Genomic DNA, 128,847 nt, shown 5'->3' with positions numbered 1-128,847 from the left:
TTAGCCAACGGCCATAGCAACATAAAACAAGCAATATATACAATTAAAAAGACAACAATGGGTACAAAGGAGTAGAATGTGTCCTTTTATTTAAAATGCATCTCTGGGTTATTTGTGGGGCATAGGAATCCATTCATTCCACCCCCATCCCCCAAAGTATAGTCCGGCCCCCCACAAGGTCTGAGGGACAGTGGACCAGCCCCCTGCTGGAAAAGTTTGCTGACCCCTGCCCTAACCTGTCTTAGCTTCCCACCGCCTCTTCTGCACTTCTCCTAAGCCTGATGCTACTTAAAAGATGGGGTGGGGCTGGGTGGCAGTGCACTTCTACAGTTGCTGCACCCCTCTACATAAATGCACATCTGGGGTGCAACCTAAGTTCGGTCCAGTATATCTGAAGGAGCGTCTCCACCCCCATCGTTCTACACGGACACAGGTTCAGCGCCGAGGGCCTTCTGGTTCCCTCACTGCGAGAAGTAAGGTTACAGGGAACCAGGCAGAGGGCCTTCTCAGTGGTGGCACCCGCCCTGTGGAATGGCCTCCCATCAGATGTCAAGGAAATAAACAACTTTCTGACTTTTAGAAGACATCTGAAGGCAGCCCTGTTTCGGGAAGCTTTTAATGTCTGATGCATTACTGTATTTTAATATTTTGTTGGATCCGCCCAGAGTGGCTAGGGAAGCCCAGCCAGATGGGCAGGGTATAAATAATAAATTATTATTATAAGCTTGCACCAGCTCCCAAGTAAATTTGGGGTGCTGCTCTGTTTATATCACAATGCACATAGAGGCTTGGATTCCTGTGGCATTCACTGCAGAAATGGCCTCTTGGGTGGAATCTACACGCATATTAAAAATGTTCTGACAATGCTGTTGTTGTTTTTTAAGCGTTTTTAAAAATACAATGGATTTTCCATAAGGCTTACTATCGCCATCTAGTGTCACATTGTATATTTGAAACACACTTCAAACGTTTTATTTGCGGCTGTATAGTTGAGTCCTCGGACTGCATGCATGCCTAAAATACTAGGAAAAAGCCACCAATTGCTTGAAATGCCTCTGCCACATTGTTCTGCTCTGGCTGTGGGGAAGTGGATAGATTGCTAGGCCAGCTTGCAGCATGTACCACTTCCTGGTTCGCCAAAGAAGCTGCTCTGCTTTAGCTACACAGGCTCATAAAAAGCCAAACCCTCTACTGCTTGGGGCAGGGATTAAAGTAAATCAGAATAGGAGAGGGATTTTTTTTTGTAACAGCAAAGGGATTATGTTTATTGATACTTAGTTTTGCAAAGGGTCCCCCCTTTCCGCTCCCCTTGGCTTTTGCAAAATGCCATTGGAGTGTAGCTAGATTTGGCTTAAATGGGTATAGCTTCAGGCATCAGCAAGAATTCTTCTGTCAAGTGTGATGAGGTACAACAAAGCAGAGTTTTTAATGTAAACTCTGGTATTTTCAATCCTTGGCTGTAGTCCTGGGTATAAAAGGGGCACACGGATGTGAAGAAGATTGCTGGTGTTTTTCTCCAATGATGGAGAGACCCCACCACTTCCAAGGTAGCCAAAAATATATTCCTAATGCTAAGTCAGAATCTCCCTTCTTGCAATTTGAAATCAATTTGAAGGAGCGTCTCCACCCCCATCATTCAGCCCGGACACTGAGATCCAGCACCGAGGGCCTTCTGGCGGTTCCCTCATTGCGAAAAGTGAGGTTACAGGGAACTAGGCAGAGGGCCTTCTCGGTAGTGGCGCCCGCCCTGTGGAACGCCCTCCCATCAGATGTCAAGGAAATAAGCAGCTATCTTATCTTTAGAAGACATCTGAAGGCAGCCCTGTTCAGGGAAGTTTTTAATATTTAATGCTGTATTGTTTTTAACACTTGATTGGGAGCCGCCCAGAGTGGCTGGGGAAACTCAGCCAGATGGACGGGGTATAAATAATAAATTATTATTATTATCTTAGCCACCCTCCTCCACACGCATTCCAGCTTTTCGATATCCTTAAATTGCGGTGCCCAGAACTGGACACAGGACTCTAGGTATGGTCTGACCAAGGCAGAATAGAATTGGGACTATTACTTTCCTTGATTGGGACACTAGGCTTCGGTTGATGCAGCCTAGAATAGGATTAGATTTATGTTATTTTTTTTCTGCTGCATCACACTGTTGACGCATGTTAACCTTGTGATCTGCTAAGACCCCCTAGATCCTTCTCACATGTACTGCTGTCAAGCCAGGTGCCCCCCATCCTATATTTGTGCATCTGATCATTCATGCCTGAATGGAGAACCTTACATTTGTCCCTATTGAAAGTCCAGTTCTCGAACTATAGAATGATAGGATTGTAATCTGTTGAGGTCTTCCTGGAGCCTAATTTCTATCATTTCAAAAGAATGGCACCATGTTTCCTCTCCATTGCCACCAGGGTGGCCAAGACAGCCTCAAATCCCATATTATTGTGAATTCATTCAATTTTGTGGAGGGCACAGTTCGTTCTTCCCAGCAGACTTAAAAATCGCCTTGCTTCAGCTCCCATGGAGTTCAGAACCATGTAGCCAAGCCATCTAGAACAGTCTTCCCCAACCCTGTTGACATCCACATATTGGACTACAGCTTCCATCATCCCTGACCACTGGCCATTCTGGGTGGAGCTGATGGGAGCTGTTGCCCAAAGCATCTGAAAAGCACCATGTTGGGGATTCCTTCTTATATCCCATGCAGGTAGCAAAATCCATCTACTGTATACCTCAAAGAAAACTAGAAGTTGACCCTTCAGTGCTGTATTTTTCAGTACTTCCTTAGATGTCGCGAGCTAGTAGATGTGGGCTCTCTCCTTGTCAGTGAAGGATCCAACTGAGGGGTAAGAGGTCAAAATGGCAGGAAATCCTGACAGATGTGGGCTGGTTCCCCCTTCCTCTTTCATATTAATGGGATTTTCTGCTCTTAACAGCTGTACTTAGGGAACCAGAACCTCTGGTCATCTCCATCCCTCTCTTTCCCATTACTGCTTGGATTGATTCAAGGTCATCTCCATCCCTCCCTTTCCCATTATTGCTTGTCTCTTGTTTCAGGTTTTCTGGTTTGCTATCTCTCTGAAATAGGAAAAACAATTCTGTGTTTGTGCAAGGTTCACCTGTGGCAGAAACACTTGCATTGCTAGCATGGTTCCTGACCTCTACTGCTAACTGGTTCAACTTGCACTAAGCTCCTCGTATATTTGATCTCCTCGTTTACAGTGCCCCCGTGTCCTCCTCGGTTTTGTTGTTTTAGCACCTTAACTGTGAGTGTACAAATGGATTACATAGCATCAATTTAAGTATTTTGGGGTATGTTTTTGTTTTGTTTTTTAATTTTTAATAAAACTGCCAAAACGAAAACTTAACAGTTTCCTGTGCTTCTTATTTTGGTTACTACTACTATTTCTTTTAAACAGAAAGAATAAACTACAAAAAGTAAGCTTAGCGGCCATTATAGAAGAGAATATAGCCTCGCTGGACTGTCCAAGGACACACATAAGTTGGTCGGCTGGTGCTGCACAGCCAACCATCTTGCCTGCTTCATTAGAAATTGTGTTCAATAAAATTTGAAAATTTGGGCTCCTCCCACAACCAGAGAAAGACAATTTCCCCTCCAGCGCTTGGGAGACATGTCCCTGTGTCCCCAGTGACTTCGCCTACAGCAGTGATTCTCAACCTGTGGGTCCCCAGATGTTGTTGGACTACAACTCCCATCATCCCTGAGCTCTGGCCTTGCTAGCTAGGGGTGATGGGAGTTGTAGTTCAACAACATTTGGGGACCCACAGGTTGAGAAATGCTGGCCTACAGTTTAAGAGCAATGATAGCCAAACAGGTACCCTTCAGACGGACCCCCAACATCCATTAACTTCAGGTTGCATGACCAGTGCTCAGATATGATGGAAGCCAGGGACAACATTCAGAGAGCACCACTTTAGCTGCCTAGGAATTCCTTTTTTTTTTTTTTGTTTAGTCGTTTAGTCGTGTCCGACTCTTCGTGACCCCCTGGACCAGAGCACACCAGGCCCTCCTGTCTTCCACTGCCTCCTGCAGTTTGGACAAACTCATGTTCGCAGCTTCGAGAACACTGTCCCACCATCTCGTCCTCTGTCGTCCCCTTCTCCTTGTGCCCTCCATCTTTCCCAACATCAGGGTCTTTTCCAGGGAGTCTTCTCTTCTCATGAGGTGGCCAAAGGATTGGAGCCTCAGCTTCAGGATCTGTCCTTCCAGTGAGCACTCAGGGCTGATTTCCTTCAGAATGGATGTGTTTGATCTTCTTGCAGTCCATGGGACTCTTGAGAGCTGAGTCTCCTCCAGCACCATAATTCAAAAGCATCAATTCTTCGGTGATCAGCCTTCTTTATGGTCCAGCTCTCACTTCCATCCTTTTTTCCTAGAATCTTGTAATTGTAGAGTTGAAAGAGACTCCGAGGGCCATCTAGTCCAACCCCCTGAAATCCAGGAATCTCAGCTAAAGCATCCATGACAGATGGCCAGCCAACCTCTGCTTAAAAACCTCCAAGGAAGGAGAGTCCAAAACCTCCCTAGGGAGTCCCTTCCATTGTCAAACAGCTCTTAGCGTCTTCCCAGTTCATTTCCACAATTTTCCCAGCTTTAAAGACGTTTTTGCTTTCTGTGCATTGCCAGGGCAAGCGAAAGGGGACAGTGTTACTTTATTTGGACTGGCTGGACGAAGAGTGGTGGGAGACACCAGCCAGGGAACCCCGCAAGGGAAATCCCAGAGGAGAAAGGCTCAGAGCCCAGGGATTGGTGGTGGGTCACAGAGGAGAGGTCAGAGGGGGGAGATTGGGAGGAGGGACTGGATATTGAAGCGACAACAGGGTTTGGTGAGCAGGAGGAACCTGTGACGGAGCAGTTCAGATGCCGAGGCTGAAGCAGAGGACGGAGGTCAAGAGACTGCTGAAGAATCCTGGGAAACTCCCTCTCCAGCTCCAGGATAATGAGGAGAGCTAACCAGAGGCCAAAGGTGTGCTGCCACAGTTTGTAGCTGCTTGGGAAACATCTGGGAGAGGAGGAGCCTTGGAAAAGGTAGAAGGCGGGGACCTTCTAATAATGATGATGATGATGATGATAATTTATTATTCCCCGCCCATCTGGCTGAGTTTCCGCAGCCACTCTGGGAGGCTCCCAATCAAGTGTTTAAAACAGTACAGATTAAATATTAAAAACTTCCCTGAACAGGGCTGCCTTCAGGTGTCTTTTAAAGATAGGATAGCTGCTTATTTCCTTCACATCTGAAGGGAGGGCATTATACAGGGCGGGCGCCATCACCGAGAAGGCCCTCTGCCTGGTTCCCTGTAGCTTTGCTTCTTGCAATGAGGGAACGCAAGAAGGCCCTTGGCGCTGGATCTCAGCGTCTGGGCTGAATGATGGGGGTGGAGACACTCCTTCAGGTATACTGGACCGAGGCCGTTTAGGGCTTTAAAGGTCAGCACCAACACTTTGAATTGTGCTCAGAAACGTACTGAGAGCCGATGCAGATCTCTCAGGACCGGTGTTATGTGGTCCTGGCGGCCACTGCCAGTCACCAGTCTAACTGCCGCATTCTGGATTAATTGCAGTTTCCGAGTCACCTTCAAAGGTAGCCCCACAACCTTCAGCCCTGGCAACTGCTCCATAAGGGCAAGACCTACTAGGAAGCGTTGCTGAGTTGTATGCCATTTCCTTGAATAAAGAGTGAACTGCAGTTGTACCTTGGATCCCAAACGCTTTGGTACTCAGACATTTTGGCTCCCGAACACTGCAAACCCGGAAGTGACTGTTCCGGTGTGCAAACATTCGTCCGACGGGGCATTCGCGGCTTCTGATTGGCTGCAGGAGCTTCCTACATCAGAAGCAGTGCTTTGGTTTTTGAATGTTTTCAGAAGTCGAACGGACTTCTGGAATGGATTCCGTTTGACTCCCTTTTTTAATATAATTTTTATTAATTTTCACTTTAAACAAAGAAAAAACAATAAATTTCAACCATCATTCACATAACTTCTTTTCCACCGCTCTGCCGAGCGAAGAAGAAGAGTTTGGATTTGATATCCCGCCTTTCACTCCCTTTAAGGAGTCTCAAAGCGGCTAACATTCTCCTTTCCCTTCCTTCCCCACAACAAACACTCTGTGAGGTGAGTGGGGCTGAGAGACTTCAGAGAAGTGTAACTGGCCCAAGGTCACCCAGCAGCTGCATGTGGAGGAGCGGAGACGCGAACCCAGTTCCCCAGATTACGAGACTACAGCTCTTAACCACTACACCACACTGGCTTCCCTCCCTCCTGCCAACCGGTTTTCCTATTACAGTCCATATCTCGCAGTTTCTTTGTTTTGTCAAGTCCACATTGTAAGACTTATTTCAGTCCTGCTAATGCCTTCAGACTTCTACAGTTATTATTTATATACTCTATAAATTTACTCCAATCTCTGGAATTTTGATTCCTCCTGATTTCGGATTCTGCAGGTCAGTTTTGCTAATTCTGCATAATCCATCATTTTCATCTGCCACTCCTCCACCATTGGTAAATCCTGTAATTTCCACTTTGGGGCTAATAAAATTCTGGCAGCAGTTGTTGCATACATAAATAATCTTTGGTCCCCCTTTGCAATTTCCTTTCCTATCAAGCCCAGCAGAAAAGCTTCCGGCTTTTGGGGAAAGGTATACTTAAATATCTGTTTCAATTCATTGTGCATCCAATCAGAAGCAGCGCTTTGGTTTTCGAATGTTTTCAGAAATCAAACGGACTTCTGGAATGGATACCATTTGACTTCCAAGGTACGACTGTACACTGACAACTGAATTTGACCTCTTCGTTCTGACCCACATCTAACTCCAACCTTGACATAGAGTGACAACCTGGATACCAGCCTAGGCGGCTAAAATATGTTTTATGCCACTTGAACTTCTGATGACAATGATGGAAGCCAAGATCTTACCTGAGCTTATCCTTCAGTGGTCTGCCCAAAAAAAAACCAACCCTGGATTTCCGCACACACACCCCCATTTGCGGCTCTTGTATTTCTTGCTCCCACCCACCAAGCACTACTTGTTTATTTTGCTTTCTCTCCACTGGCTTCATTCTTCATGAGTACCCCCACCCCGTAAATCCCTTAAGGCCTATAAACTGCAGCATAATCCAGCTACAAATCCCACCTGGAGCTGCCAGACCCAACAAGTCCAGACATCCCTCTTGTGCATTCCTCCGATGCCTTCACAAATCCTCCAAGCCTCTCCTTTGGAAATGCTCTGATTGGGGGAAAAAACAACCTTCTGGCTGCTTTGACTAAAACAGGAATAGCTAAAGCTGAATTAACTGCTTTTATGCAGAACGTAGGGGCTGTGACTCAACCCTGCCCCTCAGCCTCAACACCTCCAGAGCTACCCCTTCCCACTCCATCCAGTGCTATTTTTCTAGAAAAAGAGGTGCAGCAACTTGCCATCATCATCATTTATTATTTGTACCCCGCCCATCTGGCTGGGTTTCCCCAAACACTTCCAACAAAGTTGGGCGGCTTCCAACAAAGATTAAAAATACATTAAAATATCACACATTGAAAACTTCCCTAAACAGGGCTGCCTTCAGATGTCTTCTAAATGTCAGGTAGTTGTTTATCTCTTTCACATCTGGTGGGAGGGAGTTCCACAGGGCAGGCGCCACTACAGTGGTACCTCGGGTTACATACGCTTCAGGTTACAGACTCCGCTAACCCAGAAATAGTACCTCGGGTTAAGAACTTTGCTTAAGGATGAGAACAGAAATCGCGCGGCGTCGGTGGGAGGCCCCATTAGCTAAAGTGGTACCTCAGGTTAAGAAGAGTTTCAAGTTAAGAACAGACCTCCAGAACAAATTAAGTTCTTAACCCGAGGTCCCACTGTACTGAGAAGGCCCTCTGCCTGGTTCCCTGTAGCTTTGCTTCTCGTAGTGAGGGAACCGCCAGAAGGCCTCGGCAGAACGATGGGGGTGGAGACGCTCCTTCATCTCTCTTGTTATCTTATAATGCCGATGGCGCCCACCTAAGAGGTGCCTGGAATTCAGTTTCAGAGAGTTCCTGCAGGGGGGAAAAGCCCTGCATAGAGCTGCTATTTTCACTTTCCTAACTCCATTTGTGAAGCCACTTCTGTTCTGCAGGCCTGCTCTGCACCCATTTTCACCTTCATGCCCATGTCTCTCCTCCCCTTAGAAACCTGAAATCTTCCTCCTTTCATAGGTAAAGGTAAAGGGACCCCTGACCATTATGTCCAGTTGTGGCCGACTCTGGGGTTGCGGCGCTCATCTCACTTTATTGGCCAAGGGAGCCAGCGTACAGCTTCTGGGTCATGTGGCCAGCATAACTAAGCCGCTTCTGGCGAACCAGAGCAGCACACGGAAACGCCGTTTACCTTCCCACTGAAGGTTTTATCTATTTATCTACTTGCACTTTGATGTGCTTTCGAACTGCTAGGTTGGCAGGAGCAGGGACCGAGCAACGGGAGCTCACCCCGTCATGGGGATTCAAACCGCCGACCTTCTGATTGGCAAATCCTAGGCTCTGTGGTTTAACCCACAGCCCCACCCGCGTCCCTCCTTCCATTTGTTGTTGTTGTTTAGTCATTTAGTCATGTCCGCCTCTTTGTGACCCCCTGGACCAGAGCACGCCAGGCACTTCTGTCTTCCACTGCCTCCCTCAGTTTGGTCAAACTCATGCTGGTAGCTTCAAGAACACTGTCCCACCATCTCGTCCTCTGTCATCCCCTTCTCCTTGTGCCCTCCATCTTTCCCAACATCAGGGTCTTTTCCAGGGAGTCTTCTCTTCTCATGAGGTGGCCAAAGGATTGGGTCCTCAGCTTCAGGATCTGTCCTTCCAGTGAGGACTCAGGGCTGATTTTCTTCAGAATGGAGAGGTTTGATCTTCTTGCAGTCCACCCTCCTTCCATACACTGCAACTAATAAGCACCTTTTCCACCTCCCAACCAATTACAAATTCACCATCCCCAGCTATTCTTCAGGCCCTTTCGTGCCCCTGCTTTCATCTTCACCCCCATTCCTACACCTCCTACTCCCTCCTTTTTTGCAACCCCCTTTGTACCCCGATGTTCACCTTCACCCTTATCCCCCCCTCCTCACTTTCCTCAGCTCTCCCTTGCACACAGACTACTGTACCCCCATTTCCACGCACCATCCTTTTTTCCTATTCCGCAGCCCCCTTTGCACACATATCATGATGATCTATATTACTATATATTTTTAAGTCGAACAGAATCTTAAACACATGCCTGTAAATTAAGTGTTCTATTAGGGAATGCTAATCCCGGCGTGTGGGTGTTATACGCATAGGGGCATTTGCTTATTAATAAAAGAAATCTTCTAAATCACTGTGGAACTTCGCCTTGAAGACACCACGTGGTCTTCAGGATCATAGCTATCAACGTTTCCCTTTTTTGAAGGGAAATTCCCTTATTCCGAATAGGATTCCTCGCAAGAAAAGGGAAAAGTTGACAGCTATCTTCAAGATACCGTGCGAGTTTTTGACAGCTGAAATCCAGTTTTAAATTGTTGCCGGACCAAAGGGGCCGGGATGGAACGTCCTCGACCAATCCCTTTGGCTGGGAGGCGGAGCCAAAGTCAGATCAAAAAGGGATGGATGGAAGGCTCTCGACCAATCCCTTTGGCTGGGAGGCGGAGCCTAAGGAAAACCAAAAGGCAGGGATGGAACGCCCTCGACCAATCCCTTTGGCTGGGAGGCGGAGCCTAAGGAAAACCAAAAGGCAGGGATGGAACGCCCTCGACCAATATCCCTTTGGCTGGGAGGCGGAGCCTAAGGAAAACCAAAAGGCAGGGATGGAACGCCCTCGACCAATCCCTTTGGCTGGGAGGCGGAGCCTAAGGAAAACCAAAAGGCAGGGATGGAACGCTCTCGACCAATCCCTCGGCTGGGAGGCGGAGCCAATGCCGGATTGGCTCAAAAGCTCGGCAAGGCAAGCCCGGGGGGGAGGTGTGCGCGTGCGCGGACCGCTTTACGGCAGCGAGGCGGGCGGTTGCCCGTCAGTGCCTCCTCCTTCCGCCCTTCTCCTTTCGCGACGGCGTCGTGAAGACGGAGGGCGCTTGACGGCCAGCCGGAGAGGCAACCTGTGGGGAGCTGTGAGGGGGGCAGCGTCGCCATGAGGCAGAAAAAGAAAGGTAAAGGCGGTTGGCAGTGGGGGGGGAGGGTCACGTGTTGACGGGGAGGGGCCGGTTTCTCCTCTCACCCCCACTTTCTGTGGGGATTTTTTTTTGGGGGGGGGTCTTTCTCTGAGGCTCCCTCCCCCCCCTTAGTTCAGGGGGGGCGCCTCGTGAGAGAGGCAGCAGGCCTCCCTCCCCCTCGTTCTCCCCCCAACAGTTTCAGGATCAGGCAGGAATCCTTCAGGTGCTGCTGGGGGGGGGAGGGAAAGAGGGGGGAGAACTTCGGGACTCTCTGCCTCATGATATATATATATGTAGGTTTTGGTGTCTTCGGGTGTCTTCCCGTGTAAGAGTTGGGGTGTCTAGGCGACGTTTCGACGAGGTCTCACTCGTCATCTTCAGGCTGGTGCTTTCGGCTTCTTGTTACTGGAACAGAAAAAACCAAAACCTACATTCCTGTACCCGTGAAAATCTACGAAAGCAAATATATATATATATATATATATATATATATATATGCAGGTTTTGGTGTCTTCGGGTGTCTTCCCGTGTAAGAGTCGAAGACACCAAAACCTGCATTCCTGTACCCGTGAAAATCTACGAAAGCAAATATATATATATATATATATATATATATATATATATATGTATGTGTGTCTGTGTGTGTGTGTGTGTGTGTATATATGTGTGTGTGTGTGTGTGTGTGTGTATGTATATATATATATGTGTGTGTGTGTGTGTGTATATATGTATATATATATATATATATGTATATATATATACATATATTTGCTTTCGTAGATTTTCACGGGTACAGGAATGTAGGTTTTGGTGTCTTCGGGTGTCTTCCCGTGTAAGAGTTGGGGTGTCTAGGCGACGTTTCGACGAGGTCTCACTCGTCATCTTCAGGCTGGTGCTTTCGGCTTCTTGTTACTAGAACAGAGCAGGATCTCAGTGTTTGAGTTCCTATAAATACTGTTGAGGGGGTGTGGTGTATAGCCTCCAACGTTCTGGGCAGAGAGGAAGTTCCTAGGTTAATGTGCCTTTTCTTCTTTTGTTCATTAATTACTTGAGGGATATCTTGAGTGATTACTTGAGTGATATTCTGAGTACCACTTAGGAGGGTCATTAGGTGTGGATTAGTTGCTAAAGCTTTCGTGTCTTGACCTCTTGACCTTGTAAAGAGTTTTTCTGAGAAGATGGCTGTACTGCACTTAGTTGTGCTCTGGCTTGGCTTCGTGTATAGGGGCGAGCTGTGGTTTTGTGCCCTGTGCCAGCCAGATCTGTGTAGGGATTGCAGGGGGGTGCAGCATCCGGAGGTGCCACTATGGTTTGGCTACTGGATGGTGTCTGTAATTTATCTGTGGAGAGGGTCTGGGTTTGGGTCTGGTGTGGTTGATTGGAGATGGCGTTCTGTGTGCCTCTGGTTCTGGTGTCGGTTTTTGTGGGGAGGGCTAATTTCCAGATGTCTGGCAGGCGGGACGTGTCGTCACGCTTGTTCATGTTGTGAGGGTGTTTCTCTATCTCGATGGCTTCCATGATTATTCTCTTGTGGTGATGTTCCATGTTAAAGAGCAATTTGGAATCTGCAAAATTAATTTCGTGTCCTGTTTCTTTCATGTGTTGGTAAAGAGAGGAAGTTTTTTCTTCTTTTTTGACGGCATTCTTGTGTTCTGCGATACGTGCATTTATTCGTCTGTTTGTTTGTCCAATGTACGTGGCTGGGCAGACTTTGCAGGGTATTTCATAGACCCCTTGGTTTTCTAACTGGATTTTATCTTTTGGGTTTCTGAGGATATTGGCTATTTTTTGGTTGGTGCAAAAGGCTGTTTTGATATTGTGTTTATGGAGGATTTTGCTAATTTTATCTGTAGTGCCCTTGATATAAGGAAGGAGGGCCATGCCATTGTTTTCTTCTGTGTCTTGGTTTTTGGGGGGTGTTTCTTTTTGGATTAGCTTCGTAACCCTGTTTTGCTGGTATCCGTTGGCGATTAACACATTTGAGAGATTCTGTAACTCAGTTGTCAAGTGGTCTTTGTCAGCCAGGCGTTTGGTTCTGGAGATGAGAGTCTTGGCTACGGAGTTTATTTGTGCAGGGTGGTGGTGTGATTGTGCATGTAAGTAGCGGTTGGTGTGTGTTTTTTTCCGGTAGATAGTGTGTCCTAGGGAGCCATCAGGTTTTTTGTAGATTAGGACGTCAAGGAAGGGAAGTTGGTTGTTGGCTTCTATTTCCATAGTGAATTGTATTTTGGGGTGTAGGCTGTTGAGATGTGTGAGGAAGCTATCTAGTTTTTCCTTCCCGTGTGGCCAAATTACAAAGGTGTCGTCAACATATCTGAGCCAAAGTTTGGGTTTGTGTTCTGACTTGTCTAAAGCATTGGTTTCAAAGTGTTCCATGTACAGATTTGCGATGACCGGTGAGAGGGGTGATCCCATAGGTGCTCCTTCTATCTGTTTGTATCTTTGTCCATTGTGGATGAAGTACGTGTTGGTTAGGCAGTGGTTGGTCAGGTCCAGGATGTATTCGGGGGGATTGTATTTGTTTTGAATGGCTGTCAAGGCTTCATTAATGGGCACTTGTGTGAAGAGAGATACAACATCGAAGCTCACAAGTAGGTCATCGGGATGTAGGTTTTGCTTCTTTATTGTTTCTATGAACTGGAAGGAGTTTGTAACGTGTGAAGCGATAGATTCTGCATAGGGCTGAAGTTGCTTAGCGAGAAATTTAGCGAGATTTTGTAGAGGTGAGCCTATGGAGCTGACTATTGGTCTGAGTGGTGTTCCTTCTTTGTGTATCTTGGGGAGACCGTAGAGTTTGGGGCATCTGGATGATTTTTCTCTGGGGATGATTCTTAGCTGGATTTCTTCACTGATAGGAGAGGCTTTTATTTTGGATTTGGTGGTTTTTTCCAGATAGGTGGTGGGATCTGTTTTTATAGGTTGGTAGGTAGGGTCTTGGAGTAGATTTGATAGTTTTGCTTGGTAGTCCGATGTGTTCATCACAACAGTGGCATTACCTTTGTCTGCTGGGAGAATGATTATGTTGTTGTCTTTCCTCAGGTTGGTGAGTGCTTTCTGTTCTTCTTTGTGTAAATTGCTTCTGGGTGGTTTGCTGGAGCAGAGGATGTTGGTGACTTCAAGTCTGATTTTATTGGCTTCATCTGGGTTGATTTTGGTTAGGCTAGCTTCGACTCCGCATATGATGTTTTCCGTGGGGATGCGTCTCGGGGCGACTGCAAAGTTGAAACCTTTGGAGAGTACTTTGGTTTCAGTTGAGGTGAGGATCCTGTCTGATATGTTATGTACTGTTTGTTTCATGGGTTGTTGTGGAGGGTGGCTGGGCTTCTGGCGTTTCTCTAGTTTGTGGAGTTTGTTGGTGTGTATGTCTGTCTTATGTGAGGACTCTGTTTCAGCTCTCCAAACGGCTAGTTGTTTGCATTTGTCCCAGAGTGCAGGGTGGATTTTGTTACAGAGTTTGAGGTGAAGAGTGAGCAGATCTTTGTTGGTTTGGTTTAGTAGGTATCTTTTCTTATGTAGTTCGTTTCTGATTAGGGATAGTTCAGTTCGTTTCAGGATCCTTTCGGTAGCTGGGGTTATCAAGGGCACTACAGATAAAATTAGCAAAATCCTCCATAAACACAATATCAAAACAGCCTTTTGCACCAACCAAAAAATAGCCAATATCCTCAGAAACCCAAAAGATAAAATCCAGTTAGAAAACCAAGGGGTCTATGAAATACCCTGCAAAGTCTGCCCAGCCACGTACATTGGACAAACAAACAGACGAATAAATGCACGTATCGCAGAACACAAGAATGCCGTCAAAAAAGAAGAAAAAACTTCCTCTCTTTACCAACACATGAAAGAAACAGGACACGAAATTAATTTTGCAGATTCCAAATTGCTCTTTAACATGGAACATCACCACAAGAGAATAATCATGGAAGCCATCGAGATAGAGAAACACCCTCACAACATGAACAAGCGTGACGACACGTCCCGCCTGCCAGACATCTGGAAATTAGCCCTCCCCACAAAAACCGACACCAGAACCAGAGGCACACAGAACGCCATCTCCAATCAACCACACCAGACCCAAACCCAGACCCTCTCCACAGATAAATTACAGACACCATCCAGTAGCCAAACCATAGTGGCACCTCCGGATGCTGCACCCCCCTGCAATCCCTACACAGATCTGGCTGGCACAGGGCACAAAACCACAGCTCGCCCCTATACACGAAGCCAAGCCAGAGCACAACTAAGTGCAGTACAGCCATCTTCTCAGAAAAACTCTTTACAAGGTCAAGAGGTCAAGACACGAAAGCTTTAGCAACTAATCCACACCTAATGACCCTCCTAAGTGGTACTCAGAATATCACTCAAGTAATCACTCAAGATATCCCTCAAGTAATTAATGAACAAAAGAAGAAAAGGCACATTAACCTAGGAACTTCCTCTCTGCCCAGAACGTTGGAGGCTATACACCACACCCCCTCAACAGTATTTATAGGAACTCAAACACTGAGATCCTGCTCTGTTCTAGTAACAAGAAGCCGAAAGCACCAGCCTGAAGATGACGAGTGAGACCTCGTCGAAACGTCGCCTAGACACCCCAACTCTTACACGGGAAGACACCCGAAGACACCAAAACCTACATATATACATATATATATATATATGTATGTATATATATGTGTATATGTGTATATATGTGTGTGTGTGTGTGTATGTATATATATATATATATGTATGAATTTTATTTATTTAATTATGTTCTTATTTTACATCGGTACACATTATCGTATTGCATCGCAAGGCTTATTATAGTATAAATTTCAACATGCATAGAAATCCTTCAGGTGCTGCTTGGGGAAGAACTTCGGGACTCCCTGCCTCATGATATTTATCTATTTATTTTATTTATTTATTTATTAAAGTTCTTATGTTATATCAGTACACGTTCTCATATTACAGTGGTACCTCAGCTTAAGTACTTAATTCGTTCCGGAGGTCCGTTCTTAACCTGAAACTGTTATTAACCTGAAGCACCACTTTAGCTAATGCGGCCTCCTGCTGCTGCCGCGCCGCCAGAACACAATTTCTGTTCTCATCCTGAAACAAAGTCCTTAGCCTGAAGCGCTATTTCTGGTTTAGTGGAGTGTGCAACCTGAAGCATATGTAACCTGAAGCGTATGTAAGCTGAGGTACCACTGTACATCACAAGGCTTATTATACTATAATTTTCAACATGTATAGAAATCCTTCAGGTGCTGCTTGGGGGAGAACTTCGGGACTCCCTGCCTCATGATGTTTATTTTTTGAAATTTATTTATTTAATAAAGTTCTTATGTTACACCGGTAAACATTATCAGATTACATCACAAGGCTTATTATACTATAATTTTCAACATGTATACAAAGTTTATATACTAAAAGAAAAGAAAAAACCAAGGACAAAAAACTATTTCAAAATCATAAATGTACCAACACTTTGGACTTCCTGTCTATCCCGTTGTATATTCCTTTTTTTACAAATGAATGTACTCTTATTATTGTATATTTCTTTGCATTTTATCTAATACATTCCTATATCCATATGTACCCTTGGTCTTATTTCTCAACTCAGTCTCTCTCCAGCATCAATTGAATGCAAGCATAGATAGCGAACCTTTACTGTAATTTTGAACATATATCTTACATCTATCCCACTTTTCCATAATTTTTTGTTTTGAGTTGCCTCTCCGGCTATTTGTCAACTGCGCCATTTCAGCAAATTCTTGTAGCTTGTTACGCCAATCCATTATTGCCGGGATGACTTCTTCCGCCCCTTTGCCACCAAAGTCCGAGCTGCAGCCGTTGCATATAAAAATCCCTCCCTAAAGGCATTTGGGGTGGGACTCCCTGCCTCATGATAAGTGGGCGGGCGCCTTTGCTGTGCCCTTTTCCAGTTAGGCTTAGGGCTGCCTCTGAAAAGCAGAAACATCAGGCTGTCCCAAAGAAGTTGCTGCCCCCTGGGCTGGTTATAGGGAGCAGGCTTCATAGATCCATATACCACAGAAGAGGAGAGCTGGAAGGGACCCTGACGGTCATCTAGTCCAGCCCCTTGTGATGCTGTTCTGGAGAAGAGGGCTGCGCTCCGCTGGTTATGGGTCTGTTTCTGGGCAGAGGTCAAAGAGCTGGCGCCTGTTGTGGGAAGTGTCGGCAGCCTTTTGCTTCTTGTTTCAGGAGACCTCAGCCGGGCAGAGCTGATGATGATGACCATCTCGGATGTCATCAAGCAGCTCATCGAAGCTCACGACCAGGGCAAAGATGTCAACTTGAACAAGTAAGTTTGGCCGGCCAGCCACCGTCTCCTGCTCTTCTCTTTTTTAATATACTTTTTAATTGTTTTTTTTTAACATACTAATTCTAACATTCATACAACGTAACTTCTCATCTTATACAACATTTTAGGACTTCTGTCAACACCTCTGATGATTTTCCGTTCTTTCTCACTTATTATGCATTTTTTAATTTCCTATTTACTTTAATTGTCCTTAACTAATAATTTTCCTCATTATCTTTTTTGCAATATTTCGAATAATACACCTGACAAAACTTCTTGCAAACCTACTACAACATTAGGAAGAACTTCCTGACAGTAAGAGCTGTTCGACAGTGGAATTTGCTGCCAAGGAGTGTGGTGGAGTCTCCTACTTTGGAGGTCTTTAAGCAGAGGCTTGACAACCTTATGTCAGGAGTGCTCTGATGGTGTTTCCTGCTTGGCAGGAGGTTGGACTCGGTGGCCCTTGTGGTCTATGATACTAGCGTAATTTGTTCATCACAGTTGCTTTTCAAATAGTCCGTAAATTTACTCCACTCTTCTGAGAATTTCTGGTCCCGCAGGTTTCGAATCCTCCCTGTTAGTTTATCTAATTCTGCATAGTCCATCAATTTCATCCTCCATTCTTCTTTCGTCAGTAGTTCTTCTTGCTTCCTTTTTGGTGCCAGTAATATTCTTGCTGCCGGTCTCCTGCTCTTGTCTGACGTTTGTGTATGCCCTTTATCCTCCCTGTATAGCACCTCACTGAATCACACTCTCTTCTTTTCAAGGATAAAGACCAAGACAGCTGCAAAGTATGGGCTTTCGGCACAGCCCCGCCTTGTGGACATCATTGCTGCGGTGCCGCCCCAGTATCGCAGAGTGCTGGTTCCCAAACTGAAGGCGAAGCCCATCCGCACTGCTAGTGGAGTAGGCCTGTTCGTTGTTTGATAAGGGGGGCTTCCTGGTGTTTTAGACTGGAGTGTCCATCAGCCTCAGCTAGTGTGGTCAGTGGTCGGGGATGATGGGAATTGTAGTCCGAAACATCTGGAGGCCACGTTCATTATCCCCCGTGTCATCAGTCAGTGTTGTGGTCTAGTGGTCTAGTTGTGGGGTGTGAACCTAGGTGCCTGAAGTTCATACACTCAATAAGGAGAGGTCTTCACAACAACTAACCCAGACCCTGTGATCATCATCTGAGGGCCTCCTATAAGGAAATTCTGCCCTTGGTATGTTCATTTTCCACCTCTCCATTTTGATTCTCTGGCCCCATATCTGCACAAACTTATTATCCCCAAATACAGAGGTGCTTTTACGCTTGCAAGACTGGATGTTTTGCCATCTGCGGTACTTGGTCGATTCCAAAAGATCCCGCCTGAGAAACGTCTTTGCCCCTGTGGAGATGGTAACACCGAAACGGCGGCACATGTCCTCCTGTCTTGCACGCTCTACAAAGACCTGAGGAACGAGATCATCACCCCATTCGTACTAACCACCCCAGGGTGCTCAACCACTGCCACAATTTCCTTTCTTCTATCAGATCAAAATGAGCAGATAACAGCAAAGGTTGCTAGGTTCATAGCAGGGGCAATCAGAATACGGGCCACTAATTGACTGCTGATTCAGGACTTTAAATTGTGCTCTTATATCAAATTTCCTTTTCTGCGTATACTGTAATGTTTTAATGTTGCTATGGCCATTGGCTAATGCGAATAAGGTTTTATCTATCTCTGTCTGAGGGCCTTCTTCATGTGTCTCCACCATGAGAGCTCCGGAGGGTGGCAACATGGGAACGGGCCTTTTCTGCCGTGTCTCCCCATGTGTGGCATGCTCTCCACCAAGGAGACTCATCCGGCACCTTCATTGTCTATCTCCTCATGTTCCCACAGCAGCTTCCCGTGTTCCTAAAAATGACTCAGTTGGACACTTATTTCGGTATAGGGTATTCTGCACAAGGCAGGCAGTTGTGAAGTACAGTGGTACCTCAGGTTACATACGCTTCAGGTTACAGACTCCGCTAACCCAGAAATAGTACCTTGGGTTAAGAACTTTGCTTCAGGATGAGAACAGAAATCATGCTCTGGCGGCGCGGCAGCAGCAGGAGGCCCCATTAGCTAAAGCAGTGCTTCAGGTTAAGAACAGTTTCAGGTTAAGAACGGACCTCCGGAACGAATTAAGTACTTAACCTGTGGTACCCCTGTACGTACATCTTTCCGTTCCTTTAAATGTAATGATTGTGTTATTTTCTTCTCAAGGGAACGTTGATAACTTCTCTGCAATGCTTCTCTCCCTTTTTTTTCAGATTGCTGTTGTGGCAGTGATGTGTAAGCCTCACAGATGTCCACACATTAACTTCACAGGAAACATTTGTGTGTAAGTAGAGCCTTGGAATATTCAGAAATGTTGGCAGGTTGTGTTGTAGACAACTGAAATGTAAGACCCTAAGAACCCTGAACTGGGTCAGGCCCATAGAGACCCATCTAGTCCAGCATTGTGTTTTCACAGTGACCAACCAAATCCACCAATGGGAAGTGCTCAAGTAGGATCTAAGTGCAATAGCAGTGCCCTCTGCTTGTGATTCCCACTGCCTCCCGCAGAGGAGGTATATGTCATACAACAGGCATAGGCAAACTCGGCCCTCCAGATGTTTTGGGACTACAACTCCCATCATCCCTGACCATTGGTCCTGTTAGCTAGGGATGATGGGAGTTGTAGTCCCAAAACATCTGGAGGGCAGAGTTTGCCTATGCCTGCCATAGAATCACAGAACAGTAGCATTGGAAGGGACCCAAAGGATCATCCATTCCAGCCCCTTTCAGTGCAGCAATCGCAGCTAAATAACGTTCTGGTCTATTGTTCATCTCCCTTGATTAAAAGTGGGGCGGGAAGTAAATCTTCATGAATAACTAACTGTTTAAGGAAAGATCTGTACTCATCACTTCAAAGAGAAAGATACAGTGGTACCTCGGGTTAAGAACTTAATTCATTCTGGAGGTCTGTTCTTAACCTGAAACTGTTCTTAACCTGAAGCAGCACTTTAGCTAATGGGGCCTCCTGCTGCTGCCGTGCCGCCGGAGCACGATTTCTACGATACGATACGATACGATATCTTCATTGTCATTGTCCCTTGCAGAACAATGAAATTGAAAAACTACATAAAAACTACATAAAACTACCACAAACCTACATAAAACTACATTAAAAAATCTGTTCTCATCCAGAAGCAAAGTTCTTAACCCGAGGTACTATTCCTGGGTTGGCGGAGTCTGTAACCAGAAGTGTATGTAGCCTGAAGCGTATGTAAGCCGAGGTACCACTGTATTTGAATAGTCCCTGACCCCAGCCAGTTGTACAATAATGCACAGTATTTAACTGGAGGTTTCATCCAAGACTAACTAGGGTTGTCCAGTCAACACTCTCTTAGTGGCTTCAGAATGTCTGACTAGGACCTAGGAGACAGGGGTTCAAATCCACTCTACCATGAAGTTCACTGAGTGACCTAAGGCCAGTCACTGCTTCTCAGCCTAACCTTCCTCACAGGGTTATTGTCAGGATTAAATGTGAGGAGGAGGAGAATGGGGTACCCCACCTTGGAAGAAAGGTGAGAGATAAATGTAATAATGCAAATAGGTAACACAAGCACCTTTCAGTGGGGAATGCCCACCTTGTGGGTTTTCCCTCACTGCTTTTGGGCCCTACAAATGGGCAGAATCTCCTGCTGCCTCCAGATTGTGGAAGAACACGCCAGCTTTCAACCAGCTTCCCCCCACCCAACCCTGGGTGCTCTCTGGATGTTGCTGGTTCCCATCAAGCCCCAGCCAGCAGAGGTTTCCGTGGTCGGCGATTATGAGACACATCACCCAAATATTTGGAGAGCACTAAGGTGGGGGAAGGCTAGCTTAAACCGTCTGCCTCTGCTTGACTCTGTGCTCTGATGGTGCTCTGATGGTGTTTCCTGCTTGGCAGGGGGTTGGACTCGATGGCCCTTGTGGTCTCTTCCAACTCTATGATTCTATGACTCTGTTTTTCTCTTGAAAATGCAGGTACTGTCCAGGGGGTCCCGATTCTGACTTTGAGTATTCAACACAGTCTTACACAGGATACGAGGTACTGCTTTAAAGACTCTGTGGGCCCTTCTTCAGGGAAAGTATGTTTACTCAGTGCTGGGCGTGATATCAGAAATTTTACTGGGGGGAACCAGCAGTTAAATGTGCATGTTTTTCAGTGCACGTGGCACTGGTGGCTTGTATGCGATGTCATGTGACACTAGGTACTGTATTTTTTGCTCTATAAGACTCACTTTTTCCCTCCCAAAAAGTAAGGGGAGGTGTGTGTGCGTCTTATGGAGCGAATGCAGGCTGCGCAGCTATCACAGAAGCCAGAACAGCAAGAGGGATTGCTGCTTTCACTGCGCAGCGATCCCTCTTGCTTTTCTGGCTTCTGAGATTCAGAATATTTTTGTTCTTGTTTTCCTCCTCCAAAAACTAGGTGCGTCTTGTGGTCTGGTGCGTCTTATAGAGCGAAAAATACGGTAAATGCTTGGTTTTTAAAGAGGTTGAATTGCCCTAAACTATTCAGGATCTACATAGGCTGATCTTGCAGGTTCTCTCTCGCCCTGCCTCCCCCATACTAAATTTCATCAAATATGGACTTAAATTATAAAGGGGTAGCCTAGTTTATCTCACTACCAAAGAAATGTAATAAACGAATAGAAAGAGAACCTACCCAGTTGACGCTGACACAAAACCCCACACGTACACTATATAAAAGAATATTAGTTTTACCACCCCTCCTCTCCCCCAACCTTATACAGTACTCAGCACTAACGTCTCATAACAAGTGTAACTGATCTGTAGAAAAGACCTTACAACCTGCAAAAAGAGACAATGCACGCACTTTTGTAAACCAAGGAAAAATAATAATTAAAGGCCTTTGATTGGCCACTAGGTGGAGACTAGGTGGAAACTTGCTTATGATGAAAGCCAAAATCGTATCGGGATGGTCACCATGAATCCGGAACCCTGATGGGAGCGTGGCCTCAATTCGCTGCTTTGAAATTAATTCATTGTCTACTCTTCTTAAGTCCTTGATCATTATGGTGTCAGGGCGGCATTGAGAGTTTGAGGTGCAGAGCTTTCTAACTGGCTTTTGTCTGTTTCTTGCACACAGTAAGCCTGCTGCTTACACTGGGGTTACGTTCTGGTGATGGCACCTAAAGCCAAAACCTTGTAGTCAGAACTCAATGGGTTCAATGGTGGCTAGGATTGCCAAAGTCATTTTCCCCAGAAACCCTGCTCCCTTTCTGACCGCTGACATTTTATTTTTATTCTATGCATGCAAAGCTGAATGTACGTAACTTGTGGGCTTATCGTACTGATGAATCCTTTTTAAATAACTTTGAATTCTTCTGACTTTATTGAATCGTTTTGATGTATTTGTTGTTGTTTGCTCTATTTATATGCTACTATGTTTGATAATCTAGTGATTGCAATGTTTGTTTTTTAATGCTGTTGTGATTATTGTGAGCTTTCTTGAGCTCAGCAGTTGTTGCAAAAGCTCCAAATATTTAGACTACAAATAAGACTACAAATAAGACTACAAATATTTAATCAAAATAATGTACCTCTCCTTGCTTCCGGCAGCCAACTTCCATGAGAGCCATCCGTGCCAGGTACGATCCGTATCTCCAGACCAGGCACCGCGTTGAGCAGGTAAATATTTGCTAGGATGGGAAGAATGTGTCAATGTCTCCTTGATCATAAAGACGGTCATGATCTTGTTTGCCATATTTTTTTAAAAAAAATTATTTATTTGGTTTTCCAAATTAGCGTTTTACACTCACATATCCAACATACAACAAAAAATCAAGATTCCAAAGAATCTCTTGGACTTCCCTCCTCCCTTTTGTGGGTCCTATTGTTAGTCATTTCCTCCTGCATCTTTTATAAGAATCCAAATCTTTTACATCTCCATTATATCCAAAATTCACCATTCACTTATGGTCTCTCTGTGTGGTTTGGGAGCTGCACAGTCAGGGGAAAAACAATGCTGTCCAGGCTTGTAAAGACTGCGGAGAGAATAATTGGGTGCACTCTTCCCACCTTGGATCAAATCTACGCTTCCAGGTGCCATAAGAAAGCTGCAGAGATAGCGCAGGATAGTGCGCACCCCGGAAATGATCTCTTTCAGCTTCTGCCTTCTGGAAAAAGGTATAGGGTTATAAAGACTAGGACTAGCCGCCTGAGAAACAGTTTCTATCCATATGCGATTTTGGCTTTAAACGCAGTGTAAGGTAGTCTTTATGGGAGTATATTGTATTTAATTATGGGTTATCCGTTTTTAGGGGGCTAACCAGGCTGGGATAGCAGGCTTGTTGGTGTTTGAATGTCTGATGGAGGTTTTTTTTGAATTTCGTTGTTCTGTATGGGACAATGTCAATAAAGATTATCGTATCTTATCCTGTGAAGTTCTTTTCAGGCACCCCTCAAGGATGATGGTCCCTGCAAAAACACCCTTTCAGCTGAGACAGGTTTTTACTTGCCCCATACCTGTTATATATGATGTCAGCTGTAGGGTGTGCCTTGGCTAAAATGGCCTCAGGAGCCAAATGGAGAGATCTGGATGTCCAGCGATCGTTTTTCCCCTCCAGGAGTTGCCCAGAGTGGCCGGGGCAACCCAGTCAGATGGGCAGGGCACAAGTAATAAATAATTATTATTATTTCAGCTTCTGCATCTCCCTATCTTCTGAAAGCCACAAGGCAGCTGTCTCATGTGTTCATCTTACTTTTTGCAGCTGAAGCAGTTGGGTCACAGTGTGGACAAAGTGGAGTTCATTGTGATGGGCGGGACATTCATGGCTCTTCCCGAAGAATACCGGGATTATTTTATCCGCAACTTGCACGACGCTTTATCGGGCCACACCTCCAACAACGTGGCAGAGGCTGTCAGGTAAGGTGCCCCCTCGGTTGCAGGCGCTGAATGGCTGTTCTCGTTTTTTGTGTGGTTGGCTTGCATCGGGAAACTACGCAGTGTAAGGAGCTGCGTAAGGCAGCCTTCGTCAGCCTGGTGTGCTTCCAATGTTTCGGGGCTGGGCTTCCAACTCCCATCAGCCCTGGCCAGCATGGCCAATGGTGAGGGGTGATGGGAGTTGTAGTCCAGAACATCTGGAGAAGCACACTGGATGTGTGCTAAGTCCTTACCTGTATTCATTGTATACATACGATTGTGTATCATCTGACCTGTCTACTGCAATTATTAAGTTTGCAGATGACACCACCACAGTGGGTTTAATAAAAGGTGGAGGCGAATCAGCGTATAGAGGGGAGGTCCAAAAAATATCTACATGGTGCCTAGGGAACAACTTGCACCTTAATATCAGCAAGACAAAGGAGATGGTGTTGGACTTTCAGAGAAAGAGAGGAGAACTAGCCCCGCTGTACATCGGGGAGGGCTGTGTGGAGTGTCTCTTCCTTTAAATTCCTAGGAGTTTATCTCAGTGAAGACCTTCCTTGGAAAATAAATACAACCCAGGTGGTTAAGAAAGCCCAACAGAGACTCCATCTCCTCAGAGTATTGTGGAAGAACGATGTCAATCAACATTTGATGATCTCCTTCTACCGGTCAACAATAGAAAGTGTCCTTTCATACTGCATCACAGTGTGGTACGCTGGTTTGACATCATCTTATAGGAAGTGCCTACAGAGGGTGGTGAATACAGCACAAGATATTACGGGCTGTCCCGTGAATCTGCTGGATGAAATAGCGGAAGAACGTTGCCTCAGGAGAGTGAGGAAAATTCTCAGGGATGATTCACACCCTGGCCGGCACTTTCTTGATCTCCTGCCCTTGGGCAGAAGATATAGAAGCAGGATTAGTCGCCCCAACAGGGTAAAGAACAGCTTCTATCTGTGGGCTGTTAAGCTGCTGAATGAAAAGATAACAAGAGGGCAACTGACTTTTGGGTTTGGGGTGTGTGTGTGTGTGTGTGTGTGTGTGTGTGTGTGAGTAAACGAGGGGAATTAAGACTAAGAGAGCTGAGTGGGGGGTGCTCGTGTAATCTCACTGCATACAAGTTGTACAAGTGACAATAAAGAATTTCAATTTCACTAGGCTGGTGAAGGCTGGCCAAAAAGGTTCATTGGCAAGGAAGATTTATCCAGCTGTTTGGAATGAATCTTCCAGCGCTGAGTTGGTTTTTCAGAAGCTTAATGGATAGTGGAAGTTGGGGTTACCTGGTGCAGAGGACTGTGCCTCTCTGATAGTTGTGCAGGGGTGGGATTTGGGCACATGTGGAAGAAGCGTTTGAGGAGTGTGTCGTTAAAGCTCTGGGTTGCACCCAACATTAGTCCAACTTAAGAGTAGACCCTTTGAAATGAGCCTAGCTGTCTACTCACTGAACCAGCTAGGCTTCTGTAGCCACAGATCTTTCTGCGCAACGGTAAAGATCAAGAAAAATCGGGCACAGTGTTCAGCCTAAGTTTTTGATAGGGCTCTTCCTCTGGAGGGCAGCAAATACTTAAAATATCCCTTTCCATATTTTCCCGTTCCGTTCACTGATGTAGCTTGCTTGAGGCGCCTCCTCATATTACACTGCTGTTCCGGAGTGAGATGGCACCCCCACACCCCCATTAGTCATTTCAGTGTCTGCAAGCATGCAGCAAAAGTATTGTCTGGTGAGTAGCCCACGCCACTGGCTGTGTGGTGCTGCGTTGAACTGCCATGTTGCAGACTGGGCTCTCCCATTCACAGGCAACCTCTGGCCCTAATTGGCCGCACCAGGCCCCTCCGTTTGGCCCATGAGGCCATTTTGACCAAGCCACGTCCACCTGCCCTACACCTGACATCATGTTGAGTGTGGGGAAAGTACAGATGCGGCTGGCCTGCTCCAAAAACATGGTTGTGGGTGCTTCTGACCACCTGACTGGTGGCATCTGCCAAAGCTGGAGCTTGCATAGAACGTTGCATGGTGCTTTGAAGCCCCAGCTGATTGTTGGGCCTTCAAAGCACCGCATGGGGGGAAACAGCTCCTGGAAGATGTCACTGTGACGTGTGATGATTGGCAGGAGGTTGGCCCTACCCATCTGTCACGCTTGGCCCTCAGAAGGGTAAGGAGAATCAGGATCCAGCCTGGGTGGGCTGATCAAGTGGATCATGCCTATTAATTTCAGTGGGTCTGTGCAATGATTAATGTTGGATACAGCCTCAAATAAAAATGTCCCGGGCTTTCTCTCTAGACCAGGAATTTGGAATCAGTAGCCTGGATCCACCCCACCTCCACTGCCCAACAGGTAATTTGGCAGGTGGGTAAGGGGGTGTCCACCTGTTAATCACCTCATGCCATTACAGCTTCAGAGGAGCTCACCTTGTGCTTTTTGTGTTTCGCTTCGGCTTTGTCTTACTGATTTTATTTATTCATTTATAAAAAAATATTTATGTACCGCTATGTCTTAAGATAAAATAAAATAAGGGATGAGGGTGTCGCTGTGGGTTAAACTACAGAGCCTAGAGCTTGCTGATCAGAAGGTCGGCAGTTTGAATCCCCGCAACGGGGTGAGCTCCCATTTCTCGGTCCCTGCTCCTGCCAACCTAGCAGTTTGAAAGCACGTCAAAGTGCAAGTAGATAAATAGGTACCACTCCGGCGGGAAGGTAAACGGCGTTTCCGTGCGCTGCTCTGGTTCGCCAGAAGCAGCTTAGTCATGCTGGCCACATGACCCAGAAGCTGTACGCCGGCTCCCTCGGCCAATAAAGCGAGATGAGGGCTGCAACCTCAGAGTCGGTCACGACTGGACCTGATGGTCAGGGGTCCCCTTTACCCTTTACCTCTATGTCCTAAGAAACACACAAAGCAATAAAACACAAAGGCCGTGCGATAAAAACCACAAAAGGTTAAAAACAGGCATCACTCAACCATTGTGGGAGAACGTACCCCTAATTGCCTGCATAAGCCTAGTGGAAAAGAAAAGCTTAACCGTTTAAAAGTTGGAGCGGAAGGTACCCGCAGAATCTCTAGTGGCAGGGAGTTCCACAGGACTGGGCCGTTGACACTGAAGGCTCAGTTTCTTGTTGTTGTCGAATGAGCCTCGCCAATTCGGGGAATGCCAGACAGTGCTCCTGCCAATGATCACAGTGATGGAGCTGGGACATAAGGTTTAAGGTGACCCCTATTTGACACTGCTTTAATGGCTTCAGGCTGTGAAGCACTTTATTGTTTGTAAAATAAATTTTAAAGCGCCCAGTTGGTGGAGAGTGCGAAAGCGGGTCCCTGCCCCTTGCAAATCCTGCCCAGCCCCACACCCTGGTCAGTATGTGTGTGTGGCAGTGGGGACTTCATTTGTGACCATCCGCATGCTGCCAAGCTGTTGTTAATCTCTTTGTTGGAGACGCAGAATCTCCTGGCTGCCGTGTTCCTAGGCTGCAATGGGCTCCTGCGCTCGCAGAGTGATCTTGCTGCTCTGTGGGCTTTCTGACAAGGTAGCAGGTAGCCAGAGCCAGTGGAAAGTTCCAGCAGGAGCAATTTCTCTCAGGCAACATCGATACCTGGGGGAGCTGGCAGGGGTTTGGGGTGTGTGTGTTGCAGGATCCGCTCACCCAACCGCAAGGGATTTTCCTTTTGTCAGGAGCGCCTGTCACTGCTGATGAACGAAGTTTTAATTTTATCTCTTGAGAACACAAGGCATTAAGGGGATTTCAGAACATTTCCTGGATCTCTATCAAACAAGGGGGGGGGGGGACTTGGCGATAAGGCAGAAAGCAGCCCTTCGTGGGAGGACAGCTGTCTGTATGGCAGAAGAGCCATTATTCTGCTGTCGGCTTTCCCCCCCTTCCTTCTTCTGGAGAAAGGCTTTCACCTGTAGGCATTGGAATGCAAAATTGCGCTGGGGAATTGTGAAGGTTGGGGGGGGATGTTTGAGCCCAGAGAGGGGCTTAAATCCTAGGTGCAAATTCTCTTTATCTCTCTTTCCCCCTCTGACTCATTTCTGGCGAGGGGAGGAGACGCTGATCCCGTTGTGTGACTCACCCTCTGCAAAACGGAGCAAAGTGAAGTTGAACTTGCTGTGAAGTTGCCGGCAACTTTTGGCAAGGGAAAGGGAGAAAAGATAAAGCTGCGTTCCAATCAGGCGCTGTTCAAAGAGGCTTAAGAGACTTCCAAACAAATTGGAAGATGGAGGGCAAATCTTTCAGCTGTGCTGGGCTTATTTTGCCGATGGGAAAGAGGCTAGAGCATGAGTAGGCAAACTAAGGCCCAATTGCCTTCTAAGTCCGGCCCACGGACGGTCCAGGAATTAGCGTGTTTTTCCATGAGTAGAATGTGTCCTTTTATTTAAAATGCACCTCTGGGTTATTTGTGGGACCTGCCTGGTGTTTTTACATGAGTAGAATGTGTGCTTTTATTTAAAATGCATCTCTACGTTATTTGTGGGGCCTGCCTGTTGTTTTTACATGAGTAGAATGTGTCCATTTATTTACAATGCATCTCTACGTTATTTGTGGGCCATAGGAATTCGTTCATCCCCCCCAAAAAAATTATATATAGTCCGGCCCCCCACAAGGTCTGAGGGACAGTGGTGGACCGGCCCCCTGCTAAAAAAGTTTGCTGACCCCTGGGCTAGAGGACTCACTTGTCTAAAGCTTAGTTCTGTGGTGTCCAACATATATATGTGTCCCCCCGCTTCTGTAATTCAGAGGCGTGGGAAGGTGGACCCTCCTTCCTTGGAGGCTTTTAAGCAGAGGTTGGATGACCATCAGCCAGGGACCCTTTGGCTGTGATTCTAAGGGTTCCAGGGGGTTGGGCTAGATGATCTCTGGGGGTCCTTTCCAACTCTACAGTTCTGTGATTCTTTTCTGCCTACAGTCTTCTTGTACTTTATTTATTGCACTTGTATCCCACCTTCAAAGGCGCTCAAGGTGGGGCATGCAGTTCTCCCCCCCCCCAATTTCCCATCCTCACAACAGCCCTGTGAGGTAGGTCAGGCCGAGAGAATAACTGGCCCAAGGTCACCCAGGGAGTTTCATGGCTGAGTAAGGGGGATTTGAACCTTGGTCGCCCTGGTCCAACCATTATGCCACACTGTCTCTCTTGGACTGCCTTTTCCGTGCCACTTCTTGCATCGCCGTTCCCTTGACGCAACTGCTGTGCTGATGGCATCTTGAAACAATATTCATTCTGCTAGTTCTGCTGCTTTCGTTTTATTATAGGTGTTAAATGGAAATGAGATGCTGCTGCTGCTGCATTATAATATCGTCACAAGATCCAGTATTTCCCAAGCAATTTCTTCTTATTATTTTTTAAAGAAGATGCAGGGTGTTATTTTACATCTTAGTATTTCCTGAACTCTTGATAACTTGGCCAGAATGCACCCCCCACCACCATATTTAGATTGGGGAAGCTCTTCCACTGTTGCGCTTCAAAGTTGTGTGTCTGTGTCTTGTCTCTGAGTCCCCAGATCGGTATTCTGTCTTCGGGATTACCCCAGTTCATGTTTATTTATTTGCTGTTCGGTTTTACAGCCCCACCTTTTCACCAAATGACCCTAGGGCGGGCTACAAAAATATTACAACTGAAATTGTTAAATGAAAATACAAAAGCAACCAATATTGGAATAAGAAAGATAGCTATGCCAGGAGGAAGGGAGATGTCATCTCAACCAAAGAGAGCCAGTGCACTGCATTGGTAAGATCACGGTGGTCCAGTACGTGGCCAAAGGGCCGCATGTGGCCCTTGAAACCTTTTTTTGGTGGCCATCGGCAACCTTTGACATCTCCCCCAAGTCTTCTTGCTGCCTTCTCAAAGCTGTGTAAATGAGGTGCTGGGTTCTGACAGGGTCCTAGGGTAGGGTTACCAGACGTCCCCGTTTCCCGGAGACAGTCCCCGGATTTGCTAATAAGTCCCCGGACAAATTCCATCCCTGGATTTCATCTAATGTCCCCGGGAAACGCAGCAGCGGCAGTCTCAGCAGCCCGGAGCAGTTGGCTCTGGCTGGCTTCAGGAGCTGCTGGGAAGTCCCCATGTGATGGTGGTGCAGGGGCTCAGAGATGCAGCTTCCGGGCTGCCTCCACCTTCCCTGACCCCAGCAACTGAGCTGTGAAGGGAGGCTTCATGCTGCCTATCGGAGCAGCCACCTAACTCCTACTTGCGTGCAAGCAGGGCGGGGTGGGGATCTCTCGGCTGTAAAGGGAGGCTTCAGGCTACCTATCAGAGCTTGCGTGCAAGCAGGAGGGGGCAGGGATCTCTCAGTTAGGCAACAGGAAGCCTCCCTTCCCAGCTGAGGGATCCCCGCCCCCTCCTGCTTGCACACAAGTAGGAATGGGATTGGGGCTGCTCCAATGGGAAGGAAGGCATCTCACTGCCTGAGAGATCCCTGCCCCCTCCTGCTTGCACGCAAGTAGGAGTTGGGACGGGGCTGCTCAAAAAGGCAGTGTGAAGCCTCCCTTCCCAGCTGAGGAATCCCTGCCCCCTCCTGCTTGCACGCAAGTAGGAATGGGATTGGGGCTGCTCCAATGGGAAGGGAGGCATTGTGCTGCCCGAGCCTTGCCGCCGCCACCACCACTCTTGGCCCTCCGTCTCCGCCTTCCATGCCTGACCCACCGCCCACCACTTCCCCACCACCACCGAAGAACCAACTTAGGGGCTGCCCAGGCTCATGGAGAAAGGAGATAGAAGCTTCGGAGGAAGGGGAAACATGGTGGTTGAGGTCAAGGCGGTAGCCACCCTCTGCCACCGCCATCGCTGCAGCATCAACGTCCCGAACATGTATTTATTTATTTAAAGTGTCCCCGGATTCATTGAAAAAAATCTGGTGACCTTATCCTAGGGACCTCCATCCTATCAGAGCCTCGTGTCTCCTTCCCAAAACCCTGCACCTCGCTTACCTGGCTTTGGGAAGGCAGCACAAGGTGTGGCATGGGTGGCATCATATTTTGGCCTTGCTCCCCCCTGCGACAAGGCACTGTGTCCACCAGGTTCCGTGTCAAAGTCCTCTTGCAGCACGCTTAGCATGAAAGGTTGGTCTGCCTGGGTTGGAGTGTTGGACTAGGACCTGGGTGAGTGCCGGGATCAAATCCCCACTGAACTGTGAACTGGGTGACCTTGGACCTCTCACCCTCACCTGCCTTGAAGGGTTCTTGTGGGATTAAATGAGGAGGGGGAGAACCAGGTATGCCACCTTGGGCTCCTTGTGGAAAAGGTGGGTTCGTAATGCACTGGAAGCAGCTGATGGGCATTGTAGTCCAGAACATCTGGAGGGCACCAGGTTGGTGGATTCTGATTGTAAGCAACCTGTCATCCTGGGGCAACTCATTTCTAGTTCTGAATTGCCGCCATCTTCAGTGGGGTGACTTAGGAGTAAGTTGAAAGAGGATGAACTGACTGCCAGCAAGATTAAAAGCTATTGATTTGTCTCTCCCCTTTGTGCATTTCTTTTTGTTGTGTTTAACAATAAATCATGTTTTGAACAATAAGAGAGCTGCTGTTAATGGATGCAGTTCAGTTCTTGAGAAGACGACGGGAGTGGCTTAATCGAGAACTTCGGCAAACGCATGTGAAGACCCAAAGAAGCTGAGATTCCTTTATACCTATAGATATGGCTCATCCAGTGTTGGTATCAAGGTAGCTGCCTCTGAGTCCTTAATAGATGCAGTTATGCTCAGACTCTCCTCCCCATCTATGAAATATAGAGAAGTAGTCAAACTAGGGAACTATCCCTCGGGAGGCAAGGATGGCCACCAACTTGGATGCCTTTAAAAGAGGATTAGACAAATTCATGGAGGAGGAGAGGTCCTCCAAATACAAGATGGGTGACACCTGGCTTGAGAGCAGTACATGTGAAAAGGATCTAGGAGTCTTGGTTGACCACAAACTTGACATGAGCCAACAGTGTGACGCGGCAGCTAAAAAAGCCAATGCAATTCTGGGCTGCATCAATAGGAGTATAGCATCTAGATCAAGGGAAGTAATAGTGCCCCTAAGGGAGCTGGGCATGTTTAGCCTGGAGAAGAGGAGGTTAAGGGGTGATATGAGAGCCATGTTCAAATATATAAAAGGATGTCACATAGAGGAGGGAGAAAGGTTGTTTTCTGCTGCTCCAGAGAAGCGGACACGGAGCAATGGATCCAAACTACAAGAAAGAAGATTCCACCTAAACCTTAGGAAGAACTTCCTGACAGTAAGAGCTGTTCGACAGTGGAATTTGCTGCCAAGGAGTGTGGTGGAGTCTCCTACTTTGGAGGTCTTTAAGCAGAGGCTTGACAACCATATGTCAGGAGTGCTCTGATGGTGTTTCCTGCTTGGCAGGGGGTTGGACTCGATGGCCCTTCTGGTCTCTTCCAACTCTATGATTCTAGCGATGACTGCTAGTCAGAAGGGCTGTTCTCTGTCTCCACAGCCGGAAGCAGAAATGCTTCTGAATCCCAATTGCTGGAACCCAGAAGACGGAAAAGGGCTCTTCTGCTCATGTTCTGCTCCTGGGTTTCCCACAGGCATCTGGTTGGCCACTTTGAGAACAGGATGCTGCATTCCAGTTAATGGACCATTGGCCTGGTCCAGCAGCCTCTAGGATCCATTGGGCTTTTTAGCTCAGTGTTGTCTTGTTAGCGGAGAAATCTGAGGGCTCCCTTGGGCAAAAAACAAAGACACCAGCCAGGAATACCAGAGCAAAACAGCAGCCAGTAGGCTTGGTCTTGATTGAAGACTGTCGCGACAGGACTCCCACCTGCCACCAGGTGGAACAAGATGGAAGCCCCGAACAAAAGAGAACCCAAACTTTTATTAGCTGCTAATCCCCATGTTACACCCCCTCCCCAAACTACATCACTCATACATCACGGTTACATCATGAAAGGGGAGGTCTGGTGGCAGCAATCTGAGCATCCTGGACCCTGCCCCATGGTTCCCCTTGCCCTCCACCAAACACCCATCAAGTGTAACAAAAGAGATTTTTACATTTCCCTGTTTCCCAGCCAAGTTCATCACACCCTTTTGTCTTCATCTGCGTTTGTTATTTCTGGAACGGCTACCTGTCTGGCACTCAGGTATCAGGATGCCAGGAATTATCACTCAGGCAGAGGGGCTGCTGAGTAGCTGAGCTCACATGTCTATATGAATTTCTGAAGCTTCCCCAGTGAGCCAGTACATAGATACATTGATCAGTGGATTCTTACATTTGGTATCATGCAGCAGAGGCCCTTTGAATAGATAGGAAGAAACTGTGATGAAGTGTTTTGTGGGGACAAGTCACAAAAGTGATTGTGGTGATTTTGGTAGTGGGGCTGCATGTGCATGATATCTGCTGGAGGGGCAACCCCCCCCAACCTGTACATAAATTCCTGCAGCAGTCTACAATGACTGGTGATGGTTCTTCAGGATTTCAGGTGGGGGTCTCCCCCAGCCCTACCAGAAGATGCCATTGTGGAATGAACATGGAACCGACTTCCTGCAAAGTAGATGCTCTGGCGTTGAGAATCTGTGGCCCTCCAGGTGTTGCTGGACTCCTGTTCTTGGCCTTTGGCGATGTTGGCAGGGGGCATGTGGCCGCAGGCTCCCCATCCCTGGTTAACACTGACAGACAGAAGTTCCCCAGGGTGTCAGGCAGGCATCTCGCTCTAGCCCTACCTGAAGAGACCATCAGGGATTGAGCCTGGCACCTCCCACATGTTGTGCTGATGCTCTAACCACTGAGCTACAGGCTCACCACCATGCAAGAATAATAGTCCACTTGCCAAAATTGGTCTCTTCATTGTCGTCTGTGCCGCATTGGAGCAGCTCACTGCAAATATTTGCACCTGGTAAACATTTGTTCATGTGCAGCTGGCGAAACAAAGATAGGGAAGGTGTGAGTCACCCGGAGAGGTGATGCTGAAATGGAGGGCTGACCTCTGACCATTCAGCGCCTGGGTTTGCTCTTGACATTTTGATGGAGCAAAAGCAATTCTCTTACCTTTCAACAGAGGTGTGTTGGATTGAATTGCCTTTCCCCGTGATTTTAGGCACACATTTACATTTCTATCAGTGTACTACATCCTTTCTCAAGCCCATTATGAGCATTTTAAAATATAAATTCTTCAAGATGTGAATTGAATCATGGTCCAGTATGTTGTTTGCAACAGCAGGTGGATGGAGTTCTTGAGCTGACTGTTGGAAAACTCAGGACAGAGAAAATAAAGTCCTCCTTCACACATAGTGTGGTTAAACTGTGGAACTCCCTCCCACAGGAGCCAGTGATGGGTGGCTATGCTCTGTCCATACAGTTGGAAGCAGCAATGCTACTGAATGCCAGTTTCTGGAAACCACCGCAGGGGCGAGTGCTCTTGTACTCAAATCCTCTTGAGGGTTTTCCACAATGGGCATCTGGTTGGTCAATGTGAGAAGAGGATGTTGAACTACATGGCTGCTGGCCTGACTCTTCAGGCTCTTCTTAAGAACCTTAAGGATTATTATGAACATGTGTGTTCCTACGGACACTAAGGAATGGGCTGTGAAAAAGCCATGTGATCTCTCTTGGCATCTGTTATGCAAGGAGGCTTCTTCTTCTTTGGCGATCCCTCGTAGCCGAGTAAGATTGTCTTCCATAAACATGGTCTTAACAATGAGTCCGTAAGTAACTATGGAAGCCAATTCTGGATCCACACGTCCTTCCACAGTGGGGACATAGGTTTCCGGGCAGGAGCTGATCACGGAGTGGATTTACCAAGTGTACTTTCCTCTTAGCATGTTTCTCCCTTGCATCCTGAGTTTGAGGGTCTTCAGAGCCCATGGCGCCTTTGGTAAAGGCCATTCTCCAACTGGAGCACTCGCAGGCCAGTGTTTCCCAGATGTCGGTGTCCGTACTACATTTTTTTTAGATTTGCCTTGAGAGAGTCTTTAAACCTCTTTTGTTGACCACCAGCATTACACTTTCCATTTTTAAGTTGGGAAAATAGTAGTTGCTTTGGAAGACGATCATCTGGAATCTGCACAACATGTCCAGTCCAACGAAGTTGATGTTGAAGAATCATTGCTTCAACACTGGTGATCTTTGCTTCTTCCAGTACACTGGCATTAGTTCACCTGTCTTCCCAAGTGATGCAAGGAGGCACCATTGGTCACCAATGGCACACCTGCCTCTCGTGCAGGAGACCCCTGGACTCTATGATCTTGGGGAGCCAGTCCTCTGCCTGTGGCCCCAAAGGGCTGTTCTCAAGCCCTGGGCTAGTCGTATAAGAAGAGCCTGCTGGATCAGGCCAATGGCCCATCTAATCCAGCATCCTGTTATCACAGTGGCCAACCTGATACCCAAATGGGAAGTCCACAAGCAGGACCTGAGTACAAGAACACTTTCTCCCCCTGTCATTTCCAGCAACTAGTATTCAGAAGCATTGCTGCCTCTGACAGTGGAGACAGAGCAGAGCCATCATGACTTGTTATTGTTTAGTCATTTAGTCGTGTCCGACTCTTCATGACCCCCTGGACCAGAGCACGCCAGGCACTCCTGTCTTCCACGCCTCCCAGTTTGGTCAAACTCATGCTGGTAGCTTCGAGAACACTATCCAACCATCTCGTTCTCCGTCCTTCCCTTCCCCTTGTGCCCTCCATCTTTCCCAACATCAGGGTCTTTCCCAGGGAGTCTTCTCTTCTCAGGAGGTGGCCAAAGTATTGGAGCCTCAGCTTCAGGATCTGTCCTTCCAGTGAGCACTCAGGGCTGATTTCCTTCAGAATGGAGAGGTTGGATCTTCTTGCAGTCCATGGGACTCTCAAGAGTCTCCTCCAGCACCAGAATTCAAAAGCATCCATTCTTCGGCGATCAGCCTTCTTGATGGTCCAGCTCTCGCTTCCATACATCCCTACTGGGAAAACCAGAGCTTGAACTATACGGACCTTTGTTGGCAAGGTCCATAGCTTCCATGAATTGGTCTCGTTTTCTTTTTAAGCCATTAGGGCATCTGGCTGGCCGCTGTGTGAAAAGGGATGCCAGGCTCTGTTTGGCCTGATCTGGCCACTCTGCTTATCTTCTTCCTTCACATCCACCTCACGTTGTCCATGCCAGCCCCCATCATGCAGACAGCAGGTTAAACTTCCTACATCTGCAGGGGATTGCCGGGTGGGAGGTACTCGTGGAATGTGATCAAGCCTGTTTTTGCACTGTGCTAAGAACATGTAGTCCCGTGCCAAAGGCAGCTGATTGTAGCACAGATCATTTTAAAAGACTTTGCTGCGGCAGCTGTGAAGAAATTATTCTTAGCTGCTCTTGCATCTGCCTGTCTTGGGTGGTCAAAGCCACTTGAGAGGAAAAGCAGAGTCCTTTCCTGGTTACACTTATTAATGGGATGAAACCCTGAATAAATTGGCAATGATTCCAGTTCTTAACTCCAAAAAACATGTAACTGGGTGGTGTTATATTTGCAGGGAGATGATCAGACAGGCAAAAGCTCAGAATGAGCTCAGGCTTGTGAGAGGGGTTAAAAATAATTTTAAAAAGTTTATTTGGCTCTGCTTGAAGCAAGAAGCAAGAGGAAGAACAAGCAAGTGGTAGGTCCTCTGCGTGGAGAAGGTGGAGAAATACTATTGGGTGACAGAGAGAAGGTGGAACTGCTCAACACCTACCCTATTTTTCGCCCTATAGGACGCACTTTCCCCCCTCCAAAAATGAAGGGGAAATGTGTGCGCGTCCTATGGGGTGAATGCAGGCTCTCCAGGCTTTAGGAAGCTATCCGCAAGCCTTGCGAGCAGCAGCCTGCAGCCTGAAGCACGGGGCGCGCTCCGGAGCACACCCTGGGTTTTGGGCAGATGTCCGCAAGCCTTGTAAGCCCAGCGGGAGTTCCCGCCGGGCTTGCAAGGCTTGCGGATAGCAGCCTGTTCTGGGGGCTGGGGACGGGGGAAACTCGAGCTTCCCCTGCCCCAGCCCCACGGCTGGGGGGGGAAATAAATTTTTATTTAAATAAAAATTTATTTCCCCCCCAAAAAAACAGGTGCGCCCTATGGGCCAGTGCGCCCTATAGGGCAAAAAATATGGTACTTTGCCTCTGTCTTTACCCAAAAGGAAAGTGATGCCCAACCTGGTGATAACGTGGTGTAAGGAGGGAGCTGCAGCCCAAGATAGGGAAAGAGGTAGTGATGGAAAACCTAGTTACTTTTAAATGACTTCAAATCTCCAGGGCCTGATGAGCTGCATCCAGGTTTACTAAAGGAGCCTCTGGATGTAATCTCGGAGCCTCTGTCTATAATCTTGGAGGATTCTTGGAGAACAGATGAGGTTCCTATGGACTGGAGGTGGGCAAATGTTGTCAAAAGGGGGGGGGGGGAGAAGACTCAGGTAGCTAGTGACTGGTCAGCTTGACACTGATACCAGGAAAAGTTCTACAACAGATAAACAATTGCTCTGCAAGCACTTAGAAAAGGACCCAGCATAGGTTTCTCAAAAACAAGTCATGCCAGACAAATCACATTTCTTTTTTTGGTGGAGTTACAAGTCTGGTGGATCAGGGGGACACTGTGCACATAGTGTATCTTGATTTCAGTAAGGCAGTCTGGGCCTGGAGATGGATGACGGAGGACACGGGGTACCATTTTGCCTTGTCAGCACAAGCGTTGATTTTACTTCATGCCAAACTCACAAAGGTCTTGCTTGGCAAGACCTGCCAAGTCCTGAGGTTGTATCTGCAACGTGACTTGAGTAGTTTTGTTTAATTGCTAGTGAAGAGGTTGCTGAAGATGGTAATGGGCAGGTGCATAGGATCGGGTCCTGTTTTGACGCTGGACGAGGTCCTCTGAAGCCTGGCTGTGATGTGTGGGTGGATGGATGGATGGCAGCCAGCAGCAGCAGCAGGTGGCACTTAAGCTGGCGGTCTGTAGCCAGAGAGGGTAGAAGAGTTCTCTGGAGCCACCTCCACAGAGAAGGGGCAGGGAGGGGGGCAGACGGACAGACAAGCTTGGGTCAGACACAGATCTACCAGACCATGGATAGTTCCAACAGGCTGTGAAGACTCCTGGCTCCAGCCCTGCTTCAGAGCTCCAAGCACTGAAAACAAAGCTAACGCAATTCTAGGCTGCATCAACAGAAGTTGAGTGTCCACAGTAAGGGAAGCAGTGGTCCCACTCTATTCTGCCTTGGTCAGACCACACCTGGAGTCCTGTGTCCAGTTCTGGGCACCACAATTTAAGAAGGATCTTGACAAGCTGGAAGGTGTGGAGATGACAAGACAGCTGTAAGAAGTGTTTGACAGTGGAATGGGCTAATATGGGAGGTGGGGGCTTCTCCTTCCTTGGCGGTTTTTAAGCAGAGGTTGGGTGGCCATCTGTCAGGGATGCTTCAGCTGAGATTTCTGTATTGCAGACTTGATGAACCTTGGGACCAGCCTGCGCTAGTCTACCTAAGGACATTCTTCTAAACCAGGCATGTCTAAAGTCTGGCCCGGGGGGCTTAATCCAGCCCACCGGTTGGTAGTTTATTTCCTGGGGGGAAATCCAAAAAGAAGGTCAACAGTTTCAGTCCTAAAAAAAGGTCAACAACTTCATGGTCAACAACAAAAGGTCAACGGCCCTCATGAATGTTCACTTCATCAAATCTGACCCTCTTTGAAAAAGGTTTGGACACCGCTTTTCTAAGCCTAACTGTGATAAACCTATGGGCCCTTCAGATATATTATAGGATTATTAAGCACCGTGACAGCACTCAGACCCGATATATAGGGCAGGAGCTTAAGCTGCAACATCCTTGCTGCACTTCTGCAAGAGAACGACCTTCCCAGCTGTTGTGTTAGCTCCACTTACTGTGACTCGCGGGGATCAAGGTAGGAGTGGGAATTCTCCCTCTCCGCTTAGCTGCAGCATTTTCAGTGCACACCTTGTCTTGGGTCTTTGTCACTGAGCGGCACATTTGTGTCACTGGGCATTAGGTACAGCGTGACATTTCAGCCAAGCAGGCTGGTTCTGCTAATCCTGAAACAGATGGCGATTGCAGAGTTCTTTGCCGAGATCAGCCAAACGATAGCTTCAATCAATAATGTGGGCTTTTCTGTTGTGCCGCAGCTGCCTCGGGGTTTGGAAACGGCTGCTTTCAGGGAGCCAGAATCATCTTCTGTGCCTCTCAGAAAGGGTGTTGCAGAGTTGGGGAAGGTTAAAAAAATGGCAACCAAAACGCTGGAGGGGATGGAGTGGCTCACCTCTGAAGAAAGGCAGCAACATTTGGGACTTTTTAGTTAGAGAAAAGGCGAGTAAGAGGCTACACAATAGAAGTTCATAAAATTGGGCAGAGCATGGAGAAAGTATATAGAGAGGGTACGTTCTGTCGTATGTGGTGGACCTGTGAAAGGGTCAAAGAGTATTGGGAAATAATTCATAATGAATTGAAAAAAATGTTTAAAAGTACTTTTCAAAAAAAAAAACCAGAGTCCTTTTTGTTGGGGATAATTCAGATGGAAATTCCCAGGTATCAAAAAAGGTTATTTATGTATGCCACTACTGCAGCCCGTGTTAGCCCCAAAATGGAAAACGAGCAAAGTCCCAACCGAAGAAGAATGGCAACTTAAACTGACGGAATATGCGCAGCTTGCGGACCTAACATATAGAAGAAGAGAACAAGAAGAATATATGTTTAAAGAAGATCAGAAAGTGTTTATTGAATATACGTGGAGAAATTGCGTATAGTTGAAAACGTTTGCAGCATTAAGATAGATTTAACAGTGTAGATAAGTTTTGATGGATGTAATAGTGGGATACTGAATGGTTTAGTTTATATAAAATATGCAGGGATTTATGTTATGCAAAATGAACCATGGAACAAGAAGAAGGGAAGTCATTTTAAAGTTGTTTAAATGGATATTCTAAAATTTAAACAAAATTTAATAAAAATTATACAGAGAGAACATATATAGAGAAAAGTCCCCCCCCCCTCTCTCCCAACACTAGAAGTGGTCAGGCAACAAAGCTGAATGTTGGAAGATTCAGGGCAGATAAAATCCCGCAGTTTGGTCAAACTCATGCTGGTAGCTTCAAGAACACCGTCCCACCATCTCGTCCTCTGTCATCCCCTTCTCCTTGTGCCCTCCATCTTTCCCAACATCAGGGTCTTTTCCAGGGAGTCTTGTCTTCTCATGAGGTGGCCAGAGTATTGGAGCCTCAGCTTCAGGATCTGTCCTTCCAGTGAGCACTCAGGAAGATCAAACCAATCCATTCTGAAGGAAATCAGCCCTGAGTGCTCACTGGAAGGACAGATCATTGCAATTCTGCGTTTGCTGCAAACCAGCCTTCTTTAAAAGATTTTCCTCCATCAGCTACGTCCCCCCTGTGGCGGACAAACTGTGTTGTATCTGTAATAAGCTTTGGCCTTAGATGTCAAATGTTTGTGGCACATTCTTTTACTTGAGAGGTGGGCAACCTCAGGACCGTGGGCCAAATGTGCCCTTCCAGTGTTCTTCAGGCCACAACTCCTCTCCAGTCCTGCTTTGCATGGTACCTTAAACATTTATGCCTGCCTGGGAAGTGTGTCCTTGGACTCCGATAATTCTGGTGCCTTATGGCTTTGGGAAGCCCACCACAATCCTTTCTTTTATTTCTCTGTCGATTGCCTGCATGACAAAAGGGAGTTCAGCTATTCTGTCAGCCGCCCCTCCTTTGTCCAATTCAGTCATTAACCAGCTAACCTTAAGAGCGGCTTTCTGTATTCATTGCTCTGGCAGCTCCTTTCAGCGCCGGGAAGATCTTTTCGATTTCTTTATCTCCACAAGAACACCCTGAGATGCAGACAAAGCTGCCAAAGGGAGAGGAGGGGGCCGGTTCAGCACAGGCATGCGTCACCGTAAACATACTACATTCAGCCTAAGTCGGCTGACAAATGCTTACACGGCAATACATTTGTTAGCCTTCAGGGTGACGCGGGGCACTTGGTTTCTATGGGTCCTTGTGTTCCAGCCCCGGGCAGTGTCATCACCACAGAGTCCCACTGCCCTGGCTTGGCCAGCCATGCTACATATTGAGTAGGTACAGGGTAAAGGGAACCCTGACCATTAGGTCCAGTCGTGTCCGACTCTGGGGTTGCGGCGCTCATCTCGCTTTACTGACCGAGGGAGCCGGTGTACAGCTTCCAGGTCATGTGGCTAGCATGACTAAGCCGCTTCTGGCGAACCAGAGCAGCGCACAAAAATGTCGTTTACCTTCCCACCGGAGCGGTACCTATTTATCTACTTGCACTTTGACGTGCTTTCGAACTGCTAGGTTGGCAGGAGCAAGGACTGAGCAACGGGAGCTCACCCCGTCATTGCGGGGATTGGAACTGCCGACCCTCTGATCAGCAAGTCCTAGGCTCTGTGGTTTAACCCACAGCGCCACCCGCATCCTTACATATCAAGTGCTGGTACTCAACTGCGTGAAGTAATGTAGGACACTGTTCTTCAACCTTAGGTCCCCAGATGTTGTTGGGACTACAACTCCCATCATCCTGTCCCATTGGCTAATCTAGCTGTGGACGGTGGGAGTTGTAGTCCACATTGTCTGGAGGGCAGCAGGTGAAGGAAGGCTATTCCTCAACTTGGAGTCCCCAGATGTTGTTGGACTATAACTCTCACCATCCTGTCTCATTGGTTGTGGGCGATGGGGTTGTAGTCCGACACACCACCTGGGAACCCAGAGTTGAAGAACACAGCTTTAGGGTGTCAGGATACCACTCCCTGGAATAACCTTTGGAAACTTTGCTAGTAACGTGCTCACTTTGGGAGCTGTTCGGTGGCCACGTTTTGACTCACGTTTGTTAACAGTCACTGGCTGAGCAGTGAGAGAGATGCTTCAAACTCCTTGGGCTGCATTCAGCCAACCCACTGCGCTAGCAGAAGTCACCACAAAGATTCCCACAGGTGCAACAGGAATTCCTCTCCTCCCTCTGCCCACACTATCCCCAAATCTGCTCTGGGGGAAACCCAAAACCATGGTCTTTCAGGTCATAATAAAGCATAGTACACCATACTGACTCTCCAATTTCCTGTCTGGAGTCAAAGGGATAGAGTGGGATACCAGTCCAAACGTGCCCCTCAAAAATAGATCTGGTTGGTAGTTGAAGTCTAGGAAAGCATTGAGTTATGCAACAGCTTATTTGGGGTAGGGGCAGCCCAGCCGTGATATCCACCAGTGCAGTCCTGCTAAGTTAATTTCTTCCAGCTGTAACCTGCTGCATAGCGTTATTCCAACAAACCAGTTACTGCAATGCAGTGTTTCAGCAGCGAGTAGATGGATGCCTGAAAGTGGTATTATGATTAATGCATGAATAATAATATATATATATAACATTTTGTGTCGTTTTGGAGACCTTAATTGTGTTCTTCCTCCTAAAGTACCTCTCCTACAACTTCAAAGTAATATGATTAGACTCGAATCCAATAACATTACCCTTTGCCTCCAGCCGCCTAGTTGGGGTGTGTGCACGCACGGTGTATTAGTCATCGGTTGAAGGTTAGCGTTCAATCATTCATTTGCTGAAAACAGAAAGGCATCTGGAACCTGCTTCTGTCTTGCAAGGCTGGACTTGGCTGAAGCTGAAAGGCTGTGTTTTGGATCTCCTGGAGGAGAAAGAGTAGGCAGCGGGTGGCGGTGGCTGTGGAAAAGAGAGAAAGGATGGGATGGGGCTATCTGGAGTGTTGAATAGAATCATAGTTGGAAGGGCCCTCAAAAGATCATCTAGTCCAACCCCCTGCAGTGCAGGAATCACAGCTAAAGTTGCCCTGGCAGGTGGCCATCCTACCTCTCCAAGCATCCATGAAGTCTCTGAACCCTTGGTCTTGAGCTGGTTACCTTTCTCTCCCTTGGAAAAAGTACAGAGAGCTGAAGTTGGAAGAGCAATACTCTTCCCCACTTCCTCTTCCAACTCTCTGACGTTTACCCAGATCCTTTGGAAACGTGAAGTATGTGTGTTCATCCTTTTCACTCTTGGGAGTAGCGATCTACGGGGGGGGGGGGGATCAAAAGTGACCGGAGGAGGCTTTGCATTCTCTCAACAAATGTGCCCAGGGCCTTAAAAATGTTGGTGATCCTTGCAGCAAAAAATACTATTCAGCATCCATTGGCTACCTGCCTGCTGCTTCCCCTTACTTAGGCCAGCCTTTCTCCACCTGTGGGTCCCCAGATGTTGTTGGACTACAACTCCAGTCACCCCCAGCTAGCAAGGCCAGAGCTCAGGGATGATGGGAGTTGTAGTCCAACAACATCTGGGGAACCACAGGTTGAGAACTGCTGCCCTAGGCCTCACAACCTCAGACAATTGCTGGAGATGTGGTGCTGTAGGGGGAGGCCTGTTCTCGGGGGATGGCAGGATGCTTGCAAAATTCTGGAAGGAGGTTTTAGTTCTTATGAGTACAGTCCTCAATCTGAAGTGGATCCTGAGTTCTAGCCCAGTACTTCTGGACTGTGTACCCCTTGAATACGGAGACGGAGCAAGAATTGAGCTTCCTAGTTTCAAAGGTGGCCAGGAGGCTGAGCTGGGGAAAATGAGTGACCCAGGTATAGATGGCTGGTCTGTTGGCTTCTTGTTCCTTGGAGCTGCTGAGAAAGAGGCATATGAAAAGAGAAAATGCAGAGAAGTCTGAAGACGCCTGGTAAAAAGACGCAGGTGGCGCTGTGGTCTAAACCACAGAGCCTAGGGCTTGCCGATCAGAAGGTTGGTGGTTCGAATTCCTGTGGCGGGGTGTACTCCCGTTGCTTGGTCCCAGCTCCTGCCAACCTAGGAGTTCGAAAGCACGCCCAAAAGTGCAAGTACAGTGGTACCTCTGGATGCGAACGGGATCCGTTCCAGAGCCCCATTCACATCCTGAAGTGAACGCAACCTGCGCATGCACAAGCGGTGAAACCCAGAAGTAATGTGTTCTGTTACTTCTGGGTTGCCACAGAGTGCAACCCCAAAACACTCAACCCAAAGCTACTTCAACCCGAGGTATGACTGTAAATAAATAGGTACCACTCCAGCGGGAAGGTAAACGGTGTTTCCATGCACTGCTCTGGTTTCGCCAGAAGCTGCTTAGTCATGCTGGCCACATGACCCGGAAAAGCTGTCTGTGGACAGACGCCGGTTCCCTCAGCCTGTGAAGCGAGATGAGCGCCGCAACCCCAGAGTCGTTTGCGACCGGGCTTAATTGTCAGGGGTCCCTTTACCTTTAAGATGATTTTGGGATCTGCAGAGTTGGATGGGTAGCCAAAGAGGAAGACTGCTTATTCTGTACCCAGGGGCTACTAGGATGCAAGTTACGTATTGTTATCTTTCAAACATAGAAAACTGTGCATTTAGAAAAGACATTCCAGCAGGATCTTAGCATTTGCTTCTAGTAGATCCCAGCAGCGGATTCCTTTCCAGGCGGCCAAACAGCACACGATCTTCTGCAGTGGGGTTTCATGGGGATTTGTAGCACTTGGAGCTTTCTATTCAAATGAAGATTCACCTGGCAGCATCGGAGCAGGGTTTGGGGTGCAAGGAAGGCCCCTCCCCTATGGATTTCATGCAGTGGCGTAGCGTGGGTTGTCAGCACCCGGGGCAAGGCAAGTAATTTGCGCCCCCTAACCCGTGGATTTGCGCCCCCTAACCCCCAGGTGGTGCGCCTGGTGCGGCCGGCCCCCCCTGCACCCCCCACGCTACGCCACTGATTTCATGCATGTGACCACTTTTCCTCCTACACAGCTGGAGGCAGACTTCGAAACTTATAGAAGGCAATATAAAAACCAATTAAAAGCGTAAGAGTACAATATGAACTCACTCGGCTGAAATAGCAAAATAACGAGTCTGATAAGAGCAGCCCTGTTCCCCCAAAGCCAGTGCAAAATGATGGGCTTTGTGCCTCTCCCTTAAAAAGAGATGTCTGTAGAGCACCTCTATTACTGATTGTTCTCATGGAGGTAAACCTGGCAAGTTTATGAGGAATATCGGTGTTCCCTGGGTTGCAATTTTAAAAATGATTTGCAGTGAGCTAAACCATACGTGGGTCAGATTCCCAAAATTGTTGCGAAGTGGTTGCATGTTCGTAATAGTTCAGTTTGCACATATAATGACAAACCATCGTGGTATGTTCCAGCCTTTGGGGCGACAATTCTCAGCAGCCCTGGCCGGTAAGGCTGTGTGATGCTGATGGGAGTTGTAGTCCAAAACAGCTGGACGGCACCCGGTGGGGGTTGTTATTACCCGCCCTTCACCCTAAAGTCCCTGGGTAGATTACAGTGATTCAAAACACAGCATTAAAACAGTTTAAAATAACTATGTGGTTGCGGGACCGCCTCTCCTGGTATGCCCCGCGGAGTACCTTAAGGTCCATAAATAGCAACACTCTAGAGGCCCCGGGCCCTAAGGAAGTCAGATTAGCCTCAACCAGGGCCTTTTCAGCACTGGCCCCGGCCTGGTGGAACGCTCTGTCTCATGAGACCAGGGCCCTGCAGGATCTGATTTCTTTCCGCAGGGCCTGCAAGACAGAGCTGTTCCGCCTGGCCTTTGGCTTGGACTCATTCTGACCCTTATGTTTCCCTCCCTTTATGTGATCTATGAGCTACTTTTTAAAATGAGGCTGCATTTTAAATAGCATTTGAACCTGTATTTTAAATTGGGTTTTTTGTCCCCCCCCCTTATGTTTTTACTGTAATTTTTACTGGTGTTAGCCGCCCTGAGCCTGGCTCTGGCCAGGGAGAGCAGGGTATAAATAAAATTTATTATTATCATTATTTATTTACAGGTAGGTGGCTGTGTTGGTCTGCCGTAGTCGAAACAAAAAAATTCCTTCCAGTAGCATCTTAGTGACCAACTAAGTTTGTAATTGGTGTGAGTTTTCGTGTGCATGCATAGTTCTTGCTGCTTGTTTTTGCATTAACAGCACCAAAGTGGAGGTCCTGGGCTTCCCCCTCTCAGCCTCACTGATGCGTTCCAAAGGAAAGCAGAGCAAGACATTTGGCACCAGCTTGGCTGCAGGAGTTGCCGGAAGGAGGCGTACAAGGCGCCATCCAAGCGTCTTAGGGACTCCACTCTGGATTTGTGTTGGGTTCACTCCTTAGCCTCTTTCCCCTAAAGATATCCCGCAAGGCAGCAGAGGTTTAGGAAAGAGTTTTTCCTTCTCCCAGGTGGGCTGCCTTCCCAGGTTGATGAGCCCTATTGGCCTCTTCACTTCCAGGCACAACAACAGGGTTGCTTCTAACATTATCAGGGGGGAAAACAATGCTGTCCAAGGTTGTAAAGACTGCGGAGAGAATAATTGGGTGCACTCTTCCCACCTTGGATCAAATCCACGCTTCCAGGTGCCATAAGAAAGCGGCAGAGATAGCGCAGGATAGTGCGCACCCGGAAATGATCTCTTTCAGCTTCTGCCTTCTGGAAGAAGGTACAGGGTTATAAAGACCAGGACTAGCCGCCTGAGAAACAGTTTCTACCCAAATGCGATTTTGGTTTTAAACGCAGTGTGGGAGTATGTTGGGAGTATGTTGTATTTAATTATGGGGTATCAGAGTTTTTAGGGGCTAACCAGGCTGGGATAGCAGGGATAGCAGGCGTGTTGGTTTGTGAATGTTTGATGAAGATTTTTCAATTTTGTTGTTCTGTATGGGACAATGACAATAAGGATTATCGTATCTTATCGTATACATGTCAGGTGATAAAGGCCAGGGTAAAGAGCTGTGTCTTCAGCATTCGCTGAAAGCTGTAGAGTGACGGGGTCGGGTACGGTTAGGGGGGAAAGTATTTGCCCGTTTGCCCTCTGACGAAAGAATGACCAGTCCATACTTTTAATGGTAGGTTTATTGTAGCTGTGAGAGACAGAATAACAGGAAAAACCCCAGAAACCCAGAAGACAGAGAATGCCCTCTCTTGACCATTGGCACCCTGAACTTCTGACCTTCCAATCTGAGGACAGGGAAGGTCTCATCCTGCGTACCAGGTGGAGCTGGTAGACAGCTGCCCTGGACACAGAATTAACCTGTGCCTCCATGGACAGCTGTGAGTCCAGAATGACTCCCAGGCTGCGCACCTGGTCCTTCAGGGGCACAGTTACCCCATTCAGGACCAGGGAGTCCCCCACACCTGCCCACCCTGTCCCCCAAAAACAGTACATGGAGAGGATGTGGAAGTCCCACTGTGCAAGTGGAAGTCTTTGCACTAACTGTCAGTATCTTGGTTTGTACGTCCAAAATGAAAAAATAGACCTGCGGAGTACGTTTAATTCTTCTGCGGAACGGGATGTACAAAGCAACCTCGGCAAAGAAAAGAAAAAGAAAAATGCCCAAGAAGATACTCTCCACAGCCTTTCCATGAGATCGAATTTCAAAACGTTCTCCGAAGCCACAGCCATCTGCTGGTGAGATCGGCTGCCAGCCTGTCCGTCAGCGAAAGCTGTCTGCTTACAGGGCGCCCAGATGATGGGGGATTTGCATTGTAATCAGGCGGTTCTGAATGCAGATCCGTCACAATTGTCGTAAGCACAATTTGCCAGCCATATGCTGCGAACCCAACTGTTACAACGAGCGCCTTCCTTGCCAGTTGTGACACGTCTCCTGTTTGGGGCCTCTTTGTTTTTTGGACCGCCTTGGCTCAATGTAGCAGAGACCTCACTTATATTTCTCTCTTCTGCATCCCTTCCCAACCCCCTGTCTCTGATCCGCAGATACTCTGAGCGAAGCCTTACAAAGTGCATTGGCATAACTATAGAGACCCGGCCGGATTACTGCCTGAAACGGCACTTGAGCGATATGTTGTCATACGGCTGCACAAGGCTGGAGATTGGCGTTCAGAGTGTCTATGAGGATGTGGCCAGAGACACCAACAGGTAAGGAGAGGGGGCTTTCAAAGGAGACATCCTTGCTCCCTGCCGCTGAACTTGAGACCGGGTAGCAGGGTCTACCAAAAGCTTTATGATACTCACAGCGGTGTGATACCCAGGCGAAACACAGTTCAAAGGCATAGCAAATGCTGCACATGGCTGCACCAGTGATCCCACGTAAAATCATAGAATTGAAAGGGGCTCCAAGGGTCATCCAGTCCAACCCCCTGCAATGCAGGAATCACAGCTAAAGAATCCCTGAAAGATGGCCATCCAACCTCTGCTTGGAAACTTCCAAGGAAGGAGAGTCCACAGCTGTTACCCTCAGAGAGCCAGTGTGGTGTAGTGGTTAAGAGCGGTAGTCTCCTAATCTGGGGAACCGGGTTCGCGTCTCCGCTCCTCCACCTGCAGCTGCTGGGTGACCTTGGACTAGTCACACTTCTCTGAAGTCTCTCAGCCCCACTCATCCCACAGAGTGTTTGTTGTGGGGCAGGAAGGGAAAGGAGATTGTTAGCCACTTTGAGACTCCTTAAAGGGGAGTGAAAGGCGGGATATCAAATCCAAACTCTTATTCTTCTTCTTCAGAAAGTTCTTTTTTTAAAAAAAATAAATCATTTTTCTTTTTCATTCATTACATACATCTCAGATTCTTAACATTTATTATATATTCCTTCCTCCCTCCCCTCCAGGGCTTTCCCCAACTTCCGCTTCTGGTTTGTTTCTCTTTTCACCCACTTTGCTATCTCCTAACAGAAAAAGTTGTTAATAACATAACATCAAGCCTAAAAACATAAAAATAAAAGTAAATACACCATAATATTTCACTATTTTCTAATAATAATAATAATAATAATAATAATTTTTTATTTATACCCCGCCCTCCCCAGCCAAGGCCGGGCTCAGAGCGGCTTACAAGCAATAATAAAAACAAGATGAGTGATTACAACTTAAAAACAAAAATAAAATACAACATTAAAATAATGGAACATTAAAATATTAAAATGGAGCCTCATTGCAGGAGAAGGAAAAGAAAAAAGAAAAAGGGGGCGGAGGGAATCAAATTGGCTCCAATCCAAAGGCCAGGCGGAACAACTCTGTCTTACAGGCCCTGCGGAAAGAGATCAGATCCTGCAGGGCCCTGGTCTCATGAGACAGAGCGTTCCACCAAGTTGGGGCCAGTGCTGAAAAGGCCCTGGTTTTGGTTGAAGCCAATCTAACTTCCTTAGGGCCTGGGACCACTAGGGTGTTGTTATTTATGGACCTTGAGGCTCTCCGTGGGGCATACCAGGCGAGGCGGTCCCGTAGGTACGAGGGTCCTAGGCCGTGAAGGGCTTTAAAGGTCAAAAGCAGCACCTTAAATCTGACCCTGTACTCCACCGGGAGCCAGTGCAGCTTGAAAAGCACTGGATGAATATGCTCCCATGGCAGAGACCCTGTGAGGAGCCTCGCTGCAGCATTCTGTACCCGCTGGAGTTTCTGGGACAGCTTCAAGGGCAGCCCCGCGTAGAGCGAGTTACAGTAGTCAAGCCTGGAGATGACTGTTGCATGGATCACTGTGGCCAGGTCGGGGCGGGAAAGGTAAGGGACCAACTGCTTGGTGCGGCGAAGGTGGAAAAATGTCGCCTTGGCTGTTGCTGTGACTTGCGCCTCCATGGAAAGGGAGGCGTCAAGGATTACACCCAAACTCTTAACGGAAGGCAATGGCACTAATTGGGCCCCCGCAAGAGAAGGGAGTTGGTCCCTCATCCCCATGCTATCCCGACCTAGCCATAGGACCTCTGTCTTCGAAGGATTTAGTTTCAATCGGCTCCCACGAAACCATCCAGCCACAGCTTCCAAGCATCTGGTCAGTGTGTAAGGGGCCGAGTTGGTGTGGCCATCCATCAGTAGATAGAGCTGAGTGTCATCAGCATATTGATGACAGCCCAGCCCAAAGCTCCGGATAATCTGGGCAAGAGGGCGCATAAAGATGTTAAAAAGCATTGGGGAGAGAATTGCGCCCTGCGGCACTCCACACACCAAGGAGTGGCGTGACGACATTTCCCTCCCTAGTGCCACCCTCTGTCCCCGACCAGAGATAAAAGAGCACAACCAGTTACGGGCTATGCCCTGTATCCCCACGTCTGCAAGGCGATGGTCCAGAAGATCATGATCGACCATGTCAAAGGCTGCTGACAAATCTAAAAGGATCAGCAGTCCTGACCCGCCTCGATCCAGTTGTCTACGAATATCATCTGTTAGGGCAACCAGAGCCGTCTCCGTCCCAAAACCAGGACGGAAACCGGACTGAAATGGATCTAATGCCGATGTTTCCTCCAGAAACCTACCAAGCTGTTCAGCAACCGCTCTCTCAATTACCTTACCCAGGTATGGAAGATTTGAAACTGGGCGGTAATTGGATAGGTCTAAGGGATCTAATGAAGTTTTCTTTAAGAGTGGACGCACCACTGCTTCCTTCAGTTCCCCTGGGAATGTCCCCGTGTCAAGGGACAAATTGATAATTTCAACCAGGGGGGTCCGCGCAACATCTGGACACTCCCTAATCAGCCAAGACGGGCACGGATCAAGGAGGCAGGTGGTGGGCCTACCAACTTGGAGGAATCTATCCACATCAGTAGGGAGTATCCGATCGAAATGGTCCAACACTGGACCTGAAGTCAGTCGAGGGGCCTCCAGTTCAGTCACTGTGTCTAAATTGGCAGGGAGGTCACGGCGGAGCAACAGGACTTTCTCCGCAAAAAAGCTCGCGAATGCCTCACAGCTGTGGGTCGAATTTGTGCTTAAATTTGGTTGTCCTCCTAAGGACGTTATTGACCTAATTATTCTAAAAAGTTGTGCCGGGCGAGAGCTAGCGGATGCAATGGAAGCTGCAAAGTAAGATTTCTTAGCAGCTTTCATAGCCATCTCATAGGCTTTCATAAGCGTCCTATAAGATGTTCTTGAGGCTCCGTCACGAGTCCGTCGCCATACTCGCTCTAGCCGTCTGAGATCCTGCTTCATTTTCCGGAGCTCCTCAGTAAACCAAGGGGCCCGGTTTCGACGGGGTCGCAGAGGGCGCTTAGGCGCGATCTCATCAATGGCTGCCAAGAGCCGGTTATTCCAGTCCTCAACAAGGTCATCTAATGAGTCGCCAGGAGGAGCAGGGTTCCGCAAGGCTTGTCGGAATCTATCAGGATCCATCAGTTTTCGCGGACGAGCCCAAATAGGTTCGCCACCCGAGCCGGGGAGGAGCGGGAAGTCAATCTTGGCTTTTAAAGCGTAGTGATCAGACCATGGCACTTTCACAGCAGGGAGCATGATCACATCTATGCCAGCCCCAAAGATCAGATCCAACGTGTGGCCTGCTTGATGAGTGGGGCCCAAAACAAACTGGGAGAGCCCTAGTGTTGCCATGGAAGTCACTAGGTCTAGAGCCTGTGAGGAGGGAGCGGCATCGGCATGGACGTTGAAGTCTCCCAAAACCAGTAGGTTTGGGAACTCCAAGGCCCAGCCCGCCACCACCTCCAGCAGATCTGACAGGGTGGCTGCAGATGTGCTGGGTGGTCGGTACACCAGCCAGACAGCCAAGCTCTCCTTGGTGCCCCACACGAGACCAACACATTCAATGCCAGAGATCGCCGGTGATGGCAGAGCTCTGAAAGAGCAATCCTCCCGGAATAACAATGCTACTCCTCCCCCCCGACCTACAGTCCGCGATTGATGGAGAACAGAGAAACCTGGGGGTGTTATCTCATGTAGGGAGACTACTTCGCCTTCCCGTACCCAGGTCTCCGTCACGCAAGCCAGGTCAATCCCCTGCGAGACAAAAAAGTCACGCATGGTGGCAGTTTTGTTGCCTATGGACCTGGCATTGCACAGCACCAATGACGGAGGTGTGTAATCCTTGTTTTCCCTACCCTCATCCCTTGGGATGGGGCGTAGATTGGAAGGGGTTCGAGGATCACTGCATCTCGAAACCCTTCGCCGATAGAGATATCTAGCCCTACCGCCATTCCTCCCTAGCCCTTCAATTGTGGAAATCCTAGATCCCATACTAGCCTCCCCAATAGATGGGTAACATCCCCTCAATAACAAGTCATCCTTGGGCCAGGACTCCTGGGTCAAAATGGTATGGGAAAGAGGTGGAGGTCTGATAGGGTAAGTATCCCTAGAAGATAAAACCCAACCAACCGCACCCCAAGCGGGGGGGACAGTCCCATGGTGTTTCATTAACTGTCAATCCCCCTCTCCCTCCTGGGTTAATTGGAGGATTGTTGGTTCTATCTGTGGCTGTGGAAGTATTAATGAGGTATGTGTTATAAAATGTGGATCACTGGCCAACAAAGAGCCAGATTCGAATTCGGAAGATCTGTCCATCCTGTCTTGCCAGGAGTACAGTAGAGAAGGCTGATCATTCTGATAAGTTTTTGGAACATTAGGCAAAGGTCCAGATGTAGAGTTGGTGCTGGATATCTCCAGATTGTCAGCAACATAGAATTCTTTAGGTGTTGTTGCCATAGAAATGTCGGAGGTGCCAAATTCCTCATCTAATTTGGTGTCGTTTGAAAAGGGAACAGGGAGTTGCACTGATGTCTTTCTATGGGATAAAGAGCTATTGGACGTCTTTAAATATTGTGCTCTAGGCTCTACTGTCCTTATATTTTGGGTAGAAATCTCAGTCTTTATACTCATTAGCCTCTTCTTCAGGTCTTGTAATTCTAGGCTTACAGAGTTCTTTTCTTCCTTCGGGCAATTAGTATTTCTAGTGTTGAGCTTGGTTTCCTTTATCCGCATTAGCTTTGACTCTATGCAAGGGACCAATTGCCTCCTTGTTTCGTCTTTAAATACCCTCACTGGGCGGAGAGAGTGGGACCACCATAGAGTATCCTTTATCTCCATGAGTCGAGATGGGAGGGTTGATGACCTAAAGGTCATAAATAGGCGCATGGTGTTTCTCAAGGTAGGCAGGAAGTGGAAATTTTCTAGATCTACATTTCGGTAATGGTAATTCAAGAGCTGAGACAAGGACATAGTAATTTGTCTGCGGTTCATCCACCTATGAGTGTATCGGTGAATCTCAAGCATTATCTGGTTCGTTTGCAAGACTTGACAGGACCTCACTTCATCCATAGTTTGAGTTAATTGAATGTGAATGTTAATTTAAATCCTGCCATCAAGTCTATTGACTATGTAATATAAATGGTTCCCATTCTTTTTCAAAGTCACTGTTGTCTTTTTCTCTTAATCTATCTGTCATTTTTGCCAGTTCTGCGTAGTTCATCAACTTCTCTTGCCATTATTCTTTAGTTGGTATTTCTCCAGTCTTCCAATTTTGTGCAATCAACATTCTTGCTGCTGTAGTGGCATACATAAATAATTTCTTCCTCATTTCTTTTGGTATGTCTTGGCCTAAAATACCTCGCAAAAAGGCTTCTGGGTTTTTTTAAGAAAAGTTATTTTCAACATTTTCTTCAATTCATTGTATATCATTTCCCAGTAGGGTTTTACCTTTTTACAATCCCACCACGTGTGATAAAACGTACCTTCTGTTTCACATCTCCAACACTCTTTCTATTCGTTTTTATACATTTTTGCAAATTTAACCGGTGATGGATACCATCTATAGAAAGTTCTTTTTAAGGTTTAGTCAGAATCTCCTTTCTTGTAACTTGAAGCCATTGCTTAGGGTCCTACCCTTTGGAACAGCAAGATACCAGCTTCCATGTGACAGCCTTCCAGAGATCTCTCTAACCTGAAAAACCCAAATGTTGCAACCTTTCCTCATAACAGGAGCTGGTCCAGCCACATGGTGATTTTGGCTGCCGTTTTCTGAAGCTTTTCCGTCACAGAGCCCCAAAGAGTAAAGGAAATAAGGATTATAAAACGTACACAGGAAGGCGTTAGTCATAATAATACTGAATTAATTAACGATAAGGTAGCTTGATTTTTTTATTTTATTTTTTGCTGCACATTGACCAAATTCCTGGGCTAAAACTCTCCGCGGAATGGCAACGGACAAGATTAGTTCTGCAACGCCACGGAGGGTGGAATTGGCATTTGTCCGCCGCATCCTTTGTATTCCGGGAAGATGCAGTTCAGAGAAAGGGAAGCGGATTTGTTCACCTTCTCAGAGTCCAAGAAAGAGATAAAGTGTGTTTGGTGAAGTGGAAACACTCCCTCCTCTTGGATAATAGCCTGTTGATGGGGAAAGAAAGGACTCCTTGCTAGCAAAGCTGATTGAGCCAGCCATCAGTGGGCCAAAGGGAGCCTTGAACAATGAGCTCACCCCTAGCGACAGAACTGGCCCACATTGTGTGCCACAAGCTGTGAGGCAGGGGTGGAGATCCTCAGCCCCAAGGATCAGATGCGGCCCTCCAGGCATCTCTTTCCGGCCCCAGGCTGCCCCCTGCCCCCATCCCTGCGCAGGCGCATTTGCCAGGACAGGACATGAAGGACGCGTAAAGATGCACACAGGTAAATTCTGGAACTCGCTCCCAAAGGTGGCCCTGATGGCCACCAACATAGAGGACTGGGCAAATTCTTGGGAGGAGGAAAGGTCTGTCTATGCCATGGGTAGGCAAACTAAAGCCCGGCCGGGGGCTGGATCCGGCCCAATCGCCTTCTAAATCCGGCCCACGGACGGTCCGGGAATCAGCATGTTTTTACACGAGTAGAATGTGCCCTTTTATTTAAAATGCATCTTTGGGTTATTTGTGGGGCCTTGCTGGTATTTTTACATGAGTAGAATGTGTGCTTTTATTTAAAATGCATCTCTGGGTTATTTGTGGGGCCTTGCTGGCATTTTCACATGAGTTGAATGTGTGCTTTTATTTAAAATGCACCTCTGGGTTATTTGTGGGGCATAGGAATTCATTCTTCTCCCCCCCCCCCCCAAAAAAAAAAAAAAATATAGTCCGGCCAAGTTTGCTGACCCCTGGTCTATGACCACGAGTCTTCTGCAGCTTCCAGCAGCTGCTGTTCTGGAACATTGCGGCTTTCAGTTGTGGAGGCAGATCATAGCCATTGTGGTTTCGGGGAACTCAATAGAGTTAGATTCTGTCAATGGAGCAAAGGACAAAGGCATTAATTTCCACCAGCGGGGAATGGAACAAGCCCCATCACCCACACGTGTCCATGTGGGGTGGGGTGGGGTGGCTTATGAAAGGCCTTCACACAGTGACTGACACACCAGCTCTCAGTTGTGCTGTTAGTCCCCTAACTCTCCCCTCAAGCTTACCCCCCCTGCCGCTGGTTCCCTCAACCAGTGGGCGTAGCAGTCAACTTTTTCCTTTTTTTAAGGGAAATTCCCTTATTCCGAATAGGATTCCTCGCAAGCAAAGGAAAAAGTTGACAGCTATTCCAGTGGGATGTTTAGCCTCACACTCTTCTTGTCCTGATGGGACAACCCCCTTCAAAAGGAGAATAACTTTTCTTTATGTAAATTTAAGTGAGTTTATGGATTTTGTTTTGTTTATTAATTGCATTTACCGTATTTTTTGCACCATAACACTCACTTTTTTCCTCCTAGAAAGTAGGGGAAATATCTGTGCGTGTTATGGAGCGAATGCCTACGGGTGGCGGGGGGATCTGCTGCAGTCGTGAGCAGAGCATCCATGGTTCCCCTTCCTTCTCTCCTCCGTGGCTCGCTTTGAAACAGCAAAGCGGGAGAAGAGCCATTGAGTAGGGAGGAGAGAGGGACAGAGAGCCTGCTTGCTTTAAAGGAGCAAAGCAGGAGAGGAGAGGAGCCATCTCCCCTTATACCCCTCTTCTTCATTATTAGCAGCATCCTTCTCCACCCACCCCACGCATGCTTCTTCTCCCCTTAAACCCCTCTTTTGCATTATTAGCAGCATCCTTCTCTACCCACCCCACGCGTGCTCCTTGTCCCTTGAGTGCTTTTCCTTCCCTCCCCACTTAAAACGTGGTTACAAAGCACGGATCCACATGGATCCTCAGGATCTTTGCATTGGGTCACCCCAAATTCACCATCAGATCACATAGCATGTCCATGGCTACAGCCTGCCCCCCAAAAAATCACACACCCACTGTTGCCTGGGGCTGCAATGGTGCAAAAACGTGGTTACAAAGCATGGATCCACATGGATCCTCAGGATTTTGCATTGGGCTACTCCAAACTCACTGTCAGATCACATGTCTGTGGCCACAGCATGAACCACAAAAATCATACATCCACTGTTTCGTTTAGAATTTTTTTTCTTGTTTTCCTCCTCTAAAAACTACGTGTGTGTTATGATCTGGTGCGTGTTATAGAGCGAAAAATACAGTATATGCCCCCTTTTCCTCCAAACAGCTCAATATGGTTCCCTTCCTCCCCATTTTACTCCCACAACATCCTGTGAGGTATGTTGGCCTGAGGGACAGCAACCTTAATCCTAGGTTGCTTTGTGGGGATTCGAACCCTGGTCTCTCTCCTGGGTCCTAGCCCAACACTCCCAACTATTAAATCTCACTGGATTTAGTTTGGATATTTCCACTGAAGAGCGTATTTTTATTTATGAAGCTGCCGTGCCTTTTCTGCCTACGCAAGATTGCCGAATAACAACTTTGTCATAATTCAGGCATATAAAATGCAGCACCTTTGAAAAACCAGTTAAGCGTGGAAATACTGAGAAATGGCAAGGCATAAAATGGAAACTGAAAGAATATACAGAGCTGAAGAGAACGTCTTAAGGGAGAACTTGGGGAAGGTGGGCCGGGACAGCTTTGATAAGCCCCCCAAGTTGTTGACAGCAGGTAGAGGTCTCTCCTGACCCATGTTGTTGTTGTTTAGTCATGTCCGACTCTTCGCGACCCCCTGGACCAGAGCACGCCAGGCCCTCCTGTCTTCCACTGCCTCCCGCAGTTTGGTCAAACTCATGCTGGTAGCTTCAAGAACAATGTCCCACCATCCCGTCCTCTGTCATCCCCTTCTCCTTGTGCCCTCCATCTTTCCCAACATCAGGGTCTTTTCCAGGGAGCCTTCTCTTCTCCTGAGGTGGCCAAAGTCTTGGAGCCTCAGCTTCAGGATCTGTCCTTCCAGTGAGCACTCAGGGCTGATTTCCTTCAGAATGGAGAGGTTTGATCTTCTTGCAGTCCATGGGACTCTCAAGAGTCTCCTCCAGCACCAGAATTCAAAAGCATCCATTCTTTAGCGGTCAGCCTTCTTTATGGTCCAGCTCTTGCTCTCCCCAATAATAAACACCTCAAGGTTAGATTACTGCATCACGTTATATGTGGGGCTGCCTCTGGAGACAGCTAGGAAACTTCAGCTGGTACAGAATTCAGCGACCAGGTTCCTCACAGGAGCAAGACAGTTCAAGCATACAACACAATGATGCCACAACTGCCCCAGCTGCCATTTAATTTCCAGGCCCAATTCAAAGTGCTTTTTTAAAAACCTATAAAGCCTTAAACGGCTCAGTACCGCAAAAGACTGCTTCTCCCCATTTGAACTGACCTGGATCCTGTGATCATTATTCTTTGTGACTGCCTCTGCAAGACGTCTGGAGGGCGGCAACATGAGGTCCAGCGCCGAGGGCCTTCTGGCGGTTCCCTCACTGCGAGAAGCAAAGCTACAGGGAACCAGGCAGAGGGCCTTCTTGGTGGTGGCGCCCGCCCTGTGGAACGCCCTCCCATCAGATGTCAAAGAGATAAACAACTACCTGACATTTAGAAGACACCTGAAGGCAGCCCTGTTCAGGGAAGTTTTTAATGTGTGACATTTTAATGTATTTTTAATCTTTGTTGGAAGCCACCCAGAGTGGCTGGGGAAACACAGCCAGATGGGTGGGCAGGGTATTATTATTATTATTATTGTTATCATCATCATCATCATCATCATCTCCACTTCCCCATCTCATACCCAGGCCTTTATCTATCTGCCTCTTTCATATGACTGCAGTCACTGACCGCCACCCCTTGTGGTTCGCCCCACTGACCATCACTGGGCAGCCCCCTGCCTGCAGCGCGCCTGGCTTCTCTCCCCATCCCCAAACACACCCTCAGGATGAAGAATCTTCTTGGCCTGCCTCTTTGGGCTAATTCGCACATGTCACCTATACCAAATCACCAGCGAATGAGTGTTAAAAATTAGTCTTAGAGAGAAGAAGCCTCGGCTAGGAAGGGTAAGGAGCAAGCGAGCTCACATCCTTTTTCTTTCCCTGCTATTCTGGCACCCGTCATTGCTGCTAAGATTTTTCTTCATTGCTCCCCACACCGTATCCAGCTTTGTCTCCCACCACCACCCCAGAAACTCGCTCTCAGGACAGGTGGGGTCAGTGGCAGCCAATTCACACTGTCCCGCCTGTGCCAAATTGCTGCTAAGTCTGTCCAAAGAAACAGAAGCCTTGTGCAGGGTCTGCAGCTGCGAAGGGCAAGGGAGCAAGATGTTTGCGTCTCACTTCTGTGCCTTTGATGGCCAGGCTTCTGGCACCTCTGCCGTTGCGAAAAAAGGCGTTTCTTGAAAAGCCTCTGTTCCTGCCTTTGTTTACTTAACAAGCTGTGCGCTTACCCATTTTGTGAGTGCTTCCATTTGAACGCCTTCCCCTTTCCTTTATTAAACGCCCCTGAGGCTGCAGGCGCCAAGGAGTGAGCAGAGAACTTTGCTCAGGAAGGCACAGTCATTTCCAAGCACTACATTGTCCCATGAATTGCTTGTGTATTGTAATAATACAGTAGGGAAGGGTAATAGCTCAGTGGTGGAACTACTAGATTAAGGCAGTTTCCTATTTTTATTTTTTAAAACACTCTTGCATCACAATCATTGCCCTCTGGAAGGTTCAGAATATGGGGAGCAAACAACTCCAGGCGGAAATATGTTGTTGTTGGCCTCCGTCTGGCTCAAGAGACAATGGAGAGTGCCTCCCGGGGTGAATTCAAACCGCTGGAGAATCGCATCACCTGCTGTGGCTGCAGAGACCTGTATCTCATGACTGCTGCCTCCCACATTGTTTTGCTGCATTAGCAGCACTGAAGTGACCTCCCCAGGGTGCAAACTGGGCAGCGTGCATGGCTCCCCAGACAGGAAGCCCCCCCCCCCCAGCTTGGCCTCACTGATGTGATCTAAAGGAAAGCAGAGCAATACATTTGACACTTATTATAGCTAGCTATCGAATAGTGGCAACATGTACTGGTTTTTATTTATGTTTATTTAAAAGTAATTCTGAACCTTCTCTTAAGTGGTGTACAGAAATATAGGATTTAGACCTTAAAAATATGTCCTTTAAAGTGAGTTCCAAAAGTTTCCCCTGGCACAAAAAAAGAACACACATTTGGTTAAAAATGGTTTACTTACAAATTCTCCAAATGTCAGATTCATGTGCTTTTCCATGCAGCATTCAGAAAAATTGCACAGGAAGTAAAACTTGGTTTAGTTCCAAAGTGGTGAAAGTTTCTAAATTACAGTCATACCTCGGGTTAAAGTAGCTTCAGGTTGAGCGTTTTCAGGTTGCGTTCCGCAGCGACCCGGAAGTAACGGAACAGGTTACTTCTGGGTTTCGCTGCTCGCGTATGCGCAGACGAGCAAAATGACGTCATGCGCAGAAGCAGTGAATTGTGACGCGCAGACGCGGGTTGCGTTCTGCTCAGGATGCAAACGGGGCTCCGGAACGGATCCCATTTGCATCCAGAGGTACCACTGTATTTGTATGGGAACTCACTCCTTCATGTGCTAATTAGGCTTAAGCACATTGGTTCTATCCCACAGAATTTGGGGTAGGTGGGAATTGTAACAATGCAAATGGGAGACAGCCTTTCTATTCATTCTGCAAAGCCCGCCACGGCATTTTATCCGCGGGGCAATGACGATGCTTCGGTCGTTCAAGGAAATGAAAGCCTTTAAGGTTTGAGGTTCAGTATCTGTTTGTTTGCTTTCAAATGGTGCAAAATACAAGTCCCAGCTGTTCAGTTTTGGTTCGAGTGTTCTGCTTCTGTTCATGGCTTTATATAGATATGAATGGGGGGAAAGAATGAGAAGCCAGGTCGCTGCTCCCAAGATGCCAACAAATCTTTAAAAATACACAGAGGAGAAAACCGTTGGAGGCAGGAGCGGAACCTGTGGCTTCATTTATGTGGTGCCTCGGGCTTAAGGCTTGCTTATAGTACATCAGAACATTAAGAAGAGTCTTTCTTGGATCAGCCCCAAAAAGAAAAGCGGTGCTTCTGTATCCCAGTTGTTGGAAACCACAGGAGAGAAGAGTTGCTCTTGCGCGCAAATCCTGCTTACTGGTTTCCCACAGGCATCTGAATGCCCACTGTCTGGCTTTTTCTTTTTAGAGCTTTGGTGGGCACACCAGTGCTGCCCGCCAGTAATTTTTTTGTTGCCCAGCCGCCCATACGTTGGTCTGGTTGCTGTGAGTCTGCCTCTCAGTCCAAAGCGGGCTGACTGGGAAGCCAGTGATGGTGAAGCTGAAGCGGGGGGTGGAATACCAAGGCTACCTCGTCTCCGTCGATGGCTACATGAACATGCAGCTTGCAAATGCAGAATAAGATATTGACGGTGCATTATCTGGACACCTTGGTGAAGTTCTGCAAAGGCGCAATGTTGCTGTTGTTTAATCGTTTAGTCGTGTCCGCCTCTTTGTGGCCCCATTGATCAGAGCACGCCAGGCACTCCTGTCTTCCACTACGTCCCACAGTTGTGTCATGCTGGTAGCTTCGAGAACACTGTCCAGCCATCTCATCCTCTGTCATCCCCTTCTCCTTCTGCCCTCCATCTTTCCCAACATCAGGGTCTTTTCCAGGGAGTCTTCTCTTCTCATGAGGTGGCCAAAGTCTTGGAGCCTCAGCTTCAGGATCTCTCCTTCCAGTGAGCACTCAGGGCTGATTTCCTTCAGAATGGAGAGGTTTGATCTTCTTGCAGTCCATGGGACTCTCAAGAGTCTCCTCCAGCACCAGAATTCAAAAGCATCAATTCTTCAGCGATCAGCCTTCTTTATGGTCCATCTCTCACTTCCAAACATCACTACTGGGAAAACCAGAGCTTTAACTATACAGACCTTTGTTGGCAAGGTGACGTCTCTGCTTTTTAAGATGCTGTCTAGGTTTGTCATTGCTTTTCTCCCAAGAAGCAGGCGTCTTTTAATTTCGTGGCTGCTGTCACCATTTGCAGTGATCATGGAGAGCCCAAGAAAGTAAAATCTCTCACTGCCTCCATTTCTTCCCCTTCTATTTGCCAGGAGGTGATGGGACCAGTGGCCATGATCTTGGGTTTTTTGATGTTGAGCTTCAGACCATATTTTGCGCTCTCCTCTTTCACCCTCATTAAAAGGTTCTTTAATTCCTCCTCACTTTCTGCCATCAAGGTTGTGTCATCTGCATATCTGAGGTTGTTGATATTTCTTCCAGCAATCTTAATTCCGCCTTGGGATTCATCCAGCCCAGCCTTTCGCATGATGTATTCTGCATATAAGTTAAATAAGCAATAATGTCCTTTATGTTAGGGGTGTGGAAGAAGAAGATGAATGAGAGAAAAACTATTTTGGGGGGGCAAGTTGTTGTTTTTTTAACTGTGCTAAGAAATTGAGTTGTCCAGTTTTGCTTTTTAAAGGTTTTGTCAAGTAACATTTTTTGGGGGGCCCAAAAAATAAACATTGTCATTGAAGAAAAATTGCCACTATGGAAGAAAAAAAATGAAATAAAAATGGATGGCCACTGTGAGAACAGGATTCTGGACTAGACGGGCCATTGGCCTGATCCAGCGGGCTCTTTTTATGTTCTTATGAGATGCTTGCTTCTGTGTGTGCATCCACATTTCTAACCCTCATTTCCTCCTCTCTTCCTCCCCTCCCCCAGGGGCCATACGGTGAAGGCTGTGTGCGAATCATTCCACCTAGCCAAAGACGCCGGGTTCAAAGTGGTGGCACACATGATGCCAGACCTGCCCAACATGGGACTCGAGAGAGACATCGACCAGTTTGTGGTAAGAGCGGCTCAAGGGCACAGGTTGCTTCGGTTTGAACTCGTTTTGTTTGTTTTTTTAAAAAAAGATATTTATTGAAAGTTTTTAAGATATAGCAAAAAATGAAAAATAAACATACAAAATAAAAAACAATTAAAAACACACATTAATTTTCAATAACATAACTTCCGTACACTTATTTCCTCAGACCTCCTCACACCTCCCCTCCTTGTATTCCAATTCAGTTTGTTAGTTCAGCAAATCCTTACCATTAAACTTTTACCCATTTGTGAATCTTTTTTTTTTCATGTCTCCTAAAGCATTACAGCTGGAAACCACTTAGTTTCTACCCAACATCCTTCTAACATTCATTAATTTTACAATATTTCTTTAAATAGTCTTTAAATTTCTTCCAGTCTTCTTTCACTGACTCTTCTCCCTGGTCTCGGACGGTTTGAACTCGTTTTGGCTGCTGTTGCGTTGGTCTCTTACTGTGGTCCTTTCTTGGGGTTGGGGGAAGACAGTTCAGAGTCAAGGTTGAAGGGCTGAAAGGGTAACCTTCCCCATGAACCCCCCGATTCCCTTTTCTATCAGGAACCTGGCTAACTTGTAATAATAAATTTTATTTATACCCCGCCCTCCCCGGCCAGAGCCGGGCTCAGGGCAGCTAACAAAAGGTAAAATTACAGTAAATACATAATAAAAAAATTCCTTCCAGTAGCACCTTAAAGACCAACTAAGTTAGTTCTTGGTATGAGCTTTCGTGTGCATGCACACTTCTTCAGATACACTGAAACAGAAGTTGCCAGATCCTTCTATATAGTGAGAAGGTGGGGAGGGGTATTACTCAGAAGGGTGGTGGGAATGGGAGATTGGCAGATAGCTGAGATGAGCCTGTTGACGACTCTTAACGACTGTAATAGGTCTTACAGGAAAAGGTTGCATGCACACGAAAGCTCATACCAAGAACTAACTTAGTTGGTCTTTAAGGTGCTACTGGAAGGAATTTTTTTATTTTGACTATGGCAGACCAACACGGCTACCTATCTGTAACAGTAAACACATAATAAGGGAGGGGGCGGAAACACCAATTTAAAATACAGGTTAAAATGCAATTTAAAATGCAGCCTCATTTTAAAAGTAGCCCATAGATCAAAACCATAAGGGGAGGGAAGACATAAGGGTCAGACTGAGTCCAAACCAAAGGCCAGGCGCAACAGCCTGACCCCCTCCTTTGGCAATCCTCAGAGAACTCTAGCCCGATGGTTGCCATTAATTTGATTTGAACTGGTTTTATAATGAAATGATTTTAGAATGTTGCGGTATTTTACTGTTGTTAGCCGCTCTGAGCCCGGCTTCGGCTGGGGAGGGCGGGATATAAATAAAATTTTATTATTATTATTATTATGCTTCCCATATGGCCGAGGGAAGGGCAGTCCAGAATGCCAGGTGCAATGCTCCGTAGGGTGCACGACTGCAAGTAATATTTCCCCAGGTAATCTAAGCTGGGGAGGTGGAACATCTGTGGCTGCCCAGCTGCCGTTGAACTCTCAGCTCCTATCATCCACAGCCTTCATGAGCAGTGCCCAGGGATGATAGGAGTTACAGTCGAACATCACCTGTTGCATCTCCGGTTCTCCATCCCTGATCTGAGTGATGCTATATATGCTACGACAGGGACTGGTGGTCTTTCAGTTAACGGTCCTCGCTGAGAATCGGCAGAGAGGTCCCATCGCTTCCGAGATCTTCATTGTTAAATAGATTAGACGGATTATAAATCTTCCAATAATAGCACCGGCTGCCTGAATGCTTCCTGTCTTGTGTGAGGCTTCATTTAGTTCATCATCTATCTCTGCGATAATGAGAATCTGAAGATGGAGCGCCTTGGTAATCTCTCTCCCTGGAATTGCCAAGCAGATCAATAGCCATGTCCGGGGGGTTTTGGTTCTTTATGCACCGCTTGAAGGATGCGAGATCGAGAATGCAGCAACGTCAACAGTTGCCCTGAGCAGAGGGGAAATGCTGCTTTCCTGACAGCATTAGAAGTTGTGGTTTTTTTCTAGAAGTTGGAGTTTTCCACTGTGCTGGAGGTGGCTTATTCCTCCAGCCTGATGTACTCGGACCCCTTAGGCGTTAAGATAAACCGTTCCACAGTTGAAGGCAGCAATGCTTCGGAATGCCAGTTGCTGGAAGCCAGTCTTCCCCATGCCCCAGAATTTATTTTTTTAACTTAATCGAAGTATATATATGCCGTTAAAGCTATGGTTTCCCAGTAGTGATGTACGGAAGTGAGAGCTGGACCATAAAGAAGGCTGATCGCTGAAGAATTGATGCTTTTGAATTCTGGTGCTGGAGGAGACTCTTCAGAGTCCCATGGACTGCAAGAAGATCAAACCTCTCCATTCTGAAGGAAATCAGCCCTGAGTGCTCACTGGAAGGACAGATCCTGAAGCTGAGGCTCCAAGACTTTGGCCACCTCATGAGAAGAGAAGACTCCCAGAAAAGACCCTGATGTTGGGAAAGATGGAGGGCACAAGGAGAAGGGGACGACAGAGGACGAGATGGTTGGACAGTGTTCTCGAAGCTACCAGCATGAGTTTGACCAAACTGCGGGAGGCAGTGGAAGACAGGAGTGCCTGGCGTGCTCTGGTCCAGGGGGTCACGAAGAGTCGGACACGACTAAATAACAACAACAACAATATATATGCCACCAACTCACATAAACTACCCAGGCAGTGTAATAATAATACAGCCAATTCTATTATTAGAAGAATTATAATCCGTCTAATCTATCTAACAATGAAGATCCCAGAAAAACAAAGCAGAACGGTCGTTAAAATGATGGAAGAAGAGTAAACGGCTGCATAGGCCTGTCTGCATGAAAAGGGCTTCAGGAGGCGCCTGACACTGGAATGCAGCAAAAAGAGGGGGATTCCCAAGCGCATCTTTTCCTGCGTTCGTCTCTCCTCTCAGTTCCGTTCCGAACAACAAGTGTGATTCATGGATCATCCTCGCCCCCACTCCCTCCCTCCGTCTACCCCCTGGGTCGCCTCATTTTTCATCTGTGACGACAACTCACAAGTGCGCCTTTTTATTGCCTGATGCGGTCTTGAGGTGCAGGCTCTGTTAAAAACCTCATTAATCCTGCCGAGCACTTGATTTATGCCAGCTATTAATCTGATCGTTTTATAAACTCCCCTGCTGGCCCGTCAAAGCGAATTGCCTCGGCCAGCCATTGCCAACCCGAGGCCCCCTCCACTTGTCTTGGACTGCCGCTCCCTAACCATTGGCCATGCTGGCTGCGACTCAGTGGGAGTCCAGCAGCACATGAAAGACGCCATGTTAGCAAAGGCCAACTTAAACCTTTAGGCCAGTGTGGTGTAGTGGTTAAGAGCGGTAGACTCGTAATCTGGGGAGCCGGGTTCGCGTCTCCACTCCTCCACCTGCAGCTGCTGGGTGACCTTGGGCCAGTCACACTTCTTTGAAGTCTCTCAGCCCCGCTCACCTCACAGAGTGTTTGTTGTGGGGGAGGAAGGGAAAGGAGAATGTTAGCCGCTTTGAGACTCCTTAAAGGGAGTGAAAGGCGGGATATCAAGTCCAAACTCTTCTTCTTCTTCTAAGTAAGGGGGTGGACCACCAGAACTGATGGATGTACAACAAAGATGAATGCTGGAGGATTGAAGACGGATAAAAGAAAATCCTTCACACAGCACACGGTTAAATAATAATAATAATAATAATTATTATTATTATTATTATTATTATTATTATTATTATTATTATTATTATTACCCCGCCCATCAGGCTGGGATTCCCCAGCCACTCTGGGTGGCTTCCAACCAAATATTAAAAACACAATACAGCATTAAACATTAAAAACTTCCCTAAACAGGGCTGCCTCCAGGTGTCTCCTAAAAGTCAGATACAATGGTACCTCGGGTTACAGACGCTTCAGGTTACAGACTCTGCTAACCCAGAAATTGTACCTCGGGTTAAGAACTTTGCTTCAGAATGAGAACAGAAATTGTGCGGCAGCGGCAGCAGGAGGCCCCATTAGCTAAAGTGGTGCTTCAGGTTAAGAACAGTTTCAGGTTAAGAATGGACCTCCAGAACGAATTAAGTTCTTAACCCGAGGCACCACTGTAATTGTTTGTTTCCTTGACATCTGATGGGAGGGCGTTCCAAGGGGCGGGCGCCACCACCAAGAAGGCCATCTGCCTGGTTCTCTGTAACCTCACTTCTCGCAGGGAGGGAACTGCCAGAAGGTCCTCGGAACTGGTCCTCAGTGTCTGGGCTGAACAATAGGTATAATAATAATAATAATAATAATAATAATAATAATAATAATAATTTATTATTTATACCCCACCCTGAACTCACTTCCCCAGGAGGCAGGGATGGTCACCAACTTGGATGGTTTAAAAGAGGATTAGACAAATTCATGGAGGAGGAGAGGTCTAGCAATGACTACTAGTCGCAAAGGCTGTGCTTTGCCTCCACAATTGGAGGTACCAATTGTTGGAAACCTTAGGAGGGGAGCGATGCTCCTGTGCTGGACTCCTGCTTGCATCTGAGAAGAGGATGTTGGGCTAGGTGGGCCATGGCCCTGATCCGTCAGGCTCTCCTCATGTTCTCAGGCCAGGACTGCAGTTTCAGGCTGTATCTCCATCCCCATCATAAATCTGTGCAGGGGAGCTGCTGGGCAGGCTGCAGAGAATCATAGAATCCTAGAGTTGGAAGAGACCACAAGGGCCATCGAGTCCAACCCCCTGCCAAGCAGGAAACACCATCAGAGCACTCCTGACATATGGTTGTCAAGCCTCTGCTTAAAGACCTCCAAAGTAGGAGACTCCACCACACTCCTTGGCAGCAAATTCCACTGTCAAACAGCTCTTACTGTCAGGAAGTTCTTCCTAATGTTTAGGTGGAATCTTCTTTCTTGTAGTTTGGATCCATTGCTCCGTCTCCGCTTCTCTGGAGCAGCAGAAAACAACCTTTCTCCCTCCTCTATGTGACATCCTTTTATATATTTGAACATGGCTATCATATCACCCCTTAACCTCCTCTTCTCCAGGCTAAACATGCCCAGCTCCCTTAGCCGTTCCTCATAAGGCATCGTTTCCAGGCCTTTGACCATTTTGGTTGCCCTCCTCTGGACACGTTCCAGTTTGTCAGTGTCCTTCTTGAATTGTGGTGCCCAGAACTGGACACAGTACTCCAGGTGAGGTCTGACCAGAGCAGAATACAGTGGCACCATTACTTCCCTTGATCTAGATGCTATACTCCTATTGATGCAGCCCAGAATTGCATTGGCTTTTTTAGCTGCCGCGTCACACTGTTGGCTCATGTCAAGTTTGTGGTCAACCAAGACTCCTAGATCCTTTTCACATGTACTGCTCTCAAGCCAGGTGTCACCCATGGAAGAAACAGGGCATAGGAGATCACGGGAGACAAGCATCAGGGAAAGGAGAGCTTCGGGAAATGGGTGGCTGGAGAAAAGAGGCGTTCTGAAGCAGAGGCGGTGTGGAGAGGGCTGTTTCTCTTTGTAATGGGTTAGGAGGGTTGTTCCCAGTGGTTTTCCCAGTAGTGATGTACAGAAGTGAGAGCTGGACCATCAAGAAGGCTGATCGCCGAAGAATGGATGCTTTTGAATTCTGGTGCTGGAGGAGACTCTTGAGAGTCCCGTGGACTGCAAGAAGATCAAACCTCTCCATTCTGAAGGAAAGCAGCCCTGAGTGCTCACTGGAAGGACAGATCCTGAAGCTGAGGCTCCAAGACTTTGGCCACCTCATGAGAAGAGAAGACTCCCTGGAAAAGACCCTGATGTTGGGAAAGATGGAGGGCGCAAGGAGAAGGGGACGACAGAGGACGAGATGGTGGGACAGTGTTCTCGAAGCTGCGAACATGAGTTTGACCAAACTGTGGGAGGCAGTGGAAGACAGGAGTGCCTGGCCTGCTCTGGTCCAGGGGGTCACGAAGAGTCGGACATGACTAAACGACTAAACTACAACCACAACATGGAGGGTTGTGGGACTAGAAGGGCATCTGGCCAGTAAAGCAGGATGTGCCTGAACGTCTCGTACTGGCGCAAACTGGCCAACGAACCCCTCAGGCCTCTGGCGCTTCTGCTGAAGCAGGGGTGGGGAACCTCAAGCCGGGGGCCAGATGTAGTCCTCGCTGGCCCCCAGGATCCTCCACAGGCCACACCCCCTCACTGGTCCTGCTTAGCACCACGTTCTTGCCCTGGCTGTGGGGTGTGTCTGCTGAGGTTTGCCTAGGATGGAGGAGAGAGGGAGTGTGCGTAGAAACTAGCCTCCTGCACAAAGGTAAGGTTTTCATTTGTTGCCCTGCCTGCTTCTGCCTCTGGCCCTGCCCACCGCTGGCGTGTGGCCCCCAGAAAGCTGCGCCAAAGGGAATCAGGCCCTCAGGCTGAGAAATGTCACCCACCCCTGTGCTGTAGATCTGTAGACGTGGATTTAAAAACTTGAAATAAAAGGGAAGGAAGGAAGGTGCCTTCTCTCCATCCTTGCATGAACAAGACAACTTGATCCAGAGTCGTTTTTAAACCGGCACTGCTAAATCTCCCATCCCTCGAAAACCTGCCTTTTTTGGCAGGCAGCAGCGACTGTGTGCCAAATCCGTCCTGTGACTTCCCCACAGGCACATTATCAAGGTCAGGCCAGAAGGTGTTGAGGTGATCAGGCTTCTGAAAATGCTTTCTAGAGCTCTGTTCAACGCTCCCTAAGTGCCTGAAATAATCGCTTTCAATTGCAGACAAATTGCAGTCAGCTGAACTATGGACAACTTAATGGCTGATATCTCTCTCTCTCTCTCTCTCTCTCTCTCTCACACACACACACACACACACACACACACACACACACACACACCTTCTCCTTTTGATAAATAAGCATCTTGGCAGCAGGCACTAAATATTTTTAGACTGTTTTCCTAGATCTTGGTGGTCGCGTGTTGCTCACACTGTACAGCCCCAAGCACAATGTGTGTGCATGAGCTATGGACTGTGTGATGCAGGCTTATTCCCACCCCCAAACACCAAAACTTCCTGGCCATTCTATGAATAATTGACAAACTTCAGCTTCTTTCTTTCTTTCTTTCTTTCTTTCTTTCTTTCTTTCTTTCTTTGCAACTCAAAATCAACAAAACTCCCCAACCCTCACCCTGCCGGCAAGGACTGCTTATGAATCATGAATCCATAGTTCACAGGGCAACTTAGAGGTCTGAGCGATGAACCTTTGCAGCCCTCGCCTCCATTCTGCCTATGGATTAATTGTTTCTGTTGCATCCCTGACATTTCAAACATGTTAAATAACTGCAAGAGGAAAAGTCAGCGGTGTTCATTTAATGGTGGCCCTCTCACCTCTGAACCCAACTGCAAATGGCCAAATTCCAATATAATGTTGATCCCAAGTCTGAAGCCTCGTGCTCTCACAGGCCATCACTCACCCAGAGCATCCTCATGCATGAGCAGTTCTTGCGACTCTGGAGAGAGGCAACGGTGCTTGCAAATCATATTGCCCTGACCTTGCCACGAGAGCTGATATTCCTTTTCTAGCTGCATCCTAGACTTTGTTGCTGTTTAGTCGTTTAGTCATGTCCGACTCTTTGTGACCCCCTGGACCAGAGCACGCCAGGCACTCCTGTCCTCCACTGCCTCCCACAGTTTGGTCAAACTCATGCTGGTAACTTCGAGAACACTGTCCCACCATCTCGTCCTCTGTCGTCCCCTTCTCCTTGTGCCCTCCATCTTTCCCAGCATCAGGGTCTTTTCAGGGAGTCTTCTCTTCTCATGAGGTGGCCAAAGTCTTGGAGCCTCAGCTTCAGGATCTGTCCTTCCAGTGAGCACTCAGGGCTGACTTCCTTCAGAATGGATCGGTTTGATCTTCTTGCAGTCCATGGGACTCTCAAGTGTCTCCTCCAGCACCAGAATTCAAAAGCATCCATTCTTCGGCGATCAGCCTTCTTTATGGTCCAGCTCTCACTTCCCTACATCACTACTGGGGAAACCATAGCTTTAACTATACGGACCTTTGTTGGCAAGGAGGGGAGACACCCCCTTCGCCGCCCACCCTGGGAGCCCGAGGGGGAGGGAACCCGAGGAAGGGAGGTGGTCCATGCCCAGCGCAGACCCCCTCCACCGAGAGCTTTGCCTCACCCATGCCTGTGGGCTGCAATATGACGGGAGGTGCCAGTACCTGGAGGCAGAAGACAGGGCTGAAAAGGAAGCCGGCGGTGGCCAAAGCAGGACAGAAAGTCTCAGTGACGAACACACAAAAACAGAAAACGGAAAAAAAAAGGCCCTAGGTTGCCATACATGCAGGAAATTCCGGACGTCTCTTAAAATTCCTACCGGTCACCACTTTAAGCATCCGATTTCCGTACATGTCTAGACCCCCAGTTTCAGACCCCCCCCCAGTTGTCCAGACCCCCCCCCCATTTCTAGACCCCCAGTTTCATTTTTTGCATGCTAAAACTGCTGGCACAGAATGTCCCTTCTGTTTGCTGCTATTGGAAAATGCTCTCCATGGGGTGTGTGTGTGTGTGTGTGTGTGTGTGTGTGTGTGTGTGTATTCTTTGCAAATATAACCAAAAGAAAAGCAACATCAGCTCACATTAGCAATAAGAATAATCCCTGAAGGTCAGCACCCACCTGTGTTCTAAAATTCTCATCATCTAAGAGTGAGATATTTAAACACCACATGCCAGAGGTTTTCGCCTTATCAGATAACTGCCTAGCAAGATAGTGCATGATCTGAAATAGCAATGGTACCAATTTGACGTGTTGTAACATGCTGTAATAATGGAGAAGGGGCCAGAAAATAATCTGTTCATATTCTATTCTCAAACAGTTGTGATGAACTGATTATATATATAGAGAGAGAGAGAGAAAGAGAGAGAGCCACCTTTTCTACAATGTGAAATGCGCCAAACATCAACCAATCCAAATTCAGTCATGTATTCTTTCAATGTAGACCTCACCAAGGATTGAAATTTATGGGGAACAAATGCCTATATTCTTGCTGGCATCCATCTGTCTCGGGGGACAAAGGAGGGCTGTGCCTTTGTGGGTGAAGTCAAACCACTGGAAGGTTACAACGCCTGCTGTGGCTGTAGAGACTGAGACACCGCTTGATTGTAAAAAAAAAAAAAAAAAAAAAACCCCAACAAACCTCAAAGCAGTTTACAAAATGCTACAACAAAAATTAAAACAGCATTCCAAGCAGGTAGAATACTGAAACAGGCTGACATTCACATCAGCTTTCTAAGCATCTGGGTAGGCTAGTCTAAACGAGAATGTTTTTAGCAGGCGCCGAAAAGAATGCAATGAAGGTTCCTGCTTGATATCAATAGGCGGGGAGTTCCGAAGGTTAGGTGCTGCCACACTAAACAAGTTCTTACAACTTCAGAATGGGAATTGCTTGGCACCTGTATCTGTGCCAGTTCTGTGGATCGAAGCAGTCGAGTGAGCACTTGTGGGGTAAAGGGATCTCGAGTTGGGATGCCGGTGGCGCTGTGGTCTAAACCACTGAGCCTCTTGGGCTTGCCGATCGGAAGGTCAGCAGTTCGAATCCCTGTGACGGAGTGAGCTCCCGTTGCTCTGTCCCAGCTCCTGCCAACCTAGCAGTTCAAAAGCACGCCAGCGCAAGTAGATAAATAGGTACCATTGCGGCGGGAAGGTAAACGGTGTTTCCGTGTGCTCTGGCGTCCGTCACGGTGTTCCGTTGCACCAGAAGCGGTTTAGTCCTTCTGGCCACATGACCCGGAAGGTTGTCTGGACAAACGCTGGCTCCCTCGGCCTGAAAGCGAGATGAGCGCCGCAATCCTATAGTCTCCTTTGACTGGACTTAACCATCCAGGGGTCCTTTTACCAAAGGTGATCTCGTAGGTGAACCCAAGTTGTTAAGGGCTTTATATACTAACAGTAACACCTTGAATTTAGCCTGATCGCAAATTGGCCACCAGTGCAGTTCTCCGATAAGGGACAAGGCGGTCTCTTAAGTAACCGGTGTCCTCCAGTTGGTGGGAGTTTTGTCCAAAACCGGGCTCTGGGTTGGTGAGAGCTGTTCTGCACACTCCCTCTTTTTACATTTTGTATTTGTTGTGCTAGTATAAGCAATTCCTTTGGTGTGGGGTGTTTTGCTCCCGAAACCTCTCTGTGGTCCTTGCTGCTCCCGGTAGCTCATATTCTTTCGCACCCAGACTTGTTTTGTGGCAGTAGGCTCTGTGTTCCCACGTGCTGAGCAGATGATTACAGCACTCTTGAAACATATTTGTCCCCCTCTTTCCCAACAGTTCTTACGCTAATCTTCAGGGTTCATCGCACAGTCCAGATCGGCACAAAGGAGAGCGAGCGTTTGTATGATTTGGGGGCGGGATGGGGAGGAGAGAGAGAAAATCTAATCCCCTGTAGACTTTTAATTCTGGAGCCGCATAGGAAAGCGACAGAAATTATTGCATTTGTATGTGTCAACAGCCAAGGGACTGTTTTACGCGCTGCAGGTTTGGAGACAATCAGCAAAAGCAGTCATGGCTTTGAAGTGTTAATCTTAGCTGCTGCTATTCATTACCCTCCTAAGAATGCAGGAGTGAACAAGGAAGCCGGTACTGCAGAGTTTAAATCTGCTCTGTGCGCTCCTGGATTTGTTGTTGTTTAGTCGTTTAGTCGTGTCCGACTCTTCGTGACCCCCTGGACCAGAGCACACCAGGCGCTCCTGTCTTCCACTGCCTCCCGCAGTTTGGTCAAACTCATGCTGGTAGCTTCGAGAACACTGTCCAACCATCTCGTCCTCTGTCGTCCCCTTCTCCTTGTGCCCTCCATCTTTCCCAACATCAGGGTCTTTTCTGGGAGTCTTCTCTTCTCATGAGGTGGCCAAAGTATTGGAGCCTCAGCTTCAGGATCTGTCCTTCCAGTGAGCACTCAGGGCTAATTTCCTTCAGAATGGAGAGGTTTGATCTTTTTGCAGTCCATGGGACTCTCAAGAGTCTCCTCCAGCACCAGAATTCAAAAGCATCCATTCTTCGGCGATCAGCCTTCTTGATGGTCCAGCTCTCACTTCCATACATCGCTACTGGGAAAACCATGGCTTTAACTATATGGACCTTTGTTGGCAAGGTGATGTCTCTGCTTTTTAAGATGCTGTCTAGGTTTGCCATCGCTTTTCTCCTGGATTAGGAATGCAAAATTGATCTCCCCTCTGTTGTGGGTAACCTGTGCAACGAGAAGGCGGCCCCTGGGACCCCTCTCTCTGGCCTTTGGGGTCATGCCCATGACCTTCTTTGAGTGCTTGTCCTTGAACTAAAGGGTGTGTGTGCATCTGTTGGTGCAAATGTCTGACTTTCGTTGTGCCTCAGATGCAGCCTGCTTGGCACAGGTAAGAGTTGCGTCCGTTGCTGGGCCCCTTGTCGCCTCTGGCAACATTCAGCAACCCAAATGACAACAAAATGTAGCCTTGCAGATCTCTTTCACAATGTAGGCACCACCACTAAAAAGATCCTGCCTCTTGATCCAGCCTGTCTCATCTCACACAGTGATGTGGGTGGACAGCAGGATCTGTACCATAAAACACTATTCTGGATGATGTGACTTTTTCCTGAATTCATTGTCAACTTGTCTGCCATAGTATTAATAATAATAATAATAATAATAATAATAATAATAATAATAATTTATTACTTGTACCCCGCCCATCTGGCTGGGTTTCCCCAGCCACTCTGGGCAGCTTCCACAAAGACCAAAAATACACTAAGATGCCACAAATTAAAAACGTCCCTGAAGATGTCTTCTGAATGTCAGGTAGTCGTTTATCTCTTTGACATCTGGTGGGAGGGCGTTCCACAGGGCGGGCACCACCACCGTGAAGGCCCTCTGCCAGGTTCCCTGTAGCTTTGCTTCTCGCAATGAGGGAACCGTCAGAAGGCCCTTGGCGCTGGACCTCAGCGTCCGGGCAGAATGATGGGGGTGGAGACGCTCCTTCAGGTATAGGTATAGGGCGCCTCTCCTTTCTCCAGTACCTCTGGCAGAGATAACCAATTCCAAGGATGTTTCTCCCGCTAAGGCAAGATAATCTACCTGTTTGCCAGGCCACTGATTTGCAGGGGAGGAGAGGCAGCTGTTACACAGCTGAGTAACTGCCCCTTCTACCTTGATGAAAAAGCAGCAGTTTCCTGGCACCGAAATGACTAATTTATACCAATCACCTCCCGATTATTTATGCCAGCCTCAGGTTTACAAGGGCGTGAATGAATGGGAACCTGTCAGCGCCATTAGTGTTAATAACAGCAAGGCATGTCTCCCCTTCTCCCTTTTCTGAGGCAGACTTCTGCTGGCGAAATCAATTATTGTTCCTATAAAATGCGTGTCGTGGCTGGCATGTCTGACTGCCGCACTGACAACGTGCGCCGCTGGGTTTTTAATTGACATTTTGTTGTTTTGCAATTCGTAGAGCAGCGGTTGCCCACCGGAATAAAACGAGGCGTGCACCCTGCCCCACTTCAGACTCCGCCAGAGCTGCGATGTTTTGATCAGCAGGCGGCCCTTGATGGCTTTGGTTTTTGTTCTGCGGCGGAAAGTCGCGCTCTGTTCTTCGGGCCCTGCCGTCTCGGCAAACAAAGGCAATTGCCGCCCCTCTCCAAGTGCTCCTGTAAGGCTTGACCTAGAGCAGTCTTCGCCACCCCGATCCTGGGCTGGCTGGGGCTGAGGTGAGCTGCAGCCCAAGACATCTGCAAGGGACACAGGGTTGGGGAAGGTGGATAAAAGGAAAACAGAAAGCACTTCTTCATGCAGCGCCTGTTTAGGCTGTGGAACTCCCTGCCGCAGGACACAGTGGTGGCTCTAAAAGAGGATTAGACAAATTCGCAGAGGAGGAGAGGGCTACCGGTGGCTGCTAGCCAGGACGTCTCGGCTCTGCCTCCACAATCAGAGGCAGTAACCCTTCTGAGCACCCGTTGCTGGAAACCACAGGGAGAGAGTTGGGTTCGAATCCTGATTGAGGGTTTTTTCCTTTGGGGCATCCGGTCAGCCACTGTGAGAACAGGATGCTGGACTAGCTGGGACACTGGCCTGATCCTGCAGCAGCCTCTTCTTAGGTTCTTTTGTCTTCTCCGGAGGGCCACTTTCAGCCTGTTACGGAAATTACGGTGGGGGGGGGCACATCTTTAAAGTTGTTAAATGTTACAAATACTATGCATAAATGTATCCTTTTGACTTGACAGCTTAGGGAAGGTAAAGGTAAAGGGGCCCCTGACCATTAGGTCCAGTCGTGGCCGACTCTGGGGTTGCGGCGCTCATCTCTCTTTACTGGCCAAGGGAGCCGGCGTACAGCTTCCGGGTCATGTGGCCAGCAGGACTAAGCCGCTTATGGCGAAGCAGAGCAGCGCATGGAAACGCTGTTTACCTTCCTGCCAGAGCGGTACCTATTTATCTACTTGCACTTTGACGTGCTTTCGAACTGCTAAGTTGGCAGGAGCAGGGGCCGAGCAGCAGGAGCTCACCCCGTCGCGGGGATTCGAATTGCCAACCTTGTGATCGGCAAGTCCCAGGGAAGTTACCTAGCTTTAAAAACCATATAAAATCAACTCCTTTGCCAGTTTTCTTCATTCCACCGGCAATTTGCTTCATTGGCCAAGGACTTGGAAACCACTCAGTCCCCCCCATAATCCCTCAAGCGGGAGGTCAGGTACTCACAGGAAGGTGCTCATAGGTGTCAATCGCTGGGCAAAGGCACTCCTCCGGACAGACTCGCGCAGGTGGCAGACTATGCAAACCAAAGTTCTATTGTCCCTTTGTAGCAGGTGCTTAGAATGTACTTCCCAATACATATCCTGTATCCACCTCTTGCCCCAACACATTCCTCCTATGTTAATCATGTATATCCCTCCCCTTTTCTGATGTAGCAATCATGTAGTGATGATGTGTAATGAACTGTATGCTGGGATATGATAGGAAAGTTTGAAAAGTCCTTGTCACCCCATCCTCGGAGTTCAAAATTCCTCTTTGAACCTGTTGCGCAATAAACTTTGGTCTACAGCTATTTGCTCCGGTTGGTGGCTGGACTCCTTCCTTTATTCTGCAGGGACCCACGGACTCTGCCCGATGAGCTGGCTGGCTAAGCAGCCTCGCACCTCGATTTTTCCATAACAAGCCTCAGTTATATCCCTGCGTGCAAACAAGAGCTGCTGAACTCAAGCACCATCGTGCGCTTTTTGCATTCTGATCTCCTGTCTCTCTTGTTTCCACCCCCCCAGGAGTTTTTTGAGAATCCTGCCTTTCGCCCCGATGGCATGAAGCTCTACCCAACCCTCGTGATCCGTGGCACCGGCTTGTACGAGCTCTGGAAGACGGGGAGGTACAAGAGCTACCCTCCGAGCACCCTCGTGGATTTGGTGGCGAGGATACTGGCTCTCGTGCCCCCGTGGACGCGAGTGTATCGTGTGCAGAGGTAAAGTTGCTTGCAGTCAGATGGTGCTTTCAGGGGGGGGGCGCTCAAGGGTACGCAGTACTGGCACCTCCCACCCCCAGTGTTAAAAGTGTGGCCCTTACTGTAACAGCTTCATGGTGAGTACTGGCCTCGATTTTTCCTTTTTTTAAATCACTGGTGCCACTTACTGTGAAACAGAAACTTTCTGAAGGCTTGGATGTCAGAATCACTAGAGTCGCTCCTGCATCTCTCCCCCTGCCCCCAAATCGTAGTGCCCTTATACAAATCTATGGCAGGGCCATGTTTTGAATACTCTGCACAGTTCCAGTCACCAAACTTCAAAAAGGGTATTTTAGAGTTGGAAAAGGTGACTCGGAAACTACAGCTAATCCAGAACGCGGCAGCTAGACTGGTGACTGGGAGCGGCTGCCGAGACCATATAACACTGGTCCTGAAAGACCTACATTGGCTCCCAGTACGTTTCTGAGCACAATTCAAAGTGTTGGTGCTGACCTTGAAAGCCCTAAACAGCCTCAAAGGCCCAGTAGACCTGAAGGAGCGTCTCCACCTCCATCGGTCAGCCCAGACACTGAGGTCCAGCTCCGAGGGCCTTCTGGCAGTTCCCTCCCTGCGAGAAGTGAGGTTACAGAGAACCAGGCAGAGGGCCTTCTCGGTAGTGGCACCCACCCTCTGGAACGCCCTCCCATCAGTTGCTGAATCCCAGTTGCTGGAAACCACAGACTTGGGTCCTGCCTTTGGGGCATCTGGTTGGCCAGTGTGAGAGTAGGATGCCGGACGAGATGAGTCGGTTTTGGCTTGGCCCAGCAGGATATCCTTCTCTGTGTGCCCCCCCCCCGCCCCCGCCAAGCCCTCACTTCCTTCCATGCTCTTGACAATCCTCATTTGCCTGCTTGGCTCAGCCCAGCCTGCTGTGCTGTCATCCACTTCTAATTCTCATTAGGAACGTGGAGCTATTTCATGTGATTCAGGGTGCGCTCACAGGCCAGGCTAATCACATGGTAATTGCAGATGCTGTTTGATGATTCAGTAATGTGCTGCTCCTAGACTCTGTTGCCACTTGGTGAATCACCGTAGATCGTGACCTCTTGCTTCTTGGGCAAGTGCTTCCCCACTGGAGAGCCAAACTAGGGAGAGGTGATAAAAAGTGGCAGTGTTGCCGTAATTCACCTTTTCGATTATATAGACCCAAGAAAAGGTATGACAGTTAAGATGTGGGGGGGTGAGCTCACAATTACACACACACAGCGTCATTAAAAGGAGGGGCTCTGGGGAGGCAGAGGGGGTAGCTTCGTGCTTACCACTTTGGGGGAGGGACGTGGTCTAAACCACTGAGACTCTTGGGCTTTCTGATCGGAACGTCGGTGGTTCAAATCCCCGCAAAGGAGTGAGCTCCCATTGCTCTGTCTCAGCTTCTGCCAACCTAGCAGTTCAAAAGCACACCAGTGCAAGTAGATAAATAGGCACCGCGGCAGCAGGAAGGTAAACGGCGTTTCCGTGCACTCTGGTTTCTGCCATGGTGTCCCGTTGCTCCAGAAGTGGTTTAGTACTACTGGCCACATGACCCAGAAAGCTGTCTGTGGACAAACACCAGCTCCCTTGGCCTTAAGCGAGATGAGCACTGCAACCCCATAGTTGCCTTGGACTGGACTTAACTGTCCAGGGGTCCTTTAGTAAAGGTAAAGGGACCCCTGACCATTAGGTCCAGTCATGGCTGACTCTGGGGTTGCGGCGCTCACCTCACTTTCCTGGCCGAGGGAGCCAGCGTACAGCTTCCCAGTCATGTGGCCAGCATGACTAAGCCGCTTCTGGCGAACCAGAGCAGTGCACAGAAACGCCATTTACCTTCCCACCAGAGCGGTACCTATTTATCTACTTGCACTTTGACGTGCTTTCGAACTGCTAGGTTGGCAGGAGCAGGGACCGAGCAACGGGAGCTCACCCATCGCGGGCATTCGAGCCACCAACCTTCTGATCGGCAAGTCCTAGGCTTTGTGGTTTAACCCACAGCGCCACCCGCATCCCTTTACCTTTTACTAAACATGTGAATACAAAGCAAAGGGTGATGGGAGTTGCAATCCAGAATATTTGGAGGGCACCTGATGGCCAAGTCTGCTCTGGAATATAGAGGGGACCATCCCCAGTCCTATTGTATCACAGGGATGCAGCGACTGCCATATGAGGAACGGTTGCAGTGTTTGGGACTTTTTAGTTTAGAGAAAGCGCGAGCGAGAGGCAACTTGACAGGAGTTTATAAAATTCTTCATTGGGGAAACGGCACAGAGAAAAGCCGCCGCCCCTTCTTTTCATAACTGTTGAACTTATGGCCATCCAATGAAACAGAGTGTTTGAGGTTTCAGTACATTTGTTTTTTTAAGAGAGTTGATCTTGTGTTTAATAATAATAATAATAAATTTTATTTATACCCTGCTTTCTCTGGCCAGAGCCAAGCTCAGAGCGGCTAACACCAGTAAAATTACAATAAAAACATAATAGGAGGGGGGGGGAACCAATTTAAAATACAGGTTAAAATGCAATTTTAAATGCAGCCTCATTATAAAAGTAGCCCATAGATCAAAACCATAAGGGGAGGGAAACATAAGGGCCAGACTGAGTCCAAGCCAAAGGCCAGGCGGAACAGCTCTGTCTTGCAGGCCCTGCGGAAAGATGTCAAGTCCCGCAGGGCCCTAGTCTCTTGTGACAGAGCTTTCCACCAAGTCGGGGCCAGCACTGAAAAGGCCCTGGCCCTAGTTGAGACCAGTCTAACCACCTTGTGACTTGGGACCTCCAAAACGTCGTCATTTGTGGAACTTAAGGTCCTCCGTGGGACATACCAGGAGAGGCGGTCCTGTAGGTACGTTGGTCCTAGGCCATATAGGGCTTTAAAGGTCAAAACCAGCACCTGCATGCTGGCTTCCCTTTAGGGCATCTGCCTGGCAACAGTGAGAACAGGATGGTGGACTTGATAGGCCTTTGGCCCGATCCACCAGGCTTTTATTATCTTCTTGCGTAATGTCCCAAATGCACCTGTGGCGTTCTCATATCTTCTCATATCCCACCCACCTTTTAACAGATAACAACTTCCATTAGCCAGAAAAGCAATTTGTTGTCCTACTTTAGCCAAGGCGCCAGTGGCCGGCCGATAACATTGCACAATATTAAACCCCGCATTTATCACCGGCCCGTTTCTACCCAGCGAGGGAAGAATATCCAATTTGTAATTGTCACAGCCAAACGTTTCTAATAACAGCTGGCCTGCTTGAAGGTGGCAGTTAATCAAAAGAAAGGGATGTCATTACCAAGTAATTCATCTTTGCCCATCAGGTGACCAGAATCAAAGTAAACCGTTTTTAGGACAGCGCTGTGCAAGTCTGAACAGGTATGATCCTCCAAGCTTGGCCTCTACACTTGAGACAAAGTGTGACGCCCAGGCTAGGGGATAAAGAGGAGAGCTTCCATAAACCTGAAGGAGCGTCTCCACCCCATCGTTCTGCCCGTACACTGAGGTCCAGCTCCGAGGGCCTTCTGGTGGTTCCCTTGTTGTGAGAAGCAAAGCTACAGGGAACCAGGCAGAGGGCCTTCTCGGTAGTGGCACCCACCCTGTGGAACACCCTCCCATCAGATGTCAAAGAGAACAACAACTACCAAACTTTTAGAAGACATCTGAAGGCAGCCCTGTTTCGGGTGGCTTTTAGTGTTTGATGCATTTCTGTATTTTAATATTTTGTTGGAAGCCGCCCAGAGTGGCTGGGGAAGCCCAGCCAGATGGGCGGGGTATAAATAAATTATTATTATTATTATAAACACTTAAGGAGACCCTGCAGGATCAGACCAGGATCAGATCCACCAGATGCCCATTATGGGAAACCAGCAAGAAGGATTTGAGGCCAAGATCAACTCCTCCCTCCTGGGGTTTCCAGAAGGATTGCTGTCTCCATCTTGGAGGCAGAACATAGACATCATGGCTTAGTGGCCATCGACAACCTCCATGAATTTGTCCGATCCTCTTTTAAAGCCATCCAGGTTGGTGGCTGTTACTGCCTGCTGTGGCAAGGAGTTCCACAGTCCGACTGAATGTTGAGCAAAGAAATTCTTCCTCTTCTCTTTCCGGACATTCAGCTTCACTGGATGTCCACGAGTTCTAGTCTTAGGAGACAGGGAGAACAGCTTTTCTCTGTCTGCCTTTTTCCATGCCACACATAATTTTTAAAACATCTGTCACGTCGCTGCTTGCTCATCAGGCAGAGGGCCTTCTCGGTGGTGGCGCCCACCCTGTGGAACACCCTCCCAGCAGATGTCAAAGAAATAAACAGCTATCTTATGTTTAGAATACATCTGAAGGCAACCCTGTTTAGGAGAGTTTTTAATGACTGATGTTTTAATGTATTATAATAATAATAATAATAATAATAATAATAATAATAATAATTTATTATTTATACCCCGCCCATCTGGATGAGTTTCCCCAGCCACTCTGAGCGGCTGCTAATCAAGTGTTAAAAACAATACAACATTAAATATTAAAAACTTCCCTAAACAGGCTTGGCTCTTAACAGAAGGAAATTTATAGAAGAAAAGTCCTAGATGTCCTGCTCCCTGCCCTGCAGATTTTTTTCCACCCAGCTTGGGAGGGCGGGCCTTGACTGACTCCAGCTACAAAAAGCTGAGGCTTTTGGTTTTTTTAATCTTTCAGATTTTAAATCTTTTGTTGGAAGCCACCCAGAGTGGCTGGGGAAACCCAGCCAGATGGGCGGGGTATAAATAAATAAATTGCTGCTGTTGTTGTTTTTCCCTAAACTAAAACGTCTCAAACGCTTTCTGCCTAGGGGAGCTGCTCCCTCCCTTTGATCAGTTTGGTTGCTGTTTCTGAACCTTTTCCAACTCTACAATATCCTCTGTGAGATGAAGCAACCAGAACTTTCCACTTGGCCATGAAGCTCCTTGGCCGGTCGCACTGCACCTCAGCCTAAGACTACCTCACAGGGTTGTTGTGGGGATTAAGTGAGGAGAACTATATACACCCCCTTCAGCTTGTTGGAGGAAAAGGGTGGGATATACAAGCAGTGAACTAATAAAATAGATATATAACAACCAGCTCAGCATCCTAACTTGTCGCGTTCTAAGCTTCACATGATCTTGCAAGGAGACAGGACTCCCAAAGAACATCTTGAAACATTCAGTTTCAATTGGATGTGGGGAGAGCAGGTTTTCCTCTGTCTTAGAATCATAGAGTTGGAAGAGACGACAAGGGCCATCGAGTCCAACCCCCTGCCAAGCAGGAAACACCATCAGAGCACTCCTGACATATGGTTGTCAAGCCTCTGCTTAAAGACCTCCAAAGTAGGAGACTCCACCACACTCCTTGGCAGCAAATTCCACTGTCAAACAGCTCTTACTGTCAGGAAGTTCTTCCTAATGTTTAGGTGGAATCTTCTTTCTTGTAGTTTGGATCCATTGCTCCGTGTCCGCTTCTCTGGAGCAGCAGAAAACAACCTTTCTCCCTCCTCTATGTGACATCCTTTTATATATTTGAACATGGCTATCATATCACCCCTTAACCTCCTCTTCTCCAGGCTAAACATGCCCAGCTCCCTTAGCCATTCCTCATAAGGCATCGTTTCCAGGCCTTTGACCATTTTTGTTGCCCTCTTGGTTGCCAGTCTTGAGTAATGCCTGCAAAACTGCCCAAATTTGCATCCCTCTGTGCTGTCAGCACACGGCAGGTGATCCTACCGGCATGTCCTTTGGCACCCTAGTGCCCTGTGTCGCTGTTCCAGAGATGGCAAGACGCGGCTGACTGGATATCGCAATGTATTCCTTTCAAGGAGGCAGAGAGCTCTTGCTGGCATCCTCATTCCGACTCACCCAGCCGCCTCTGGACCCTCTGGAAGTCTCTAGTAATTGGGACGAAGCAGGGCTCTCCTCCCACAGCCTCGCTCCTGACGTGCCTAGACGACGGAGATCCCGTTCCCCTCCGGTGTCTCCTATTTTAGGCTGAGCCGAGAAACGATGATTGCCTCTAATTGCTTCTGTTCAGAGACCTGTTAACGGCTTGATGATGTTGTATTTATTCTCGGAAACGGGCTGAATATATTAGTGAGGGAGGGGGTAGTTATTGTGGTTTGGGGAAGGGTGTAGGCAGCGGAGTCAATGCAGGAGAAAGCAGGGGGTGGTTGTTGTTGTCGTTTAGTCGTGTCCGACTCTTCATGGCCCCATGGACCAGAGAACACTAGGCACTCCTGTCTTCCACAGTTTGGTCAAACTCATGCTGGTAGCTTCGAGAACACTCTCCAACCATCTCGTCCTCTGCCGTCCCCTTCTCCTTGTGCCCTCCATCTTTCCCATCATCAGGGTCTTTTCCAGGGAGTCTTCTCTTCTCATGAGGTGGCCAAAGTCTTGGAGCCTCAGCTTCAGGATCTGTCCTTCCAGTGAGCACTCAGGGCTGGTTTCCTTCAGAATGGAGAGGTTTGATCTTCTTGCAGTCCATGGGACTCTCAAGAGTCTCCTCCAGCACCAAAATTCAAAAGCATCAATTCTTCGGCGATCCCAAACAGACAGACCCACAAATTGTGGAGCATTGGTCTAGCTGGCTGGCACTGACGAGAGACCCACGTTTGGGAAACACTGATACGTATCTTAAAGTAGCATAGATGCAATTAGCCCATATTATCCTCACTGGAAGGACTGATCCTGAAGCTGAGGCTCCAAGACTTGGGCCACCTCATGAGAAGAGAAGACTCCCTGGAAAAGACCCTGATGTTGGGAAAGATGGAGGGCGCAAGGAGAAGGGGACGGCAGAGGACGAGATGGTGGGACAGTGTTCTCGAAGCTGCGAACATGAGTTTGACCAAACTGCGAGAGGCAGTGGAAGACAGGAGTGCCTGGCCACCTCATGAGAAGAGAAGACTCCCTGGAAAAGACCATGATGTTGGGAAAGGTGGAGGGCACAAGGAGAAGGGGGCGACAGAGGACGAGATGGTGGGACGGTGTTCTTGAAGCTACCATCATGAGTTTGACCAAACTGTGTGTCACAAAGAGTCGGACACGACTAAACGACTAAACAACAACAAAAATCCTCACAACAACCCTGTGAGGTAGGTTAAGGTGCGTGTGCAAGTAGCTGAAGGAAAAGCCAGGGTTTGAACCCAGGTTTCCTCAGATCAAGCCTAGTGCCCTGTATCTGCCTCCCCCAACCTCATTTGACTACAACCCCCATCATCCGTGACTGGGTGGGCTGGGGATGATGGAAGGTGTAGTCTGGGAGCACCTGGGCACCCCAGGCTGTGGCCGGCCGCTCTGCAAGCGACTCCAGGCTGGTGTTGTCATTGGGACCTGTGCTTTTTTACCTTCTCCACAAATGGCCTGGAGTCAGGGGCGAGCAGGAGAGTAGCCAAGCCTGCCGACAACATCACATCGTTCAGCACGGTTGAAATTAAAAGGCTTGCAAGGAGCTCCGAAAGGACCCATCTGTATGGAGCGAATGGGCAGTAAAACAGCAAATGCAACTTCAAGTGAAATCTTAATTTCACATATTACGTTCACGGGGTCTGAGCCGGTGGTGGAAGACCTGGAGCGAGCCTTTGGGGCCGTGGCGCAGAACTCGATGGAGATGTCGACCCGGTGTGCGGCATCTCTGCGAAGAAGGTGAATTGCATGTCGGGGATCATTAGGAAAGGAATTGGAAACAAAACTGCCAATACCAGCATGCCGTTATACAAATCACGGTGTGACCATGTTTGGAATACTGTTAACAGTTCCACCTGCGTCGCCTCGGAAAGGATGTTGCAGAGTCGGAAAAGGTTCAGAAAAGGGTGACACACAAAAATAAATTCTCTTCTGTGACGAAGGGTTGTTGTTGTTTAGTCGTTTAGTCGTGTCCGCCTCTTCGAGACCCCCTGGACCAGAGCACGCCAGGCACTCCTGTCTTCTGCTGCCTCCCGCAGTTTGGTCAAACTCATCCTGGTAGCTTCGAGAAAACAGTCCAACCATCTCGTCCTCTGTCGTCCCCTTCTCCTTGTGCTGGCTAAATTAGTTCTATTTGGGCCAGCGAGGAAGTCAGGGGAGAATTAGCTGTGGGATCCCAGAGTGGGTAATCTTCATAAAAAGGGGAGGGGGAGGGAAAGAAGTGGGATAAAAGATCAGACTAAGTTCAAATTGAAAGCCAGGCGGAATAGCTCTGTCTTACAGGCCCTGCGGAAGGAAGTTAAATCCTGCAGGGCCCTGATCTCATGGGACAGAGCATTCCACCAGGTCGGAGCTGTCACTGAGAAGGCCCTGGCCCTGGTGGAGGATGGTCTGACTTCCTTAGGGCCTGGGACCTCTAAACTATGGTTATTCATGGACCTTAAGGTCCTCTGTGGGGCAGACCAGGAGAGGCGATCCCGTAAATACGAGGGCCCTAAGCCACAAAGGGCTTTAAAGGTCAAAACCACCACCTTAAACCTGACCCGATACTCCACAGGGAGTGGGAAGAGGGTTCTGGATGAGGGTCTGGACCGCTGGGCCTGATTCCTTGCGAGCAGTCAGAAGTGGTCTGAGTCCCACCCCAGCCTCAAATGTTCTCTTCTTCCAGACTTATAACGTCTGTGAGGCTTACATTATCACTCACCACTCCCCCAAAGCGATTAAGCTAACGATTTGCCGACGACTGGCTGTTTCCCTCAACTTCTCCATCAGTCTCTGCTGACTGTCCTTTTGTAGAGGGTCCTTTTGCCAATTGTCATGCTGTCCCCCAGAGTGTAATATGCAGCCAGTGTTTTTGTCACAGAGAAGAGTTTTTAAAATGCATCAGGACGTCTTGCCTCGCTCAGGAGCGCCTTGCTTCACAATGATCCACTTAAGAGAGCTTTACAAGTACGGAGAAAAGAGAACAGCCACAGGTTTGGATAACAAGTGGGAGGTTTGTTTGTGTCCGTCTTGATTCTAGAGCGCCATAGATCTGTACCTTTCTTCCACGGAGTCTGGTGTGAATCAGAAGTAAAATCGACTTACCCCAAGCCAATGCTGTAGCGAGAGCATAGCAGTTAGTTCAGGCTTCCTCAACCTCGGCCCTCCAGATGTTTTTGGCCTACAACTCCCATGATCCCTAGCTAGCAGGACCAGTGGTCAGGGATGATGGGAATTGTAGTCTCAAAACATCTGGAGGGCTGAGGAAGCCTGAATTTAGATGGTTTGTCCTTGGGATGGAACAAAGCATGCAACAAGTTGAAGGAGACCCCAGCAAGCTTAGGAATTTGTTGGCCTCTAACAACGGACGTCCCCCTGATCTTTTTACAATTATTTGCCGCTGTGAGAATCACTTGTGCATTGGCTCAGATGGAAGGATGGAGGCTTGGGGAAGTCACAGAAGCATAGAATTGTAGAGTTGGAAGGGAGCTCTAGGGTCATCCAGTCCAACCCCCCGCAATGCAGATGGCACCTGTTTACAAACCTCCTGTGGAGGAGAGACCTTCCAAGGGAGTCCGTTCCACTGTCAATCAGCTCTGACGGTCACAAAGTTCTTCCTAAGATTTAGTTAAAATCTCCTTTCTTGTTTACTTGAATCCACTGGTTCGAGTCCCACCCTCTGGAGCAGGAGAAAACAAGCTTGCTCCCTCTTCCATGTGACAGCCCTTGAGATATTTGAAGCTGGCTCTCATATCCCCTCTCAGCCTCCCCTTTTCCAGGCTAAACACACCCAACTCTCTCAACCGTTCCTCATAAGGCTTGGTTTCCAGATTCTTTGATCCTCTGGGTCGCCCTCCTCTGAACACTTTCCAGCTTGTCAACATCCTCCTTAAATTGCAGTGCCCAGAGCTGGACACGGGATTCCAGGTGGGGTCTGGCCAAGGCAGAATAGAGCGGGACTGTGACTTCCCGTGATCCTGACACTGTACTTCTGTTGATGGAGCCAAGAGTCCGTCAGGCCCAGTGGTCAACCAGATGGCTCAAAGGGGGCTTGCAAGCAGGACCCAGGTGTAACCCAAATGCCCTCAAACCACTTGTATTGCTCAGCACCTTTAAAGCCCTATACGGCCTAGGACCCTCGTACCTACAGGACCGCCTCTCCTGGTATGTCCCACGGAGGACCTTACGGTCTGCAAACAAAAACATCTTGGAGATCCCGGGCCACAGGGAGGTTAGGCTGGCCTCAACCAGAGCCAGGGCTTTTTCAGCTGTGGCTCCAATCTAGTGGAACGCTCTGTCACAAGAGACTAGGGCCCTGCAGGACTTGACATCTTTCCACAGGGCCTGCAAGACAGAGCTGTTCCACCTGGCCTTTCGCCAAGGCACAGTTTGACCCCCTCCTTTGGTAATCCTCATAGAACTCTAGCCCAATGGTTGCCATTAATTTGATTCTGAATTGATCTTAGAATGAATTGATTTTAGAATGCTGTGTTACTTTTATTGTTGTTAGCCGCTCTGAGCCCGGCTTCGGCTGGGGAGGACGGGATATAAATTAATTACCGTATTTTTTGCTCAATAATACTCACTTTTTCCCTCCTAAAAAGTAAGGGGAAATGTGTGTGCGTCCTATGGAGCGAATGTAGGCTGTGCAGCTATCACAGAAGCCAGAACAGCAAGAGAGATTGCTGCTTTCACTGCGCAGTGATCCCTCTTGCTGTTCTGGCTTCTGAGATTCAGAATATTTTTTTTCTTGTTTTCTCCTCCAAAAACTAGGTGCGTCTTGTGGTTTGGTGCATCTTATAGAGCGATAAATATGGTATTGTTATTATTATTCATTGGCATACTTCCATTGCCAGTGGAAAACGTTTGTAATCCTTTTCTTAATGTCTTGCTTTCAGAGATATTCCGATGCCCCTCGTCAGTTCTGGAGTAGAGCACGGTAACTTGAGGGAACTCGCTCTGGCCAGGATGAAAGACCTGGGGACGGAGGTAAAATGCGATGTTCCAATCTAGCTTCTCTGATGTCTCCTTCCTGCCTGTTCCAGAGATGAACTGACTCCCACGTGAAGTGTGCTTTGTTCCCAGGAATGGCACAAGAGTGGGGCCGCAAGCCACAGCCCCCCACCCAACAAGAGCTTGTGGAGAGGAGGCAGGGAAACATTTCCAAATTTTGTATGGTCTTTTGGGCGCTACACCATCTTGCCCTCCCCAAACTAAGCCGGGGCACCTGATGGCTTGTTGCTCTTACAATCAGAAGAGAAGCCTCTACAGATCAAATCCAGACATGCACGTCATAAAATTTATACAACACTCAATTATAAAAGCAAAACAAAAAAACCTCAAAGCAACATAGAAAAAAATGAAACAATAAAATTGTCACTAAGAAAAAATAACAGTTAAAGACATTTTGAGATGTTAACATAACAGTAGACTAAAAGCAGATTAAAACTCGCACCAGCTTTCTAAAACATTTGGGCAGGTCTGTCTAGATGAGGAAGTTTTTTGCAGGCACCGAAATGAGTACACTGAAGGTGGCTGCCTTGGTTTCAAGAGGCAGGGAGTTCCCAAGTGTAGGTGCTGCCACACTAAAAGATCAAGTTGTTGCAAACGCAGAACGGGTTTTGCGTGGTACCTGTAACCACACCAGTTGTGCAGATAAATGAAGGGTTTGAATGGGTGCATTTGGGGCAAGAGGATCTCGCAGGTGATCTGGTCTCAAGTTGCTATGGGATTTGCATACTCATAGTAACACCTCAAACCTGGCCAAGTAGCAAAACGGGAGCCGGCGCAAACCTCTGAGCACAGGCGTTGTATGCTGACAATGCCTTGCTCCCATCAGCAATTGCGCTGCAGCATTCTGCGCTTGCTGCAGCTTCCAGATCAAGAACGCAGAACTGGTGTGTGAGTGCAGAGGAGATCTTAATCTCAGAGTCTGCCCTGGGGCCCTGACACAGCTCTGGTGGCTGGGGCTGAAGGGAATTGTAGTCCGAAACCTCCGGAGGGCACCCGGTTGGGGAAGACCCCCTTAGATCACAGCTCCCGTCCGCACACTGGTTTCACTCCATCTGCTTTTCTGCAGGCAAAGACATTTTCTCCCGCTTCCTCATTCATTTATGTACGTATGAAGATTAATATCCTGCCCACCGGCTCACAGTCAAGCTCTCGGAATGGCTTGCAATTAGAAACAAAACAACAAGAGCGTCATCAGATTATAATGGCGCAGCTGAAAATGGCAGCGGCCATAAACAAAAAAGCAGATAGCAAATTCGGATAAATAGGAAAAGGTTTTTTGCCTGGCGCTGGAAGGATAAAAGGCTTGCCCAATTCGTGGCTCTCCAAGACAAGAGTTCAACAGCCAATCCTTCCCGTGGGGTGAAATGGGTGGTGACCAAGAGACAGTAGCCATGTGGGGACAAAACCAACCCTTTGACCTGCTCCAGACTTTCAGGTAGCTCACGTAGGTTGTTAGGAACTGGCCCAATATGTTATGACCCTTTGGACCAGTCCCAATCAAGTCTCTTGCAGTGAAGTTCTGGACCACCAGAAACTTCTAGGCAGTCTTCAAGGGCAGCTCAACATACAGAGCACTGCAGCGGTCTTATTCAAGTTCTGCATTCAAGGTATCTGAAGAAGTGTGCATGCACACGAAAGCTTCTACCAAAAACAAACTTAGTTGGTCTCTAAGGTGCTACTAAGGGACTCTAAGGTGCTAAGGGACGCGGGTGGCGCTGTGGGTTAAACCACAGAGCCTAGGGCTTGCCAATCAGAAGGTCGGCTGTTTGAATCCCAGCGACGGGGTGAGCTCCCGTTGCTCGGTCCCAGCTCCTGCCCAACCTAGCTGTTCAAAAGCACGTCAAAGTGCATGTAGATAAATAGGTATCGCTCCGGCGGGAAGGTAAACAGTGTTTCCATGCGTTGCTCTGGCTCGCCAGAAGCGGCTTAGTCATGCTGGGCACGTGACCTGGAAGCTGTAAGCTGGCTTCCTTGGCCAATAAAGTGAGATGAGCGCCGCAACGCCAGAGTCGGTCACGACTGGACCTAATGATCAGGGGTCCCTTTACTTTTAAGGTGCTACTGGACAATTTATATATATATAGAGAGAGAGAGAGAGAGAGAGAGAGACTCTGCTTCAGACCAACACTGTCGCATACCTGAATCAAGTTCTGCAAACCTTCAGGTTACAAGTGGCCAGACTTCCTTTCTCCCAGAAGGGTCACAGCTGGTGTGACCAGCGTAAGCTGGTGCTTTGTGGCCCAGATCTATCACCTGAAAAGCTAGAACCAACAGCATTCCCAAGCTGTGAACTTTATCTTTTAGGGCAGGATGGCTAGCATGTGGCCTTCCAGATGTTTTCGGACACAAACTGCCGTCAGTGCCAGGCTGCATGGCCAGTAGTTTGGACTGATGAGAGTTGTCCATGCCTATCTAGAATAGTTTGAAGATGACACAGGCCAAGGTACCATGGACAGGTGGTTTGCATTGCTTGATAGGTCAAGGTCAAGGTGTTCTAGATAGGGGACTCTTTTGATGTCCTCCCTATTACTCACATCAGATTTCTGCACCTAGAAATTGTTATTAATAATAATAATTTATTATTTATACCCCGCCCATCTGGCTGAGCTTCCCCAGCCACTCTGGGCGATTCCCAATCAAGTGTTAAAAACGGTACAGCGTTAAATATTAAAAACTTCCCTGAACAGGGCTGCCTTCAGATGTCTTTTAAAGAATGGATAGCTGCTTATTTCCTTCACATCTGAAGGGAGGGCATTCCACAGGGTGGGCACCACTACCGAGAAGGCCCTCTGTCTGGTTCCCTGTAATCTCACTTCTCGCAATAAGGGAACCACCAGAAGGCCCTCGGCGCTGGATCTCAGTGTCCGGGCGGAACGATGGGGGTGGAGATGCTCCTTCAGGTATACTGGACCGAGGCCGTATAGGGCTTTAAAGGTCAGCACCAACACTTTGAATCGTGCTCGGAAACGTACTGGGAGCCAATGCAGATCTCTCAGAACCGGTGTTATGTGGTCTTGGTGGCCGCTCCCAGTCACCAGTCTAGCTGCCGCATTCTGGATTAATTTCAGTTTCCGGGTCACCTTCAAAGGTAGCCCCACGTAGAGCGCATTGCAGTAGTCCAAGCAGGATATAACCAGAGCATGCACCACTCTGGCGAGACAGTCCGCGGGTAAGTAGGGTCTCATCCTGCGTACCAGATGGAGCTGGTAGACAGCTGCCCTGGATACAGAATTAACCTGTGCCTCCATGGACAGCTGTGAGTCCAAAATGACTCCCAGGCTGTGCACCTGGTCCTTCAGGGGCACAGTTACCAAGGAGACCCCCACATCAGCCCGCCCCTGTCCCCCAAAAACAGTACTTCTGTCTTCTCAGGATTCAACCTCAATCCATTAGCCGCCATCCATCCTCCAACCGCCTCCAGACACTCACACAGGACCTTCACTGGTTCTGATTTAAAGGAGAGGTAGAGCTGGGTGTCATCTGCATACTGATGAACACCCAGCCCAAACCCCCTGATGATCTCTCCTCCTGCATTCCGAAGGAACTTGCTCAAGAGTTTCTCTGCAGAACATTATATTACTGCTCCGCCTTCCAATTCTATATCTCTCCAGCATAGAACACAGTGAGAGTTAGCACCTCATTCTGTGTCTTGGCACTTTACATCAAATGGCACATTTCCTCCTGAGATGCATATTTGCTCAGTGAAACCGATGCCAATCAGTATGTCCTTTTTTTGCATCTTAAAACACCAAGGATTGGACTGTTGTTTTTCCCAGAGATTCATTAGGGACGGATCGGTGAGCATTTTTATTTTGAAGCCTCCCCGTTTGAAATGATCGGGTTAAGAACTCTTATCCCAACTTCATCTTAACTCTGGGGGCGATTATGGGGAAGGCAGTGTCCCTTATCCTGTCTGTCTCTCCCTTGCATAATTGGCACTGCCTCTCTCCTTTCCCCCCACCTAGTGTCGCGATGTGAGGACAAGAGAGGTGGGAATTCAAGAGATTCATCACAAAGTGAGACCTTATCAGGTAAGACTTGTTCCTTCTCAGCGGGCCTCGCTCCATGTGTGTGTGTATATGTGTGATTTTACATAAAACCACATCAAAATTATTTTTTTGTGTGAACACTGAGACAGGGAGACCAAGAGAGGAAGAATCATAAAATTGTAGAGTTGGGAGGGACCCCGAGGGTCATCTAGTCCAACCCCCTGCGATGGAGGAATCGCAGCTAAAGTCTCCCTGATAGATGGACCATCCAACCTCTGCTTAAAAACTGCCAATGCAGGAGGGTCCCCCGCCTTCTGAGAAAGTGCGTCCCCACCACCAAACAGCTCCTACCACCAGAAAGTCCTTCCAAAAGTTTAGTCATGGTCTCCTTTCTTGTCATTTGAATCCATTGGTTCAGGACCGACCCCTGGAGCAGGAAAAAACAAGCTTGCGCCATCTTCCACCTGACAGCCCTTCAGATATTAGTAGATGACTAATAATAATAATAATTTTTTATTTATATCCCGCCCTCCCCAGCCGAAGCTGGGCTCAGAGCGGCTAACAACAGTAAAAATAACACAGTTTACATAAAATCATAATCATTTAATTGAAATACGTTCTAAAATCAATTCATTCCAAAATCAGTTCAGAGTCAAAATAATGGCAGCCATTGGGCTAGAGTTCTATGAGGATCACCGACGGAGGGGGTCAGACTGTGCCACAGTTTAAGAAAGGTCTTGACAAGCTGGAAACTGTGCAGAGAGTGGAGACCAACTGGATCAAGGGTCTGGAAACCAAGCCTTGTGAGGAACAGCTGAGGGAGTTGGGTGTGTTTAGCCTGGAGCAGTGGCATAAGAGGTTAGGCTGGCCTCAACCAGAGCCAGGGCTTTTTTGGCCGTGGCCCCGATCTGGTGGAACGCTCTTGTCACAAGAGACTAGGGCCCTGCAGGACTTGACATCTGGGGAGGGGCTGCTTAAAATGGTGCTCAGCCAACTGCGGCTCAACAAAGCCCAGCCCCCTGTCAGGAAAAAGCAGCAATGCGAGAGCGAGCTGCAAGTTGCTGAAATGCAAAACAGGATGTTGATATTTGGGACTGTACTGTTGGAACAAAGGGGCAGTCTATTCACTGTGCTGAGCACCGGATGTTAGCTCAGAGTGTCATCTGACCTGCACTGGAAGTACAGGGGTGGAGTTTCTCACTCTACTGTTGGAGTCTGGAGAGTGCAGACACGTTTCTCTGTACTGCTGGAATGACAGGAATAAAGACATGTAAATAGATTTCTGTCTGCTCTTTCCCCTCCCTGAGGGAAGCAGGGAGGAGGGAGGAGTTGGTGTGTCCCTCTCACGCTGAGTGGGATCGCCGATAGTGACCTCGCCTGTATCCTGCCGGGAGACGCAGACGGGGAGGTCAACAAGGATCTCAAGCCAAATGCCTAGGGAGTGGCCAGTTACCTCTGACTGCGGCCTGAGAATCCGACACCCCCTTCCTCCTCTAGGCAGGCCGGGGAGAAGCCAGGAGTAGAGAGGGAGGAGACACCGCCGCAGTGTGGGGGGGGGGAATGGAATGGCGCAGGGGGGAAATGGCACAGCCCGAACGAACAGAATCCCCACGCCAATCCACACAGCGATTCCCGGACCGTCTGCAGGCCAGATCCAGAATGCAGTTGGGCCGGATCTGGCCCCCGGGCCTTAGTTTGCCAGCCCATGATTAAGGCTGTACTTGGGACGTCTTATTATATTGCTGCTGATCATTGATTGTAATAATAATAATAATTTGTTATTTATACCCCACCCATCTGGCTGGACTTCCTCAGACACTCTGGGCAGCTTCCAATAAAATATTACAATACAGTAAGCTGCTTTGGGATTCATTTGAGTGGAAAGTGGCAGAGAAACAGGTGAAATAAATTCAGATCAATCAGTCAAAACATCTGGAGGTTACAGAGTTGTACAAGATTGATCGAGCATAAGTGATCCTGGCAGGCCATGAAGGGTCTTTTGGTCTGGACTCTTCTGTTGCTGTTTTTTCTTCTCTCTCTCTCTTAATGTTGGCAATGTTCAGGACATTTTTCCTTGTATGCCTGACCTACCAAGGGTCTTTGAGAAGCATGGGTGTGTGATTTCTACAAATGCTTTCTCATTTAAAGTTCCAACACCAGCTTCCCTTGTGTGAAAATACAATAATCTCACCTTCAGCTCTTATCTGATGCTGCTGAAAATCCATCTGCAGCGAGGCGGACGAACGTGAAGCGATTTCACACAAACACAGACATACACACACACAAACGCTCCGCTCAAAGCCCCACGCAGACAATTGCCTGCATGGCCGTGAAATTGACTTTGGGCTCCTTCGTGGGCTGCACAATTATGATCACCCCCGCGGTTGCCATCTCAATTTTTTATTTTTTAAAGTCAGCTTCTCAGGCCTTTCTCCTCCTCTTCCTCTCTTTCGAACAGGTTGAACTGATCCGGAGAGACTACGTGGCCAACGGCGGCTGGGAGACCTTCCTATCCTATGAGGACCCTGAGCAGGACATCCTCATTGGCCTGCTGCGCTTGCGGAAGTGCTCGGAGGAGACGTTCCGGGCGGAGCTGAAGGGGGGCGTCTCCATCGTCCGAGAGCTCCACGTCTACGGGAGCGTGGTCCCCGTCAGCAGCCGCGACCCCTTGAAATTCCAGCATCAGGTACCTGAAGCCTGCCTATATATATAACATTTTTATTAATTTTCTGTATACAATTTAAAATACAGTGCTCATTTTAACATCCCTAAAATGTCAGTGGCTTCCCTTCTTCCGTTTCCATGGTTCATTTTGCGTATCATAAATCCCTGCATATTTTACAAAAACCAAACCATTCAGTATTCCCTTATTGCAGGCATGTCCAACAGGTAGATCGTGATCTACCTGTAGATCACCGGACATCTGCAGTAGATCACTGGTAGATCACTGGCTCCCCCCCAAAGAAGCTGAACAACTGTGGCTCCCCTTAAAAAAGCTCAACATTTTACCTCCTCCCTGGAAAAACTCAACAGCTTTGACCCGAACCCCCCAAAAAGGGGTCAATCACTGCCAGTTTTTAACTTTGTGAGTAGATCGCAGTCTCTTGGGAGTTGGCCACCCCTGCCTTATTGTATCCATCAAAACTTATTTACACAGTTGAATTTATCTTAATGCTGCCAAACTTTTCAGGTGTACACACTTATTTCCCATATAGTGGTATCTCGGTTTAAGAACAGTCCAGCTGAAGAACAATTTTGGTTTATAAACTCTGCAAAACCAGAAATAGTGTCTTGGTTTGAGAACTTTACCTCGGTCTAAGAACGGAATCCAAACGGTGGAAGGGCACTGGCGGCGGGAAACCTCATTAGGGAAATCGCGCCTCGGTTTAAGAATGGTTTCGGTTTAAGAACGGACTTCTGGAACGGATTAAGTTCGTAAACCGAGGTACCACTGTATATTCAAAAAAAGTTTTCCAAACTTCTCTAAACATATGTTCTTTTTTGTCTACGTTAAGTCTGCAAGCTGTGCATATTCTGTCGGCTTAAGTTGCCATTCTTCTCGCTCGTTTTCCACATTTGGGCTAACAAAACACGGGCTGCAGTAGTAGCATACATAAATAACCTTTTTTGACACCTGGGAATTTCAGTCTGAATTATCCCCAACAGAAAGGACTCTGGGGTTTTTTTTGGGGGGGGTGGAGTATTTTAAACATTTTTTCAATTCATTAGGGATCATTTCCCAATACTCTTTTACCCTTTTACAAGTCCACCACATATGAAAAAACGTTCCCTCCGCCTCTGTGCATCTCCAGCGCTTACCTGATTCAGTAGTCTTGTACATCTTGGCAAGCCTACTCGGAGTTAAATACGACCTGTGAATCATTTTCAGGTAGTTTTCCTTCAAGGAATAACACACTGTGAACTTCAAATTGCTTTTCCAAGTTTTCCCCCAGAGGTTAAAATCTATATTGTGTCCTATATCCGTATAGTTATATAGGTCCGTATAGTTAAAGCTATGATTTTCCCAGTAGTGATGTATGGAAGTGAGAGCTGGACCATAAAGAAGGCTGATGGCCGAAGAATTGATGCTTTTGAATTATGGTGCTGGAGGAGACTCTTGAGAGTCCCATGGACTGCAAGAAGATCAAACCTCTCCATTCTGAAGGAAACCAACCCTGAGTGCTCACGGGAAGGACAGGTCCTGAAGCTGTGGCTCCAAGACTTTGGCCACCTCATGAGAAGAGAAGACTCCCTGGAAAAGACCCTGATGCTGGGAAACATGGAAGACAGAAGGAGAAGGGGACGACAGAGGACGAGATGGTGGAACAGTGTTCTCGAAGCTACCAGCATGAGTTTGACCAAACTGCGGGAGGCAGTGGAAGACAGAAGACTGGCCGGATCCAGCAGGGGTCTTTGCATGTTCTTATGAGGCATAAGAGACATCACCTTGCTGACAAAGGTCCGTATAGTTAAAGCTACGGTTTTCCCACTAGTGATGTATGGAAGTGAGAGCAGGACCATAAAGAAGGCTGATCGGCCGAAGAATTGATGCTTTTGAATTATGGTGCTGGAGGAGACTCTTGAGAGTCCCATGGACTGCAAGAAGATCAAACCTCTCTATTCTGAAGGAACTCAGCCCTGAGTGCTCACTGGAAGGACGGATCCTGAAGCTGAGGCTCCAAGACTTTGGCCACTCATGAGAAGAGAAGACTCCCTGGAAAAGACCCTGATGTTGGGAAAGATGGAGGGCACAAGGAGAAGGGGACGACAGAGGATGAGATGGTGGGACAGTGTTTGGAAAGACTGAGGGCACAAGGAGAAGGGGATGACAGAGGATGACATGGTGGGACAGTGTTCTCGAAGCTACCAGCATGAGTTTGACCAAACTGCGGGAGGCAGTGGAAGACAGGAGTGCCTGGCGTGCTCTGGTCCAGGGGGTCACGAAGAGGCGGACACGACTAAACGACTAAACAACAGATATCTATTGCCCAGTGTGTCACAGAGGCTTTGACAAACTCGACTTCAGGTCCCTGAAGCAGCAGTGTTTCTGTATGCTAATTGCTGGAAACCACAGGAGGGGAGAGTGCTGCCCCTGTGTTCGAATCCTGCTTGCTGTATTCCCATGTGCAGCTGGGTGGCCACTGTGAGAACAGGATACTGGGCCAGATGGGCCATAGGTCTGATCCAGCTAAAGGCTCTCTTTATGTTCTTGCGCAATGCATTGTACGTCTTGGAAAAATATTCAGAAATGGCGGCCCGGCAGCTAGGTAGTTAATCGGCCTTTTTCAGGATTCAGGTCTTCACTACCTTCCAGTTATTTATTTTACACCAGATTCCTTTTAACAACTTTTTCAGACCTTGGGAGCAGTGGGCGATAAAAATCTTCCTGTTTTTAAAAGAAGAGAGGACACATGCAAACAGAGAAATAAAGCAATTTAAAAGCAGAGCAGATAAAAAATTCAACGGCAGAAACTGCATTGGAGCCAAGATCTGGGCACATGCGAAGGCCAGGAAAAAACCAAGTGTATTGGGTGGATATTCCAGAGATGGGGCACCACAGCACCCAAGGGCAGCTAGACTGCTGATTGGGGGCAGCCGCCGAGACCACATAACACCGGTCTTGAAAGACCTACATTGGCTCCCAGTACGTTTCCAAGCACAATTCAAAGTGTTGGTGCTGACCTTGAAAGCCCTAAACGGCCTCCAGTATACCTGAAGGAGCGTCTCCACCCCTATCGTTCTGCCCGGATGCTGAGGTCCAGCGCCAAGGGCCTTCTGGCGGTTCCCTCGCTGCGAGAAGCAAAGCTACAGGGAACTAGGCAGAGGGCCTTCTCGGTAGTGGCGCCCGCCCTGTGGAACGCCCTCCCATCAGATGTCAAAGAGATAAACAGCTACCTGACATTCAGAAGACATCTGAAGGCAGCCCTGTTCAGGGACATTTTTAATGTGTGACATTTTCATGTACAGTGGTACCTCGGGTTAAGTACTTAATTCATTCCGGAGGTCCGTCCTTAACCTGAAACTGTTCTTAACTGTTCTTAACCTGAAGCACCACTTTAGCTAATGGGGCCTCCTGCTGCCGATGACACCAAACTGGGAGGGGTGGCTAACACCCCAGAGGACAGGATCACACTTCAAAACGACCTTGACAGATTAGAGAAATGGGCCAAAACAAAGAAGATGAACTTTAACAGGGAGAAATGTAAAGTATTGCACTTGGGCAAAAAAAAATGAGAGGCACAAATACAAGATGGGGGACACCTGGCTTGAGAGCAGTACATGTGAAAAGGATCTAGGAGTCTTGGTTGACCACAAACTTGACATGAGCCAACAGTGTGACGCGGCAGCTAAAAAAGCCAATGCAATTCTGGGCTGCATCAATAGGAGTATAGCATCTAGATCAAGGGAAGTAATAGTGCCACTGTATTCTGCTCTGGTCAGACCTCACCTGGAGTACTGTGTCCAGTTCTGGGCACCACAGTTCAAGAAGGACACTGACAAATTGGAACGTGTCCAGAGGAGGGCAACCAAAATGGTCAAAGGCCTGGAAACGATGCCTTATGAGGAACGGCTAAGGGAGCTGGGCATGTTTAGCCTGGAGAAGAGGAGGTTAAGGGGTGATATGATAGCCATGTTCAAATATAGAAAAGGATGTCACATAGAGGAGGGAGAAAGGTTGTTTTCTGCTGCTCCAGAGAAGCGGACACGGAGCAATGGATCCAAACTACAAGAAAGAAGATTCCACCTAAACATTAGGAAGAACTTCCTGACAGTAAGAGCTGTTCGACAGTGGAATTTGCTGCCAAGGAGTGTGGTGGAGTCTCCTACTTTGGAGTTCTTTAAGCAGAGGCTTGACAACCATATGTCAGGAGTGCTCTGATGGTGTTTCCTGCTTGGCAGGGGGTTGGACTCGATGGCCCTTGTGGTCTCTTCCAACTCTATGATTCTATAAGACATTCAAAACTAAGACATTCAAAACTAACTAGTCTGCTATCCCAACTATCCCAACCTGGTTAGCCCCCTAAAAACTCTGATACCCCATTTTTAAATACAATATATTCCCATACAGACTCGTTACACTGCGTTTAAAACCAAAATTGCATTTCGGTAGAAACTGTTTCTCAGACGGCTGTTCCTGGTCTTTATAACCCTGTACCTTCTTCCAGAAGGCAGAAGCTGAAAGAGATCATTTCCGGGGTGCACACTATCCTGCGCTATCTCTGCAGCTTTCTTATGGCACCTGGAAGCGTAGATTTGATCCGAGGTGGGACGAGTGCACCCAATTATTCTCTCTGCAGTCTTTACAACCCTGGACAGCATTGTTTTTCCCAGTCCCACCCACCCTTATTGGCTGCGACACAGGCGGGCAAGGGCCTTCTCTGTGGTGGCTCCTTCCAAGGAACTTTGGAACTCCCTTCTTAGAGAAGCTAGACTGGCTCCCTCTTTGCTGTACTTGAAATGGGCAGGTGAAGACAGTCTTACTCCGACAGGCCTTTGGGAACTGACTGTATTGTTAAAGAAAGGTCTCTTAACAGAACTGCCCTGTTTTTATTATCTGTATTTTAATACATTTGGGGGGGGGGGTTATATTATTTTAACTCCATTAGAGTTCAATTGCTTTTTTGACCGCAATCTTTTCTATGCTTTCTGCATTTTATCTGCGTTGTTTTAATTTGTGCAAGCTGCCTTGCGTCTGAGGCGGGGAAGGCAAGATATAAATAAATACAATAACCGTAATCATAATTTTAGATGGTATAGTAGAAGAATGGTCCTTGTTTCCTTTCCACCTGAATCCTCCGGGGCTGATGTTTTAATTTCGCTATTGTCTTCGTGTGTGTGTGTTTTTTTAAAAAAAATTGTTTTGTTTTAAATTAAGCGCTCTTCGTCGGCTGCATGTGCATTAGGATGCAACTTCTGTTTGATAGTAATGACCCCGGGCAACAAGGCAGAAGTGGTAAAATGGAATTTGCGGGTTGGCGGGGGGGGGGGTATGGAGAAGAGAGAGAGAGAAAAAGAGAGCAGAAAATGAATGCTTACCTCCTGAAAGCGAAATTTCAAAAGCCGGGAGCGGAAAAATGGTTGACGCACGTGGAAGGTGGAAGGGGGAGGAAAATCAATTGACTGGAGCCCAGCGCTAACAAATTGAAATAGATTGGAAATGGAGACTTGGGCTCATGACGCACAAATGTGGGCTGAAGGAATGTTTATGGGGGGGCAGACATCAGTACCCTAAAAATGAATACTCCCCACACAAATAAACACACACTCACTTCTTCCCCAGAGCGGCATGCTAGGGAAGGGTATGTTTAGCATAAGAGATATCCCTGTTATGCGAGAATAATGCTCTTGTTCCTTGCAGATGGGTCCTTTTTTGTTTGAGGCAGGATCGCACCCCCTTCAGAAACCCTCTCCCACTGGCCTTGTGGGCACAGCAAAGCCAGGCATTGCAAATCGTCCTCCCAGCTGCGGCTTACAGGGTTTCCTGGGCCGATTCGCACTGCCATTTTTTGCAAGCGTGTGTGTGTGTGCAGCGGCAAAGGCAACAGGAGCCGAGTGCCTCCAGATTTTAAGCAAGCTGGCCAAATTGTGCAAACACCCCAATCGGTAGTTTGCAAACGCCAGACTCTCCTGAGAGCAAGGTTTACGGCTCGGGGTGCCTTTTCATTTATTTTATTTTTATTTTGCAAGACTTGACAGAGAAAGGGGGAGAAACCTCAAAGCAGTTTGCAAAAATTAAAAAAAGAGGATCAAACAATAAAATTATCAACGAGAAGAGTTAATAATGACCTAAGACTTTCATAAAGTTAATAGTCTAAAAACGGGTTAAAACTTGGACCATGGGCAAAGTTGCCTTGGTTGAAGCTGAGCAGGGTATGTTTTTCGAACCTGAGGGCCATATTTCCTTCTGGCCAACCCCCCAAGGGCCACATGCCAGAGGTGGGTGGAGCCAGAGGTGAAAGTGGGCGGAGCCACAGGTGCTAATGTTATGTCTGTGCCGCAGGCTGGTTTCTGCACACACCTTTCTCTGTCCCCATCCAGACAAGCGAGGAGCAATATGGGAGTTTAAGGGCAGGGAAGGGAGTGGCCTGGGGAGGGTTCTGGGGGCCAGGTGGCCTGGCCCTTGGAAGCTTACCCAAATCTTGTTTATTTTTATTTTTTTTAATCCAAACTCCCATTTGTGCATTCAGCAGTTTCCTGCACTGCAAGCTGGAGTGTCCCAGCAAAATCACCTCTAGATTACTCGGGAAACAAAAGAGAAATGTTTGGAGTGTTTTTATAAAATTCATCTCTGCTGTCACACTGCCTTTTTCGCGCCCGCAAGTACTTCTGTGACCTCCGTTCCCCATTCCACCAGCAAGACTTTTTTTAAACAAACAAGCTCCCTGCTAATCCCTAAATTACAAGTTCCTTGTGATCTTGAAGACAAACTCACTTGTCTTCCTTCCTCTAGGGATTTGGGATGCTGCTGATGGAGGAGGCGGAGAGAATCGCGAAGGAAGAGCACGGGTCGTGGAAGATCGCCGTCATTTCAGGTACGCCAGGCAAATTTGCCTCCCACTTTTAACAGCAGGGGGGGGGGCTGCAGCAAAATTGTGCGAGGTGTCGCGCCCTGGCTCAACGCTGCCCCCTTGCAACACACTCCATTCCTTCTCCCTCCCATATGGTTCCCTTGCCCGCCCTCAGGTTTTCCAAAGACTTTCTCCTACTCATGTAAACTTTTGGGTTCTCCAAGACTGCTTGTACCAGGCTTCCTCAACCTCGGCCCTCCAGATGTTTTGAGACTACAATTCCCATCATCCCTGACCACTGGTCCTGCTAGCTAGGGATCATGGGAGTTGTAGGCCAAAACATCTGGAGGGCCGCAGGTTGAGGAAGCCTGGCTTATACCTCCCTCTTGATTATTTTATTTTCTGAACACTATTGATATCAGTCAGGTGCTTTTGCTGTACAGACAACCCTCGATTTGCACAGGACTTGCTTTCCAGGTCATTGCATGCAACGGCAGAGCACGCATAACCCCCTCTAACCCCTTTTCCGCCACTTCCAGGTCACCGCAATGCAGACATGCATGGTCACTCGCCATTGGGCGTGCGCAAATCAGTCATTAACCTGTACTGTCCAGCACCTGCTAAAACATTCCTGTTTAGGCAAGTCTACCCAGGTGGCGCTGTGGTCTAAACCACAGAGCCTAGGACTTGCCGATCAGAAGGTTGGCAGTTCGAATCCCCGTGACGGGGTGAGCTCCCGTTGCTCAGTCCCTGCTCCTGCCAACCTAGCAGTTCGAAAGCACGTCAAAGTGCAAGTAGATAAATAGGTACCACTCCGGTGGGAAGGTAAACAGCATTTCCGTGCGCTGCTCTGGTTCACCAGAAGCGGCTTAGTCATGCTGGCCACATGACCCGGAAGCTGTACGCCGGCTCCCTTGGCCAATAAAGCGAGATGAGTGCTGCAACCCCAGAGTTGTCCACAACTGGACCTACTGGTCAGGGGTCCCTTTACCTTTTACATGTGCAGATTAGCTCTCTCTGAGGCACTTAGCCTGTGTCTGGAATATGTACCCTTTCCCTCTACAGCAATGATGGCCAAACTTGGCCCTCCAGCTGTTTTGGGGACTACAACTCCAATCATCCCTAACTAACAGGACCAGTGGTCAGGGATAATGGGAATTGTGGTCCCAAAGCAGCTGGAGGGCCAAGTTTGGCCATCACTGCTCTACAGGAAGAGACTCCTAGAACTTAATGCCCCTCCCTGCCAAACAATTCTCAGGGAACAGAAAACATCTTACAGTCATACCTCGTGTTGCATTAGGTTCATTTTGCATCTTTTCGGCTTGTGAACACAACAAACCCGGAAGTAGAATGTGTCCTTTTATTTAAAATGCATCTCTGGGTTATTTGTGGGGCACAGGAATTCGTTCATTGTTTTCCCTTCAAAATATAGTCTGCCCCCCCCCCCAAGGTCTGAGGGACAGTGGACCAGCCCCCTGCTGCAAAAGTTTGCTGACCCCTGTCGGAGAATCCCGACCAGAGGTTGCCTGAAGCTTTCCTCAAAGGCGTGTTCTGATCCTTCCCGTGAGTTTTAGACTTGCGGGGTGACACTCGTTGAAAATGAAATGAGCAGGGAATCTGTCTCCCTCCTAACGTGGCCACTGCGCTCGATGAGTTCTATTGGGGATGAGAACGCTCCATTTGGCTAAAAAGCACACCGTGACAGAAAGTAGAGAGGAGCTGTTAAGCGAAAGGGCTCGTTTCTCTGCTGACGCCAGTTTGAGACTGTATCTGAATGAACCGGGAGGAAATGGGGTAACCGTTCTCTCCTTGTGAGGTTATAGGCATGGCAAGGGTCTCGTTCTAATGCTAATATCGCCAACCTGAGCATGCACCAGAGGGAAATGTTAAAAGGGGAACGTTGCTCTTCCCCAGTGGGGGAGCGGGGAGATGCAGCCGCAGTGTGAGCTCTGTGTTGAGTGGGCAGCTTTAGCTGCCTGCTTCTTTGAGCGAGCACAATATTCCCAAGCAGACGGTTGCGTGTCTCTTCCGCCCCGAAGCGATCAGGATTCAGAGCTGGGCTCTAAGAACGAAAAGGGAAAGAGAGTCGGTCAAAGAGCCTTCAAAGAATTGAGGCTTTCCAGCTGTTACCTGGGAAATGCAATCTAAAACGCTCAACTTCCTCCGTGGGGTTTTATCGTAAATAAAAATACAGGCAGGGTTGCGCTGGCAGAGATTATCTGGCTTTGTTAATTTCAGGAGGCGGGTGGGTTGCATGGGACATTTTCTTTTCTTCCCTTCCTTTCTCCAAACCGCCTGTCTGAGCATTCACAACGCAGCAGCGAAATTATCGTGGCCTCCCTCACTGGCCAGCAGGAGCAGAAGTCTCCATTCATACATAGACATATGCATATATAGAGAGGAATGGAGCCTTCATCTGCACCCTGCCTTTGAAAAACAGCCAAATCTGCTTGGCCAGGGGCATGGCGCTGGTCTCCCCTGCAGAGAGTTTGCTTTCCCTGTTGGATTCCTTGGCGCGAGCTACAAACAATGCAAATTGTCAGCTATTTAATTTGTCTGCTGGATGGGTGGTAATCTGCAGGGACTGTTGGAGGGACCGCAGATCATTGTATTTTATGCATTGGGACTCAGATGTTCAGAACACAAGAACATGACAGTTGCTGGAAACCTTAGGCAGGGAGAGAAGACTCTTGTTCTCGGGTCATAGAATCATAGAGTTGGAATAGACCACAAGGGCCATCGAGTCCAACCCCCTGCCAAGCAGGAAACACCATCAGAGCACTCCTGACATATGGTTGTCAAGCCTCTGCTTAAAGACCTCCTGCTTCTGGATTTCCCACAAGGGGCGTCTCTTTGGCCACTGTGAAAACAGGATGTTAGACTAGGTGGCCCATTGGCCTGAAACAGCAGGCGGCTCTTGTGTGCTTATAAGTCAGCCTTCCCCAACTTGGGGGCCTCCAGATGTTTTGGACGACCACTCTCATGAGCCCAAGACAAGGATGGTGGGGCTCCAAAACTTCTGGAGGGCACCGGGTTGGAGAAGGCCGAGACGCGATGTGAGCTGAGGGATCTCCATTGCCCATTTGGACTACCGTATTTTTTGCTCTATAAGACTCACTTTTCCCCTCCTAAAAAGTAAGGGGAAATGTGTGTGCATCTTATGGAGCGAATGCAGGCTGCGCAGCTATCCCAGAAGCCAGAACAGCAAGAGGGATTGCTGCTTTCACTGCGCAGCGATCCCTCTTGCTGTTCTGGCTTCTGAGATTCAGAATATTTTTTTTCTTGTTTTCCTCCTCCAAAAACTAGGTGCGTCTTGTGGTCTGGTGTGTCTTATAGAGTGAAAAATACGGTAGCTGTTCGTGAACGGAGCTGACAACGGAGTAAATCTTTTCCCCCCAATGTTTTTTCTCCCGTTTGGACTTCGGAGACCGTCTTCCCGAAGTGCCCCTTTTTTGGAAACTTGTGTTTTTCTTTCCAACTTCTTTCAGAGATGCCGAAGAGCTGGTTATCCTTCGTAATTGTATCTCATTTGCTCCATAAAAGAAGCAAATAAGAGGAAGCTCTTGAGAGCTTAAGAGCCCATATTGAACCAGCGTGACACCTGCGTGGGCTGGCTTTGTGATAGAGACCCCCGTGAAGTCTTTTAAGTTCTTAACTTAGCCACACATCAGGCGATGGAAGTTCTCTCTCAGCCGGTGATCGTTCTGATTTGCCGAAGTGGTGGATCTTGTGGGAGGAGAGAGGGGGCACTTAGTGCTGGGCTGGAAAGGGGGCTGGCTCCCCCCCTTGAGTGCTTGTTAAAAGCTGCATTCTTTTGCCGAAGCAGCTTCGGTTGGTTGGAGGGGGGGCGGCATCGTTTGAAGAGACCCTCTAATCCCACCTCTGCCCTAAGACAAAGATATCCCACCGACACATCTCCATCTCCCCTTTCCTAGGCATTCTCCAAAAAAGAGGAGATTAAGGAGGCTATAGAAATTGTGCTTTTATAGCAGGGAAGGGAATGCTTGGATGGAAACCCAGAGGAGAAATCTCTGTGAGTAGGAAGTTCAATCTAAAACGAGGGCGGCGGGCAAACCTTTGGGGTAACTTGCTGGCTCCGAATGTTTCCCCCCAACCTGTGTCTAGTGCCTCCCCTTCTGTTGTTTCCAGCCACTGGTACTCAGAATCATAGAATCATAGAGTTGGAAGAGACCACAAGGGCCGTCGAGTCCAACCCCCTGCCAAGCAGGAAACACCATCAGAGCACTCCTGACATATGGTTGTCAAGCCTCTGCTTAAAGACCTCCAAAGAAGGAGACTGCACCACACTCCTTGGCAGCAAATTCCACTGTCAAACAGCTCTTACTGTCAGGAAGTTCTTCCTAATGTTTAGGTGGAATCTTCTTTCTTGTAGTTTGGATCCATTGCTCCGTGTCTGCTTCTCTGGAGCAGCAGAAAACAACCTTTCTCCCTCCTCTATGTGACATCCTTTTATATATTTGAACATGGCTATCATATCACCCCTTAACCTCCTCTTCTCCAGGCTAAACATGCCCAGCTCCCTTAGCCGTTCCTCATAAGGCATCGTTTCCAGGCCTTGGACCATTTTGGTTGCCCTCCTCTGGACACGTTCCAGTTTGTCAGTGTCCTTCTTGAACTGTGGTGCCCAGAACTGGACACAGTACTCCAGGTGAGGTCTGACCAGAGCAGAATACAGTGGCACTATTACTTCCCTTGATCTAGATGCTATACTCCTATTGATGAGGCCCAGAATTGCATTGGCTTTTTTAGCTGCCGCGTCACACTGTTGGCTCATGTCAAGTTTGTGGTCAACCAAGACTCCTAGATCCTTTTCACATGTACTGCTCTCAAGCCAGGTGTCCCCCATCTTGTATTTGTGCCTCTCATTTTTTTTGCCCAAGTGCAATACATTTCTCCCTGTTAAAGTTCATCTTGTTTGTTTTGGCCCAGTTCTCTAATCTGTCAAGGTCGTTTTGAAGTGTGATCGTTTTGAAGCATTGCATGGAGCCCAAAGCAGAGCCATTCTGCATGTTGTTCCCGTCGGTATTTGTATGTCTTGATAGACAATGGAGCGCACCTCCAGGGGTGAAGTCAAACAACTGCGTTAGCAGCAGCAGACTGACCTCCTGCAAGCCTGGGCTTCCCAAATGACCCCCTTCTCAGCCTGGCTGATGTGGTCCATAGGACAGCAGAGCAAGATGTTTGGCCCCAGCTTAGCTGCCGTAAGGAGGCGTACAAGGCACCATCCAACCCCCTTAAGGACTCCATTCCAGGGTAGGGTTTACTCCTTAGCCTTTTCCTCTCCTGAAGATGTCCTGAGATGGCCCTTTCCACCCTGAAGTTGTCTAATCCTGCCCCCCCCCTTGCCTACTGCTGCTCTAGATCTTTGCCCCCTGACTCCCACAGGCTTCTTCTGCAACTCCCCAGCTCCTAGGACTCCCCAGCTGAAAGGACGACCCAAAGGAGCGGCCAGGCACAGACCAGGACTGCCCTTTGCCCCCTATCTCTCCCCTTTCACCATTGGAAAAAAAAATGCTTTGTGCATGCCATCACTCTCCGATCAGAGACTTCAGTCCAGCAATGTTTGCAACATGCTCCTTAGTCATTTCGAAGATGTTTAATGCCTTCCTATTTTATGTTGGGTCTGTGCGTGAGCCAGTGGTGGTGGGGAAGGGAGATAAAAATATCCTTCCCCCCCCCCCCGCTCGCCGTCATTTCAATGACGTCCCACCTCTCCTGTGGGGCAGCGTTGGGGCAGGGGGAGGGGGGCCCGCCTTGCCAGCGTTGCGCTTCTGTGCCGCGAATTAATTACCACGTAGCGGGGCTGATCAGCTTTCCCCCAGACCAGATTTCGATTTGTGTGCCGTCAAGTAGAAAATTAACATGGACACAGGCCAGAAATGCTGAATGCCTGAGTGGGCACTGCAGCCGCCGGGTCTGGGAAGGAGGGGAGGACTCCGGGAAGCGATGACGTCCGAGCTGGCTGTCCCTTCGTTGGCCAGCTCCTTTGAGAAACAAAAGGGGGAAATTGAGCTGCCGCAGGACTGAGGACTCAGCTCTCCTTCCTGCCATTGAACCTCGGAATATCTGTAGCTCGGTCGGCCAAACATGAGCCTCTTAATCTCAAGGGCAGTGGCGTAGCGTGGGTTGTCAGCACCCAGGGCAAGGCAAGTAATTTGCGCCCCCTAACCCGTGGATTTGCGCCCCCTAACCCCCAGATGTTGCGCCCGGTGCGGCCGGCCCCCCCTGCACCCCCCATGCTACGCCACTGCTCAAGGGTTGTGGGTTCGAGACTCACGCAGGGCAAAGGATTCCTGCAGTGCAAGGGGTTGGACTGGATGACCCTTGCAGCTCCTTCCAGCACGGCAACTCTATGGTTCTGTGTTCGTTTTGGGGGGTGGGGGGCAGAGGGAGGCATGCTGCGCACACACAAGCTCTCTGTTGGAAGAAATACAGTGGTACCTCGGGTTAAGTACTTAATTCGTTCCGGGGGTCTGTTCTTAACCTGAAACTGTTCTTAACCTGAAGCACCACTTTAGCTAATGGGGCCTCCCGCTGCTGCCGCCCCGCCGGAGCACGATTTCTGTTCTCATCCTGAAGCAACGTTCTTAACCCAAGGTACTATTTCTGGGTTAGAGGAGTCTGTAACCTGAAGCGTATGTAACCTGAAGCGTATGTAACAGGAGGTACCACTGTATGCCTCATATTATTGTTTAGTCGTTTCTGACTCTTTGTGACCCCCTGGACCAGAGCACGCCAGGCTCTCCTGTCTTCCACTGCCTCCCGCAGTTTGGTCAAACTCATGTTCGTAGCTTCGAGAACACTGTCCCACCATCTCGTCCTCTGTCGTCCCCTTCTCCTTGTGCCCTCCATCTTTCCCAACATTAGGGTCTTTTCCAGGGAGTCTTCTCTTCTCAGGAGGTGGCCAAAGTCTTGGAGCCTCAGCTTCAGGATCTGTCCTTCCAGTGAGCACTCAGGGCTGATTTCCTTCAGAATGGAGAGGTTGGATCTTCTTGCAGTCCATGGGACTCTCAAGAGTCTCCTCCAGCACCAGAATTCAAAAGCACCCATTCTTCAGCGATCAGCCTTCTTTATGGTCCAGCTCTCACTTCCATACATCACTACTGGGAAAACCGTAGCTTTAACTATACGGACCTTTGTCAGCAAGGTGATGTCTCTTATGCCTCATAAGAACATGCAAAGACCCCTGCTGGATCCGGCCAGGGGGAGCCCATCTAGTCCAGCATGCTGTTCTCACGGCGGCCAACCACAGGCCTCTGGGGAACCTGCGAGCAGGATTCGAATCCAAGAGCAACCCTCCCCTCCTGTGCTTTCTAGCAACTGGGATTCAGAAGCATCGCCAACACTGGCCATGAAAGTGGAGCATAGCCACTGTGGCTCGGAGCCATTGATAGCCTTAACTTCCAGCCCTCTTTTTAAAGCCATCCAGCACGGGCTCCTGTGGGAGGGAGTTCCATAGTTCAACTATGCATTGTGTAAAGGAGCGTTGCCTGAAACCCTGGAGAGACATTGCTGTCTATCAGGGTTGACTACCTGCGAGGTACCTTTCTTGGGCTCCATGATCAGTGCAGATGGTGACAGCAGTCACGAAATTAAAAGACGCCTGCTCCTTGGGAGAAAGGCGATGGCAAACCTAGACAACATCTTAAAAAGCAGAGACATCACCTTGCCAACAAAGGTCCGTATAGTAAAAGCCAAGGTTTTCCCAGTAGTGATGTATGGAAATGAGAGCTGGACCATAAAGAAGGCTGATCGCCAAAGAATTGATGCTTTTGAATTCTGGTGCTGGAGGAGACTCTTGAGAGTCCCATGGACTGCAAGGAGATCAAACCTCTCCATTCTGAAGGAAATCAGCCCTGAGTGCTCACTGGAAGGACAGATCCTGAAGCTGAGGCTCCAAGACTTTGGCCACCTCATGAGAAGAGAAGACTCCCTGGAAAAGACCCTGATGTTGGGAAAGATAGAGGGCACAAGGAGAAGGGGACGGCAGAGGACGAGATGGTGGGACAGTGTTCTCGAATCTACCAACATGAGTTTGACCAAACTGCAGGAGGCAGTGGAAGACAGGAGTGCCTGGCGTGCTCTGGTCCATGGGGTCACGAAGAGTCGGACACGACTAAACGACTAAACAACAACACCTGCGAGGCTTCCTTCCTGCTGAGTCCGTCCCTGTGACTCCCCATGGAATGACAAAGCACACATGCAGTTGCCTCACTCCTCACTGTCCCTTCTTCCCAGTACTGGCTTTCCAGGGCCTCCTCTGCTTGACCGATCCCAATTATTATTATTATTATTATTATTATTATTATTATTATTATTATTATTATTAAATTATTAATTTTATTAGTATTCTTCACACAACAACAACAAAAAATAACAATACACAAAACACAAAAACAAGCATACAAAAAAAATCCAAATCTTACAAATTAATAATATAAACACTAAAAAGAAAAACAAACATTGACTTCCACCAATCCCACAGCACCGCCTTTACCTCTCATTGTGTCTTCCTGTTTTCCTTGTCATCTCTATCCTAGCATCTAGATATAAATCCCTCTTTCTTATACTTTGACTTCACAAGGTTATTCCAGACTCAGCCAGATTTCTGTCCTCGAACCTTGGCTTTTAAGGTATTCATTTAGGCACTCCCATTCCTTTTTCACTTCGCTTTTGGGCTTTTGTCGTCTTATATCTGTCAATTTGGCTAATTCTGAATATTCTGAAAGCTTACATAACCATTCTCCCCTAGTGGGTAACTGATTCCCTTTCTGGTACTAAGCCACCAGGATTCTTGCTGCAGATGTCGTGTATAAGGAAAAATTAGTTTTAAAATGGACATCGAACCCAGGGTCTTCTGCATGCAGAGCAGATGTCCTGCTATCACACCCCTTTTCCTCTCGTAGACCTGCAGTGTGGTGTAGTGGTTAGAGTGTTAGGCTAGCGTCTGGGAGGACATGGGTTCAAATCCCCGCACGGCCAAAAAGCTCACTGGGTGAGCTTGGGCCAGTCAATGCCTCTCTTAACCTGGCCTACCTCACTGGTGTGGGGATTAAATGGGGGCGGGGGGAGGACCATATACTCTAGGCCAGCAGTTCTCAACCTGTGGGTCCCCAGATGTTGTTGGACTACAGCTCCCATCATCCCTGAGCTCTGGCCTTGCTAGCTAGGGGTGATGGGAGTTGTAGTTCAACAACATCTGGGGACCGACTGGTTGAGAAAGGCTGCTCTAGGCTTTCCCAAACTTGGCTCCCCTGATGTTTTCGGACTACAACTCCCATCATCCATAGCTAGCAGGACCAGTGGTCAGGGATGGTGGGACTTGTAGTCCGAAAACAGCAGGAGACCCAAGTTTGGGAGACCCTGATATTCGCCATCTTGAGCCTCTTTGAAGTGGACTAAAGGTAAAGGGACCCCTGACCATTAGGTCCAGTCGTGGCTGACTCTGGGGTTGTGGCGCTCATCTCGCTTTATTGGCCAAGGGAGCCGGTGTACAGCTTCCGGGTCATGTGGCCAGCATGACTAAGCCCCTTCTGGCACATGGAAACACTGTTTACCTTCCCGCCGGAGCGGTACCTATTTATCTACTTGCACTTGGACGTGCTTTCAAACTGCTAGGTTGGCAGGAGCAAGGACCGAGCAACGGGAGCTCACCCCGTCGTGGGGATTTGAACCATTGACCTTCTGATTGGCAAGTCCTAGGCTCTGTGGTTTAACCCACAGTGCCACCTGCGTCCCTTGAAGTGGACTAGAAATGCAATAAATAAAAGGCAAATAAATAGAAATAATCTCCCTCTGTAAAAAAGAAGAGCTAACGATGGAAACGTATGGTATGGATTTTGAAATGGCAAACAGTTTACGCTCGAATTTTCTACTTCATTAAAAGGGAGCTTAACGATCAGCAGCCTGACATTAATATTTGGGCGTCGGGGAGGCTGGGCGCTCTGCCCATCTGCAGGCTAATTCCATCTCACTTAGGCTTTTTGTTTTATTTTGGTGGGGGTGGGGGGCCTGCCATCAGCCCCGCTCCGGACGCATCCATTAGGTTTCCTTTTGTACCATTGGAAACAATCTTGGAGCCACCACAGAGCTCCAGATGGAGCGATTACATCTCATTGGTCTCCTAGAGAGACGGCAATATTTCATTAATGACTCCGCAGCCGCTCCGCCTCACCCCAGCTGCATCGGTTGGGTGGTGGGAGTTGCTGCTGCAGTAGGGAAAAAAGGAGGAGGAGGAGGAGGAGGAGGAGGGAGGCTAGAATCATAGAACTGTAGAGTTGGAAGGGACCCCGAGGGTCATCCAGTCCACCCCCTGCAACGCAGGAATCGCAGCTAAAGCATCCATGACAGATGGCAATCCAAGCTCTGCTTAAAAATGGCCTCGGCCCAGTATACCTGAAGGAGCGTCTCCACCCCCATTGTTCTGCCCGGACACTGAGGGCCAGCGCCGAGGGCCTTCTGGCGGTTCCCTCATTGCGAGAAGCCAAGTTACAGGGAACCAGGCAGAGGGCCTTCTCGGTAGTGGCGCCCGCCCTGTGGAACGCCCTTCCAGCAGATGTCAAAGCGATAAACAACTACCTGACATTCAGAAGACATCTTAAGGGAAGTTCAGGGAAGTTATTAATGTGTGACATCTTAGTGTATTTTTGGTCTTTGTGGAAGCTGCCCAGAGTGGCTGGGGAAACCCAGCCAGATGGGCGGGGTACAAATAAATTATTATTATTATTATTATTATTATTATTATTATTATTATTATTATATTATTATTATTATTATTATTATTATTATTATTATTATTATTAAAAACCTCCAAGGAAGAAGAGCCCACAACCTCCCGAAGGGAAACCGTTCCTTAGTCGAACAGCTCTTACTGTCTGAAAGTTTTTCCATATACAGTGGTACCTCTGGATGCGAACGGGATCCGTTCCAAAGCCCCGTTCACATCCAGAGAAGAATGCAACCCACATCTGCTCATGCATGGGTCGCGATTCCCCACTTCCGCGCATGCGTGTGATTTGGTTTTGGGTTTTTCCCCAAAAAAGATTTTATTCATTTTATAACACAAATAAACAACACAAACAGAAAAACAAACAACGCAAACAGATTCTTGTCTTATCCTTATTTTTTCTAAACATTGTTAGGTGGGCTTCCCCAAGTCCCCACTATCTGATTTTCATTTTACGTCATCTTTAGCAGTTTACATATCATACAACAAACACTCTGTGAGGTGAGTGGGGCTGAGAGACTTCAGAGAAGTGTGACTGGCCCAAGGTCACCCAGCAGCTGCAGGTGGAGGAGCGGGGAAGCGAACCCGGTTCCCCAGATTACGAGTCCACCGCTCTTAACCACTACACCACGCTGGCTCTCGCCAAGGAGAAAACAAGCTTGCTCCATCTTCCATGCGACAGCCCTTCAGATATTTGAAGATGGCTCTCCTATTGCCTGTCTTCTCCAGACTAAACATACCCAGCAACCTCAACCCCCTGCGATGCAAGATTCACAGCTGAAGAATCTCTGATGGGCCACCTTAAGCATTCACCTGCATGCAAATAACAGCATCTGTTATGACCTCCCTTTTCTTTAGAATCTGAAATTGATTGAGTCCTTTTCAGCACTGAAATGATTGAGTGTGGCTTAATTTGAACCAAGGGCAGCTTATTTCAGCTACAAATGGGAGGAGGAATGAAAGGAAATGTCAGATGTCATAGAATCATAGAGTTGGAAGAGACCACAAGGGCCATCGAGTCCAACCCCCTGCCAAGCAGGAAACACCATCAGAGCACTCCTGACATATGGTTGTCAAGCCTCTGCTTAAAGACCTCCAAAGGAGGAGACTCCACCACACTCCTTGGCAGCAAATTCCACTGTCGAACAGCTCTTACTGTCAGGAAGTTCTTCCTAATGTTTAGGTGGAATCTTCTTTCTTGTAGTTTGGATCCATTGCTCCGTGTCCGCTTCTCTGGAGCAGCAGAAAACAACCTTTCTCCCTCCTCTATGTGACATCCTTTTATATATTTGAGCATGGCTATCATATCACCCCTTAACCTCCTCTTCTCCAGGCTAAACATGCTCAGCTCCCTTAGCCGTTCCTCATAAGGCATCGTTTCCAGGCCTTTGACCATTTTGGTTGCCCTCCTCTGGACACGTTCCAGTTTGTCAGTGTCCTTCTTGAACTGTGGTGCCCAGAACTGGACAGTGGTGGTTGCTCGTGAGTAACCAGGCAGGACTCCGACCTGTCTTTTACAGGCTTTATTTTGGTGCAAAAACTATTTACAGTGCAGAACCATCAGTTCACGTCTGCCTCAATTGCTAGCAGAATCCAGGAGTGGTTCTTTCCGGGTCCAACATAAGAACTTAGTCACCCCCAGTCGTTTCCTTCCTTCTTTGTCTTTTACTCCTCTGCGCAAGGTGGGCGACAGAAGAGGCGTGTTTCCCTCCTGGCTGGCTTGGCTAGGAGCAGTGCCGAGGCTCCCAGCAGCATCCTCTAGCCCTTTCCCCTCCTTTACCCTAGAGGGGTGGCTTCCCCCACCCTCAGAGGGGCTCCCAGCAGCACCCTCTGGTCCTTTCCCCGCTTCCCCACGGGAGGTGTGGCTTTCCTTTCCCCACTGCAGGAAGAGGAACTGCTTCGCAAGATTTTCAGAACCTCCCTGTATCCCAACGGCCCCTCTGCCTCCCTTCCCTTTTCTGATGGCAGCTCCCTGACCTTCACGCAGCACATAGTTAAACTATGGAACTCCCTGCCGCAGGAGGCAGCGATGGCCACCAACTTGGAGACGTTTAAAAGAGGATTGGGCAAATTCATGGAGGAGGAGAGGGCTCTCGATGGCTACTAGCCAGGACGGCTCGGCTCTGGCAACACAATCTGAGGCAGTGACGCGTCATATTGCCAGTTGCTGAAAACCACAGGAGGGGAGAGTGTCCTTTTGGTCAGATCCTGCTTCAGCTTTCCTCTTGGCGCATCTGGCTGGCCGCTGTGAGAACAGGACTCTGGACCAGATCCGCCCCATTGGCCCGACCCAGCAAGCTCTCCTTGCATTCTTAGGAATGCCTCTGAGCATGTTCTGATAGACTTTTTCTCATCGCTGAATAATGCAAACCCCGCACAAGCACACATCCAGGGCAGCGGGAGCCAGGAGAGACGCATCTCCTACGTACTTGATGCTGACGAAACAGAAGTACGTAGGCAAACCAGAGAGTAATCTGACTTCTGTAATGAAGCCTTTCCTGCTAAGAGGATTAGACAAGGTCGTGGAGGAGGCGGCGCTGTGCTCCCTCCCATGTCAGAGGCAGGATATTCCTGTGAATACAAGCCGCTGTGAATCGCATGCACAGAGAGCACTTGTCCTGCACTCAGTTTCCCTTTCGGGCATCTGGTTTGACCACTGTTGAGAACCAGAGGTCAGCAAACTTTTTCAGCAGGAGGCCGGTCCACTGTCCCTCAGACCTTGTGGGGGGGGTCGGACTATATTTTTTGGGGGAAATAAACAAATGACTATGCCCCACAAATAACCCAGAGATGGATTTTAAATAAAAGGACACATTCTACTCATGTAAAAACACACTGACTCCTAGACCAGACCATCCGCGGGCCAGATTGAGAAGGTAATTGGGCAGGATCCGGCCCCCGGGCCTTATAATGATAATAAAATAAAAAGTTATTATTTATACCCCGCCCTCCCCAGCCAAGGCCGGGCTCAGGGCAGCTAACAGCCGATATAAAAACAAACTGATTGAAATACAACTTAAAAACAGGATTAAAATACAACATTAAAACATTAATGCCATTAAACATTTAGGCCATCAAAATGCCAACAGTGTCCTTCAGCTCTCTATATTGGACAAACAGGCCAAACCTTACGCCAAAGAACAAACGGACATAAATCTGACATCAAGAATCACAAAACAGAGAAACCAGTAGGAGAACACTTCAATCTCCCAGGACATTCTATACAAGATCTCAAAGTAGCTGTTTTACTACAAAGGAATTTCAGAAATAGACTGGAAAGAGAAGCTGCTGAATTGCAACTCATTACCAAACTCAAAACCATGGAGAGACCTGGTCTGAACAGAGACATTGGATTCTTATCTCATTATACATGACTAAGCCATTTCTCACCTTCTCACCCCTTGCCTTTTCCTGTAAGACCTATTACAGTCGTTAAGAGTCGTCAACAGGCTCATCTCAGCCATCTGCCAATCTCCCATTCCCACCACCCTTCTGAGTAATACCCCTCCCCACCTTCTCACTATATAGAAGGGTCTGGCAACTTCTGTTTCAGTGTATCTGAAGAAGTGTGCATGCACACGAAAGCTCATACCAAGAACTAACTTAGTTGGTCTTTAAGGTGCTACAGGAAGGAATTTTTTTATTTTCATTAAAACATTAGTTTGCCTACCCATGGTGGAAACAAGATGCTGGACTAGTTGGGCCCTTGGCCTGATCCAGCAGACACTTCTTACCTTCTCATCCACCAACCCTCAAACTAAACATGATTCATTCTTAAAAGAGAACGAGAGAGGTGTGTCTATTTTGGAATGATTAAGGATGTTAGAATCAGAGAATTCTAGGGTTGGAAGGGACACCCAAGGGCCATCCAGCCCAGCCCAGCCCCCTGCACTGCAGGAATCTCAGCTAAGGCACCCATGACTGATGGCCATCCAAAGCCTGTTTAAAAACCTCAAAGGAAGGAGAGTCCACCACCTCCTAAGGAAATCCGTTCCAGTGTCAAGTAGCTCTTACCCTCAGAAGGTTCTTCCTGATGTTGAGTCAGAATTTCCTTGAAGCCACGGGTTCGAGTCCTATCCTCCAGAGCAGGAGAAAGCAAGCGTGCTCTGCCTTCCATGCGGCAGCCCTTTCAGTATGTTGTTGTTTAGTGGTGTCCGACTCTTTGTGACCCCCTGGACCAGAGCACGCCAGGCCCTCCTATCTTCCACTGCCTCCCGCAGTTTGGTCAGACTCATGTTTGTGGCTTCGAGAACACTGTCCAACCATCTCGTCCTCTGTCATCCCCTTCTCCTTGTGCCCTCCATCTTTCCCAACATCAGGGTCTTTCCCAGGGAGTCTTCTCTTCTCATGAGGTGGCCAAAGTCTTGGAGCCTCAGCTTCAGGATCTGTCCTTCCAGTGAGCACTCAGGGCTGATTTCCTTCAGAATGGAGAGGTATAATTCAGTATACAGTGGTACCTCTGGTTGTGAACGGGATCCGTTCCAGAGGCCCGTTCGCAACATGAAACGCCCGCAACCTGAAGCGCCGAATCTGCACAGGTGCACGGCACGATTTGGTGCTTGTGCGCATTCGCGAGCTGCAAAACCCGGAAGTAACCCTTTCCGGCACTTCCGGGTCGCCGCGGGACACACCCTGAAAAAACGTAAGATGAAACAAACGTAACGAGGTATGACTGTAAGACCTTTATACCTTTATACCATTATACCGTTCAGTATAATGGAAGATAAATAAACGGTTGGATTCTGGTAGTCAACCCTGCATATTATTTAAAATCTCAGCGGGGCTGTGTGCTTAGACCTTGGGAAAACCATCTTCAGATGGTTGTGATTGTTCCACATAGTTCTCTGGGTGGACGCTGAGCTTCTCACTGCCTAACAACCCTAAACCTCTGTGGGGTTGTTAGGGTAAGATGAGTTGCTCATTGCTCACAGCACTTTGTATGCTGACATGATAGAGAATAAGTTCCCAGTGTGGTGGCTGCAGTGTGCATGTGCCGGTGGTGGAAGGCCTTGGACCTGTTCTGTCCTCTCCTGTGGGGTAAGAAAACACTCTGCAGTGATGGGGATATGGCAGGATTCCCCCTCGCAGAAGCTGAGGTCCCCGCATTGCAGAAGGTTGGACTAAATGATGCTTGGGATCTCTTTCGACTCCACAGTTCCATGATTCTATTAAAAGCATCCTCTTCCACATATTGAATGAGAATTCCACAGGAGTGGGGGGGAAAGAAACTGTGCCAACAAAAAAGGAATGGAAAGATAAACTGTTAGAGTACAGTCATACCTCATGTTACGTTTGCTTCATGTTACGTTCCTTCAGGTTACATGGCAACCCGGTAGTACCGGAAAGGGTTACTTCCGGGTTTTGCCTCTCGCGCATGCGCAGAAGTGCAAAATGGTGTCATGCGCATGTGCAGAAGCAGCGAATTGCAACCCGTTCGTGCACAGACGCGCCACTGTGCACTCTTTTCATGTTGCAAACAGGCCTCCAGAACGGATCCCGTTCGCAACCAGAGGTACCACTGTATATTGAACTGGCTAGATTAACAGAGGCAATTAGAGATCACACTAAACAAGAGCTTCAAAAAGCATGGGGGAAATGCAGGGAATACTTCGCAAAACAGTGCCCTAAAATACATACCTGGACTTGTTTCAATTAATGTCTGCAGAAGACTTTGTTATAATTAGAAAAATCTTAATGATTATTCATAAAGGAAACAGTTTATAAGAAGTAAATAAGGAGGTCAGATACAGGATAAAGGAAGTCTTTTATTTGGTTGCTTGTATTGTTGTATGTTATGCTCACTTATGTTATGTTCATGTTTAATGAGGGTGGATTTGTGTATTCGGGGGGTTGTGTTATGTTGTAAATAAAATCCCAATAAAAATTATTTTGAGAGAGAGAGAGAGAATTGCAGCAGCAGAGGCGCAGAAAAGGGTAATAGGATGCCCTTTTCATTGACCGCCACTTCTTGCCTGATGCTCGAGTGTGCGTCACTCAGAGAGGCGAATATACCTAACTCTCAGCTAAGTCTGCATTTTGCTGAGCCGCACGATTCTGAGACCTTGGATGAGCAGGGCATGAACACAACTCAAGGCAGGCGTAGCTTGAGCCTTCCCAGGAGCAACGGATTGCTTGGAGGGTTTGTCGTCACCCAGCAGGGACCCAGAAATTTTGGCGCCTGCACTTCCCAGAGGCAGCCTGACCGACGGGAGTGCAGTCCAGTGGTCAACGTTGCAGTGCCCATTCTCCTTCCTGCGTAAAAATCCCAGGGAATGGATTTCAGGGCATATGATACAACTTAGGAACCTGCAGCCTTTTCCTCTTCCAGAGCTACAATGCCCAGAGCTCCCTGGGAAAAGAGATGGATTGCTCAACATCTCTAGGAATTGTAGCTCTGGGAAGAGAATGGAGTGGGGCGGTATCTCCTAACTCTTAATGAACTACAGCTCTCCGATGAAATTGAGTGTTGGAAGATCCAGCATGGATAAAAGGAAGTACTTCACACAAGCCTGGCCACTGTGTGTGGAGCTCCTGGGCTTCCCAGAAGAGAATACAGCCAGCCCCCCACCCTCAGCCTCGCTGGCGTGGGCCAAAGGAAAGCAGAGCAATACACTGGGCACCAGCTTGGCGGCAGGAGTTGTCAGAAAGAGGCATACAAGGTGCCGTCCAGCCGCCTTAAGGACTGCACTCCAGATTTGTGTAGGGTTTACTCCTTAGCAACAACAAACACGTAAAGCATTCTCAATAAACACGCGAGACGTAACCAGCTGTGTTCTTAGATAAATAAGGTGTACTATTCATAGTATCAAATTGTAAATTTCAACAGAAGTAACTCATAAAGTTCAACAAACAAACCAAGCAGAAGATCCAATGGATCAGATCATTCTATCGCCAGTTCATGCATAAGGTCCATCCGTGTAATGGTGTCTATTCCACCTGTCTGTTCATAAAGTCCAAACCATCCACATGAAAAGTTGTTAAAAAGGTTATGGAAAAGGTTATGGGACCCCTAACCATTAGGTCCAGTCGTGAACAACTCTGGGGTTGTGGCGCTCATCTCGCTTTATTGGCCGAGGGAGCCGGCGTACAGCTTCCGGGTCATGTGGCCAGCAGGACTAAGCCGCTTCTGGCAAATCAGAGCAGCGCACGGAAATGCCGTTTACCTTCCCGCCAGAGCGGTACCTATTTATCTACTTGCACTTTGACGTGCTTTCGAACTGCTAGGTTGGCAGGAGCAGGGACAGAGCAACAGGAGATCCAAACTGCGACCTTCTGTCGGCAAGTCCTAGGCTCTGTTGTTTAACTCACAGCGCCACCCACATCCCTTATAAAAGGTTGTTACAGTTCCACAAAATCCTTTGAACTTTACAAGTTACTTCTGTTGAAATTTACAATTTGATACTATGAATAATATATCTTATATATCTAAGAACACAGCCGGTTACGTCTCATGTGTTTATTGGGTTTACTCCTTAGCCTTTCTCCTCCCAAATATATCCCTCAAGGCAGTGGGTACAGATTGTTCGTCAGGGTTTACTCCTGAAGCCTTTCTCACTGCCGCAAGGCACTGGAAGCTTAGCCTTAGAGTTTTCTTTTCCCTAGATGGGCTCCCTTTCCAGGTGGACAAGCCCCACCTGCCCCCTCATTTCCCTGTACAGTGCAGGCGCAGAAACCACCTTCTTGACAATTGGACCCACTCTCGGTCTCATCCGCTCAACCTGCGGAGCCTGTTTTTGCACGCAGGTGAAGCCCCACTCACCCAGGGCTTGAGATCCATCGGTTGCGTGTACCTGGTTTAGCCAGCCAGTCGAAGCCATAGGTAAACTATGGAACTATGATGGCCACCAATTTGGATGGCTTTAGAAGAGGATTAGACAGATTCACGGAGGAGGAGAGGGCGATGGGTGGCTGCTAGCCAGGATGAAAACCACAGGAGGAGAGAGTTGGTCATGAGGTTGAATCCTGCCTGCTGTGGGCCTTACCCTTCTAATGTTCTTAGAATTCTTTGGTGGGAATGCCATTTGCTGTCATGGGTGTTGCGAATGCGGCCTAAGAAGGAGGAAGCTGAGAGTTCGTTGCCACGCCTTGGGCTTGTAACTAAGATGGAAGTTCGGGGCTGGCTGAAGGTGGGCCAAGTTTGGCGAGGCAGCGCCCTCTCTGCCCTGACCCATCGGCCTCCGCCGGGATAAAGCTCTCGAACAAACTTCCCGTGAGGGGTACTAGAAGCCTCTGTGCTGCTTTCAGCCCGGCAGGGGGGTGTGCAGCTGTTGTTTATCCTGTAATGGTTCTGCCTCTCCGCTGGACGCTAACGGAGAGCCGCTGTTCCTCGCAAGCGGGGCTTAGCCAAGATTTGAGCGCGGCAGGATCTGATTAAGGAGCAGAGGAGAGGAATAGGAGGGAGGGAAGGAGCCTTTGTGGGAGACAATTGTGTTTTGCAAATCCCCTTCCCACGCAAGGAGTGGGTGGGGGGGAAATTAATTGTGGCCTCCGAACGCAGAAGTGCTTCTGGAGTGGAGATAAAAGATGAGCTGTGTGGGCTCCGGAGAGGCCAGCCGGCGCTCGGGACTGCGACCGAGCCTCTTCAGACCTCCGTAATGATCTGGGTTCCTTCCATAGATTTACCACTCCTTCGCTTTTGTTCAAAAAACGAGAGGTGAATCCGGGTTCAAGTCTCTCCCTCTACCCCCGCCCGTTCATTTCATTTCCCCTAGCCTCAGTGGAAGCCTGGAATGTGCATTCGGAAGTTTTGCAGTTAAAAAAGAGGGCACCTTTTCTTGCAAACGGAAGGCGGGGGGTGTTTTTGCATGTGGAAGCCTGAGCTGTGGTAGGGCGCGTTCTTCTAGGCACAGAAAGCCGCAGGTTCGGTTCCCAGTTTTAAAAGATCTCGGGTGGCAGGGCAGGGCAGATCTGGGGAGTGCCTCTGCCAGTCAGAGTAGAGTTGCATACACCTCCGCTTGGCACCTTCCAGCTGTTTTGCACTACAACTCCCATCAGCCCCAGCCAGCACCGTTGTGGTCCGAAATAGCTGGAAGGCAGCAGGCTACGGAAGACTGGAGTACTGTAGAATTGTTGCAAGGGACCCCGTGGGTCATCTAATCCAACCCCCTGCTATGCAGTAGACATTACTAAGTTGGATTTGCATATTGGGAGCAGCAACGGAAGAGGTCAGATGGGCCAGGTGCCGTGTTGATTCCAAACTGGCTTATCTTCAGCTTGAGGAAATAATCTCAAGTAAGTTAGAATCTTGGAATCATAGAGTTGGAATAGACCACAAGGGCCATCGAGTCCAACCCCCTGCCAAGCAGGAAACACCACCAGAGCACTCCTGACATATGGTTGTCAAGCCTCTGCTTAAAGACCTCCAAAGAAGGAGACTCCACCACACTCCTTGGCAGCAAATTCCACTGTCGAACAGCTCTTACAGCTCTCTATGAGGGATGGTCTCTATGAGGCATAAGAAACTCGGCCCTCAAGATGTTTTGGGACTACAATTCCCATCATCCCTGACCACTGGTCTTGTTAGCTAGGGATGATGGGAGTTGTAGTCCCCATCTGGAGGGCCGAGTTTGCCTATGCCTGGTCTCTGTGGAGCATCTCTTGGGACACCCTCTATGCAAGTTGGGATACTGTCACAGAGCGTGCCTGTTAGTACACCACACAGTTCAAAGTTGGAATTACCTCTTTATTGGCAAAAACACCATCTCAGCAGACTCGGCTAAGGGTCAGACCTCATGAGCACAGCAGCTCTTGCCCTGTGGGTCTTGCTGCCTGAAATCAGTTGCCGAGACTGAATGTCCCCTCCTCCCCACAGCCGTCTACGTCTCCTCCTCTCCAGGGCTTTCCCCAAGCAATTGGAGACTGTGCCTACATGAAGCCAACCCCTCCTCTGCCCTTTTCATGCCTCTTCTGGCCCTGGGAGATGGATGCAAGGGAGCTTGTTGCGGCAGGAGGGGGAGACCCCCGTGACTCTTTCCCCACCTGACTCATCTCTGCCCCTTGGTCTGCCTCCTCTCCTGCTTCTTCTTCTTCTGCCTCTGATTCTGAACTTTGTCAGTGTTTGTAAAAAAAAAAAAAAGGAAAGGGTTCTGACCTCCCTTTGTCTCCTCAGCCTGGTCCACAGACCCTTGTTGGCGTAAAAGAGTCCACAAGAATATCCTTGCAGAGTGCTTTCTGCTTTTATTCTTAAAAGTCTTTGTGCAAAAGTGACTGACCAACTGTACACACCAACATTACCAGCTTTCACTAACCAACCAACCCAACAACAAATGTAACATTTCTCACTCTATATATACAACCCAGTGCAGGCCGCTGACTCATGCTGGCCCAGCTTTTTAAGCATTAAAGAAACAGCGGCCATTTTAGCCGTGGACAAACTTCTCTCTGCCACCGACTCTCCCAGCTCACTAAGCCCTGTTACTGTCGGAATCTGCGTTCAACCGAGCTGATAAACCTCATCCTTCTCCGGCCGAGTCCTTCGGAATCGCCCCCCGACGATAATTAACGACCTGAGCCTTTGATAAGGCTCCAGGCACACCCCCCATTCAGCAGAGAATCAAAGCAGCACGCGGAAGTGATGAGATTTATGGCTACATCGCTATGCTTTATTTCTTACTACGCAGACAGAAAACACATCCTCTCTCTGTGAAAGGCAGAGAGCAACTGAACAACAAAGGAACAGGAAACCAGTACGTCACATCCGTCTCCCGTGAGACTTCCAACAGTATGGAATGTCTCTGGAATGTAAACAGAGTCTTGTGACTCTAAGCAAACAGTGGCAAACAGAAACTAACAGTTACCCTTCTGCTTCCGACGTCTCCTTTCCCCAGTCTCCTCCCTCTTCTCCCTCTGACCGCTCATCACTATCCCGCCACCACTCCCTGGGCTCTGATCCTTCTTCCCTTAGTGGTTTCCCAACCAGCTCCTCCCACCATTCCTCCTTGTCCAACCAGTCCATGACGGATACCCTCTGTGAAGCATCTTTTCTTGCACAGACTCCTCGCACTGACCCATTTCCCCACTTTTGCTTACAGGTGTGGGCACCAGGGACTACTACAGGAAGATTGGCTACGAACTGGATGGGCCCTACATGGTGAAAAGGCTGGACTGAGAGAGACGGGCGGAGCTGGGAGCATTCAAGGCCACGTCTTTGAACCTCGGTCCTCTTCAGGCCTCCAGGCAGAAGGGGAATGGCAACCTCCTGCTACAAAAGACTAGTCTCTGGGAGTACAGCCACCTGCAATTTGAAACCTGCCTTTTTGCACTCAGCGGTGTCCCATTTTACACCGGGATGGTTCCTCCCCCCCTATTTCTAAGGAACAATCACCCTTTTTAAAACGATTCTATGGTTTGTATTGGTTTTCATACATGAGCTCCTGCTTTTATCAGCAGGGGCCTTCAAGAGGAGTAGAACCTTGAGGCAGAGATCTTTTATCAACTTGCCTTGGGCTGAAGAGTGCGTACATTCGCCATCCCCCCCCCCCCCGCCAGGGAGGACTTAAGAGGATAATTTTGCTTGCGTGCACCTTGTTCTCTTGAAGCTGTTTGCATCTGATTGGCTTTCAACCCTGCCTCTTGTCCAGAACTCCAGGTTGTGAGCAACCCTGACTCATCTGCCCTCTCTGCATTGTGGGAGCTTAAGACCCCTCTGGGTTGTTGTTTTTCGAGGATTCTGCCCGGTTTTTGCAGTTTGGCTTCTTTTGTTTCAACACGCTTGTCAGTGGCACATCTTTGCCTCGCAAAGCGAGAAAGAGGCAGCAATTGTAACATGCGCTGCTTTCAGAATCCCACGGTGCAGAAAATATGCAAACAGTGCCAATGTCCGTCGTGGTGTCAATATCTGCAGCCTCTTCCATCAGAGGAGAGTCGGCATTATTTTACAAATTCCCTCCCCCCTCCTCAGGGGGCAGGGACACCAAAGAGGAGGGGATCCTCGATCCAAATGCAATAGCCTCTCCTGGATGATGTAAGCTATATTTTTTTTCATGTTTGCAAAAGAGCAGCACTGCTTCGTCCCCGTGTACTTAGAGCAGAGGCAGCCCCCCCCCAGATTTTGTGGGGCTCAAACTCCCATTGATTACGGCTGGTGGGAGTTATAGTGCAGCAGGTCTCTCCCCCCGCGCCCTTGGGTCGACGCTAAGGTTCTCTGTGGTTTGCATTCATAGACGCCACCAAAGATGGAGATCGGAGAGCCAGCTTGTGAAAGATCTGCAGCCTCTGCAACGCTCCTGCTAATAAATACCTAGGTGGTGTTTTTTTGCTGTTTGGCTGTGTCTTTACAAACTGGGAGTTGGGGATTTCATCTACAGGGGCAAGGATTTCACCCCAATCTCTGTGCACAAGGCAAAAACGGGTGTGCGTTCTCCTCCTTTCGCTGGGGAGGGGGGCGTTTCACAAGATGCTGCGTCTCTGTGTTAAAGGGCCTTTAGCAATCTTTGTTAAAGCTTCATGAACTAAGAAGAAGAAAAAGAAGTTGTTTTATTTATAACCCGCCCTCCCCAGCCAAGACCAGGCTCAGGGCGGCTAACACCAGGTATAAAAACAATTGATTAAAATACAACTTAAAAACAAGATTAAAATACAACATTAAAATGCAGCCTCATTTCAGTAGAAACGCAAATCAAAAACTTTTTAGGGATGAAAACGTCAAATCTTCACCAAGGCCAACTATCCAGACTGGTCCTATGTGGGCCAGAAAAGCCAGGGAAGTCCCCAAATAGGAGTTCCATCACAGAAGGAGAGAGGAAAAAGGATAGAGGGGGAGGGGATCAAGTTGATTCCAAGCCAAAGGCCAGGCGGAACAACTCTGCCTTACAGGCCCTGCGGAAAGAAATCAGATCCTGCAGGGCCCTGGTCTCATGAGGCAGAGCGTTCCACCAGGCCGGGGCCAGTGTTGAAAAGGCCCTGCCTCTGGTTGAGGCTAATCTGACTTCCTTAGGGCCCGGGACCTCTAGGGTGTTGCTATTTATGGACCTTACAGTCCTCCTCGGGGCATACCGGGAGAGGCGGTCCCGTAGCTACGAGGGTCCTAGGCCCTCCACTGAACTGCCTCCACTGACAGCACAGCTTGGTTGGAACCAAGGCATCTGGACAGGTGGGTGAGGAAGCCACAGGAGGGGAAGTTGCTGGAAGCCACAGGAGAGGAGAGATGCTCTTGTGACCAGGTCCTGTGTCCTGGTTCCCCTCACGCATCTGGCTAGCCACTGTGAGAACAGCATGCTGGACGAGAGGGACCCTTGGCTTGACCTGGTGGAGTCATTTTATGTTCTCATGTCCAGCATCTGGCTTGCACGTAAAAATGTCCTGCTCCCGTTCTAGCTAGCAACACTAGAGAAAGCCTTATCTCTCTGTGCACGGGGCATCGTGAGAGATCTTTCCAATTGGAGGGAGACAACGGACAGCTCAAAGGTCTGATTTGATCCGAGTCAAACTTGAACCCGCACAATACTTGCTCTATCGAAGTGCCTCGCACCCGAGCCCTGTTCTCGAAAGGGTCGTGGGGTGGATAATGCTTTTAGTGACCACCAGGTCCCTCCAATTATTGCCTTCTCTCTTAAAGACTAATCTCCGGTCACACATTGCATCTTTGCCTCTGCCAGCGCCGCCCCCTTTCTTTGGGGCTGATCCCCCTCCTCGTGCCCACTTGACCCCCCATAGCTGCCTCTTAATAAAGGAAAGGGCTTTGTCTGAGCAGCAACAAATGCGGAGGCCTCGACCTGTTTGACTTCAAGGAGGAAGCAGCGGCGGGGAAACGGTCCCCTTCCTTTTCCGCAAAATGTCAAGGTTGCTGTTTTGGGCCGCCAGGGCAATGGAGCATGGTATCTCATTTGAGGGGGGGTCAGAGGTGGCGCTCTCTGCCTCTCGCTCTGCCTTGATGGAATCAAGCACATGGAAACAATGCAGTTGTCCTCAGCACAAGCACAAAAGAGAGAGCATGAGACGCGCCCCGCTGGATCACGCCAATTTCCCATCTAGCCCACCATCTCTTCCTAACAGTGGCCAACCGGGTGCCCCCAAGCAGGTTCTGAGGGCAACAGCCACTCTCTCCGCTTGTGGTTCCCAGCAAGTGGCTTTCAGAAGCGTATTGCCTCTGACAGTGGAAGCAGAGTGTAGCCACTGTGGCTGGTCGCCATAGATAGCCTTCTCAGGCCAAGTTGGAGCCTGGGCCGGGCCAGTTGTTCTCCACCCATGATATAAATCTTAATTTTGGGTTGAGTTCCAGGTTTTCTGTGAATGCAACTCCACTGAAGTGTTCCTTCAATTGCAGGGAGTGTGGTGGTTATTTATAGCTTTGTTGTTGTTTCATAGAATCATAGAGTTGGAAGAGACCACAAGGGCCATCGAGTCCAACCCCCTGCCAAGCAGGAAACACCATCAGAGCACTCCTGACATATGGTTGTCAAGCCTCTGCTTAAAGACCTCCAAAGGAGGAGACCCCACCACACTCCTTGGCAGCAAATTCCACTGTCAAACAGCTCTTACTGTCAGGAAGTTCTTCCTAATGTTTAGGTGGAATCTTCTTTCTTGTAGTTTGGATCCATTGCTCCGTGTCCGCTTCTCTGGAGCAGCAGAAAACAACCTTTCTCCCTCCTCTATGTGACATCCTTTTATATATTTGAACATGGCTATCATATCACCCCTTAACCTCCTCTTCTCCAGGCTAAACATGCCCAGCTCCCTTAGCCGTTCCTCATAAGGCATCGTTTCCAGGCCTTTGACCATTTTGGTTGCCCTCCTCTGGACACGTTCCAGTTTGTCAGTGTCCTTCTTGAACTGTGGTGCCCAGAACTGGACACAGTACTCCAGGTGAGGTCTGACCAGAGCAGAATACAGACGTTTAGTCGTGTCCGCCTCTTCGTGACCCCATGGACCAGAGCACACCAAACACTCCTGTCTTCCACTGCCTCCCGCAGTTTGGTCAAACTCATGCTGGTAGCTTCGAGAACACCATCCAACCATCTCATCCTCTGTCGTCCCCTTCTCCTTGTGCCCTCCATCTTTCCCAACATCAGGGTCTTTTCCAGGGAGTCTTCTCTTCTCATGAGGTGACCAAAGGATTGGAGCCTCAGCTTCAGGATCTGTCCTTCCAGTGAGCACTCAGGGCTGATTTCCTTCAGAATGGAGAGGTTTGATCTTCTTGCAGTCCACGGGACTCTCAAGAGTCTCCTCCAGCACCAGAATTCAAAAGCATCAATTCTTCGGCGATCATTCTCATCCCAAAAACGTGGTCAGACTTTCCAGAAAAGTGGTAAAGTGGTTGGTTGGGAGCATGGGGGGGGGGGAATCACTTCCCGTTTTTTCTCTTGGGGTCCCTGCCAGGTCTCAATCACACCAAGGGAAAGAGGTCTCTCGTTCTGGGGAAGGCAAGGCTTGATCTGATCTAGTGGTTCTCAGGCTTTTTCCTCTGCCCAACACTTTCAGAATGAGAATCTGCTTGCTCCACACCGAATGTTTCATTGATAAGAAATATATTGGGAAACAAAAACAGTGCAGCGCTTGATTTCTAACACACAGCACAACTGCTTTGTAATAGGCTCATGGGGCACCCAGAGAACAATGCAGTTACATAATCCCTCCCAAAATATGATTAGAAACGAGCCTCTTACATATGTACCTTAAGTAGGTATGCAAACTCATTGAGAGGTGTGAGCTTGCTTTTGCCAGGCAATCTCATTTGAATTAGGTCTAATTTGAGACAAACTCAACTCATCAGCACAAAGAAGCCTTTCTCTTTTCTGATCTCTAGACTAGACTAGACTAGACTGCACTCCCCGTCACACTTGCCATCCTCTCCTGACACGCCTATGTGGCGTGCTGCGCCCTTTGAGAACTACTCATCTAACCTTACAAATTTGACAGCTTGCACTTGGCAGCTTTTCCTTGCATGTCTAGAATTCGTTCCTTGTGGTCTTTAAAGCATCCTGCAAACCCGCACAACAATTTTAAACAGGTGACTTCCAAGATGCTTGTCAAATTCTCTTGACCGTGCAGCTATTGAAGGATTGCCATGAACACACACACACACACACACACACACACACACACCTGCTTGTTGTTTCCTTTCTCCTATCAGGCCAGTCATTTGTTCTGGTGTCAGTAAACAGCAGGACCTGCCTCGGTTCTGCCACATAATAAGCAACCATGAAGTGAAGAAAGGAGAAAATTAGCGTGAGCTCCTACTGGCCCAATGGTACCAAGCTCTTGAAAACAGCAGCAGGGATCAGTCCCTGCACATCAGGCCCCCACAGAAGCAAGAAAAAAGGATGCCTGTCTGGACCATTGCAAGCGCCACCTGCCAGGTTTCACAAAACGCTTCAGAAAGAGGTGTTTTCTCCCGGGTTTCTCTCTGGGTTGCCTCGCAGAGCTGTGAATGAAAAAGCCTCAGACAAGCCAGCGCTTGCCCAAACCAACCTTCTGGGCAATTTTGAAAGAAAGCAGGGCAGCTGATATCTAAAACAAAAGGGCTTTGTGGGGGGAAATTCCCTGGTGGGGTTCAAGCGGCAAAATCCCAGTTAGACTTTATTCCATAATTCAAGGAGTATGCAAAAGCTTTTCCATTAGGACACACACAATATGGAAAATTGTTGTTGTTTTGTTTAGTCGTTTAGTTGTGTCTGACTCTTCGTGACCCCCTGGACCAGAGCACGCCAGGCACTCCTGTCCTCCACTGCCTCCCGCAGTTTGGTCAGACTCATGTTTGTAGCTTCGAGAACACTGTCCCACCATCTCGTCCTCTGTTGTCCCCTTCTCCTTGTGCCCTCCATCTTTCCCAACACCAGGGTCTTTTCCAGGGAGTCTTCTCTTCTCATGAGGTGGCCAAAGGATTGGGTCCTCAGCTTCAGGATCTGTCCTTCCAGTGAGCACTCAGGGCTGGTTTCCTTCAGGATGGAGAGGTTTGATCTTCTTGCAGTCCATGGGACTCTCAAGAGTCTCCTCCAGCAGATATGGAAAATAGGTGCCAGCAGTTTCATCCTCCAGCTAACCTCTTCCTACAACCTTTGCTGACCCTGATGGCTCAGTGCTGCCTCCACTGTCGGACGCAGGATGCTTCTGAATCCCAATTGCAGGGAATTGCAGCTGGAGAGAGTTGCTATTGCGCTCGTCTCCTGCCTGTGGGTTTCCCATAATGGGCATCTGGTTTGCTGCTGTGAGAACAGGAGGCCGGACATGCCTTTGGTCCAATCCAGAAATCAGGCTCTTCTTTTTTTCTTGCAGAAGCAAAGCCTTTGTCTTTGACAAAATAAAAAAATTCCTTCCAGTAGCACCTTAAAGACCAACTAAGTTAGTTCTTGGTATGAGCTTTCGTGTGCATGCACACTTCTTCAGATACACTGAAACAGAAGTTGCCAGATCCTTCTATATAGTGAGAAGGTGGGGAGGGGTATTACTCAGAAGGGTGGTGGGAATGGGAGATTGGCAGGTAGCTGAGATGAGCCTGTTGACGACTCTTAACGACTGCAATAGGTCTTACAGGAAAAGGCAAGGGGTGAGAAGGTGAGAAATGGCTTAGTCATGTATAATGGGATAAGAATCCAATGTCTTTGTTCAAACCAGGTCTCTCCATGGTTTTAAGTTTGGTAATGAGTTGCAATTCATCAGCTTCTCTTTCCAGTCTATTTCTGAAATTCCTTTGTAGTAAAACAGCTACTTTGAGATCTTGTATAGAATGTCCTGGGAGATTGAAGTGTTCTCCTACTGGTTTCTCTGTTTTGTCTTTGACTTTACGCTTGTCAGAACTAGATCCCTATCTTCACTTCCCATGAGCGTTGCCTTCTGCAACTCAATCTGCCCAGGCAGCTCTCTCTTGATAGAAACACAAAGTGAAGACAAATGTTAAGATTCTGCACTTAGGCAGGAAGAAGCAGTTGTACAAATATAAGATGGGGCACACCTTGATTGCCAGTAGTGCATGTGTAAAGTATCTAGGGGTCTTGGAAGACCACAATCTTAACATTGTGATGCAGCAGCAAAAAAGCCACAAATGCTATTCTAGGCTGCATGAACAGATGAAGGGAAGTCCTAGTCCCACTCTACATACTGTGTCCAATTCTGGGCCCCACAATTTAGTAAGAATGTTGGCAAGCTGGAACGTGGGCAGTGGAGGGCAACAGATACCATCAAGGGTCTAGAAGCCAAGCCTTATGAGAAATGGTTCAGGGGCTTGGGTGTGTTTAGCCTGGAAAAGAGGAGACAGAGAT

At 48.2% G+C, this 128,847-nt stretch overlaps 1 protein-coding gene and 1 long non-coding RNA gene across 2 annotated transcripts; both read left to right on the top strand.

Moving 5' to 3' along the window:
* The first annotated feature begins 2,856 nt into the window (after nt 1–2,856).
* Nucleotides 2,857–3,367, top strand: LOC308584212. The gene is made up of 2 exons (XR_014006648.1): nt 2,857–2,965; nt 3,013–3,367. It is a non-coding gene; the product is annotated as an uncharacterized lncRNA (long non-coding RNA).
* A 6,634-nt stretch (nt 3,368–10,001) lies between these two features.
* ELP3 (elongator acetyltransferase complex subunit 3) lies at nt 10,002–122,905 on the top strand. The gene is made up of 15 exons (XM_081188644.1): nt 10,002–10,161; nt 16,372–16,471; nt 17,239–17,377; nt 18,750–18,820; nt 20,491–20,554; nt 22,090–22,158; nt 23,241–23,395; nt 47,022–47,183; nt 60,948–61,074; nt 75,319–75,512; nt 86,294–86,384; nt 90,374–90,439; nt 92,856–93,083; nt 99,849–99,930; nt 121,684–122,905. Exons 1-15 carry the CDS (start codon nt 10,143–10,145, stop codon nt 121,758–121,760), a joined length of 1,644 nt encoding a protein of 547 aa, XP_081044770.1. The 5' UTR covers nt 10,002–10,142; the 3' UTR covers nt 121,761–122,905.
* The last annotated feature ends 5,942 nt before the right edge of the window (nt 122,906–128,847 follow it).

This window comes from Podarcis bocagei (assembly GCF_964188305.1).
Source record: "Podarcis bocagei genome assembly, chromosome: 3".
Classification (NCBI taxonomy): domain Eukaryota; kingdom Metazoa; phylum Chordata; class Lepidosauria; order Squamata; family Lacertidae; genus Podarcis; species Podarcis bocagei.
Note: the sequence above shows the minus strand (reverse complement) of the source record. Positions and strands in the feature narration are given on the sequence as shown.

Coding starts and splice junctions, on each gene's coding strand:
- ELP3 (XM_081188644.1), top strand. Junction 16,472..17,238: donor AAAGATGTCAACTTGAACAA/GTAAGTTTGGCC, acceptor CTTCTTTTCAAG/GATAAAGACCAAGACAGCTG. Junction 86,385..90,373: donor TGAAAGACCTGGGGACGGAG/GTAAAATGCGAT, acceptor CCCCCCACCTAG/TGTCGCGATGTGAGGACAAG.